This window comes from Aquarana catesbeiana, linkage group LG05 (assembly GCF_042186555.1).
Source record: "Aquarana catesbeiana isolate 2022-GZ linkage group LG05, ASM4218655v1, whole genome shotgun sequence".
NCBI classification, from domain to species: domain Eukaryota; kingdom Metazoa; phylum Chordata; class Amphibia; order Anura; family Ranidae; genus Aquarana; species Aquarana catesbeiana.
Window position 1 is genome coordinate 607152090 of NC_133328.1, and position 144179 is coordinate 607296268.

At 43.0% G+C, this 144179-nt stretch overlaps 2 protein-coding genes across 3 annotated transcripts; one reads left to right on the forward strand and one right to left on the reverse strand.

Moving 5' to 3' along the window:
• Nucleotides 1-19060: 19060 nt before the first annotated feature.
• Nucleotides 19061-85800, reverse strand: ATAD2 (ATPase family AAA domain containing 2). The gene is made up of 28 exons (XM_073632214.1): nucleotides 85341-85800; nucleotides 73202-73356; nucleotides 67899-67951; nucleotides 63318-63504; nucleotides 60672-60774; nucleotides 59094-59184; nucleotides 56668-56841; nucleotides 55068-55191; nucleotides 53358-53465; nucleotides 52596-52704; nucleotides 51295-51410; nucleotides 49062-49236; nucleotides 47118-47206; nucleotides 43977-44136; nucleotides 43199-43289; nucleotides 42800-43111; nucleotides 41265-41400; nucleotides 39814-40000; nucleotides 38518-38703; nucleotides 35929-36064; nucleotides 35645-35841; nucleotides 34241-34400; nucleotides 32010-32132; nucleotides 29927-30076; nucleotides 28905-29243; nucleotides 26412-26545; nucleotides 24141-24269; nucleotides 19061-21604 (listed from the first exon to the last, which is right to left on the reverse strand). The coding sequence occupies exons 1-28, from the start codon at nucleotides 85491-85493 to the stop codon at nucleotides 21569-21571; spliced, it is 4113 nt and encodes a 1370-aa protein (XP_073488315.1). The 5' UTR covers nucleotides 85494-85800; the 3' UTR covers nucleotides 19061-21568.
• A 128-nt stretch (nucleotides 85801-85928) lies between these two features.
• Nucleotides 85929-119583, forward strand: NTAQ1 (N-terminal glutamine amidase 1). Of its 2 annotated transcripts, none has more exons than XM_073632216.1 (6): nucleotides 85929-86020; nucleotides 90215-90314; nucleotides 90572-90622; nucleotides 92857-93005; nucleotides 106002-106126; nucleotides 119167-119583. In XM_073632216.1, the coding sequence occupies exons 2-6, from the start codon at nucleotides 90312-90314 to the stop codon at nucleotides 119271-119273; spliced, it is 435 nt and encodes a 144-aa protein (XP_073488317.1). In that variant the 5' UTR covers nucleotides 85929-86020; nucleotides 90215-90311; the 3' UTR covers nucleotides 119274-119583. The 2 variants fall into 2 exon arrangements, with proteins under 2 accessions (XP_073488317.1, XP_073488316.1); XM_073632215.1 differs by lacking the exon at nucleotides 85929-86020 and adding an exon at nucleotides 86027-86219.
• The last annotated feature ends 24596 nt before the right edge of the window (nucleotides 119584-144179 follow it).

A 144179-nucleotide genomic window follows, 5' to 3' on the forward strand; every position in this document is an offset into this window, starting at 1 on the left:
GCTGCGTTAACCCCAAAAAGGACATCCATGCGGGTGCAGTTGCACAGACGCACCCTGGGTGCTTTGGGGCCGTGCACCGGCACCCACACAGATGTCACATTGGGAGAGAGGGAGGAAAGGAGAGGGGGAGGTTGGGAGAAAAGGAAGGGGTGTGGGGGTTCCCCCCAACCCTCAGCCCCTTCTATCTTTCAACCTCCCTTCTCCCCCTCATTTCCTCCCTCTCTCCCTCTTCCATACCCCTCCCCCTTGTTCTACCTTTCCCTTTAGAATGTGATATTTTTGATTAACCTTAAAGCTAAATGTGCACATTTGGCAACTCTTGGATATGAGGCAGTTTTTGGAAGACTTGGTTCGGTTCCCCCCACCATCTCAGGCACTTTTTTACAGGTGATTATGTTTGATTGATGTATTGTCGATCTACATTAAGTAATTGATTATCTTGTGAAGTTTGGGGGCTGGTAGGCTTTTGAGGCGTGTGTTGGACCGGCTATAAGAGGAAGTTTGATGGCCGGTATGTTTTCGAGGCATGTGTTGGACCACCTATGAGGGGAGGTTGGAGGCCGGTATGTTTTTGAGATGTGTGTTGGACCAGCCGGGGAGGGGAGGTTGGAGGCCGGTATGCTTTTTGAGGTGTGTTTTGGACCGGCTATAATGAGAGGTTGAAGGCCAGTATGTTTTTTGAGGCGTGTGGTGGACTGGCTATGAGAGGAGGTTGGAACTCTTTTTTTCTTCAGAGGCGGGAGGAGTCTTTCCGGCTTTCTCTGCTGGAGAAATAAGAACTCTTCCCACCAGTGAGGTACTTCATGGAGAAGTCCAAAGCCTTAATCTCACGAGGTGTATGAATCTGTACCCTGTGTGGGGGCTGCGTTAACCCCAAAAAGGACATCCATGTGGGTGCAGTTGCGCGGACGCACGCTGGGTTTCCCTTCCCATTTATATATTTTTGATTAACCTTTAAGGTTAATATCTACATATGGACAAGCAAGACAATTGGCTGTTCCTAGAAGACTCAACAAAAAGTCTGAGGAACCCTCCCAGGGACCAGGTACGGCTGTACTAACACAGGTTCCTACACTGGTGGCGGCTGCCACTCCAGTAACCGGAGGGTCTTCCCATCAGTCCTCTATTTCCCTTTCTGCAGCTTCTGAATCAATATCAATATAGTTGGACACGCAGGACAATTAGCTGTTCCTAGAAGAAGACTCAACAAAAAGTCTGAGGAACCCTCCCAGGGACCAGGTACGGCTGTTCCTGCACTGGTGGCGGCTGCCACTCAAGTAACCGGAGGGTCTTCCCATCAGCCCTTTATTTCCCTTTCTGCAGCTTCTAAATCACCAGCTATCAATGTAGTTGGACAAACAAGACAATTTGCTGTTCATAGAAGAAGACACAACAAAAAGTCTGAGAAACTTTCCCAGGGACGGCTGTACCAACAAAGGTTCCTACACTAGTGGCGGCTGCCACTTCAGTAACCGGAGGGTCTTCCCATCAGCCTTCTATTTCCCTTTCTGCAGCTTCTGCAAAGTCTACCAAAAACTGCCTCATACCCAAGAGTTGCCAAATGTACACATTTAGCTTTAAGGTTAATCAAAAATATCACATTCTAAAGGGAGAAGTAGAACAAAGGGGAGGGAGAGAGGGAGGAAAGTAGAAGGGAGAGGGGAGGATGGGGGAAAGGAAGGGGTGTGGGGGTTCCCCCCAACCCCCCCCTCCCATACCCCCCCTCATTCTACCTTTCCCTTTTAGAATGTGATATTTTTGATTAACCTTAAAGCTAAATGTGTACATTTGGCAACTCTTGGGTATGAGGCAGTTTTTGGTAGACTTGGTTTGGTTCCCCCCATCTCAGGCACTTTTTTACAGGTGATTATGTTTGATTGATGTATTGTCGATCTACATTAAGTAATTGATTATCTTGTGAAGTTTGGAGGCCGGCAGGCTTTTTAGGCGTGTGTTGGACCGGCTATAAAAGGATGATTGATGGCTGGTATGGTTTTTTTTTTTTTTTTTTTTACAATCTTTATTTATCAAAACATTTTTATAACACATTATAAAACATATACACATCCAAATCATGAAATAATTCTATTATTCTATATCAGAACATTATTCAAATTTCTTTTCCTTTTTAATTATTTATGTTATTAGATCAGGGATGTGAAACCCATACTTTAAACCTACCCCCCACCCGCATCCCCTCACTCATACCCATTCATACTAACAGACAACAAAAAAAAAAAAAAATTTCCAAAAGAGGTCCCTACCTGTTAGGTTCTTTAATATTTCTATATTGTCCTCAGAATTTCGAAGAGGCTCTGAACTCCTCCCATCTAGCCCATATATTTAATATTTGTTCCTTCAACCCCTCTTCTATCATCATTCTTTCCTCCAGGGCACGCATCTCCGTCATCTCACACTCCCATTCCACAACAGACGGTGCCACTGTATTTTTCCATTTTCTTGCTATAACAGTTCGTGCCGCCGTCAGAAAATATTTCAAAATTCCTTTTTTTATATTTTTTAATGATCCTGGAATCTTAGATAATACTGCCACCTGTATTTCTGGATATAGCTCGGTCCCGGTCAATGCTCTAAAGATCTCAAATATTTTTTGCCAGAACGGTTGGATTTCTGAGCAATAGTACCAAATATGTGACATTGTACCCTGAGCTACATGACACCTCCAACAAGTGTCTACATTATCCGGGTTCATTTTATGTAAGTCCACAGGGCATCTATACCATCTGGCTAAGATTTTATAATTTCTTTCCTGATGTTTAGCCGATATTGAAAGTTTATGGGTCGCTATAATTGCCTTTTCCCACGTTTCCCTGGGAAATTCTATTCCTATCTCTAGTTCCCATTTTTTAACAAATGGTAGCTCCTGACCTCTATTTTCTGAAATTAAATATTTATAAATCTTAGATAAGACATGGGTGGGTCTAAGTTCTTGCAGGAAAATTTTTTCTAGATTTGTCAAAGGCCTATCTATTACGGACTCCTTTGTTAAAGATGCAATATACCACTGGAGTAGCCCATACTGCATCCATTTGTTTTTATGTTCTATCCCCAAGGTTTCCAATGGGAGGAGTCTATCCCCTTCCATTGTTTCCGCTATCCTAGTGTCCCCACTTCTTTTCCATCCAAGAAATGTTTAAGATTCAAGTGTCAGTGGAAACTCTGGATTACTCAAGAATGGGGTCATAGGACCTCTATATGTAGATCCGATCCCTCTCTTTATTATAGTATCCCAGGCTTTTAATGTTGATACCACTAGAGAGGGCATCTCACGCTCCGGCGGTCTTTGCTCTCTTTTAATCCAAGGTAAAGATTTTAATTTAAGGGCCGTAATCTCTTCTTCAAGCTTCACCCACTGTTTATTATCTCTATTGTGGAACCAATCCACTATTCTAGTTATTAGTATTGCTCTAAGATACATATCTATATCTGGAAGGGCAAGGCCCCCATCTTCTTTAGATTTATTTAACACTGTTCTTTTAATTCTGGGGGTCTTGCCTCCCCAGATAAATTTTCCTATTAATCTATGGATTTTTTCCAAGGTATTTGTTGAAGGGAAAATGGGTATTGCTTGAAGGATATATAATATTTTGGGCAGTATATCCATCTTAACTATACTTATTCTACCCATCCAGGAGAACATTCCCTTTTCATATTGTTGTAACGTTCTCATCGTTTTTTGCACCATTGAGACATAATTATACTCCTGTAATTTATCAAGATCAGTGGGGATACAAGTACCCAGATATTTAATTGCATTCTCTTGCCATTTAAAAGAAAAATCTTTTTTAAGGAGTTCTATCATGGTACTTGGTAGATTAATATTCAAAGCTTCAGATTTACTATAGTTTACCTTGAAATTACTTAAAGTACCAAATCGTTTAAATTCAGATATCAGATTTGGTAATGATATTAATGGATTTGTAATATATAATAGGATATCATCTGCATATACTGACATCTTATACTCCATATCTCCTACTTTAATTCCCTGAATGTCTTTATTTTTTCGAATCGCTATTAATAAGTGCTCCATCACCAGTATATATAATATTGGGGATAGCGGCCAACCCTGTCGGGTTCCATTTGTTATAGGGACTACCTCCGACAGGTCGCCATTTGCCTGTATCTTAGCTGTTGGGTTCTTATATAGGACCATTATTTTATCCATAAGTATAGGACCCAACCCCCACTGTACTAAGGTCTCTCTAAGGAAGCTCCATCCCACCCTGTCAAATGCTTTCTCAGCATCGATCGCTAATAGGCAGGATGGGATGGAGCCCCTCTGTGCATATTCCATTAATGTAAGTGTTTTTAGAGTATTATCTCTTGCTTCCCTTCCCCCTATAAAACCCACCTGATCTAAGTGTATGTGTACCAGCATTAAAGGGGCGAGTCTATTGGCAATTATTTTAGCATACAATCTCAGGTCGATATTCATTAAAGAGATTGGTCTATAATTTCCACATAAAGTATGATCCTTCTCTGGTTTGGGTATAAGTGAAATATAGGCCTGCCTGCTTTGTGGAACAAAAGGCACTGATGTGGATATTGCGTTGAATGTCTGTTTCATAATGGGAATAAGTTCTTCTTTAAATATTTTATAGAATCTAGGGGTAAAGCCATCAGGGCCTGGACTTTTCCCGGGTACTAATGCATCTATTACATTTTGTATTTCAATCTCTGAGAAGTCCTGATCTAATAGCCCTTTCTGTCAGGGCTAATACAGGAAGTGCTGTTTCTCTTACATAATGATCGATATTTTGTTGGAATCCCTCCGAATCGCTATTTGTGACACAGTTAGGAATGTTATATCATTTCGTGTAAAAGGTCTGAAACTCTTTCAATATCCCCTTTGGGTCGTATCTCATATCTCCTTTTTCTGACTTAATTTTAACGATGGCACAGATGGCTGGTATGTTTTTGAGGCGTGTGTGGGACCGACTTTGAGGGAAGGTTGGAGGCCGGTATATTTTTGAGGCGTGTTTTGGACCGGCTATAAGGGGAGGTTGAAGGTCGGTATGTTTTTGAGGCGTGTGGTGGACCGGTTATGAGAGGAGGTTGGAACTTTTTGTCTTCAGAGGTAGGAGGAGTCTTTCCGGCTTTCTTTAGACTTTCTGTGCGGGGGGAAATGAGAACTCTTCCTACCAGTGAGGTCCTTCATGGAGAAGTCCAAGGCCTTACTCACACGGGGTGTATGAATCTGTACCCTGTGTGGGGGCTGCATTAACCCCAAAAAGGACATCCATGCGGTTGCAGTTGCGCAGACGCACCATGGGTGTGTTCGGGGCCGTGCACCGGCACCCACACAGATGTCATATTGGGTACAGTCGCTGCACCCCAGTTGACAGCAATGGGACTGCCTACAGGGTATGCTGGGAACACCTGTGCATCCCCATTCCGTTAAAAAACATGGCCCTCCCATGGGGTACAGGTTCATACCCTCCATGTGAATGAGACCTAAGTGTGAATGGAATATTTAGCTCCATCGTGTTGCTAATTTGGGGACCTCTGTACCCCTCTTTATTGTTATTTGGGCATGTTTTATTATAGGAGTTATATATTGTAGATTAGGATAAGTTTGTATATGTTGTGGAGGTGTGTGTTATTCTTTGGGTGTGTGTTGGAGTGTTTAGATATAGATATATATAGAGAGAGAGAGAGTAGTTAGGATAAGTTTGGATTTCTTCTGGAGGAGCTTTAAGTGGACATAACTGATGTACCCCGCTCAGTGGGGGTGGGCCTTAGAGAACAGAGGCCGCATATGGGCAGCACAGAGGCTTAGGGGTTAGCCTTGCAGCACTGGGGTCCTTGTTTCAGATTCTGACCAGGACACTATCTGCATGGAGTTTGCATATTCTCCTTGTGCTTGCGTGGGTTTCCTCCGGGTACTCCGGTTTTCTTCCCACGCTACCTTGCGTTGGTGGTGCAGTGGTGAGCATAGCTGCCTTCCCAGCAGCTGACCCGGGTTCAATCCCCGGCCAACGCCATCTCCAATACATGGAGTCCTCAGAGAGAAAAGCGCTATACAAGGTCAATGCTGAGTATATATTAGAGGTAGAATAAAGCGAATTTGTGGAGGAAAATGTTCCCCCAGAATCTATAGGTGAACTCAACAACTGATAGAAGGCATTTCAGATCACGGGCGGAATTACTACAATTCCCAATTTGCTGCAAAACACAGGACACGCTTGTGATCCCGTTACTTTCAATGGCACCCCAATCACGGGACAGTATTGTCACGTGACAGATCACACAAACAAAATCATGGGATGCCTGTCTCCCAAAAGCAGTCCTGAAATTTTGTCATGACCTGTCAGGGGACAATCGCAGCAAAATCACACCTCGATTAGGGTGATATTGAAAGTAAGGGGATCGCAAGCGTATCCCGCGTTTTGCAGCAATTCGAGAATCCGGAACACCTAGGTGTAAACAGAGCCTAAGTCCTCGCCGTGTCCATCGTACAAAAACTTCTTGCACAGACGTCCCCCCCAGCAGGACTATTACACCGACACACACACACACACACACCAGGAATATTACACCCATACACACCTCTATATCTGGGTGGATATATAGTGTGTGAGTGTACACACGACAGTGGATATATAATAAATACAGAGTACACGTCATATTGGGTACGTCACACCTCTATATCTGGGTATATAGGACAGTGGATATATAATATATACAGAGAGTAACACAACATTAGCATGCTGTGACATGTACCCTAGCATACATGATAATTTTAATACCCCCTTTCACACTGGGGCCACCTTTACTCATTTTAGCGGGTTAAAAACTCCAGTTCCGCAGCATTTTGAAAGCACTGCCTATTCATGCCAATGGGCAGGACATTTCGGGAGCGCTAAATGCAGTGTTCCCAAACATTTTATATATATATATATATATATATATATATATATATATATATATATATTTATTATTTTTTTTTTTTTAGAGACCCTAGAGAATAAAATTGAGATTGTCACAATTTATTTAATGTCACACAGTATTTGCGCAGCAGCTTTACAAATGCTATTTTTTTTTTTTTTTTTTTTAAATAGCATTTTTTTTTTTAAAAACAGCTTACCTGTAAAAATCTTTTTCTTGGAGTACATCATAGGACACAGAGCCTTAGGTATTTACTTAGAGGGTTATAGCTACCTTCAGGTGTTGACACTAGCACACCCAATACCGGAAGTTAACTCCCCTCTATAACCCTCCTCCTTCCAGGAGTATCTCAGTTTTTGTAGCCAAGCAATATACTTACACCCCATAAAAAGAGGGGCACAACCCGTAGAGCACCCCCAGACCTTGAGGACTTCTACTGCTGCCTGCAGCACACTGCGCCCGAAGGCGATATCCTCATTCCTTCTTACATCCACTTGGTAAAATTTTGAGAATGTATGGAGCGAAGACCAAGTTGCAGTCTTGCAGATCTGAGCAAAGGAGGCCTGGTGATGCACTACCAAAGAAGCACTAACCGACCTAGTAGAGTGCGCCTTAACTTGAATAGGGGGAATCTTACCCCTTAAATCATAAGTTTGAATTATAACTTGCCAAAACCACTTAGCAACAGTGGATTTCGACGCTGCCTGTCCTTTTTTAAAAACCCTCTGGCAGAATAAATAAGACATCAGTCTTACGAATCCAAGCAGTTTTCTTTAAATAGATTTTCACTGCTCTCACTACATCAAGGCAATGTATTGACTTTTCTTCCCTGGAACATGGTTTTGGGAAAAACGATAGCAGGACAAGATCTTCATTCAGCCGAAAGCCTGAAACCACTTTTGGCAAAAGGACGAGGGTATAACACCACTATGTCCTCATGAATAATAAAATAAGGTTCTTTACAAGAAAGAGCAGCAAATTCTGAACCCCTCCTTGCTGAGGATATAGCAACCAAAAATATCAGCTTCCTAGTCAGAAGGATTAGGGGAACATGCTGTAATGGTTCAAATGGCGGTTTTTGTAACACTGACAAAACTAAATTCAAGTCCCAAGGGGTTAAAGGTGATTTAACTGGCAGATTAATCCACATCACCCCTTGCATAAAACCCCGGACTAAAGAATGTGTAGCAAGCGGTCTTTGAAATAAAACCGATAAGGCTGAGACTTGGCCCTTAATAGTACTTAGGGCCAACTTTATCTCTACGCCCAATTTTAGAAAGGCAAGGATTCTGCCTATAATATATCTCCGAGGGTGCCAACCCTTGGATTCACACCAGGAAACGTAAGCTTTCCAAACTCTATAATATACAGCTCTGGAAACTGGTTTCCTTGCATTGATTAACCACTTGAGCCCCGGACCATTATGCTGCCTAAGGACCAGAGGTCTTTTTCCAATTTGGCAGTGCATCGCTTTAACTGCTAATTGCGCGGTCATGCAATGCTGTACCCAAACGAAATTTGCGTCCTTTTCTTCCCACAAATAGAGCTTTCTTTTGATGGTATTTGATCACCTCTGCGGTTTTTATTTTTTGCGCTATAAACGGAAAAAGACCGAAAATTTTGAAAAAAAATGATATTTTCTACTTTTTGTTATAAAAAAAATCCAATAAACTCAATTTTAGTCATACATTTAGGCCAAAATGTATTCGGCCACATGTCTTTGGTAAAAAAAATGTCAATAAGCGTATATTTATTGGTTTGCGCAAAAGTTATAGCGTCTACAAACTAGGGTACATTTTCTGGAATTTACACAGCTTTTAGTTTATGACTGCCTATGTCATTTCTTGAGGTGCTAAAATGGCAGGGCAGTACAAAACCCCCCCAAATGACCCCATTTTGGAAAGTAGACACCCCAAGGAAATTGCTGAGAGGCATGTTGAACCCATTGAATATTTATTTTTTTTGTCCCAAGTGATTGAAAAATGACAAAAAAAAAAAAAAAAAAAAAAATATTTACAAAAAGTCGTCACTAAATGATATATTGCTCACACAGGCCATGGGCCTATGTGGAATTGCACCCCAAAATACATTTAGCTGCTTCTCCTGAGTATGGGGATACCACATGTGTGGGACTTTTTGGGAGCCTAGCCGCGTACGGGGCCCCGAAAACCAATCACCGCCTTCAGGATTTCTAAGGGTGTAAATTTTTGCTTTCACTCTTCACTGCCTATCACAGTTTCGGAGGCCATGGAATGCCCAGGTGGCACAAAACCCCCCAAAATGACCCCATTTTGGAAAGTAGACACCCCAAGCTATTTGCTGAGAGGAATATTGAGTCCATGGAATATTTTATATTTTGACACAAGTTGCGGGAAAGTGACACTTTTTTTTTTTTTTTTTTCATAAAGTTGTCACTAAATGATATATTGCTCACACAGGCCATGGGCATATGTGGAATTGCACCCCAAAATACATTTAGCTGCTTCTCCTGAGTATGGGGATACCACATGTGTGGGACTTTTTGGGAGCCTAGCCGCGTACTGGACCCCGAAAACCAATCACTGCCTTCAGGATTTCTAAGGGTGAAAATTTTTGATTTCACTCTTTACTGCCTATCACAGTTTCGGAGGCCATGGAATGCCCAGGTGGCACAAAACCCCCCCAAATGACCCCATTTTGGAAAGTAGACACCCCAAGCTATTTGCTGAAAGGCATGGTGAGTATTTTGCAGCTCTCATTTGTTTTTGAAAATGAAGAAAGACAAGAAAAAACATTTTTTTTTTCTTTTTTCAATTTTCAAAACTTTGTGACAAAAAGTGAGGTCTGCAAAATACTCACTATACCTCTCAGCAAATAGCTTGGGGTGTCTACTTTCCAAAATGGGGTCATTTGGGGGGGTTTTGTGCCACCTGGGCATTCCATGGCCTCCGAAACTGTGATAGGCAGTGAAGAGTGAAATCAAAAATTCACGCCCTTAGAAAGCCTGAAGGCGGTGCTTGGTTTTCGGGGTCCCGTACGCGGCTAGGCTCCCAAAAAGTCTCACACATGTGGTATCCCCGTACTCAGGAGAAGCAGCAGAATGTATTTTGGGGTGTAATTTCACATATTTCCATGGCATGTTTGAGCAATATATCATTTAGTGACAACTTTGTGCAAAAAAAAAAAAAAAAAAAAAAAAAAAAATTTGTCTCTTTCCCGCAACTTGTGTCGCAATATAAAATATTCCATGGACTCGACATGCCTCTCAGCAAATAGCTTGGGGTGTCTACTTTCCAAAATGGGGTCATTTGGGGGGGTTTTGAACTGTCCTGGCATTTTATGCACAACATTTAGAAGCTTATGTCACACATCACCCACTCTTCTAACCACTTGAAGACAAAGCCCTTTCTGACACTTATTGTTTACATGAAAAAGTTTTTTTTTTTTGCAAAAAAATTACTTTGAACCCCCAAAATTATATATTTTTTTAAAGCAAATGCCCTACAGATTAAAATGGTGGGTGTTTCATTTTTTTTTTTCACACAGTAATTGCGCAGCGATTTTTCAAACGCATTTTTTGGGGAAAAAACACACTTTTTTTAATTTTAATGCACTAAAACACGCTATATTGCCCAAATGTTTGATGAAATAAAAAAGATGATCTTAGGCCGAGTACATGGATACCAAACATGACATGCTTTAAAATTGCGCACAAACGTGCAGTGGCAACAAAATAAATACATGTTTAAAAGCCTTCAAAAGCCTTTACAGGTTACCACTTTAGATTTACAGAGGAGGTCTAGTGGAAAAATTACTGCACTCGATCTGGCCTTCGCGGTGATACCTCACATGCATGGTGCAATTGCTGTTTATGTTTGACGACAGACCGCCGCTTGCGTTCGCCTTAGCGCGAGAGCAGGGGGCGACAGGGGTGTTTTTTTTTTTTTTTTTTCTTTATTATTTTTTTGCTTTTTTAATCTTACTTTTAAACTGTTCCTTTCATATTTTTTTTTTTTTTAATCATTTTTATTGTTATCTCGGGGAATGTAAATATCCCCTATGATAGCAATAGGTAGTGACAGGTACTCTTTTTTGAAAAAATTGTGGTCTATTAGACCCTAGATCTCTCCTCTGCCCTCAAAGCATCTGACCACACCAAAATCGGTGTGATAAAATGCTTCCCCAATTTCCCAATGGCGCTATTTACATCCGGCGAAATCTAAGTCATGAAATACTCGTAGCTTCCGGTTTCTTAGGCCATAGAGATGTTTGGAGCCACTCTGGTCTCTGATCAGCTCTATGGTCAGCTGGCTGAATCACCGGCTGCATTCTCAGGTTCCCTGTTGAGACAGGAGAGCCAGAGAAAAACACGGAAGACGGTGGGGGGGGGGGCATTCCCTCCCACGGCTTGTAAAAGCAGTCTAGAGGCTAATTAGCCGCTAGGATTGCTTTTACATGAAAGCCGACCGCTGGCTGAAAAGAATGATACCAAGATGATACCTAAACCTGCAGGCATCATTCTGGTATAACCACTCAAAGTCGTGAAGGGCGTACCTGAAGACAAAAAAATGGTTAACAATGGTTAACAATAAAGCACAGTAAAGTGTAAATAATTACACACCTGAAAAACAAACATGATAAAACATAATAACAATAACAATAAAACATTGCAGAATAGAATACAGTAAAAAAGAGCAGAACAATAGAGAGAGAGAATAGAGAGAGAGAGAACAATAAAACAACAACTATTTTTTTTTATTTCATATTTTTTTTTTTTTTTACACTTTTTTTTGTAACTAACTTTTATAACGGTAACCGGTTCCAGGTTCGGGTCTCTCAAAATGCGATGGCATCTTGGGAGACCCTGTGAAAGTGTGCCTAGTCTGTGCAATGCTGTACCCTACGCTAATACTCAACTAGTGAATGGTAGCGTTCAAAACATTCACCAATGCAAGACCAGGATTGTCAGGACAGGAGGGACAATAATAGCGGGTGTCACGCCTATATCCGCGCTCTTACTGCAGACACAACATCTTTTTTGGGGGTTCGTTGGGTAGGGGTACTCGGGAGGACATAAAAATGCCTCTCATGCAGCCGACTGCATTTGGTTGGGGATGTGAATGGGGGAAGTACGGGCGCTGCAGAAGCGGTGGGTTCCCAATTAGGATTGGCGAATGCAGCAGGAAGGGCACTATGGGCACGATGGGCCTGTGTTTGTCTTTTTGGTAGCAGCGGGACACTACTTGTGCTTGCCACCTCACCAGCTTCAACTGCACTTATGGGACTCGCCACGTCACCACGTGTTACTGCAGTGCTGGTTTGACTACGACCGGGGTGTACTAGGCCGCTGGCGCTTGCCAGTTCACCAAAACGCTACCAAAAAACGTTAGCGATCGCAGGGATCAGGCCTGACTCTGCGAACGCTGCAGTTATGCGTTTAGTGTTTTGTAAGTGTCAGTGATCGATCGATACTGCACTTGGGTGGGCTGGGCCGGGCCGGGCGGAGGGGCAAAACGCAGGTGCTAGCAGGTATCTGGGCTGATCCCGCTAACACTGCGTTTTTGGGAACCCTAAACTGCTGGTGACGCTAGTATAGATCTGATCGGATCAGATATTGATGCGATCAGATACTATACCACTAAGGGAGGTGTACGGTGCGTGCGTGGGTGTTAGCGGTACTGGCGCTAATCTGACGCTGCCTGGGGCTGGTGCTTGCCAGTTCACCAAAACGCTACAAAAAAAAACTGTTAGCGATCGCAGGGATCAGGCCTGACTCTGCGAACGCTGCAGTTATGCGTTTAGTGTTTTGTAAGTGTCAGTGATCGATCGATACTGCACTTGGGTGGGCTGGGCTGGGCCGGGCGGAGGGGCAAAACGCAGGTGCTAGCAGGTATCTGGGCTGATTCCGCTAACACTGCGTTTTTGGGAACCCTAAACTGCTGGGGACGCTAGTATAGATCTGATCGGATCAGATATTGATCCGTTCAGATACTATACCACTAAGGGAGGCGTATGCTGCGTGCGTGGGTGTTAGCGGTACTGGCGCTAACCTGACGCCTGGGGCTGGTGCTTGCCAGTTCACCAAAATGCTACCAAAAAAACTGTTAGCGATCGCAGGGATCAGGCCTGACTCTGCGAACGCTGCAGTTATGCGTTTAGTGTTTTGTAAGTGACAGTGATCGATCGATACTGCACTTGGGTGGGCTGGGCGGAGGCACAAAACGCAGGTGCTAGCAGGTATCTGGGCTGATCCCGCTAACACTGCGTTTTTGGGAACCCTAAACTGCTGGGGACGCTAGTATAGATCTGATCGGATCAGATATTGATCCGATCAGATACTATACCACTAAGGGAGGCGTATGCTGCATGCGTGGGTGTTAGCGGTACTGGCGCTAATCTGACGCTGCCTGGGGCGACGCATATCACCGCCGGGCGATCAGGGGGCTAAACCTTTATTCGGTAATAAACGGCGGGTGCCCTGACACTATAAAAAATAAACGAACTAACCAGCGTCATTCGTAACGGTTATACGGTGATCAGTGGTGAAAGGGTTAACTAGGGGGCAATCAAGGGGTTAAAACATTTATTAGGTAGTATATGGGGGTCCCTGACGCTATAAAACGCTGACGGCGAACCTAAATATTTACCTCACTAACTAGCGTCACCAGCGACACTAATACAGCGATCAGAAAAATGATCGCTTAGTGACACTGGTGACAGGGGGTGATCAAGGGGTTAAAACTTTATTAGGGGGGGTTAGGGGGGTACCCTAGACCTAAAGGGGGGTAATACTCACTGTCCCAACACTGTAACTGTCACAAACTGACACTATGCAGTAATCAGAAAAAAAAAAAAAAAAAAAAAAAAAAAAACTGCTGGTGTCAGTTTGTGACGGGGGGGGGGGGGGATCGGGGGGCGATCGGGGGGGGGGGGGGGGGGATCGGGGTGTTTTGTGTGCCTGGCATGTTCTACTGTGTGTGTGTGTGTGTGTTTGTGCACTCACATAGATGTCTTCTCTCCTCGGGCCGGAACGGAAAATACCGACCCGAGGGGAGATGACATCACTTCCTTTGCTGCTGTTTAGCATACAGCAGCAAAGGAGTGTTCTCATTGGCCGGCGGTGATCGCGAGGGGGGGGGCCACGAACGGATGGTCTCCCCCTCATCACCGATCGCCGCTGGACAAAAGACGACCGCCTCGGGCACCGGGGGGGGGGTCCGATCGGACCCCCCACCCGCGGAAGGCAAATCACGTATATGTACGTGATTTTGCCTGTCCGTGCCACTTTGCCGACGTACATCGGCGTGAGGCGGTCGTCAAGTGGTTAAAGTTGAGATAACAGACCTGGAAAGCCCAGGCTTCGTCAGAATGTGGGTTTCAATAGCCAAGTCGTTAAATTTAGCGTTCGTAAAGTAGGATGGAATATCAGCCCCTGCGATAGCAGGTCTGGCCTTAGTGGGAGAGGCCAAGGACCCTCCACTGCCATCTTTATGATCTCTGCGTACCATGAACCTTCTGGGCCATGCTGGTGCTACCAGAATTACTGGCTCTCTTTCCAGCTTGATCCTGCAAAGATGTCGAGGCAGCAACTGAATCGGGGGGAAAAGCGTAGATCAGTGAAAACTGATCCCACGGAGTTACCAGCGCATCTGTTCCGTATGCGAGTGGATCCCTTGTTCTGGACACAAAGTTGACTAACTTCATGTTGAATCTGGACACTAGAAGATCTATGTCTGGAGTCCCCCATCTTTGGCAAACAGCCCAGAACAGTTCGGGGTGAAAAGACCATCCCCTGGGAATAACTGCTGGCGACTTAGATAGTCCGCCTGCCAATTTTCCACTCCCTGAATGAAAACTGCCGATAGGGATGGGACATTCCTTTCTGCCCAAGTTAGGCTATGGTTCACCTCCCTCTGAGCTGAGAGACTCTTGGTGCCCCCCTGGTGATTGGTATAGGCCACAGCCATGGCATTGTCGGATTGAATCCGGACTGGACAATTCTTTAACCTGGAGGTCCAGGTTTTCAGAGCCAGATAACACTGCCCGAATCGCTAGGATGTTGATGGGCAGGGCTCTTTTCGAGTTTTGACCACCATCCCTGGACAGTCATCTCCTCTAGTCCCGCTCCCCAGCATGAGAGGCTGGCATCTGTCGTTACTTTCCAGATTATGGGTCTGAAGGATTTCCCCTTCAGCAAATTCTGGCTTCGTAACTACCAACTAAGGCTTTGAGACACTCATGGGGACAGCCGCATTGGCAAGTCCAAAGCTTGGATTGTCTTGTTCCAAGCAGAGATTTTGTTTTACAACAGTCTTTAAATGGAACTGGGCATACGGGACTGCTTCAAATGAAGCTACCATCTTTCCTAACAACCTCATGCAAAGGAGAATTGAAGGATTTGCTTTTGACCTGACCATCCGTACCAGCTCTTGTATGGAGCTGATCTTTGCTGGAGGCAAGAACACCCTTTTCTGGGCTGTATCTATGATCAGGCCTAAGTAATCCAGCCTTCTTACTGGTTTTAAGGAAGACTTCTCTAGGTTGAGGATCCAACCGAGACTTTCAAGGTAACTGGTTGTAATGCGTACGCTTTTTCTTCCACTTCGAATTGCAGAAACCTTTGGTGAGCAGGAAATATTTTGAGAGAATTTTTAGGAACCGATTTAGATTTTTTTAGATCTAGAATGGGTCTGACATCTCCATTCGGTTTTGGTACCGTAAACAGGTTTGAATAGAAACCTAAGCCTTGTTCTTCTGTGGGGATCTGTATGATTACCCCTTGTGTCAATAATCGGTCTAATGCTTGAAACAGGCATTGTCTTTTCCCTGGATCCTTGGGAACGTTTGATCTCAGAAAGTGTGATGTGGGAACTCCCAAAAACTCTAGTTTGTACCCTAGAGTCACTGTGGAGAGAGCCCATCTGTCTTGAGTTTCCCTCTGCCAGACTTCTGCGAAATGCAGAAGTCTTCCCCCCACCTTGGTGAGGGGAAGACGCCTCTTCATGAAGAGGTCTTAGTATTTTGCTTTGTAGTCTTGCGGCTCCAGGTCTTCCTTTGAGTCTGGGCCTGACCCTGCGATTTTCCTCTGGAATCTGATGGTGGAAGCCGTCGCCACTGCCTAGAGGCAGATGCGCTTGGCACAGGAGAGAAAGTCCATTTAAATGAAGGATGTTTATACTTTTGTTTACAGTGGAAAAATTACTCTTTTGCCAGTCAAATTGTCTGGATGTATTTATCCAAATCATCGCCAAATAGTCGCTCCCCATGAAATGGGAAACTAGACAGTAGGTTTTTGCAGGGTGCTTTGGCAGACCAACCCTTTAGCCAAAGGGTCCTACGCATGTGTACTAGCACAAGTGCAAGGGGAGACGCCTGGTGAATAGAATCCTTTATATCATCTATGACAAAACATAATACTTTTGGTAAATCGGCCAACTCACTGGCCTGTTGTGCAGGGAGCTCGTTAAGGGCCTCTGTGAACTGGTCTTATAAAGACTGACAGATGCCTATTGCTGCAATTGCAGGCTGAGCAACTGTACCTGCTACAGAAAAATATGGTTTTAACTGGAATTCCAACTTTTTATCTGTTGGATCCTTTAGCATTTGTGCATTGTCCACTGGACAAGTTAAACTTTTATTCACACTGGAACTTTCCATTTTTTGGTGAATCCCCCCCCCCCCCCCCCAAGGATAGAGAACGGAGAATCTCTTTGAGGGAGAAAATGCTTATCCGGATGATCCCATTCGGTATAAATAAGCATCTCTATTAATGTGTGGACTGGAAACGCATGCATTGGTTGTGAAGGTTTCAAGGAATCCTAAGAAGAAATCAGACTTTCAGCTGACTGTTAGGGGTAGCATGAAAGTGGAGCGAACCATGTCCGTAAGGATTTGTACCTCAGATTGTGAAGCTGAAAGTTCAACTGTTGTTTAATCCGCAGAGGAGTAATCGGTTTGTTTTTTCCGATCGTTTGAGGGTAATACCTCATCCTGTCCCCACTGTTCCCCTGTAAGGGGTTTGGAGTGGGAGAGAGGGATCTAGCACGCTTCTTATCCCCTTTAATGGAGGATGCGATAAAAGCCGTTAAAGTGGATGTAAACCCAATGTCATCCTTTCTAAACTACTGCCATAGGGGTTATCTATAAGGATAAACAGTACATGCCTCCTGCATGTATCTTTACCTGTCAAATGTCTCCCTTCTGTCTGTTATTAGACCCGAAAAAATGCATATTCTGCGGGTGGGTCTGTTGTCTGGAGCTTGGTGGGTGGAGTCGTGATGTCAGTAGACTCCCCGCCCACCTCTACACTCCCCTTGTCAATATGTGTATTTCTAACACTGAACTTCTGCTATGATCTCTAACATCCAGTGAAAAGACAGGAAAGTAACCACATGACTTCAGCATGCCAAATCATGGTGAGGTGTGGAACAGCCAATCCTTGCAGAGCTGCTGAAGAAAGGAGTGGGGGAGGGAATTTAAAAATACTGCACGTCTTAGGCTGAAGCACGAGATGCAAATAACCTGCCACTCACAGCAAGAGGGAGTATTTGACAAAGTTTTTCTCATTTTGTCAAGAATTGTCTCACTGAACAATAAAAGAGGATTTCTCAGAGATGGATTAACTCTGTGTGGCAAGACTGGGCTCAAATGATAGGAAATCTTATACTCTACAATATATAAATTTTTGTTTTTTTGTTTTTTTCTTCAGGTTTACATCCACTTTAAATCTTCCTTCTAAGCCCTGCAGGGCAGAGGAAAATGCATCTTCAGTCACGTATACAGGGACTGAAGTGCGAGAAGCAGTTGCACCACCAATTGCTTCCAATGACTCACCATGTCAGGTATCTCCGGAGAGGATGACAATGTGGAGGCATGTCTGGAGTTCCCAGTGCCTGGGGGTGGTTTTGATGCCTGAGTAGTAAGCCTTGAAGCCATAGTGCAAAGCACAAAAAGCAAAGGTACTCTAAGAACTGTTCTATTTATTTGAACAATAGTAGGAAAAACAGTAGTAGCATCTAATGATTTAATGCTAAACAATACGTTTTTTCCTGTACTGCAAATGCTGGTGTAAACCCCTCACTTGCACCAGCGCTTCTGTGTCCTGTGGCAGCCTTGCTTTAGCTGCTCTGATAGATACTGTCTGTTTCCCAGAGTATCAGCTTTAAGCTTTTTCAGGTGTGAGCCTGATTGTCCATGCGCCACACCCTTTCCTATGCTTTAGCAAGAGTCAGGGGGGTAGAAGTTTTTAAGGCATTTTACAATATAAATTGAAAGAAAAGTCATAGGTGGACTTTGCAGTTCCTATACTTTCCTCTTACCTTTTCCTCGCTGCAGGATACTGCTGTAAACAGACAGATCCAAACTTCACACATCACGGCGGGCAGCGTGTTTAAACCTTCAAAAACTGTGACCCTTTTAATAGGGGTTCCACTCCTTCGGACCATGTATAGCACCCCTCAGGACAGCTTTAGGTAATGTAGCAAGACCACAAAGAGTCCTGGTTGCTAGGGTCCAGCCCTCAAAGAGGAGTGTTACAGGCAAAACCTCGAGTGGAGGCTTTTTAAATCCAGCATGGATCCCTCCTGGAGCTCCGCAGAGCACATCTTCACTCGTGCCAACACCTTTAGACACTGGCGAAAAAACTGAGATACGCCTGGAAGGAGGAGGGGTTATATAGGGGAGACAACTTCCTGTATTGGATGTGCCAGTGTCAACACCTGAAGGTAGCTATAACCCACTAAGTAAATACTTAAGGCTCTGTGTCCTATGATGTATGATAAAGAAAATACACTTATGAATTTTTTGTAAAATATAAATGGGACACAACCCCTTCCGCTGTTTCTGTAAGCGATCCAGTGGCCAATTGGCCACTCGGACCACTTTCATAAGAAAGCCAATCGCCAGCAGAAAAAAAAAAAAAAAAATACCAGGGTTATGACTCATAGCTTCAGTCTTAACCCCTACACAAATAATATAGGGTTACAACTTTAACAAGTTGCTTGTTTAATGAAAGCAGCTGCAATTTCACAATTTTTAAAGGTAGCTCGGCTCATTTATATAAAAATCTATTTATTTTGTTTTTTCAACCTGCAGGGGTGAAGGATAAAAGTCGATGTTTGTATGGCTAGTCTTACGGTGACCTTTCTCTTATGAAATAACATACACACTATTGATATCAGTTGCTTTAATTGACATTTATGAATAGCAACCAAGAAAAAAAAAAAAAAGATAGTTGTGTAACAGTGAACGCAAAAGACACTCATAAAAAATACAGATGCTTATATACACTTCTAGATTAAACAGAAAACTGAAGTTTGTTGCCACTTGGTTCAATAAATCTGCCAACAGTACACACAAAGTATATGTCTATATACTGAGAGCAAAGCAGTCTTAATACAGCTTTAATGAATGCTCTGGATTAGAGGGCATGTCACAGAACTTTACACCACTGATGAAAAGCAAGCACCTAAGATTTAAAGTCCAGCTGTCTTTGGAGGAGAGCAACACTCAAATTATAGAACTATTGGCCATTGTTGGCAACATGGCAGATAAAAAAAGGAATTTTAACTAGCCTTTTAAAGCCTATCATAACTCTAATTTCAAATCTCATTTAAATTTACTCTGGCTGGCAAATCACTATGGTTCCCAGCATCTTCAGCTGAATGAATGGTTCCAAAGCTGAAGTGGCATGTGCATGCCCGATACCATGTTTGTTAGGTACAGAGAAAGCAGATTTTTTTTTAGATTATTTTTTTTAATCAATATATTTAAAAAAATAAAAAAAATCATTTAGCTTTGGATATAGAGGGGAGTAATAGAAAACCTGTATTTTTAGAGTGCTATCTGGGGTTTTTCCTTTCAATTAGGGGGTGTATTTTAACTTTTAACTTTTTTTTAACAAACAAATCAGTCATTTAACATGCTAAACTGGACATACATTCACGAATAGCATCAAAACTGTATATTAGGCTATTTTCTCTTTCCATGTCAAGGCCTCCATTCACAAGAATAATGTGAATCAAGAAAATACCACACCTTAGCCACTAGATGGAACCGATGATCATGAGGAAATTATTAGTTACCATCATCGGCTTCATCTAGTGGCCATATTGCAGTATTTTTCAGATTCATGCAATTCTTAGAAAAAGATAAACAGCCGACCTGGAGAGAAAATAGCCCAAAATCATTCAATTTTGCCCCAGCATTCACACAGAACTAAAGTACATGCAGTTTTTCAACAAATAGCTGTGCAAAATATGATATATAAAAGTGATGAAAGGTTACAGTGTTTTTTAGTTTTTTTTTATTGGAAGGATGGAACTTTTTTTTGTGATTTGTTTAGCTTTCTTTTGCTGCCCATCTCACTGCTACAGAATTGCCCATACTTCCTCTTTGGTGAAAACGGTTCTAGATTTACCTTCAAAGTGACAACTAAGATCCCTGGCACCTAACCTGCAGCCCTTTGGCACTTTTTGTGTGGCCTTAAAGGTTAATGCAGATACCAATTTATTTCCCTATTGCCCCATTATAGCAGTGATATATACCAGTCTAATGTAATATATCACCATCTCGTAAAAGCATGTTCCCTGTCTTCAACAACTCAATATCATGGTCACAATCCTGCAGCATGTGTGCATCTCTTGCATCATGTCGACAATCTGACCATCTCTTGTATCATGTCCAAAGTCTTTGACCATTACCTGTTGTGTGTGCCCGAGCCTAAATATTCACTTAACTTTAAATGCGGTCCATTGATGTTGAGGGGCACATCGGAGGCTCCCCATATCAAGAAAGCTGCCGTAGACAGCAGGGCGGTGCCGGCGTTAGCGGTAAAGCACCGCTAGTTTTAGCAGCGCTTTACCGCTGTTATAGTGGAGCTTTTAACCTCCCCTAGTGGCCGAATAAAGGGTTGAAATCGTCCGTGTTGCGGCGCTGCCAAAGTGTTTTGTAGGTGCTGCCCATTCATTTCAATGGGCAAGGCGTTTTGGGAGCGCTGTATACACCACCCCAAAGATGCTGCTTGCAGGACTTTTCCCGTCCTGCAAGCGAACTGCCCCAGTGTGAAAGCACTCAGATTTTCACTCTGGGGAGGCATTTTTAGCGCTAAAACGCCCAGTGTAAAAGGGATCTAAAAGGGAACCTCTGCTGTGCAACACACGGAGGCTGCCCTTATTACATTTCTGAAAATTCTTGTTGCCTGGCTGTCATACCAGTCCTATAGCCTTAAATGCATTAGGTCACAAATTTAAAACTAAACAACATCAGGGAAGCTGACTTAATTTGCATGTTCCAAGGCAATTGCTCAGAAGGCAAGTCAGGATCAATACCGTCATTGCAGACCTGAAAAGGTTAGCGGCTATTTGGAAGACTCTGGTTCCTCTCTGCACAAATCTAGGTGTCTACAACGAACATCTGTGCCCAATGTACCACTTAAAGCACAAAGATTTGCTTAAGCTCATTGGCCCAGAATACCCTTCACTTTGCTTGACTGTGGTTTCACCTCTTTAGTATACACAAAAAAAAAAAAAAAAAAGCAACATAAATATATACAGTACAATGTCATACCCCATGAAAATCACCCCCAATATTTTTCACATGTTACAGCATATATGTACAAGTAAACATTGCATATATTAAAAAACATTAAGGCAGTTTAAAAACAGATAAAGTTGTGATCTCAGATCCTGAAATTTGCAATTTCATGTCCCATTTCCTAAAAAAAAGAACAAATAATGAAATAAATAAATAAAAAAGTTACAGGATTATAACAAATTACTAAGTAGGTTTTTAAGCAACATTTAAATATAAGAATCTGGCAATAAATTACCATACATTATTAGATAACAGTCTTATGGTATGATCTGAGTATAGGTTGGATATTGTAGGGAGGGGGCAATGACAATACTACATTCTGGCCTAAATTTATCCAAATGTGGGTACTGCATTCGTTTTATTTCAGGACGGGGCCCAATTCCTCCCAATGGACACCAACGACAGGGCCCAATGGACACCAATGACGGGGCCCAATTCCTCCCACTTACACCAGTAATGGGGCCCAATTCCTCCCACTTACACCAATAATGGGGCATTATTTTTTTCCTGCTGAGGTCGGGACCTTTTCTACTCCCACCGTCCACAGCCTGGCCCTCCTAAAGTCTGAACAACAGTAAACTGGCCCTTTGTTTAGAAAGTTTGAAGACCCCTGCTCTATGTGAAAGTACAGGCTCATTGAAAGCTATTCCACATTTTCATTGCTTACATTATCCACAGCTGGAGATGTATCCTTTCCTTTCCAAGGGATACACTTGGGTTTTTGTTCCATATAGTAATTAACCTCTTCGTGCCGGATGTACACACATATATGCAGCCTCTCAGCAGGTGGAAATTAATGCAGAGAGGCTGCGTATATGTGTGCCAAAATTTAAACAATGCTGTGGCATTGGGTAACTGAAAGCTTTCCGATCACGTGACTGCTGTGACAGCCAATCATGGCCGCTACATGACCGAAATGCCCATCTCCCTGCATCTAAAACCAGAGGCACTGATGCTAAGGGGTTAATGTCCATTTAACCACTTACGGACCGCCCGCCATCGTTTTATGTCGCTACTTTGAAGAGGAATACCGTTATGGTAGCAGCTAGCTACCATAACCCTGGTATCCTCTTCTTCAGTGGGAGGTCCTCTTCAAGATAAAAGTGGCCTCTGCGTCGGTAACGGTGGATGCGATCGGATCCTCTTCCTAGCCTTACATGGAAATGAGTGAGGGGAAGATGGCCCCCACCCATCTCCATATCATTGCAGGGCAGAAGCAAGGTCAAAACGTCACTTCTTCCCAATGCTCTTGAAGGGACTTTTTTTTATTGCATTTTAGTGTAAATATGAGATCTGAGGACTTTTTGACCCCAGATCTCAGATTTAAGAGATCCTGTCATGTTTTTTTTCCTTTTACAAGGGATGTTTGCAAGGAATAAAAGTGACCCTTTTTTTTTTTTTGTTTAAAGAACAGTGAAAAAAAAAAAAAAAAAAAAAAAAAAAAAATCAAAAAAGGTAAATAAATGAGGAAAAAGCCGAACTTGCGTGCAGAATGTATACGTGAGCAACGCCCGCATATGAAAACTGTGTTCAAACCACACGTGAGGTATCGCTGCGATCGGTAGAGTGAGAGCAATAATTCTAGCCCTAGACCTCCTCTACAACTCAAAACATCCAACCTGTAGAATTTTTTTTAAACGTCGCCTATGGAGATTTTTAAGGGTAAAAGTTTGTCGCCATTCCACGAGCGGGCGCAACTTTGAAGCGTGACATGTTGGGTATCAATTTACTAGGCGTAACATTAGCTTTCACAACATAAAAAAAAATAGGGCTAACTTTACTGTTTTATATTTTAATTCAAAAAAGTGATTTTTTCCCCCAAAAAAATGCGCTTGTAAGACCACTGCGCAAATACGGTCTGACAAAAAGTACTGAACGACCGCCATTTTATTCTCTAGGGTGTTAGGGGGGAAAAAAAAAAAAAAAAAAAGTGTGTATATATATATATTTTTTTTAATTTGGGGGTTCCAAGTAATTTTCTATAAAAAATAAATAAACACCAAATCTCAGAAAGAGGCTCGGTCCTTAAAGCGGAGTTCTGCTTAAAAAAAAAAAAAAAAAAATCAAACAACTACAAATACTGCAGCTGCTAACTTTTAATAATCGGACACTTACCTATCCCAGGGTCCAGCGATGTGGGGGATTGAAGCCCTGCTTGTCGGCGCTGGCATTGTAACTGTGGGCGCCCAGCTGTGACTTCACAGCTGGGCACCCTATGCGCATGCGCGAGCTGCAACTGGCTGCGCAATCATCTGGGACCTGTCCCAGATGATTGCCTAGAGGGAGGGGGCAGAGCTGATCTCCCTTCTGGCACCGAGGGAACTGACGCAAGGAGCCGAGGTGAGTAAGGAGGCAGATTACGAGGGACCCCCTAGCAACAGGCATTAGGAGGGGAGTAAAAAAAAAATTATTTTTTTTATGCACATTAATTTTTTTTTTTTTGGATAGACTCCACTTTAAGTGGTTAAATATGTATAAAATATGATCATATACCTACCACACCATCAACTGCTAACTGATTTTGTACAGAACAAGTCTAGTCCCAAGTCATTATGTTTCCGATTAGAAAAATACACCAGTAAAAATACATATAACATGTGAAAATCTTACTGCTTAAAAAAAGACACCAATGCTCAAAAAATAAAATTATATTATACCTTTATCAACTGAGATTTGTCGTAGTCTTTACGATGTCTGTAAATACACTGGCTCAGCACGGCATATAACTTTTCCAGTTGCAAAACATTATATCCATTCGTTTTACTCACAGCTTTTTCTAACAGTTCCTAAAATAGGAAGGAAAAAAAAACACTTCACATTACATTTGCAACATACAATGTTTTGGATAGAGAGATCGCTCTCTCTCTATAATTAATTTATATTTACACACTAGCTTCGGCTGGACTTCTCCTTTATTATGCCTCTACCTTTTATTTACCTTTTTTTAAGGTAATGAAGGGTTAAAGTGGTAGTAAAGTTTCACCCAAAAAAAAAATTCCCCCAGCAAATTAAGGGCATATTGTGCTAGTATGCACTGCATATAGCACACTTGCCTGTAAAAAGGGATCTCTCCAGCCACACACCATCACTACTGACAGGCCTTCCATTTTCATCTGGTCTTCCTTAAGGGTTTGCGAGCTCTGGTCGTTTGAATGGCCAGGCTGCGATGACGCCACTCCCACGCATGGGAGCCACGATTGCAGCACAGTATTCACAATGGACAGCACACTCGAGTGTGCCATCCATTGAGAGAGCAGTGTGCTGGTGAAGTCACCGGCTGCTCCAGATGTAAATACCTCTTAACTGCTTGCCGACCACCAGCGCACGACGATGTACGTCGGCGCAATGGCATGGCTGGGCAAATTCGCAGATCGTCGTCATTACTAATAAAAAAAAAAAAAAATAAAAATGACAAATCTATCCCCTATTTAGTAGACGCTATAACTTTTGCACAAACCAATCAATATACATTATGCCTCTTATCCCCGTCTTCCTTGGCGGATACCGGACTGTTAGTATCCCAATCTATCGCCACCTTGTTGGGACATAATTCCCCTGTCCTCCCTTATTCTAAGAGCATTATCATTAACCCCTGTTCTATCTTTTCTAGTATATTACTTCATAACACTCCTGATGAATGGTTGTAATGCCAGGAAACGCGTAGAGTGCCACTAGATGCCAACAGTTACTTGTCTTTATTACATTTGTCTTTCAATTGATTTACTATACCATGTATATTTGCCATGTCCACTTTTTATGTGTATTGCATGCTATATAGCAGCATATTTAGTGTAAGTCTGGTGACTATTTGATACAAAATATCTGATATGTATTCGAGACTGTAATAAATAAATCATGTACTGTAAGTTTCATTTTTATGTCTATGTCATTTTCTCCTATACATGGCGTACCCTCATTTAAAGTCCCACAAAATTCCCCCTTTCTATATACGCCTATTGCAATTTTTTTTACCAATATGTAGAAGAATACATATTGGCCTAAACTGAGGAAGAAATTTGTTTTTTTATATATTTTTGGGGATATTTATTATAGCAAAAATTACAATTTTTTTTTTCAAATTTGTCGCTTTTTTTTGTTTATAGTGCAAAAAATAAAAACCGCAGAGGTGATCAAATACCACCAAAAGAACGCTCTATTTGTGGGGAAAAAAAAGGACCTCAATTTTGTTTGTGTGCAACATCGCACGACCGCGCAATTGTCAGTTAAAACGACGCAGTGCCGTATCGCAAAAAGTGCTCTGGTCAGGAAGGGGGTAAAGTCTTCCGGGGGTGAAGTGATTAAATGGTGCAGGAAATATTTAGGAAATATTCACTGTACCTACAGGTAAGCCTTACTATAGGCTTACCTGTAGAGCTACAGGAGAAAAAGTGGAGTTTACTACTGCTTTAATGTCCAAGCTCAAAACATTCACACTCTCATGTAGTCCAACATGGCCCATTGAACACTGCAGTTAGGGGCAAGGTGGTGTCAGAGCTGGGCTGCTCCCTGTCCAAGAACACTTGCAACCTGCTACAGCACCAGTTTTTGCAAGCTATTCTAAAGTGTAGCAAATAAAAATTGTCCAATGGGAACACAAACATTTTTAGGTAATTGGGGAAGGGTAGAAAGCCTGAATGCTTTATTGCTGTCTGCCTGGTGAAGACAACACTTCTGTCAAGAAGTTAGCATTGACAGCCGTATACTTCTGACTGAATATCAGATGACTGACCAAACAATCATGAAAAGTTGACTTCACTTGCTACATGATCTGGGTAGGTAACAACCAAGTAATTCTCATTTTCAAAAGGACATCCGCAAACACAGCCCTTATACTTTCTGTACATTATTTTTATTGGTCAAATTAAGAGACATGCACACAGTCATACTGGTTACTTATAATAAAGTCATATGCAAACCGAGAAACTTGCCTTAAGGCTCTGGTGGTCTACGTGGAATGCCGGCACTGACTCAGAGAGGACATCCATAATTTTATTCACGCTTATAAGGTTCTGCTGTTCCACTTGCATTTGTCTTCCACGGGTCATTCTCAGAACACACACATCTAAGATAAAATATTGGAATTGAATAAGTTTAATTTTCAGTGACAGAAAAGAAAAAAAAAAAAAAAAAATTAGGTTATCATCCTATTATCTGAGCATGAAAACCCTGAATCTTACAGGGGTGTCAACGAGAACAGCATCAGAGAGCGTTGATCAGAGCAGTGCATGTTCCAGGAACCAGAGATGTTCTCAGAGAGAACCATCAGCTTTAAAATTATATTCTTCATTCAAACATCGTGTAATATAGTGTTTAAACTTGCATCCTAACATATTAGTTGTAGTAGTGTCCAAAATGAACAATTTTATTTCCTAACTGTTAATGTGGAACTAAAATTGGGGGGAAAAAAAATAAATAAAAAAAAGTAGTAAACCAAAAATTCCTAATTTCTTAATCCTAAAAACGCAGGACTTAGAGTTGTAAAGGCAAAAGGTTTTTAATCTTAATACATTCTATGCATTAATATAAAAAGCCTTCTGTGTGTATTAGCCTCCCCCCCAAATACTTACCCGAGCCCCATCTCAGTCCATCGATTTCCACGAGTCCCTCAGCCGTCCGGGTTTCTCCTCCTGACGACACAGCAGCGGGCGCCACTGGCTCTGCAGCTGTCAAAGTCAGTTAGCCAATCAGGAGCACGAGGGGGCGGGGCAGAATGGCAGCTCCATGTCTGACTGGACACAGGGAGCTGTGACTCGGCTCGGGTGCCCCCCATAGCAAGCTGCTTGCTGTGGTGGCACCCGACAGGAGGGAGGGGCCAGGAGCACAGAAGAGGGACCTGAGAAGAAGAGGATCCAGGGCTGCCCTGTGCAAAACCACTGCCCAGAAAAGGTAAGTATAACATGTTAATAAAAAAAAAAAAAAATAAAGTATAAAAAACCCCACACAAGACTTTACAGATATCATTTGTTATTTTACAGTTTTGTCCCCTATGGGATAAAGTAATAAGATCCTATACGCACTGTTAGATTTTCAGCTGATTTTTGTCTTCAGATTTACCAAAACCATGTAGTGCAAGGGCCTGCCTGATTGCATACAAATTGAAACTCCTAAGGTTTGATCTCATATGTTTTGGTAAATCTGAAGAAAATCTAATAGTGTGTATGGGGACCTAAATGTAGTACAAATGAGTGTCAGGCTCTGCATTGCTCCTGCAGTTGCTTTTCTAGGGAAAGTGTTCACTGCACACTGAAGGTTTACCTTCATGCATAAAATACTTTCCTTTACAATTTTAATTTTAGTGTGCACTACCCATTGCATTGTCTGCATGAGCAAAAAGTTACATCAGTGAGCAGGCAACGAATGAAAAGAAAAAAAAAAGAAAAAAAAAAAAAAAAGACACCAGACCCAGAGGAGGTGGAAAAGAGGAGTGATGGCGGAGCCACCAGTGCTGCAGCATGACACTCTGGGCCAAACTGGTCATAAGGTCACACATATAGTTTGTCTACAAAAAAAGACAAGTCCATTCAGTTTGATCCATGCATACTTCCTCAGAAAAGCGGTCTACCCTCAGCTACCCCACCATAGTGGAACCTTTACACTATTACAAATCCTATTTTTCCTAACAATGTCCTCTCCTTCAACCAGCACAGTATTTGAATGTTAGACAGCAAGTGGAGCACCAGCAAAAGAAGAAAAAAAAAAAGTGTTCTGTGGTAAAGTGGTTGTTAAGCCATTATGGGTGCTTTGTAGAATCCCCTCTGTCATAACCCGCTATATCACTCACTGCCTTTTTATGAAAACGATACAACGAAATACCTTATTTTGAAGGGCCGCTGTGCACTCACCTGACGTTCAGAGCTCTCCTGCCCCACTCCGAGGACTGTAGCGGGAGGGGCTGAGGTTCCCTCTGACGTCAGCCGAGAGGAGGAGGAGAGCCTTGGACGGTCACGTGAACACTCAGCCGTGGTCTTCAGCAAGATATTGCCTTGCTTCATTTAATTAAAAAAAAGGCAGTGAGTGATACAACAGGTTATGACAGAGGTGATTCTACTAAGGACAGATGGTTATTTTGAATAGTATGGCAGCAGCAGGGGAGGGGCAGGGAGGACACTGCTGACACAGAGCTGACAAGCAGGGAGGGAGAGGACAGGAGAGCTGCAGATGACAGAGGCAAGCAATCTGACCACGGTGTCAGGGCTCAGCAGCCATGATACACCCTGGTCAGTTTACAGGGGAGAGGGCAGAACCAGCCAGGTATTTCAGGTGTTACAGGGGGATAATAACACAGCACAAGCACGGTGCTCTATAACATGCTTTAAAGGAGCAGGAACTTTATTTATTGTTTCAAGTTTACAAACACCAAGTTTCTAGCAGGGCTCTAATTTAGTAACGGCCAATTACAACAGTAAAATGCCTTCACATACCATTTAGGTCTTTATGATCACCATTTAATGCTGCAGCTGGGACTTCCTCGTGTCTTTTCCCAAGCTCCCCGGTTTGGGCTTTAGAAGGATCTGCATTAGGAGGCGCATTCTCCACTTCCTTCTCTATGCCACTGATGTCAAGATTAGAATTTTCTGTTTCCATTGATGACTCGTCTATGAGTTCTATTTCAGCCTGATCTAGACTGGACTCTTTAGGATCCTGGTCCGCTTCACTCTCTGCTTCATAGCTTTTTTCACCACGAACAGCTGGTACTACTTTCTTCTTTTTAGGACACAAGCCAGTGCTCCAACGACTCCGCCGTCTACATTTTCTCCTGCCTGCATTTTTCAGGGTAAGGTTGAAATGTTAGTATAAATTTCAGTACTAGGAAAAAAGCAAATGACCCCCCCAAATGTCTAATATATATATATATATATATATATATATATATATATATATATATATATATATATATATATATATATATATATATATATATATATATATATATATATATATATATAGCTTTAAGGGCTTGACTCCCTCCCAACAGTGATTCACTGCCCTGGACCCGTTTTGCACCTTATGGCCCTCAAAGCAATATATCATTGCATAGGGTCCTGACCCAGTTGCACAGAGTACAGAGACACCCAGCAAAATTACAGGCAGTCCCTGCATGCCCAGTGCAGGGTCCGGGTGCCATTCCTCTGAGCACTGTAAGCCATAGGTAATGAATGCAGAAAATCCAGCCTCTTAATCCCAAATATAAAAGTCTTGATAAGATAGCCATTTTCATGCAGAAAATATCCCCCTACTGGAAAAAAAAAAATGTTTTAAATTAAAAAATAGAGTTCAAGCTTGATCTGTGGATGGGATTTTTTTTCTATGTAGTTCTAAGTGCTCGTATCTAGATATTCAACTATGATTTACACATTCAGAATTGTGTGTTTAACTTTGAGGATTTACGCCTTACAAGTTTAAATAATACTTTATTTCAGGCAAAACTAAGGGCTGAACACACCTGTACTGGGTGTACTGGAAGCGAAATGAGGTGCAGATGGCGTTGCAGTTATTTTTTCACGCTCTGTGTCCGCTTTCTTCCCATCCGGTGTATTTATGTTCTTAGGAAGCACATAGTAATAAGAAGGTGCATATTTTGCAGTGGAGAAACCTATGATGGAAAAAAGTTATACAGTTTCTATTTGGGTGGAAAAAAAGCTATTAAGTACAGATTCAAAGAAAAACAAGTAGGGTCCAATACTTGCACTGGAAAGCAAACCTGTGATTTGCCCATGGGAAAACTTGGATCGAAAATCGACTAGTTCAGCAGTGACTGGCTGAATTTCATTTAATGTATGGGGGGGGGGGGGGGGGGTCGGCCGATTATCGGGGCCGATATTTACATTTTTTAAAGCATCGGTAAGAAACGTACCGATATTACTTCAAGTTGTTGTTTTGAATACTTCAAAGTGCAGAGGAGGGGTTTGGGGTCTTATAGACCCCAGATTCCTCCATAAAGAGAGTACCTGTCACAAAGATGTTATATTCCTTGTGACAGCAATAAAAAAAATTATTTAAAAAAAAGGACAGGTGTAAAAGGAAGAAAAAAATATTGGAACCTGATATAGGCTATCGGCCTAAACGGTGGCAAAAATCAAAAAAAAAAAAAAAAAAAAAAAAAAAAAAATCGGTATTGTCTGCCCTGAACTAACTATATTGGTCGACCCCTAATAGGCAGGCTGGTTGTACCCAAGTTGATACATCGGTCAACTTGGGTACAACCACTGTCGAATTTTCATGTGATTGCAAGCGGTCTTTGTATTCTGCTGGCCAGGAAAGGTTCCCCCCTGCCAGCAGAGTACAATAGCACAGCAGTCATCACTCTGGTACAACCACTTCAACAAAATCACATGGTACGTGATTTTGCATGAAGTGGTTAACAAAAATGTTTATTTGTGTGTGTATATATTTTTTTGGTTGTCGACAAAGTCCCATTAGAGGGGCTGCTTTAAACCTGGCTTTGACGTTTTGAAGATTGTGTTCCAAGACAACACAAGTATTTTTTATCTTACTGGAATTCGACTTTAACCACTTCAATACCGGGCACTTTCGCCCCCTTCCTGCCCAGGACAATTTTCAGCTTTCAGCGCTGGCGCACTTTGAATGACAATTGCGCGGTCATGTAACACTGTACCCAAACAAAATTTTTATCATTTTCTTCCCACAAATAGAGCTTTCTTTTAGTAGTATTTGATCACCTCTGGAGTTTATTTTTTGATAAACTAAAAAAGATCAAAATTTTTTTAGTTTTTGTCATAAAATTTAGTTTTCCCCTTCACTGGCGGGAACAAATGAGGCGGCACTGATATGTAGAATTGATGGGCACCACTGATGTGTTACTGACAGGTGTTACTGCTGGGCACTGATTGGCACCATGGTGCGCACTTGAAGGCTTTTTTGTTGGCGGAATGCTGAGCACCGATTGGTAGCTTTTTTGCACATCTCAGGGGGCTGTGCTGATAATCAGCACAGACCCCCCTCTGACAGGGAGAGCCGCCGATTGGCTCTCCCTGTCAGCGCGAACCGAGGAATGCCTTTTACCGGCACTTCCTGGTTCACGCGGTGATTGGTCACAGCTGATCACGTGCTAAGAAGCCTCTGACAGAAGTCAGACTGACACGCCGCGCGCCGGCGTGTTATCCTGTTGGACGTCATATGGCGCCCAGTCAGGATAACAGAACCACTTCACGGCCGTCATTCTGCTATAGGCCGGGCGGGAAGTGGTTAAGGTCACACATGCTACAAAACCCATTTCATTGACTTGAATGAGAAATTGGAGGTCAAGGCTCAGTGGGGTCATTAATATTTTTCCAAACTATACTTTTTTCATGTTCTGGATAGAGCTGCATATTGCTTGGAAAGGATCCTAGGGTGAACATGCCCTTAGGAGGCTTTGACTGGGGAAATGCACTACTGGATAAGACCAAAGACCCCCCCCAAAACACATGGAAAAACTTATCAATACAATGGGGATGGAAAAAGATCCACCCCCATGGAAAAAGTAGATCCCCTTATTTTATGAATACTAAAAAAATTAGTCTAACCTCTCTTTCTGCGAGATTCCTGGATCTCTTCGCAAAGCTTTTCAAATTCTTCATCCAGCTCTTGTTTAATCATTGCATAAGCTGTGTCCTTCATAGAACATGCCCTGTGGCGGATCATCCGATCTGGAATAGGGAAGAAAATAAAGCAAGTAAAGTAAATTGAAGCTTAGAAGTGCCTTGTGAATCAGTACACTTGGCTATAAACTAATTTGTCAACTAAGGTTTGACAGTGGGGTCTGAGAACAAGGAATACACATAGGCATGGGGCAACATTGCACACCAATGGGCTTAAAGCAGTCACAAAGTGGTTAATCCTGCATAAAGCACACACTGTAAACATGAAGTAGAAAAAAAAAAAAAAAAAAAAACACATTCAAAGATGGTGACTAGCACAATAAAGGGGGTCCCTGGGTTACGAACAAGATAGGGACTGTAGGTTTGTTCTTAAGTCGAATTTGTTTGTAAGTCGGAACAGTACCTTTTTTTTCAGTGCAAATCCAGTCTTATTTATTTTTGTATGATTTTCTTATTTTTCTTATTCTTTACTTTTTTAATTACTTCTTTATTTTATTAATTTAATTATTACTTTCTTATTTTTATCAATTTTTTTTTCATTTAAACTTTATTGCTATCACACAGGAGAAAACAATTCCCTGTGTGATAGCAATTGGAGGTGACAGGTTCTCTTTATTGACCCTGTCACCTCCAAAACAGGAGTCCCAGCACTGTGCTAGATTTCCACAGCACAGCACAGCTCTCCCCTCTCACTGTTTACATGGCAGCAGGGACAGGAGACACCAGAGAGAGGGGAGCTGATGTGTGATGGCACAGCAGGGAGATGGATGGATGGTGACAGCAGCAGTGTCTGTGATCCGAGTCCGGGCAGGCCGGCCGGAGTGCACCTCCGCGGGGCAGCGGCGCAGGAAAGACCGGGGATCCTGGAGGCTTCACTAGGCCGCGGCCACGACGGGCAGTTTTAGCGGCCTGGCAGGCCACCGGACGGTACCAGGCCTGTGGATGGGCAGGCAGCATGACGAGGGGGGCCCGCAGCCAGGCCAGGAACGGAGGAACGGCTCAGTCAAGCAAGGAGAGGAAGATTCGGCCGGCAGTGACGTCATTCGGGCCCCGCTCGTAAGTAGGAGTTGTTCGCAACTCGGATGTTCGTAAGTCGGGGACCCCCTGTATGAAACATGATGTTATGCTGAGTAAATAGATACCCAACTTGTCATGCTTTAAATTTGCCCACGCTCGTGGAATGGTGACAAAAGTATGTTACTTAAAAATCTCCATAGGCGACACTTTAACCACTTCAATACTGGGCACTTTCACCCCCTTCCTGCCCAGGCCAATTTTCAGCTTTCAGCGCTGTTGCATTTTGAATGACAATTGTGCGGTCATGCAACACTGTACCCAAAGAAAAATTGTATAATTTTTTTCCCACAAACAGCTTTCTTTTGGTGGTATTTGATCACCACTGTGATTTTTCTTTTTTGAGCTACAAATAAAGACCACAAATGAAAAAAACAAAACAATTTTTCTTAGTTTCTGTTATAAAACTTTGTCCTTCACTGATGAGGTGGCACCGATGAGGCACCTATATGCAGCACTGATTGGCATCCCTGGTGGGTCTGCATTGATAATCAATGCGCTGCTAATCAGATAAAAAAAACAAAAACACAGTGGTTATGGCTGCTAGCTTTAGCCGTAACCCCGGTAAACCACTTGCAAACAGTATATTTTATATATATATATATATATATATATATATATATATATATATATATATATATACACACACACACACACACACACACACACACACACACACACACACACACACACACACACACACACATTGTGGTCAGCAAGTGGAAAGAATATCCTTTTATTGCATGTGCACTGGGGTTAAACAATTTCCAGGGTTGGTGGTTAGTTCCAATGGCATAGATGCCTTGGTTGTATGTTTTTTTTTTTTTTAACACTTTGTAAGCTAAAAGTGGAAATATGCCCATTTCCCCAATTTTATATGGTGGTGTTCATAAAACCAAGATCCACCATGTGACTAGATATGAATAAAAACAAGATCAACCAACTAAATCCCACCAACACCTTAGTACATCCACCCACAGGAGTTTAAAAGTAGATTGCGAAGTCCTATTCAAACTGCCCAGTCAAGTCAGGTCAAATACAAGGGGGATGTTCAACAAATGCAAAGAAATACAGTAGCTCACCTCCTGGGTCCTTGTCTGGATTGTACTCCAGTGCATTACTGCAGATAAGATCAATGTCCTTTAGGTATTCTTTCACAGTGTGATATTTGTGCAGATCAATTTTGCTTATAACAGTTGAGAGGTCCATAGGCTGGGCAATCACTGTGACATAATCTGGAACCTGAGAAATATGGAAAGTTTACAAAAGATATTTTAGTCCTTTAGAAAATGAAAGGCATGACCCGACTTTACATCCAAACCTCCATCACCCTCTTTAAAGCAATTCACTATTTTTTAGGTTGTTCCTGCAGTAAGAAAAATAGGGCTTTTGTACTAACTGCAAAAACCTCTTTGGTGTCCGTTGAGGGACACAGGAAGTTTTACCTTAGTTAGGTCCAAAATCAGTCCAACTGTGGGGGTGGGCAACACAAACAATAGTCAACATGCCCAACAAAACAGAAGATGGTCTGCAGCTCAAAAAGCCCCCTGAAGGACCTTAACACCTGAAGCCGGCATCAGATTGGGGCCGTAATATCCACCAGGTAAAACTTGAGACTGTGTGAACAGAAGACCAGCTGGCAGTCTTGCTAATCGTAGAAATAGTGGATTGATGCCAAAAAGCCCAACAAGCACTCACAGACAGAGTGCACACTGACTGCAAAGAGTGAAACATAAGTTTGGATGATTGTCTGAGCCACCTAGAGATGATTGTCCAACTGAATCCTTACTGGATGACCCTCCATCAGGATGGTCAACACTGCAGAGACAGCCAAACTGCTCAAAACTCAAGGATGATGATTGGGAGAGGAGACTTATCAGATGACCAAAATGCCCTGTATTGATAATAGCAGGGGAAAAAAAAAAAAAAAAAAAATAAATGATGAAAGCTCCCCAAATACTCCCTTTCCCAAGGAAACACCAGTTGGCCATGCCCACAACCCTCTGAGCTAACACAGCCCCAGAAACAGAGGATGCCATGCACAGGCAGCGACATTACCCCACCTGGACTTGGCATCTGGTGAATCTAGTGAATTCAACCTAGGCTCATGTCCAACAGTAACTTCATTCCAGAAGCACTGGCAAGAGACCCGAGAAGAGCAGAATCCAGGCTGCTCTATGCAAAAAACACTGCCCAGAGCAGGTAAGTATAACATGTTTTTTTTTTTTTTTTAATGTTAGCTTTACTATCACTTTAATACAAACGTGTGATTTAAGATTTTAAAAACTTGCCCAATTAATCATACACCCTAAATAGAACTGCTCAAGTGCATGGAAAAGCTTTCACAGTATGCAAAACCCTGAAAGCTATCTGTGCCCAGTGTAGTAAAAAAAAAAAAAAAAAAATGAAGCATTTCTGAATTTACATTACAATCATTTCACCATTTCAGAATGTAAGCAGGTCATACAGACATGAATCCCAATTACCTCCTCAAGGTCCACTGGCTTAGTAAAAGCCCTGAATCTTTTATCAATAGCGATTCGGTGGGTAACATCCCTCAGAAAGACCCTCAGTTCACGGAGCGTGTCTTCCTCCTGTGCTTCCAATCGTTTTAGCTCCTCGGTAGTAAGTGGGCGGGGCTCAGGTGGTGGAGCCACTGGCAGCACCTCAAGAGCTTGGAGAACTGATTAAAACAAAAAACAAACACACATGGTAAGTCTGCTGTAAGGATACCTTTATTTTATTGTTAAGGCTTCAAGATGAGACGAACCTGCCTTCCTTTTGGAAGTTGGTGGCTTAGCAGCTTGGTTCAAAATAAGATCCCGAAAGAAAGCTTTCCTGTCTTCCTTGTCTGGTAACTCAACGTTGAAGACCTCCTTGTAATCATCCAGAAACAGATCTTGTAACTAAAGGGAAAGCAGATCAGTTATTCCAAGGCTGGGAAAATATTCTTTCCACATATTTATGGGAAACCTATACTTAGGTAGCGGTGCCCCTGTGGAGTCGCTGCGTATTTCAGCATCCACACATCACCCTGCTTGGTCAGACATCCATTTTAAGCACACTTTCTCCAGTCATGGAAAACACTATGCTTTGGGAGCGTTTTTCTGCTAAGAGGACAGGACAACTTCACCACATCAAAAGGGACGATGGACATTGCCATGTACTGTTAAATCTTGGGCGAGAACCTCCTCTCCTTAGCCAAGGCATCGAAAATGGGTCTTCCAGCATGACAATGACCCAAAACACACGGCCAAGGTAACAGAGTGGCTCAAGAAGAAGCACATTAAGGTCCTGGAGTGGCCTAGCCAGTTTCCAGACCTTAATCCCATAGAAAATATGTGGAGGGAGCTGAAGGTTCGAGTTACCAAACGTCAGCCTCGAAACCTTAAAGAGAGGATCTGCAAAGAGGAGTGGGACAAAATCCCTTCTGAGATGTGTGCAAACCTGATGGCCAACTAAAAGAAACATCTGACCTCTGATCGCCAACAAGGGTTTTGCCACCAAGTACTAAGTCATGTTGTGCCAAGGGGTCAAATATTTATTTCACTTAATAAAATGCAAATCAATTTAGATTTTTTTTTTTAAATGCGTTTTTATGGATTTTTTTGTTGGTATTCTGTCTCTCACAGTTAAAAAAAAACCTACGATTAAAATTATAGACTGATCATTTCTTTGTCAGTGGGCAAACGTACAAAATCAGCAGGGGATCAAATACCTTTTCCCCTCACTGTAAGTAGCTTTTAATGCAGGAGAGACAAAGCATGTCTCTTCTGCATTAAAAATCCTGCCTGTCTGCTTATTTTATTTACACAGCTTACAGTTACACTTTAACCACTTCAATACCAGGCACTTACACCCCCTTCCTGCCCAAGCCAACTGATCTGGCAGGCGTTCAAAATGGGCACCTACTGGCACATATTGCGCACACTGTGGCATCCCTGGTGGTCCAGTGTGGGCATCCACAGGGGGATGCTCTGATAAATAATCAGTGCAGACCCCCCCAACAGGAGCCCCGCCGATCGTCCCTCCTTACTCGTGTCTGTTAGACGAGTGAAGAAAAGCCAATAAACGGCTCTTCCTGTTTACATCGTGATCAGCTGTGATTGGACACGGCTAATCACATGGTAAAAAGCCTCCATCAGAGGATCTTTACTGAGATCGGTGTGTCAGACTGACACGCCACACCACCGATCGCTGCGCGCCCCCATGGGAGTTATCCTGCTGGACATATGACACCCAGTCAGGATAACAGAACTACTGCCCGGCCGTCAATCTGCTATAGGGTGGGAAGTGGTTAAGGGCTGTCTGCTGGAAGAGATGGAAGGATCAATGACACCTTCTAACGGATTTGAAGACTGAAGGATTTAAAGTGGCTGTAAAGATAGAAGTCTTTGTTTTTATTACCTAAATGCATTCCATTCTCTGCAGGATCCCCCACCACTTACCTGATCCCAATCCAACACTGCTGAGAGCTGCAGCTCTGTCCACTCCCTCTCCTTACATGACATGGGGGCAGCAGTGGGAGCCATTGCCAGCCTGTGAGAACGCAGGAGCAAGGCCAAATTACATTCTGTGTGTTCCTGGACACACAAAGCATGGCTCGGTAGCAAACCTGCATCAGTGCCCCATAGCAAGTGGCTTGCTATGGGGGCACTCACTTTAAATGGTAAAATCCACATAACTTAAATCGTTTTGGACAGTGAAAACCACTACAGACCCAGGGACAATGAGGAGAGGACTCCTAGTAAACATTGCCCAGAGACTCAATCCTGGAATCCAGCCATGCTAGGCTATAACATACCAAAACACTGAAATGAAAAACTTGTATAAAGATAAAAACACAGCAGTTGTAACTTGTAACTGCCAACCTGCTAATACTACAGCAGTTGCCAGTCCCTGGATTCAGTATAGTGACTCGCTAACATGGAACAAGCAAGCAGGTTCAAAAGTCGGTGTCTAATCTGCATACTTAATGCAGATCTGTGTCCAAATGTATTTACCTCACTGGATCAGAATGACAGCCAAGGAACGTGCATGTTTATACTGCAAAAGAAGACTTCACATATCTAGCAGTACAGATTTCCAAGAGTATTGCCTTCTCAATCTAATGCATTTTTTTATTCATGCCAGATTAGAAAAAAAAAAATCTGATTGGTTGCAAAGGAATGTTGGGCCTCATTGAATTGTACTTTAAATGAGGCTTAATTGCATAATTGTTTAAAATAATTAAGATCCAACCCAGCCTGAAATATGAAGGTAAAGACAAGAAGGTAGCTAGACAAGAAGGAAATAATCTTATATCAACACTAGCTATTTTCTCCATAACTTTGATTCTTATCCAGAATACTGGTATTACCTCCGAGTCTAGATCACCATATTCCATGTCACTTGTTGCCAACAGGAGGATTGGAGAAAACGATGGTATACTTCTGATTAGTGTGAGAAATGTTGCTTTCAAGGTAATGCCAACCGTCTCCCACCATAGATGAATGTGTGGAATATACAGAATGCTAGGAACAGTCCGTCTTGCTTCACGAAAGAGCTGGATCAGAAGGGAGAAGTTGTTCGCGGTTAAGCTCAAGTCATTCCATTCAATGCCATCTAACTACATTTACAGCGTCTGCAAATTTAGGATAGCATGATTTCATTGCAACTGTCTCAAGTAATCCTTGCTATAGAATTCTGTAAAGCAGAACATCCCAAAGGGTCTCTGCAACTTGAAAAAAGCCCCCCCCCCCAGCAGGTATTAAATGCAGGTGCCATAAACCAGCAACAGTTTTTACACCCCCCCTTCCCTAGCCGCCCTCCCGGTGAAGCCAAACACCAGGCCATTTTTAATGCGCAAAGCTCTGGTACTAAAGCAGCTTGGCTTTCCCTTCCAATGTGCATTGGTCCATTAGTTATTTTAGATCACAAAGAATGTTAGAACACACAAAGCTGGAGGAGAACACCAAAAACTCCAAGTGAACAGGAATTATGGCAGCAAGATCTTACTGTTGAGTATTTGAGACATAAAAGGAAAAGGCTAGCGGTGCACCATAATGAAAACGCTGGACTAAAACCCAAAATTTAGGATGCACTTAGCTGAAAAACAAAATGGACAGTTTTTCTTTTGTTTTAAAATCATGAATTAATTCTTGGCCATTATTAGCATATTTTTAGCAGATAGGCAGCTTCCACAGTGAGCAGTTTTTAATTGCATTTAAAAAAAGCCCCCCCAAAAAATAAAATAAACTCAAGAAAAATGCATCCCTTTAAAGTCTATGTAGGTCTTCACTCTGGTCCGCTGCGGCATTAAAAATCTGCTTGACGTATTTTTTGGTGCATATTTGGTCAGTAAGCGCTTGCTGACCAGCCGCCGTCATTATAGTGCGGCAGGTCGGCATGATCCCGTGAGCCGTCGTTGCTGTAGGTCAGCTCCTTTAAGCGGAATAGCAGGCGCGCGCCAGCTGCACTACGGGGGTGCCGATGCTCGTGGCTGGCGGTTGCGAAGACCGATGGCCACGCGCGGCAGAACAGGGACGTGTTCTTCTGCTTTTAATATTTCCCCTAAATTAATTTACCTTGTAATGCGAAACAGCTCTAACATTTATTCTGTTCATTTGAACATGGTTAAAAGTTTAACAAAAGATTAAAAAAAAGGTTTAATTACCTGTGCACAAGTTTCTTCTGGAGAAGTTACACTGACCCCGAAAAGCACAGCCAAATCCAATGTGTAGACAGTGAACTTTTCCAGAGTGTGTATGAGTGCTGGAGCCAAGTGCGTACCCTGACCCAGGCCTGGCTTCCCACAGATCAGAAACCTAGGCCTGTACGAAGTGGGCTGGTGGTAGGCATTCCTGATCAATATACAAAAAGAGAGTGTTACTCTAACACTTGTAACTATACAATGAATACAAAATTTCTTAGTTTCAAAACCTGTGGGTAGAGTTCTCCAAACAGGAAAAAAATAAAATAAAAATCAAATTAAAGCAAAAATTATTTAATCCTAAAACTGTTAGCTGCAGAGGCAGATACAAAGTATCAACAGTAATGAAAAAGAACAGATTGCAATGATCACCATGCACCTCAACCCCTTGGCGCCGAGCATATGCAAATATGTGACCCCACTAGACTGTGCTTTTTTTTCCCGGGGCCACTTATCTGTCTTTGTGCTGGGAGCGCGTCACACAGCACAGTGACCAGGGTCTCAGGGAGAGCCCCGAGTCCCAAACGTATGATTGGGACTCATAACTCCTGATTTTGGGTCACCTGATCGCTGTGATAGCCTCTGATTGGCTATCACAATGATCAGTCACTGTGAAGTCCGCCCCCCATTTTTACTCTCTCTGAATGGAGGAGGGATACATCATATCTCTCTCTCTCTCTATGCAGAGAGAAAAAAATAAAATACCTATATCAAAGTCTGATCTAGGTCAGTGCTAGGGTTAGTGTTTGGGTCAAGGTCAGCATTTTTTTTTTCTTTATCAGTGTGTTTTAGCTATGGTAAAAACGCAAAACTCGCACTATTGTTTCAGGGCTGTACGAAGAGTACAAACAACAAAATACACATATGTGGTATTGCTGCGATCATCAGGACAAGACTATTTGGGTTGTGCTTTGGTGGAAGGTTATGGTAGTAGCAAGAAATATACAGCCAAATTAAAAAATATATATATTTTTACTATGCTGGGCCAGTTTTCCTGCAATAGTAAAAAATAAATAAAAGATAGATATCCATTATAATTTACCACCAAACGAAAGCCCAATTTGTCCTAAAAAAAAAAAAAAAAAAAGCAGTATAAACCACCTGGACGCACAAAGCAGTTGTGTTATGTACGGTTTTACCAACACATGTCAAAGTTGTAAAATTGTGCTTAGGCATCAACATTTTACCCTTAGCTGTGAAGGGGTAAAAAGTGGTTCTAAAGTCGCGTTTTTCTTTACCATAATGCATTCTCTGCATTTAGGTAATAATAAAAGAAAAAAAAAAACTGTTTGATTAATGCAGTACAGGGTATAAGCAAATTCCTTCACCGGTTTTAGACAATAGTGAAGGAGATATTAATTAGAATTAAAATGATTTATCTCTAGTCACTGCATCAGATTCATTAGAGTACTTACACATTGAGGTGAATAAACGGGCGATTTTCTTTCGTTTTACCATTTGGTAATTTATTGTTTATCCCATTTTCAAACACAGAGGGACCTTCGTCTTCGCTATAAATCAGATCTTCATCCAACAAATCTATGCCAAGTGCTTAAAAATACAAGAAAAAAAATATATAAGTGAAGGAGATACTTGCAAGTGACCTTGGTACAAAGTAGTAGTGGTGCCTGTGTTCTGCCCACCGGGCTTCCATTCAGTTTAATTATGTTTGAGTATGTACTTGAAACAACATGTTGGTTTTCTTAATTTACACCAAGCTAGTTATATGCAGAGCGTAGGCACCACCTAGTGTTCCCTTTCTAGTATAGCTTTGTCATTTGTAGAAGTTACTTATTGTATTCTGTTAGAATGTGTAATAAAGTTGTTAGGAACCAGTGCATTCTGGGAGAATTCTCTAGAGGAAGCGAGTCAGCTTCCATTTTAAGAATCTACAGCAACACAGTAAGGCATGTTTTCTTCAATCTCTTGCCATCACCCCTCAGCGAGCTTAAAAATTTCACCCGGCTTGTTCCAATAAAGCTAAGATCAAAGCAATATGGTATCTGAAGTTTATGGGGCAGCAAGGTTTAGCTCTCTGTCCTAGAGACAGAACAGCCCTCGCATTTCAAGATTTGATGGTCAAGTAAATTCAGTTGACAACATACACCAGTCACAAGTGAAATGTTGGGCCCGACATAGCTGGGCCTCCCGAAAATGCTAGTTGGCTGGCTGTGTCTAGATTTAACAAGCCAGTACAACCCAAAATAAGCATGGTGTAGTTTCAGAATTCAGTATTTCTATACCTGTCCCTGGTAAGTGCTCAAGCATTAAAAACATTAGCACCAGCATGTAAGCTCTGCCCAGATAAATCTAATGCTTTCACAGAACTCAACTTTGCTCAAGCAGACAATCCAAGTCAAGGAGAATATCAGTAGCAGGCAAATAAGTGAACCTGTTGCTGTACCCTTCATGCAGAAAGCAAAGATGGCTTTTGAAGTCCAATTGGACACTATTATGGCTTGTCTACTAAGCAGCCAATTAAGAAACCATAGAAGAAATTACAGCATAAGATACCTGGCAGTTAAACAAAACAGACTTCTAGAGGACAGACATTCTCCTCCCCCTCCAAAACATCCAATAAATATTAGATGTTTTGAATACTGCACAATGTAGTCTAGTCTATTCTGATCCCAACATGCTCCGAGATTCGGTTGTGGAAGAGTACCCCGTATCGTGAGGATTGTTGATACCAGGTGTTTCTGGCGTTTAAGAGCCACTTTAAGAGCATTTGACTTCTATATACATAGTGGTCCACATCTGATGGTAAGGGTCAGTGTGTGCATTACTGTCGGAGGAGCTATCCTAGCACTTTATTTTGGAATCTGCACCTGGACTCTGAATCTCCATTCGAGCCACTGATAAGGACTTTTCATGTTTCTGAAGCACTGCATCTCTATATATTATATAAATTTAGTAGGGGGTTAAAGTAATACAGAAACGTCTTACGCACCAGGCTCTTTATGTTTAATTCCTTCTTCCATATGTGGGAAAACTTTCTTCAATGCCTCCAAGATGTTACACAGGGTGTTCTGAAGCAGAGGCTGGATAATGCAGTTAAGTGCCTGTCCAGGGGAGACAACAGCTCTCTGTGACGCAGGCACAATTTTTTGCATGGCAAACATGAAGTCTCTAGCAGTCATTTTAATAGAGGACACATCAAGCTGCAGCTTCTCTGTTGTTGTGTAAATCTGTGGGTAACGCTTGCGTAAAGCGCACAAAGCAGCTTCAGCGCACAGAGATTTTATGTCCGCCCCACAATACCCTGAAAAATAAACAGTATTATAAGTATTATATACGAAGAGGGCACATATCCAATTCATAATGTCCTGTAACACAATGCAGCTCTTACCAACACATTTTTCCGCCAGTTCCTGCAAAAAAGTTTCTGATGGCTGTGGATTCCATTCTTTTGTGTGAATTTTCAGAATTTGCAGACGTGCCTGTCAGTGGGTAAATAGCAATTACAAAAAAGCATGAAATGCTGCAAATCGCATTATATCTTCATATTTCATAAGTGATTCCTCCACCTTCATATCTCATCAATGGATTGAAGCACTAATAGACAACTACTACTAAAGTACTGATACCTTGTGTAGGTTCCCCTCCATCACCTCAATTGCTGGCAGGTCAATACAGTGAAGCTCGGTTCACACTACTGCAATGCGACTTTAATGCGATTTACAGTGCGACTTTGCATATTCTATGGGACCAAGTCAAACTGTAAATCACACCAAAGTAGTGAAGGAACCTTTTCCAAAAATCACACCCTACTATGAGTCATATGCATTTAAACGGGCAGTATTGATTAGGTACAGCGTCGCACGACCGCACAATTGTCATTTAAAGTGCGACAGCGCTGAAAACTAAAAATTGGTCTGGGAAGGAAGGGGGTGAAAAGCCCTGTATTGAACCGGTTAATGGCAGGTTTTCCAAGAAATTTTCAGAAAACTGTATATGACGATATGTTTATGTAGGCACTGTGCATTGCAAAAGATGTGCCATTCTACATTATCTCATACCAAACATATTTATTATTAAAACAATGGGATCTAGGATTTGTGGGACTGCTGATGAACAAATTGTAAAAAAAAAAAAAAACAAACAAAAAAAACCACTTTCATACTTACATCTCTGTCAGGCAAGCTGAAGAGGAACTCCCGGTCAAAACGCCCAGGCCGCCTCAAAGCAGGATCAATAGAGTCAAGTCTGTTGGTAGCTCCAATTACAACAATCTCTCCCCGACTGTCCAAACCATCCATAAGAGCCAGCAATGTGGAAACAATGGAACTAAAAGGTTTCAGGGAAAAGTATTAAAACATAATTAGTTCTCCCATAGAAACTACTCTTGTTAAAAGATTCTTTATGAGCTTTCCATTAGTTTTATGCATGTTTATGGAAGAATATTTTTAAAAGGTTTGAAAAAGTGCTGAACAAGAAGAAAAATATTTAAAGCAATAGATGTTGCTTAGATGCTCAAACATTCCATGAAAAAAACAAAAACAAAAAAAACCCTTCCGTGTTCTGAAAAACATGAACACTTGGCTCAAGGAACCCTGTACTTCAATATGTAGGCTTGCTTTGTTGACCTAACTAGTTCCAGCCTGGCCTATTGTAATTTGACATCGGAGCAGGACTTTCGTCATTCTGAGTGGACGTCATAGGACATCCTCCAAGACAAGACGCGCTGCGGGCGCGATCTGTAATCACTGTGACCAATCACAGCAGATCATGACACTTGTAAACAATAAATAGCTTCCTTTCATGCCATTCATTGTGTCGCTAGCTGTGAATGGTCACAGTGATCATATGGTACAGACAGAGCAAATCACAGCCCATCTGTATGTAATTAGCTGTGGCCTATCACAACTAACCACAACATAACATGCTGAATCTCAGGAAGGCCTCCTGCACACTACAGCTTGAAAAAGCTCAGTAAAGCGTTTTTTTTTTTTAGATTTAAAATGCAGCCCATTGTTTACAATGAGTCTGTACATAACAGTGAGTAAACAAGCGCTGAATACTCTTGGTAAAAAAAAATTTCCCCTAGGAATGTCTTGTATGCGCATAAATATGCACGCAAAACAAAAGCCTGGAGTTGCATTCGAAAAAGCAGATGCAAACATCAGTACTGTGTGCAAAAGGCCTAAAAATAGTTGCGTATACCAGTGAAATTCCCTATAATAAACAATCATAAGATGTAAAAAAAAAAAAAAGTAAATCCTGATCACTTCCCCATAGTACAGTGTTACTTTGGTCACAGTATGTTATAAAAAAAAATAATAAATAAATAGTGAAATGTTATTTTCCCCTTCCAAATTACAACTAAAAAAAAAAAAAAAAAAAAAAAAAAAAAACTCTGCATGCCGCTTACTAAATACCTTGGACTGTCTACTTTCCAAAAAGGGGGTAATTTGGGGGATATTTGTACTGTCCTAGTGTTTTCAGGGTTCAAGAAATATGATAGTCAGTACATCAGGATTTATTGATTTTCAGAGCTAGATAGCTAGATAGCATATATTCAAAATTTCAAGTCCTGAGCTACTATAGCCAGTAGTTAAGGGCCAGGCTAGTAGGCCACCAGTTGCCCCACTCAATCCCTACCATGCATCGCCCCTATACACGCCCTCATAAATGATCTCATGAAATTTCACTTAAATGTTCTATGCAAAATTAAGATACAAAAATAAATATTAACAACTTTATCAGTGCCCACCACTACAGCCTCAGCTCAATGTACACCCACCACTGCAGCCTCAGCTCACCTGTGCCATCATTGCAGCCTCAGCTCACCTGTGCAGAGGATCATGACGGGGAAGAGAAAAGCCGCTGGATCACAGAGCGATAGCCTGCTGTTAGTTTACATTGCAATTGCCTCCGCTCGCGATTACACAGCCCCGCCCTCCTGACCCCACGTCTGTGGTAGACAGAACACGTCCCAGCATTGTATTGGCGTTCTGTCTATCACAGCCGCAGGGTCAGGAGGGCGGGGCTATGTGTAATCAAGAGCGGAGGAAATTGCAATGTAAACTGTAACAGCAGGCTATCGCTCTGATAGCCTGCGCTCTTCACCCAGGGCAATCGATGGTAGAACTGCTCCCGTTCAACCCCGCATGCCGGCAGTACTCACCCACCACTCCCTGGCAGCCCAGCTTCTCGCCAGAAACAATTTTCCACTCGCAAAAAGCAAGTAGAACATTTGAAGCTTAGAGATAGATAGATCTATCCTTCAAATGTTCTGATAGATAGATAGATAGATAGATAGATAGATAGATAGATAGATAGATACACCAAAGTTTGTAGACTCTTATGCCGCGTACCCACGACCAGACTTTTCGGCATCAAAGGTCCGACGGAACTAATCCATCAGACAATTCGATCGTGTGAGGGCTTCCTCTGACCTTTTTTGTCTAAAAATCTGATGAACCTTAGAAATAGAACAAGTTTCAAATCTTTCCGACAGACTCGATTCCTATTGAAAAATCCGTTTGTCTGTATGCTAGTCCGATGGACCAAAAAGAACGCAAAGGCAGCTATTGGCTATGAACTTCCTTATTCTAGTCCAGTCGTACGTCATCACGTTCAAAAGGCTCGGACTTTGGTGAGATTGTGTAGGCAAGTCCGTTTTGTCTGAACTTCGTCGAAAAGTCCTTCGGAGTTCAGTCCGACGAAAAGTCCGCTCGAGTGTATGCGGCATAACTTTCCTACAGACTAGCTAATGTACACTGTACTGGGTTATTGTTCACCAAAAAAATTGAGCAAAATACAGATGGCCTAAATTTACGAGGAAAGGCTATTTGCTAAATTTTATAACAGAAACAAAGAAAAACTATTTAGCAAAAAATTTAAAACCCAGTGGGGATTCAAAAGTAATTTTTTTTTTTATTTATTTACCCATTACTTACCAAGGTGGATGCAGCATCGGACCGATGCAACCTGCTGGATTTTATATGCGATCACCACTAGTGGCCGGTATAGCCTCTAGCAATAATCACTGTCACTGGAGAATACAATCGCTGGGCAGGAGGGATTCCCCTTTCAGCACAATCTGTGTCAATCGGGAAATCGAGCAAATTTCTTTTCTGCTACCACAGGTTGCAAAAAAGAAATTGGCTCTGTGTTTGGCTTGCTTTAATTGATCTGACATCCAGTAGGCTGCCAAAAGCACCAGCAGCTTCATACTCCTTTGCTTCAGCTCTGCGTACCCAGGTGTTGATTTATTAAGTGCCATTAAGCTGCCAGAAAATCAAACAGTCTATAGGTTATGGTACCTGTGAATTTGGTCTTGTCTGCTTGATCGGACTGGTGCCAAGCCATCAATCTCATCAAAAAAGATAATTGACGGACGCATCTGATAAGCCTAAGAAACAGAAGAAAAATGTTAGAAAGAACTGAAAAGGGTGCAGCTATTAAAGTGGAATTAACATATGGATTCAAAGGTTTCCCATAATAGTTACATTCAAGGCATGCCATGAACTGACAGTTGCTTGTGCTCTCAACTGAACTGTCAAGCAATCAAATGACTGGTGTCAAAACTAATCACATGTAGCACCATGGAATTTGCAGATCAGTAGAGGCAAAGATAGCGGCTTCTTCAGCTGTAGAGCATAGGAGGGGTTAAGTTCTTCTTTAAGAAGATTTTAAGGCCAAACCACACAGGGCTGCTGGGTGATATTTGGCAAACAAAATTGTCCATTAAAATTGTGGCTTAAATTAATCGGACACAGAATTGGAAGTCATTACAAAAATGAATGGGTACAAGAGGCTTTTTACACATAGTCCAGCTGCAGGTTGTCTTGCATCCAACCATGTAGCTTTTCACCTTAATCACCCATCTTTACAGCTTATTCTAGGGCCCCTTCCACATGGACCAGGAGTCTGCCTACATAGTGGAGAATCTGTCTGCTGTTCCCCGCTGAGCATGTAGATTGCTAGTCTGTGTCCACTCCGCTTATGCAGAGCAGACACAAAACACAGCTCGCTCTCTCCCCTGTGGGCGGTAACATGTAAACGGACTGCCTGTCTGTTTACACCCGACTGCCATCCTATCGATAGATGGGGAACGTGTTTTTAGCAGATTGGATTGGAGGTAGGCCGATGTAAAAACAGACACGCCAATTTACATCCTCTGCTCCATAGGAGGATAGTGGATGGTCCAATCCACCTAAAAAACTGACAGGCAGACCCGATCGATCCACCCATGTGAAAGGGGACTCATTGAAGAATCAGGTTGTGCTTTGTCTTGTTAACCACTTAAGGACTGCCCAACATACATATACTGCGGCAGGAGCAAAATCACGTACCTGTACGCGATTTCTTCCATCGGCTCTGGGGCGCGTGCTCGATCCACCGGAGCCGCGCTCCCACTGTGATTGGACACAGCGGGAGCCAATCAGCTGGTCCAGTGGCCGCCGGCCGGCCACGTGCGATCGTTCGCTGGAGAGACAGATAGGTGGCCTGTCTATGTAAACAAGGCAGACCATCGTTGTGGAAGACAGGAAGAGAGATCTGCGATTCCTGCGAATCAGGAACAGATGTGTCTCTTCGAGTCAGTCCATCCCCCACAAAGTAAGAAAGCACACCCAGGGAACACTTAACCCTTTGATTGATGCTGACGTTAACCCCTTCCCTGCCAGTGTCATTGCATTTCTTTTAGCACTAATCACTGTATTGGCGTCAGTGGTCCCCAAAAAGTGTCACTTAGTGTGAGATTTGTCTGCCGCAATTACACTAAAAATCGCTGATCACCGCCATTACCAGTAAAAAAAACAAACAAAAAAAATCCAAAAATCTATCCTATAGTTTATAAACTTTTGCGCAAACCGATCAATATACACTAATTGCGATTTTTTTTTACCATTAGGTCAATGGGATCTGGTAAGCACCCCTATTATTGGAGGTGGAGGTTTCACAGAAGGAAGTTAGATCACTGCTGGTGTTGGATTTCTTTCAACGAGATTTCAAAGAAGATTTCTTTACCAATTTCTCACATACTCATGTGGATGTTATCTATATAATACATTTGTGTTATGTTTTACTGAATTTGTATCGCATAGGCACGGCTCTGTTTTTCTTATATTCTAATAAATTATAAGACTTGCAGTAATTTCTGCTCACAGTAGAAATCAACAGAGGTCTAATGATTATGGCGCAAAGCTATGGCACTGAGGATTGACCAAGGTCACCCCACAATTCCATTACAAGAATATCATCACCTGGTCAAACAGCAGTCGCAGCTGACGTTCCGATTCTCCAACCCATTTGCTTAAGCAGTCGGCCCCTTTCCTCATGAAGAAAGACACTCTTCTGTCACCGATACTGCACTCATTAGCCAGGGCCCTGGCAACCAATGTTTTTCCAGTACCAGGTGGCCCATAAAACAGACAGCCCCTGGGGAAAGAAGGAGAAAAAAACAAAACAAAAAAAAATGATTAATGCAGAATGTTTCCTGCAAATGTTCACTTTCAAAATCACAATAGATGCTTACAAGAAACTGCCTATTAATAACCTGTTCCTCAAGGAAGCAGAACCATGTGCCTCTAACTGCCTTGTCCTGAGAACAGACTCAGGAGAGGTATTCTTTGGCCCGCTCTTCATTACCTGCAGCGCTGCCCACAGTCAACACAATATTGTAGCCAAAACCAAACTTATAATTTTTCCTCCCCCATATGCCTCTTCCCCTGATCTCTCTGTTAAAATCGATGGCACAACTATAAGCCCATCCCCACATGCCAAGGTTCTAGGTGTAGTCCTAGACTCTAAACTCTCCTTCAAGCAACACATCCAATCACTGTCCAAATCCTGCGGCCTCAACCTCCGCAACATCTCCAAAATACGCCCCTTTCTAACCAATGACATAACAAAGCTCTTAATTCACTCGCTGGTCATCTCTCGCCTCGACTACTGCAACTCCCTTCTCATTGGCTTACCTCTACATAGTCTATCACCTTTTCAATCCATTATGAATGCTGCTGCCAGACTCATCCACCTTACCAACCGCTCTGTGTCTGCCACTCCTCTGTCAATCCCTCCACTGGCTTCCGCTCGGCCAAAGAACTAAATTCAAAATTCTAACAACTACGTACAAAGCCATCCACAATTTAGCCCTCAGCTACATCACTAGCTTAGTCTCTAAATACCAACCTACTCGTTATCTTCGTTCCTCTAAAGACCTCCTGCTCTCTAGTTCCCTTGTCACCTCCTCCCATGCTCGCCTTCAGGCCTTTTCCAAAGTCTCTCCAATCCTATGGAATGCCCTACCCCAATCTGTCCGCTTATCTCCTACTTTATTAGCTTTTAAACCCTTCTCTTCAGAGAAGCCTATCCTACCCACACCTAACAACTGTATTTTCATTTTTTCCATCGGCTCATCCCCCACAGTTATTACTTTTTTTTTTTTTTTTTTTGTTTCAACTTGACCCTTCCTTCTAGATTGTAAGCTCTAACGAGCAGGGCCCTCTGATCCCTCCTGTATTGATTTGTATTGTAAGTGTACTGTCTGCCCTCATGTTGTAAAGCGCTGCGCAAACTGTTGGCGCTATATAAATCCTGTATAATAATAATAATATTGTACTGCTTTGGGAGCTTTGTATATCCACCAAAAATAATGGATATATTCTCACCCATATAGTCTTTTTTGAAATCCATTATTGCACAATGCTAACTTGTCACCTATGCTTATCAATGAACATCTAACATTGCTGCATATTCCTATAAATATTTAATAAAAAGTGAAAAATGGAGGGCCACTGTCTTACTGCTACCTTTTGAGTTCTATCCGCCTTTGGTTTTCAGCCCTCCATGTGCTTCTGCAACAAAAGCTTTAAACTACAAATTGCAGTTACCTATTCTCAGCATCCAGCATAGAATGCATGAGGGTAAAACACTGATCCTTTAGTACCACTTTAACAGATAAGGTACTCCCAAAACCCAGACAGCTGGTAGCAGGTGGGGGTAAGATAGCCAGTTTCACTGTCGGTGGTTTAGGAGTCCCAAAGCACAAAAGGGCTGCACACAGTATCTGTAATACTACAGATGATAAAACTACAGACATACTAGGAGACAGTTGGGTATGGGAGAGTGGAAATCTGCTGCAAAAGACAGAACGGGCGCATGCAATGTGAGACAGATAGAACAATCATTACACAGCCTCTTTAATAATCATCGCTCCCCAACTCTTGGGAACTGCAAAAGGTCAATAGAGCAAGAACAGGAGGGCCAAAGGCTGGGAACCAGCGTCCTAAAATCTTTTATCCACCAATCTGCTATATTTAATCAGGTACCTAGAGAAGGGGGTATAGCAACTTTGTTCCGAGTCTAACCTCCTATAGGCAATAGGCAGGGCTTATGTGTTGTCTGTACTAAGCAAATGCAGCAAGGAAAGGATTTTTAGCCCACCTGACAACACAACCTCTAAACTTATTTTCATAATATAGAATGTTACCCTACCTTGGAGGCTGAATCTTAAACTTTTCAAAAACTTCTGGATAAAGTAATGGGAAAACCACCATCTCCTTTAATGAGGATATGTGTTTCGAGAGACCTCCAACACTACTAAACCGTACCTATGGGAAAAAAAGGAAAATTGATTTATTAAATGTCCTACTCTTTGCATTTTTTGTTTTTAAAATTTAACCACCACGCAGAGATCTCTCTCTCTCTAGATATATATACATACATACATACATACATACATACATACACACACACACACACGTGATTCTGCACTTCTGGGTAGGGAGCGCGTCTCTTCTGCTGTGATTTGTCACAGCAGAAGCCAATCAGCGGGTACTAGGCAATGGATGTCCGCCGGCACCCACTAATCGTCAAGCAGACACATGGGACAGACCTGATGGCTTTTCTTTCGCTGAAAAGCAGGAAATAAAATCCATCACTTCCCTTAGTAAAAGAGCCTCACATAGTACACACAAACACTGCTTAGGTACACATTTAACCCTTTGATCGCCCTAGCCGTTTAACCCCTTCCCAGCCAGTGTCATGGTACAGTGACTGCATATTTTTAGCCTGTCTCTGGTTTCCCACAAAGTGTCAAAAGTGTCTGCCGCAATATAGAAGTCCTGCTATAAATTGCCGATCAACGCCATTATTAGCATATAAAAAAACCAAAATAAATAAATAAATTCAGTATATATTCCATAGTTTGTAGATGCTATAACTTTTGTTCAAAACAATCAATATACGCTTATTGGGGTTTTTAATTTACTAAAAATCTATAGCAGTTTATGAAAAAAGTTGATTTTTATTGGATAGGTTATATAGCAGAAAGTAAAAAATATTGCTTTTTTTAAAAATTGTCGGTGTTTAGTTTATAGCGCAAATAAAAAAAAAAAAAAAAAAAAAACACAACACAAAAAAAACACGCAGAGGTGAACAAATACCACCAAAAGAAATCTCTATTTGTGGGGGGGTTACACATTTTATTTGGTTACACCATTGCATGACCGCATAGTTGTCAGTTAAAAGTTACGCAGTGCCGTATTGCAAAAAAATGGCCTGGCCACGAAGGGGGTGCAACTCTTCCAGATGTCGAGTAATAAAAAAAAAAAAAAAAAAAAAAAAAAAAAAAAAAAAAAAAAAAAAAAAATTCTGTACCATGTAAAACATGGACGCTGCCAGCTGTAACTTCTAAGAATTTTAAATATCTGCCTATAATGCCGATTCTTAGGCTTCAATACTTTGAGCCACTGACATGACACCAGATCAGATTCTTACAACAGCATTAGACTCACAGAGGTGTCAATCTGCATTGGGTCAACATCTGCTAGACTAGCACCAATTTTCATGCGATCTTTGTGAAGTCCCTTTAAATCCTCTCTCTGCAGGTTCATAGGAAGACACCTTTATTAAAAAAAATAAAAATTATACAAAAATTAATCAGGTCATCAGTATCACTTCTAAAAGAATTTTCCATGAGGTTAGACTTGCATAATGTAGGGGACAGGTGAAGCACATTTATGTAAAGTATGAACCACAAGCATAAAAGGATTTCAATAAAAAGATCAGCTAAATTAACTGTTTGCTTTGTCCTCTTAAGAAATTCCCAGGCTAGCAAACCTTTCACTTGTATAGCATGTGGAAGAGTCCACCTCGTTCATTTCGATAGCATTACATTTTTAACCATTACCAAATACAACTGAAGCTTAGATGCCCAAACCAAAATTTGGTAGCATCAGCATTCAGTTTTCTTAACAGTAATGGGAATTTGTCTTCCCTAGTAAATTAGATTTTTAGAAAACAAAATTTCCAGCTTCTGTTGTTCAATTGTGAGCCGATGAATGGACAAACATTACTTTATTTTATTATTAACCAGACGGTAACAGCAGCCTGACAAACTGTTCCTCTATTAGATCTCATGGTTGCCTGCCACAGCGAGCTCGCGGTCGGGAAGACACCAGTTAGTTCCCAATTGGTTACTGCAGATCTGTCGCTTTTAGGGACAGTGTAGTCCCAGAAATAGAGGGGGGGGGGGGGGGGGACACACGATGACTTACCTGGCAATGGCTTTGTTACGGCTTCGAACCAATCGCCTCTCAAAATGTTCCTCATCATCTGAGGAAGAGGAGGATGTGGAGTCATTGCTATGCACTGCATGTCTTCTCCTGAAAGAAAAAAAGTTGGCATTCTGTAACTAGCTTTTAGGCTTCATACACAGGCATTACAAAAAAACTAGCTGCAAGGTCACTACACAAAAAAACAAAACAAAAAAACAAAAACAAACCCACAGCGTGGGGTTCCCCCCAGGATCCATACCAGGCCCTCTGAGTCTGGTATGGATCTTGAAAAAGGGAACCCTATGCCAAAATGGGGGAAAAAAAAAAAAAATTGCCTTGGGATCTGCATGGGGACCACACACACATTTTTTTCTTGGGTGTGGGGTTCCCTTTCAAGATCCATACCAGACTCAAAGGGCCTGGTATGGCTCTTGGGGAGGGAGGGGGGGCTCCCCTTTCAAGAGCCTAAGAGCAGAAGTTGCACCACAAGTCGGATCACGATGAGCCGACTTGGATGTGACTTCCATTCAAATCAATGGGCTGAAAGTCGGATCAGTGAAGACGGCTCTCATAGGGAACTGTAAATTTTGACACGTCAAAGAAAAAGCCGGAGAGGTGGGGGACCAGATGGTGGATTCCCCCCTGTCCAGTTGGCTAGGCGGCTGATGGCTTATTTTTCCTACATTTCATCGAGCACCACATCAACAAAGGGGTACCCCTTGCAGATTTGTGAGATCCATGGTTGCAGACCCCTGGCTTGGCTCCGCTGGCATTAGTGTCTGTGGATTTTTCAATGTTAAAAAGGTATATCAATTTACTTGGTCCATGCTTTTGTACTTGCAATCCTAGCTAGGTATGGTCACCGGACATATCCCTGATGGTATACTAGGCAACAGGTATGCACAGATTTAAAAAGGCAGGTACTGACTGTATATATTGGGACGGTGACCCCCCCCCCCCATGTGTTAGTAGTTATGATTTATATTCTATAATCTTGAGTGAACTGCTGTATTTTTATGTAGACTTACGAAAAATTTAGTGTAAATGTACATTATTGGGATAATCAGCCTAGTGCAATAGATATGGCCTTGATTATGCAGAGACTGAATTTTGGGTTTATTAACCATATGTCTTAAGCTGTTCTGTATGCTAGCACTGTTCAGGATTGCATAGCTGCTGTCAATTTTACTGTATTTCTCCCCCCCCTTTTGTGTACCGTTCCTTAACTTTTATTTTTTTTGCTTTTTTCCCTTTTTTGTATGCAAGTTTTTTGTAAAACCTACACAAAACAAACTTTTAAAAACTATTTGATCAAGAATATTTCATAGAAACTTCTCAAGTTCTATTTGTAGTTAAATTGGCTATGTGGCAAAAGAGCATACCATTTAGAAAACAAACCTTGTCTGTAGGGTGAAAAAAAAAAAAAAAAAAAAGGATTCAGACATTTTGTTAGCAAAGCTAATGGCGTTCCCCCACCCCGTGCCAATGCCACAGAGGGACTCAGACTATTACCACTGATCCTCTATTGAATAACAGGTATCTACAAGCTTTTAGTTGTTTTTTGTTTGCTGCATAAAAGTGATAGGTCATTCTGACCAAGCAAAGCTTTGCATTTCCTGGCAGTGTTGAAATGTATTCCTGTTTGGCATTTGATATTTTTTTTTTTTTTTTTGCTAGAAAAGAGAAGGAGACAAAATTGTGAATTCTAACCTTCCAAGACGCCTCTTGCAATATGGACTTCTAGGTCCAGCAGAACTAAACCGGAAGCGACGCTGCCTGACAGGAGACGATGCACTTGCGTAGAAAATATCAGTTTTCTTATGGTGTCTGGGCTCTAAGAAAGACAAAAAAATAAATATATATAGAAATACTTTTATAGTAGTAGGAAACCCACATTTCAACTACATTAATGCAAAAAATAACCGTTTGCTTATGAACACTTCTCTCTACGTTTTTGTCTTAGGACTACATTCTTAGGACTACACACACTGAGTTCAAGCAGCAGCAAAAACGCTGTACAAATGAATGGCCAGCACCATTGCTGTTCTCATGTAACTGCTCATCTGCACGGTTACATGCAACAGGCACCTTCAACCGACCCTGGGCGCAGACTGAGTGTACCCAGGGTCAGCATCTCTGCAGAGTTCTGTCTGCACATAAACTGTGCCAAAGCCAATTGACCAGTTCACAAGTTGCCATAGCAGAGGGCTATGTTTAGCCGCCTCCAAATGCAGCAAACTATCTGCCGCTATGCATCCATGTGAGTTTACCTTAGGACCTGTAATAAAAAAAAAAAAAAAAAAAAAAACACCACACACCTTTTAACCACTTTACAACCACCCAACGAAGGATGTACTGCTGCAGGGCGGCCACTGTGCGCCAGATCACGTACCTAGTACGTGATCTGACACTTTGGGGTCTGGGGCATGCACGTGTGCCGTTTACGATTCGCTCCCGCTGTGATCACACACAGCAGGAGCCCAGCTAGCAGGTACCACAAACTCGATGTCCGATGGCACCCACTGAATGTTCAGCCCAGAGGCAGAACAGCAATCTGCCTATGTAAACAAGGTAGATTGCGGTTCTGTAGAGAAGGCATCGATCTTGTATTTGGGTACAGCATCGCACGATTGTCAGTTAAAGTAACACAGTGCGTATTGCAAAAAATGACCTGGTGATGAAGGGCGGTAAATCTTCCAGAGCTGAATTGCTTAATAGAGGTAGTCATTCCAGCTTCACCTACATAAGGCTGTGCTTGGTTGTTTTGCTTAGCGCAGTGCATATCTGAGAAGAATAAGCCCCTATTCATACCATTGCACTTGACTTGATCTTCTGGATTCTTTTGCACCATCAGTTGTGTCCCCTCATCTCAGATGAACACTATCCTATGATGCATCCCTGACCAATTCAATAAAGGGAGTTTGAGCTTGTACAATTTTTCTTTGCTCCAGCATGATAAAACAAACAGAAAAATTGGCTCAGACATTACACAACCACTGCCAAGTAGTAACATGGACAACCTCAAAAGCCTCTTTCAAAGCCCACATTGCCAACACTAGAACATTTTGAAAACGGCTTCTAACAAAACATTTGCATGGTCCATGTGCCTAAGGGAGCAGAGGGCACTAAACCAGAAACTGTTCCCTGAGATCCTACTAAAAAGGACATATTTAGTGATGATATATTCTCCAAAGAGAACTCCCTTTTCTAGGAAAAGTGCCCACCTATACATTTCATAAGTCTCAGGCAGACATTTGCATCTCTGTCCTATAGGTAAAATTACTTCTTTCTGGTAAATGTTCCTCCTCACCTTGTAGAGGCACTTGGTAGGGAACAGCAGCTTTTCTCTGTCTCAGCTCGTAACGTTTTTGGTTAAATTCCTCTCCATCCTCCTCCTCATCATCTTCATCATCATCTTCCTCGTCGTCATCCTCCTCCTCTTCCTCCTCCTCATCTTCATGGTCTTCAGCCTCCTCAGAGGAATCTAATAAATTAATGCAGAGTTAATCATTTTTGCAAGCACCAGGCTAGACTTGTGTTTTGTATATCCAAATTTTAATTCTTCTGGAGAAAAAAAAAAAAAAAAAAAAACACACAACCACACACACCACGAAACAAACACCAGATTGAATTTTTAAAGCGAACCTGTGCCCAGACTATGCACAATAAAGTATTTACATTTTCTCAACAGGCAGTAATACACTTTAAAACAAACCTTTTACCTCAGTAGCTGTAGACATGATAGTGGAGAAATACATTTTCAAATTTCACCACAGAAGCTCTGAAATCTTATCACCTCACATTAATTTATTTCTCAATAATTCTTTATTATTTAGATTCTTTACAGACATTACAAATTACATACAAATAGGATTCGAGGAACATTATCCATAGCAGCTGGTTTAAGAGTATAAAGCAGTGGTCTCCAAACTGCGGCCCTTTGCTTGCCTTTATCAGGATCTTGGGGCACTTTTCTTCCAACTGATGCAAGACGCTATTCCTCCCACCGGCACCAAAGGAGGGGAGCTATCCCCCCCCACCGGCACCAAGGGAGGGGAGCTATCCCCCCCCACCGGCACCAAGGGAGGGGAGCTATCCCCCCCCACCGGCACCAAGGGAGGGGAGCTATCCCCCCCCACCGGCACCAAGGGAGGGGAGCTATCCCCCCCCACCGGCACCAAGGGAGGGGAGCTATCCCCCCCCACCGGCACCAAGGGAGGGGAGCTATCCCCCCCCACCGGCACCAAGGGAGGGGAGCTATCCCCCCCCACCGGCACCAAGGGAGGGGAGCTATCCCCCCCACCGGCACCAAGGGAGGGGAGCTATCCCCCCCACCGGCACCAAGGGAGGGGAGCTATCCCCCCCACCGGCACCAAGGGAGGGGAGCTATCCCCCCCACCGGCACCAAGGGAGGGGAGCTATCCCCCCCACCGGCACCAAGGGAGGGGAGCTATCCCCCCCACCGGCACCAAGGGAGGGGAGCTATCCCCCCCACCGGCACCAAGGGAGGGGAGCTATCCCCCCCACCGGCACCAAGGGAGGGGAGCTATCCCCCCCACCGGCACCAAAGGAGGAGAGCTATCCCTCCCACCGGCACCAAAGGAGGAGAGCTATCCCTCCCACCGGCACCAAAGGAGGAGAGCTATCCCTCCCACCGGCACCAAAGGAGGAGAGCTATCCCTCCCACCGGCACCAAAGGAGGAGAGCTATCCCTCCCACCGGCACCAAAGGAGGAGAGCTATCCCTCCCACCGGCACCAAAGGAGGAGAGCTATTCCTCCCACTGGCACCAATGATCAGGTGCTATTCCTCCTCACTGACCTAAACAGGGCATTCCTCCTCCGAATACCATAGATGCACCATTTACTCCCATTGACGCCAGGACATTTTCTTCTCCCACTGGCACTAGTCCGACCCCTCTAAAAGTTTTAAGGACAGTAAACTGGCCCTTTGATTAGAAAGTTTGGAGATCACTGGTATAGATGGTCATAAAAAGAAGAATGCAAGTCAGTATTGGCCAAAAAAAATTTAGCCCTCACAGAATGGGGGATGACAAAGCAATTGAATCAGTCTAACTTTGCATACAAGAGCAAAAGGATAGGACAAAGAACAGTTCCAGAAGTCATGTCACTTAATAGAAAATATGTCAAAAAAGTATTTAATCTTGGATAGGGTAACCACAAAGTTCAATCTAGCTGGAGATGTGAATATCTGTCATCTATTAGTAACCATATGTTCTCAGGAGCACTGCAAATTCAAGTCAGTTACTACATCAAGCATACCTGGGGAGAATGCACTGATCCATAGTCTTGCAACATTTAGTTTGGCAGCTCCTCGTTTCACCAGCCTGCTGACCCAATGTAAACGAAAAGCAAAACCCTGGATTTAGAGAACTGTCATGCAGCATACACAGCCACAGAACTAGGTTGTAGTCTAGGAATCACAATGGGGGCAGCCAGGTTTTCAGAGAATAGGCAGTTTGCCTTGTAACATACAGAATACGTCTAAAAAGGCAACATGGCCACCTTATCAACCAGATCTTCACGAAGAGAAAAACACAGCACATTCTAAAAATGCGTTTTTGACAGGTACACGTTCCCACTTCCAGCTGACTTTGCCGGGGCAAAATCATCCGGAAGAGATATAGATATGGCCTCTAGTTACTAGTACAGCACTTATTTTTCCAATATAACATTTCTGTTGCTGTTCTATACAGATCAAAGTCAGGCAAACTTACCCCCACTTTCCTCCTGGTTGTCTGTGGTTTCCTCATCAAGCTGGGAATTGCGACGTTTTCTCTTCACACGAGAATACATATCAACATTTTCCTAGAAGGCAAGAAAAAAAACACTTTATAAATGGATGCTTTTTAGGTGAACTTGGAATAAGTAGTGTGCACGCTACAACTATCCAATCTAATTCATATGAAATATTTGAAACCACTAACAAGGCAACACAAAAAGTAAAAACGCAAGATGAATCGAGAACACTGAACAGACCACAGGTTTGGGGTCCCCACACAGCTTGTGCACGCAGTTATGACTTCACACAATGAGGTTGATTTACTAAAACTAGAAAGTGCAAAATCTGGGGCAGCTGTGGATGGTAGCCAATCAGCTTCTAACTTTAGCTTGTTCAATTAAGCTTTCAGGAAAAAAACCTGGAAGCGGATTTGTTTTCTATGCAGATCTGCACCAGATATTGCGCTCCCATTTTTAGTTAATTAACCCCAATTAGCCTAAATTTATTTGCTTTTTTAAAAAATAACACAACTTTTACTGTATGTGTTTTATAGCAGAAAGTAAAAAAACGTGTTTTTTTTTTTCTGAAATGGTCAGTCTTTTTGTTTATAAAAAAAAAACCCCAATGTTGATCAAATACCACCAAAAATAAATAAAAAAAAAAAAAAAAAAAAAGTAGTGCAGTAACCTTTTTCTGAATCACAGCCATTTGAATGGTTTCAATGCCAGCAATGGGGTGCGACTTATGCGATTTGGAAATGTCAAATCACACCTGTGTAAACGAGGGCTTAAAGTAATGCAGTGCGTACTGCAAAAAAAAAAAGTCACGAGGGGGGTAAATGTTCCAGAGGACAAGTGGTTAAAACGGATCTCATAACATGTGAATTGGACCGGCTCACACATGTGGGGCGGCCCCGGAGCGGTTTTAAAAAAGGGTCCTGTGCGTTTTTGGGTATGGTTCAGGTGCAATTTCAGGTAAAAATGCACACCTGAACGGCACTTGAACCAGAGAACAGAAATGCACTGGACTACCGCACTGAAACTGCGGCCGCATGTGTGTGAACAAAAAAAAAAAAAAAAAAAGAGAATGTAAGCTGCACTGAATGGAAGTTAGCATCCAGATGTATTGGTAATTTCATCAATATGAAGCTCATTCCTGCCCCTGCACACACTCCCACTATCCAGCCAAACCACCAATCAGCCTTCAAGATCCTCAGCACACAATCCGTGCCGCAAGTCGAATCATCATGATCAGATTTCTGGTGCGACTTCTATTCAAAATCAAAGGGCTCCCATAGGGAACCATTGATTTTGAATAGAGGCATGAGAAATGCTTGACGAGGCTTAACGCAGCTGTATCCAGCATTAAGCCGCGTTTAGCAGCTTTTACCAGCATCTGGCAGAAGCTGGAACAGGTTACATTTGAGAGGAACACTTAAAACGTTCCAAAGGTGAAATAGGCCTTTAATTTACCACTTTGATATTTGGCCCTGTGCATCTACATTTTAATTAACAGATCTAGTTATGCCTAGGTGATCTAACAATACAAGCTAGGTAGTGTAAAATGTTTTTACCTCTTCTGTGTCATTGAAGACCCCCAAATCTTCAAGCTCTCGCATACGCCGTCGTCGCATCTTCTTCATGTCATCCATTTTCTGTAGAACTGCTTCAGCGGTGCTGAAAGAAATGAAAATTTTGTAATTTTGTATGTTCACAAATTTTACAGATCATACCCTGCAAACAGTTCTTTCCTGTAATAAGATTCATCAAAGCTTAAAAAAAAAAAATAAAAAAAATAAAAAAAATAAAAAAATGCAAATAAAACATTTTATCCACTTGTCAAAAGTGAAAATATTTATACATGCTAAGCGCTCCACAATTTCATACGCTGCAATGACAACTCATCGATAAAAGTCAGGAGGTATTGTGCATTTTATGCAAAGTTTAGAGAAACATTTATAGTAAATGGAAGTGGTGGTAGGTGGACAGGTGGGCATAGCATAAAACTTAATAGCTTCTCAAAATTGCACTTTACAGGAAAAAAAAATAAAACTCAATCTAAGACAGACAATGTGACTATACAATAAAGCGCTTGTTAAGGCTACTTTCAAACTGAGGAGTTTTTCAGGCGTTTAGGGCTAGAAATAGCACCTGTGAAGTGCCTGAAAAAAGCCCCCCATTCCTCCCCAGTGTGAAAGCCTGAGTGCTCTAACACTGGGGCGGTGCGCCTGCGGGAGGTTTGAAAAAGTTCTGCAAGCAGCATCTTTGGTGCGGTTTGGCAGCGCTGTATACAGCGCTCCTAAACTGCCCCTGCCCATTGAAAAGAATAGGCAGCGCTGCCGAAGCGCCGCAACACGGGCACTCTGAACCCTTTCTTCGGTCGCTAGTGGGGGTTAAAAGCACCCCACTAGCGGCGCTTTACTGCTAATTCCGGGCGCTTTCAGTGTGAAAGTAGCCTGTTATATTTGGGAAAAGGAAGAGAAAAAAAAACAAAAAAAAACAAAAAAAAAAAAAAAAACACAACAACAAAAAAAAACCACAACCCTCCAAAACCAGCTCTACGTGCAACGAACAACCCAGAATCCTGGATTAAACTTTGAAGGGCCACACCGCAGCACGATTTATTGTGACCACAGTTCGCTGCTCTGAGAAATGGGTCCTTGGTTGCTCTCTAGAGAGTCATTTATTGTGTGACAAAAAAGGTCTCAGTTTCTACTTTAGATAGTGGATAGTCACTACACAATCTGATTGCACAATCTTTAGATCTACCAACTATATTGTGCCTGGCTGGGTACAGATAGATTAGGTGTTCATATTACATAGATTTGCTAAATATAATTTGTTTTGTCAGTTTGACCCTTAGGGTGTAATACAATATAGAACAAAACTCTCAAAAAAACTCAACTAGAAGAATTCCCCAAGTTTCAAGGCTCCCAGCTCACTTCAGCAGTCAATTACAACAATCTAATGCAGTTAAAGTAGAAGTCCACCCCAACACTAAGAACCCTTTCACACTGAGCCGGGGCCGCGTTAGCACTAAAGCGCCGCTTGTTTAAGCTGAGCTTTTCAGCTGCTAGCAGGGTGCTTTTAAACCCCCGCAACGTGCGAAGAAAGGGTTAAAACCGCCCATTTTGCGGCGCTTCGGAATCGTTGTCCATTCATTGCAATGGGCAGGGGCGTTTTGGGAGCGCTGTATAAAGCGCTCCCTAACCGTCCCAAAGATGCTGCTTGCAGGACTTCTTCCAACGTCCCAAAAGCGTACCGCCCCAGTGTGAAAGCACTCAGGCCTTCACATTCGAGCGACATGGGAGGCAGTTTTCAGGCGCTTTACAGGTGCTAAAAACTGCCTCAGTGTAAAAGTGGTCTAAATTCTTTAAATCTAAAGAAATCGCTATATATACTTTTTTTTTTAAAGCCGCTCCGGTCCCACGCTGAGCTGTCAGCTTCGCTGTGGAGGCGGGTGCAGAGGAGGTAGCCGACAACAGAAGTCCTATAGTAACTGTATAGGTGATGTCATTTCCCAGCCGTTGGTGGCTGTCTCCTCTGCAGAGCTTCTGCCACTGGAGACAGGACCAGAGCGGCTTCAAAAAAGGGATGTATAGCGATTTCTTCTTTACAGGGGTAGATAGGTTAGTCTAAAGCCTCGTACACACAAAATTGGATTTTCTGACGGGAATTGTGCAATGACAGACTGTTGGCCTAAAATCCAACAGTTTGTACGCGCCATCGGACAATTGTTGGATTTTCCGGACAAATGTTGGATGGCAGGCTTATAAATTTTCCACGGACAACGGTCTGTTAGATTTTCCGATCGTGTGTACACAAGTCCGTCAGACAAAAGTCCAAAGGCCAAACACGCATGCTCGTAATCAATGCTCATCAAAACACAACATTAGCAGAAGGTGCCCAAAAGGGTGGCGCTAAAGAGCTGAAAAACCAAGTTGGACGTCACTACGTTCGTGTTTGTCAGCCAACAATTGTGTGCAGTTTGTATGCAAGACAAGTTCCTGGCCAAACGCCCTTCGGACAAAAGTCCGACGCTTTGTCTGCGGAAAATCCGATCGTGTGTACGAGAGGCTTTAGATTGTAGATTTAGATATTTTAGTGTTAGCGTGGACTTCCACTTTAATGCAGGACAGATCTAGCCTAGATGGACTCATCTTACCCTTAGTCAAACCTATTTCCCCACTCCACCCATTTGGAAACAGTCAGTGACATACTTTGTGATTAACTTGTCAAACAGCACAGACTGATTTGTGGTGCTGTAGCGACTCCTCCGGATCCTGCCGCTCCGGCGAACCTCCACGAGGCCATCTTCCACAAGGCCATCTTCCTTGTGGGCGCCAACTTTTTCTGCACCTTCTCTCGTCCTCTTCATTGGTTTCTTTTCAGCAGACGCCATCACTTCTGAAAGACAGCAATAAAGTAGTTTTAGGTCTTTTTTTTTGTGATAATCAATAGCTCTTATCAATGCCAACAGCACAGATATTATGTTACTCTATAAGCAATTCCAAAATCCATCAATGAATTATTACAACTTCAGATGAGATCTTTCCAGGTAAAAAAAAAAAAAAAAAAAAAAAAATTCTGCTCTGCACAGAACGAAAGGTGTTGTAAACCCTTGAGGTTTTTTACCTTAATGCATTAAGGTGAAAAATTGCAGCAGCCCCCCCAGAGCCCCCCCCTTTACTTACCTGGACCTGGTCTTTCCAGTGACGGGGATGAGCACAGCAGCTTCAGGCGGTGTCTCAGGTCCTGATTGAATAGACTGATAGCAGTGCAGCCTCCCGCTGCTGTCAATCAAATCCAATGACGCGGGAACCGAGGCCAAGTCCTGCTGTCTGTGTCAATGGACGCAGCAGGACACGGGAGAGCGCCCGAACGAGTGCCCAGAGGGAGAGCACTGCTCTAATGGGGCACTCAAGAAGAGAAGGAGACAAGAGCGCCGCATGAGGGACCCCAGAAGAGGAGGATCGGGGCCACTATGCAAAACCAACTGCACAGAGGAGGTGTGTATAACAGGTTTGTTTTTTAAAAATGAACCTTTATATATCCTTGAAGTAGTGGTTTCGGAACACGATGTGTCTACACATTCATTGTGTTGAGAAACACTCACATCAAATCAAGCAAAATACTGTGGGGGATGTAAATATGAAAACTGTACCAGTCCAGCAGAGTGTGAGGGTAAGGCTTCCATGAGAGATGCTCCTCACCATCAAAGTTGGGGGAGCGGTCAGCCAGGGTAACACTGACTCTTACGTCACAACCAGACGTTAGACTCTCAGAGCACCCTGGTCCAGGATGGGTCTGCCGCAGGCAACCCAACACATAGCTAAACGTCTGCCTGCACTTGTTGGCCAGACTGGAGTGACCACTGGATCTACATTTATACAGGCCATGTCCTTACTCCTGAAGACTAGGCAGAAATAACTGGCTTGCCTATAGTAGAGAGGGGGTTTTATACCAGAGTCAGCCCATAGGAGGTGCAGTTTTCTCTACTGCCTAGTGTCCCACTCCTGTAGGTAATACCTCATATTCCCATTGCACACGTTCCTGGATAAGCTCTCAAAGTTTGGGTGCTGCAGCAACAACCAGCTGGATACTGGTTCAAGTCACAAAGTAGATATTTGCCAGCACACCATGAATCGACAAAAAGTGGCGTCCAAAGTGATTGCATGAGCACAACGTTTTGGAGTCACGCAGGATCCCTTCTCCAGGCATTTGATGACTAACGAAGGGGTCCTGCGTGACTCCAAAACGTTGCGCTCTCCTTGTGCTGTGCTCATGCAATAAATCAGCTTGGACGCCACTTTGTCCATCTGTAGGTGGCGCTATAAAACTCTGCTGGTCAACATTAACCTCTTGCTGACCGCTCTATAGCCAGATCACAGCTACAATGCTGTTGCACAATTCCCAGGACGTCCATCGACACCCACACAAACATCCATGCGATCCTAGTGCAGCACAAAAAAAAAAAAAAAAAAGGGAGCTGCACGAAAAAAAACCAAACAAATGGCTCAAAAACGCACCGCCGAAGTATTGCATGCGATTTGGAAAAGTAGTTCCTGCACTACTTTTGGCAATTTCAGGTGCGACCTCAATAGGCATCTGTGCATGATGTCTCTCAGATATATTTCAAGTCGCACTGACATGTGGCTTGTAAATCGTGTGATTTCAGATGAAGGTCGCACGATTTCAAATCCACATCAATGTGCACGAGAGCTTAGTGTCAACCAGTGCAGCCTCAGAGCACATCATCATTTTCAAAATATTATAAAACAAAGAATTTTTTTTTTTTTTTACATTTCTAGTCTCTTTTGTTTAGCAAAAAATTAAAAAAACCCAGTGGTGATTAAAAGAAAGCTATAAATCAGTCTTATAAAAAAAAAAAAAAAAAAAAAAAAAAATCAGTTGGGTAGTGTTGCATTACCGTGCAATTGTCAAAGTGTGACAGCGCTGAAAATTGGCCTGGGCAGGAAGGGGGTGAAAGTGCCCAGAAGAAAAGTGGTAAAGAAGAGGGCTGTGCCCATTAATGAAGTAAGAGAAAAGCTTTTATTGCTGAAGACAGTCTCTCCTCCAATAAAAAACCTTCCTGCTCACAATCTTTTGTCATCTTGCATTCAAGCTCCAATTTAAGGCACTTTTCATATTTAGCGACTTGGGATCCCGCGTGGAATCGCCAGGGTTCTGCACACCATTCCCAACTACACAGCAATGCTGACAAAAGGCAAAATCTGTAAGGTGAACCTACGCAGGACCCCCTCCTCACCCCCCCTATTCCCGCTGACCTGTAGCATGGCAATCTCCCGTTCTGAGCCTCGGTATAGCTGCCTCAGGGGTCATTCACATGCCTTCTTCCCTGCTGACAGGACGGGCTATGCGGGTTCTGATTGGTCGGCGCCGAACAAATAAGAATGCTCCGAAACAACCCCCCCTGACGGGGTACGTTTTGGAGATTCAGCTGCGGGAATTTCTAAGCCTTGGACCCCCTATACCGGGGCTCAGAATGGAAGATTGCCGTGCTACAGGTCAGCGGACCTTGGGGGGAGGGCGTCCTGTCTAAGTTCACCTTACAGGTTTTTCTGTAAAGGTGAACTTGCCCTTTAATTTGGTTTGCGTTAAATGAATGTAAAATAGCAATGTTTTTTTTAATTACTGTGCCTTTACTTCAGAAACAGGGAACTGACCCAACAATTCTTTGGGGAAGGACTGGATTTTTTCCACCCTCTTGCGTGACAAAATTTCTAACAGTTGCCCAGGGGAGTCGTTTTGCCGTCCTCTGGACAAAAACGTGCAGCAACTTGGAAGGCTGAACTTGGTCATCGGACTTTCAATCTTATTAGCCATTGCATTTAGTTGTAAAATGCAGTCGCACATTGTCACAAGTATTAGCATCTCTTTTTTTCCCCCCGTCTTTAGAAAAAGTACAAAAAGCATCAGATACTTCAGAATCAGTAAAGCTTCAGTGTCATTTCAAGTGATTTTGTAGCAGCCACAGAATCAGCGCATTTCCTACCAGGAAAATCTGAATAACTGTCAACTAAAGTGGTTGTAAACCTCAGACATGAAATATGAACAAAGCATATTTTTCCATACTTTGTACCAGTCTTTATCCAAAGTAATGAGTGCGATTTCTTTGTTGCCCCCTTCCCCTTTATCTGCTTGGCTCACTTCTGACAGTTTTTCCCGATTCCAAGAGATAATTGGTGAAGGAAGGAGATCTCCAGCACACAACCTGTGATTTGACAGCCACGCTCCGCATGTTCCTGTAGACTGGGAGGAGGGGCATCCCTTTTCTCCAATCAGAGCTCTCAATGAGCTTGAGACTTAGGATCCCTGCCCCCCCCCCCGGCTTTTCAGAGCAAAGATATGTTGTGTAAAATGTAGGTTTTGGGATATAGTGCTGCAGATAAACAGGTACAACTTATGTAGGGCGATTTGTTTTATCTTCTGTGTATCGTCTGAGGCCAGTCACTTCACTGATTATATGTAGAGGTTTACAACCACTTCAAAAGTTCAGTGATACCAACTGTTATAGCATTTGATGCTAGCTATGGATTTGATATTTTTATTAGCTAGCTACTCTTGTTCTCCAAAGCTGTTGATGTGTTGCACACAGACAATTTGTAACGGATCTGTAAATATAGTCGGGTATCAACCAAGTAGCGGAAGAGGGGGGGGGGGGGGGGGGGAGTGTAAAACATTTCGCAGTTGCTACAGAGTCATTGGCATACCACAGTCTTTATGCTTCTGAACATTTTCAACCATATTTCAATAAGGGTTCTAAAGTGACAATTTAAAGTGATAAAGTCTTTGTTATTTTTAAAAGAAAAAAAAAAAAATCCTCCTCTTCTCGGGTCCCTCACCGGCGCTCCTGGCCCCTCCCTCCTGTTGAAATCCCCCATACAAAGCAGCTTACTATGGGGGGCACCCAAGCCACAGTTTCCGGTGTCCAGACACGGAACCACAGATAAGCCACGCCCCCTCTCTCCTCATTGGCTCACTGACTTTGAGAGCAGCAGGAACCAATGGCGGCACCGCTGATGTGTTTCAGGCAATCAGAAGGGAGAGTCCCGGCCGGCAGAGACACTCGTGCAACATCGCTGGATCGAGATGGGGCTCAGGTAAGTATTAGGGGGGCTGCTAAACACAGAAGATTTTTTTTTATCTTAATGCATAAAATGCATTAAGATAAAATAACCTTCTGACTTTACAACCACTTTAACTTCACCTTAAACAACCATCCATCAATAAAATGTGTCATTTACATTAACAGAATAGTCATCAGGGTTGAACTTTACCTTCATTGGAATCGCCATTTATAGTCACATCTGGTTGTAACCTCGCCAGCCTCCTAAAGAGGAAAAAAAATAAACATCAAGATAATCACCAGGAGACAGCACTGCATTTAAAAAAAAAAAAAAAAAAACTAACTATGAAGATATGGAGGTCTAGTTTTTTTGCGTTTATAAGTCAAGCTACTGGTTTAATATTAACAGAGTAAGTTAATGATTGAAATCAGCTCAGAAGAGGATGGATTCGGCTTGCCATGGGCACTGAATTTTTTTTTTTAGAAGGGTTAGTTCACACAAAAAAAAAAAAAAACTGCCTACGCAGGTAAGGGGTGTCTAGATATTAACTGTACTGACTACAGATGAATAATGGCTAAAGGCCATGTATGTACCTATGAAGGCTGACTGGAATATATCCAAGACGTTGCTAAGTGAAGCCCAGTCATTACGGCTCACTTCCACCATCAAAGGAGTGAGCTCTCAAATGCTGAGCTCAGAGCAGTGACATCAGGGGAGAGAGGGGGTATGTGAGGGGGATTGAATCAGAGAAAGAGCTCACTCCTGTGATGGTGGAGGGTAGCAGTAAAAACTAAGCTTCACGCAGCAACGTCCTGGGAGAATTCCAGCCGGGCTTCGAGAAGTTGGTAAATAATCTACACATATAGCAAGGGCAGGATTACATTTCAGTCAAAGCTGCACACTTTGTTTTGATCTACAGACACCCCTTTACCTGCATAGGCAGTTTTTGTGCTATAGGTGAACTATCCCTTTAAAACAGTGTAAGAACAACCAAACGTATTTTAATCAAATATTGTTGATGTTCAAATATTAATGGATCTGACAGTTTTGCTTTCCTTGATCTACATCGGGGATATGCAATTAGCGGACCTCCAGCTGCTGCAGAACTACAATTCCCATGAGGCATAGCAAGACTGACAGCCACAAGCATGACACCAAGAGGCAGAGGCAACAGCTGGAGGTCCGCTAATTGCATATCCCTGATCTACATTTTAAAAGCAGAGTTGCAGCCTTTATTTTCCTAAAAAACACCCCTGCGTAAAAAAAACTACATTCCGGTAAATGTAGTCTTTTTTGTAAGATAGTTCTGCAAATTACTGTCACCTCCTTCGCAACCTCTCTCCCATCTTCAGTGTGGGCATCTGAAGCCCGCTTGTAGCTCCTTGCAGAATAGGGTGCTGCTGGCTACCCAGCATGCACCTCCCGATCTCTGCGTACAAGGCAAGGCACACTCATTGTATTACGGAGGCTGCCAGATATGGATGTACAAGTGGATATAAAATGTCTACACACTCTCGTTAAAACTTCAGGTTTCTGTGCTGTAAATAAATTACACAAAAGAATTAAATAATTTCAGAACTTTTTCCACCTTTAATGTGACTCAAACTGTACAACTCAATTGAAAAACAAACTGAAATGTGGTTGCCTAAGTGTGCACACCCTCTTATAACTGGGGATGTAGCCGTGTTCAGAATTAACCAGCTCCTGACCACGTCACGCAGATCTACTACAGCACAATGGCTCTCCTGGGCGAAATCCTGTAGCGGTACGTCCTACCCTTTCTATTCCACCAGAGGACACACGTGATCACGTGCACGAGCGCCAGCATGGGGATTTGTGAGTGTAAACCCACAAATTCCTGTGCTGTCTGTGGAGGAGCCATATAGGTTTCTTCCTACCAAGTAGGAAAAACAATATATGTCTCCTCTCCTAATCAATCCTATCCCCATACAGTTAGAACACACAATTAAGCCCTTGATCGCCCCCTAGTGTTAACCCCATTCCCTGCAACATTTACATAGTAATCAGTGCATTTTTATAGCACTGATCGCTGTATAAATGCCAATGGTCCAAAAAAAAAAAAAAAGTGGCAAAGGCCTCCGATCTGTCCATCGCAATACCGCTAAAAATCGCAGATCACCGCCATTACTAGTAAAAAAAATAAATAAAAGCCATAAATCTTTCCCATAGTTTGCAGACGCTATAACTTTTGCGCAAAAATCAATATATGCTTATTGATTTTTTTTTTACCAAAAATATGTAGAAGAATATATATTGGCCTAAACTGATCATGAAGAATTTTGTGTTTTTTAAAAAGAAATTAGGGGGATATTTGATAGCAAAAAGTAAAATTTTTGATTTTTTTCAAAATTGTCGCTTTTGGTTTATATCGCAAAAAATAAAAAGATGCAGGAGTAATTGAATACCACCAAAAGAAAGCTTCATTTGTGGGAGAAAAAGGACGCAAATTTCGTTTGGGTACAGCGGCGAACGACTGAGCAATTGTCAGTTAAAGCGACGCAGTGCCAAATTGTAAAAAGTACTCTGGTCAGGAAGGGGGTAAATTCTTCCGGGGCTGAGGTGGTTAAACAATTCAAACTCATGTTAACGAGTCAGTACACACCTGCCATCATTTAAAATATCCGATTAACCCCCAAATAAAAGTTCAGCTGTTCTAGTAGGTCTTTCCTGACATTTTCTTAGTCACATCCTACAGCAAAAGCCATGGTCCACAGAGAGCTTCCAAAGCATCAGAGGGATCTCATTGTTAAAAAGGTATCAAGTCAGGAGAAGGGTACAAAAGAATTCCCAAGGCATTAAATATACCATGGAACACATTGAAGACAGTCATCATTATGTGGAGAAAATATGGCACAACAGTGACATTACCAAGAACTGGACGTCCCTCCAAAATTGATGAAAAAAAGAAAACTGGTCAGGGAGGCTGCCAAGATGCCTACAGCAACATTAAAGGAGCTGCAGGAATATCTGGCAAGTACTGGCTGTGTGGTACATGTGATAACAATCTCCCGTATTCTTCATATGTCTGGGCTATGGGGTAGAGTGGCAAGACGGAAGCCTTTTCTTAAGAAAAACATCCAAGCCCAGCTACATTTTGCAAAAACACATCTGAAGTCTCCCAAAAGCATGTGGGAAAATGTACTGGTCTGATGAAACCAAGGTTGAACTTTTTGGCCACAATTAAAAAACAAAAAAAAAAAACCCCCAAACACTGCACAATCACCAAAAGCTTTGGGGCTGTTTTTCTTCAGCTGGAACAGGGGCCTTAGTCAAGGTAGAGGGCATAATGAACAGTTCCAAGTACCAGTCAATATTGGCACAAAACCTTCAGGCTTCTGCTAGAAAGCTGAACATGAAGAGGAACTTTATATTTTAGCATGCCAACGACCCAAATCATACATCCAAATCAACAAAGGAATGGCTTCACCAGAAGAAGATTAAAGTTTTGGAATGGCCCAGCCAGAGCTCAGACCTGAATCCCATTGAAAATCTGTGGAGTGATCTGAAGAGGGCTGTGCACAGGAGATGCCCATGCAATCTGACAGATTTGGAGTGTTTTTGCAAAGAAGAGCGGGCAAATAATGCCAAGTCAAGATGTGCCATGCTGATAGACTCATACCCAAAAAGACTGAGTGCTGTAATAAAATCAAAAGGTGCTTCAACAAAGTATTAGTTTAAGGGTGTGCACACTTATGCAATTGTATTATTTTATTTTTACTTCCCTCCAACTAAAAGATTTCAGTTTAAACTGTACAACTCAGCTGCACAACAAAGGGTCCCATTAAAAGTAGAGGTCAATATGATACCATATGGGTTTTTCTCTGGCAGATGCCGATATTTACTAATCGCGGCGGCCGATATATGATGCCGATTTTTTTTTGCGCCGATGTGTTAGGCCGATTTTTTTTTTCCCCCCATTCATCTCATAAAATCTAACAGTTATACCCCTTTCACTTTGGGGCGTTTTTCAGGCGCTTTTGGACTAAAAATAGCGCCTGTAAAGTGCCTGCAAAACGGCCCCCCTGCAGTCTCAGTGTGATATCCCGAGTGCTTTCACACTAAGGCGATGCGCTGGCAGGATGTAAAAAAAAAAAAAAAAAAAAAAAAAAACGTCCTGCAAGTAGCATCTTTGGAGTGGTATATACCACTCTTTCACCACTACTGCGGCGCTTTAAGGGCGCATTTAACCCCTTCCTCGGCCGCTAGCTGGGTTATATGCGCCCCACTAGCAGCCGAATAGCGCCGCTAAACTAGCAGCGTTTTACAGTCAACGCCTGCCCACTCCAGTGTGAAAGAAGCCTTAATTAATAAGTGATACAGAAAATTCCTTACATTTAAACATTAAACAAAACAAACCTTCAATCAGTTCACTTGTATGTATAATTTAGATATAAAAACAAAACAAAAAAAAAATCCATCTTAAATATTAAATAAATACACAAAAACAGGTAATCAAAACTTTTGGAGGAAAAAAAAAAAAAAAAAGGGCTAACCTTACGGTTTTAGTTTTTTTAAATTCATTAGTGTATTTTTTTACAAAAAAAATTGCGTTTGAAAGACCGCTGCGCAAATACTGTGTGACATAAAATAGTGCAACAACCACTATTTTATTCCCTAGGGTCTCTGCTAAAAATATAAATATACACATACATATACATATATATATATATATATATATATATATATATATATACATATACATATACACATATATATATATATATATATATATATATATATATATATATATATATATATATATATATATATATATATATATATACACACACACATACACATACTAAATCTTTTCTGACACTTGTTGCTTACACGTAAAAATCCTGTATTTTCTGCTAGAAAATCACTTAGAACCCCCAAAAATTTATATATATAATTTTTGGGGGTTCCAAGTGATTTTCTAGCAGAAAATACAGGATTTTTACGTGTAAGCAACAAGTGTCAGAAAAGATTTAGTCTTTAAAAGGTTAAACTAAGAACTCCTACACACAGAGTGCAGTCCATTTATAAGTATAAACATTGTATCTCTTTAGCTTCTTTTCTCAGACTTGGCAGGCTGCCCAGAGAGGAGGAACAAGTCATTTCACTGAAGACTTCAGGCAACTTGCATTGACTTCTATTACAGAAGTCTTTTGCAAATCACACTGAAGTTATAATCTGCCTTTTTTTTTTAATCAACACAATCGGCTGATGCCGATTAATTAAAAAAAAAAAAAAAGCCAAATATCTGCGGATCTCTAATTAAAAAGGTGGAAAAAGTTCTGAAATGATTTATCTTTGTCTCATTTTTTCACATCACAGAAACCTGACATTTTAACAGGTGTGTAGACTTTATATCCACTGTACCTTGCCACAACGAGGTACAGCAGAAGTGCACCTGTCTAATGGCCAAAAAAGATAAGCTTTAAAAATTGGGTGGAACTCCACTTTAATTTACAATTTGGGGGGGGCACCCACACATCAGCATCAATTACCTGGAAAACCTTTTCTCCTCCGTGCCGTTCATGGTCTCGGTTTCATTAGTCTTGTCTAAGCTGGAATCTGAATAGTTATGTCCATTCTCAGGATTTCGCTTCCTTAATGATCGCAGGGCATGTTTCCCATCATTAGATTTATTGGCAAACGACCCCTATTTTGGCAAGAATACAAAGCAATAGATTAACAAGAGAAAATGGCTCTTCATTGTATGCATAATTGTGTTGTGATTTTGACACTGTGTATACCGAGGGCTAATAACCAACCTAAACGGATTACTTATTTCACTTCTTTAAGGACCTCACGCACAAGGAAAGAGGATGAACATATGCTGGGTTTAAAAACGCTCTGTGCATCAAACTTCTGTATTTGAGAACTTGCGGCCAAAAGCAGATGCAGGAAAGCATACAGCCATTCGCTTGTATTGCAGCCTGCACATGGCATACTGCAGGAAAATGCGAAGAATATTTTTAGCCTCTCACCATCTCTTACTACTTTCCTAGAGCTTACTGTGATTGTCAGTATTTGTTACTTGAGAGTGACGAGTGTTTTTGAAGTTACACCTTGTTATACTTCCTATGGTAATTACCAAGTTATTAGCCTGAATAAGTGCATATCGAGTGAGGTTCAAATTTTTGTGCAAGGTCTCAACCAACTGTAGGAATGAAAGCCCTAAAGCTTGTGAATTCAAAACTAATGATTTTTTTTGTCCCATCAGAGTCCTTCTTAGTGGGATTACACCAGCAAAGAAATAAAGGGCGGCCATCATTGACCATTTAGGTTCGGTCAATTGGCAGCTCAGACCTAAGCACAGCCAACGTGGAAGGTGGTCACACGTCGTCCCCCATACCTAGAAGCACAGGATATTTGAGTGCTACAACAGACTGAGGGATATGGAAGCACAAGAAAGGAAAATATAAAATGTTGGGGGGGATGCCTTGAATGGGCAAAGTAACAGATTTACTTTAAGTAAACATAAGCTATGTGAGAGACCTAATAAGTTTAATTTTCCTATAAAATAACAAAATTAGAGTTTATCTGTTTATACTTGATTATTCAACAAGTACGTTTTGCTGATTGTTGTATACTCAAAATCTTTTGACAAGGAGAAACCTAATAAGCCCCCTTTCACACTTGTGACCTTTCCTGCAACTTGGGACTGCAAAGTCGCATGATAAGTCATACCCATGATTTCCAATGAGTACCATTTATATATGTGCGACCTCAAGTCGCAGCAACTGCAAAGTAGTCCCTGCACTACTTTAGTCCGAATTTGATGCACCTTGAGGTCCATAGACCTCAAGATTACACAGGTATTGCTTCAAGTCGTGTCAAAATTGCGTCAAAAATAGCACGCCCTTCAGGTCGCACAAGTGTGAAAGGTGCCTAAGAGTTTTACATTTCACTTTGTTTCTATTACATTAAAGGAAAAACAAAAACTACTGTAAACGTTAGAGCGGATGCAGCCGCCACATAGGGCAGTAATCAAACAATACAAAAGAGATAAATGTTACAATAGAAAAGCAGTAACTAGGCATGTAGGACAGAACAACAAATATATGTACATGATAGAAAGTATAATTGCTTACACACATCCATAGTAAAAGAAAAGCAAAATAGATACGAAAGTATGTACTAACAGACTATTATATGTCATCAACAGCCTAATTGGCATACCAGAGAACCCACGGGGTTCAAAAATTCTCAAAGGCACAGAAGGACTAAAAAGAGTTTTAGGGCTGCAAATAGAAGACCATATCAAAAGGCTGCTTATATCTTCTCCAACACGTGCATGCAGGTCCAGCTCGAGGAACAGCCTCAGGGACCCCACACCTGGGCTTGAAAACAAAGGCATTTCTCCTGCAGGAGTAGTACCTTCATCTGAGCCATACCAGGTACTAAACCCAAGTAGTCCAGTTGTTGAGTCGGAAAAAAAGCGGATTTCTTTTCGTTCAGTACCCAGACAAACCTCTCTGCATGTTGTATATCAGTTTCTGCCCTTGATGAAGTGAAGCAATCACCAACTGGGTATATGCTATTCTAAATGTATGTGTTTTCAGAACTCAAGACCCATGAGGTCCAGAATAGGCTGGGCATCACCATTTAGCTTGAGAACCATGAACAGGTTGAAATAGGAGCCATAAGACCTCTCCTCTGGGGGCAAAAGTGCGATGACGTCTTAGAACAGTGGTCTTTGCAGAGCCACAAAGAAATGCTCTTTCACAGCTCGGGAGTTGACCTTGAGCACATAAAGCACAAAAAAGGAACACAGCGGACCTCCAGCTTGTAGCCCTCGGACACTATGCTTAGACCCAGCTGCCCGAGACTGAGTCCAGGAAAGCCAAGAGATGTCGTGGACTGGAGGACCTAGTTCTTCATATGGAACTGGGATGTAGGCTTTTGCTTAGAGCCTGAAGCTGGTCACTTATGAAAGGAGTCATTCTCGGATTCTGGATCTTGCCCAGTCACCTTCTTTTTTCAGGACATGTAAATAGGCGTCCCTTAGATCTAGGGATGCCATGATACTTCCCCGAAGGCTTCTTCACCAGGAAGATATGGGAATAGAAGCCTCGGCCTTCCTAACTTTTTGGGACCTGGATAATCACTTCTTGTTGAATCAGATCCTGCAGCAGGCTCATTGCAGAAGCTTTTTACTGATCCCTTGGCAGAGCCGTAACATAGAATCTGCTCGGGGGTGGATCTGAAAACTCCAGACTGTATCCCTGGGAGATGACGTTTTTTACAAATGGGCTTGTAGTTGTTTTGTTCCACTGTAGGTGAAAGGCAGACAGACAATCTTCCCCCTACTGGGGTAAGACTGTCATTCGTTTTTAGGTGGCTGGTCTGGGGGAGATCTGAAGAGAACTCCTCTTCCCTTACCCCTTTGGGAGACCCAGCGGCTCTTGGTCCCTATTTTTGTGGGGCTGTTGAACAGCAGGAAAATTGTTTTTGATCGGCTGTTTCTTCTTGAAAGGGAAAGCCTTTTTCTTGTCGGCTGTCCTGTCCAAGACAATCACCCGAGAAAGGTAAGCTGCACAGCTTAATCTTGGAAGCCGTGTCACCAGACCAAGTTTTTAGCCAGACAGCACATCTGGCTGAATTCACCAGCGCTGACGACCTCGCTGACATCTTAACTGATTCAGCAGATGCATCCGCCATGTACTTTACTGCCTTCAGTATCAATGAAAAAGGACTCCAAAGGATCTTTCCGTGATGTGCCTGCCTCTACGTGGCTTTTCAGCTTCTCTACTCAGCATTCAAGGTTCCTTGCGACAACTGTAGAAGCCATAGCGGGTTTGAGGCTGGTTGATGTGGAATCCCACGCTTTTTTCAGGAGGGAGTCCGCTCTTTTATCCATCGCATCCTTCAGCACCCCCATGTCCTCGAATGCAAGGTCTGTGCGTTGGGAAACCTGCGAGAATGCAGCATCTACCCGTGGTTTCTTATTTCATACCTCCGACTCCTTATCTTTGAAGGGAAACCTTCTAAGGGTCTTGGAAAAGAAGGGGCCTCTCTCAGGGTCCTTCCATTCCTTCTTTACCATCTGAGAGGATTCTATGGACTGGGAATACTCTGTTTAGGGTCATCCAGTCCCTAGTACATTTTGTCGTGAATCGACAGTTGCACCTTCTCCTGGATTTCGAGGGTAGTGCAGATCGCTCTCAGAAGGTCGTCCACTTCCTCCAAAGATAGCTTGTACCTAGAGGCTCGGCTAATGTCTTCCTCCTCCTCCTCGTCTGAATCCCTGAGGGAGGGAAGGGTACTTGCCCCCTCATCACCTGACTCCACAACCTTCACTGCTCTAGAGGAGGATGCCCTCCGGCTGGATGGTGGATGCTGGGGCTCAACCGGTACTTTGTACCAGTATGGACTTGACTGAACTCAGTGAGCTCGTAAGTTCTTGTACTGAAGAGAACAAGTCCTTGTATTGCTGGGACGTTTCCTCTTCAACCAAGTCCTTAAAGCGGAGGTTCACACAAAAATGGAACCTCCGCCTTTCGGAACCCTCCCCCCTTCCGGTATCACATTTGGCACCTTTCAGGGGGAAGTGCAGATACCTGTATAATACAGGTATTTGCACCCACTTCCGGGAATAGACTCCCGTGGGAGTCATGCCCTTTCAACCCCCCGCTGTCTCCTGGGAAACACACAGGTCCCAGGAGACAGCGGGGACCAGTTAGGATGCGCAGCGCGACTTGTGCATGCGCAGTAGGGAACCGGGAAATGAAGCCGCAATGCTTCACTTCCTGATTCCCTCACCGAGATGGCGGTGGCAGCTGCCGAGAGATTAATCGGCTTCGGCTGCCGACATCGCGGGCACCCTGGACAAGTAAGTGTCCATTTATTAAAAGTCAGCAGTTGTAGTATTTGTAGCTGCTGGCTTTTAAATATATATAAATTTTTTTTTTTAGGCGGACCTCCACATTGCCACGAATCTCTAAGGGGGTTTTTTGCAGTAGGGACATTTCCTTTGACTTGGTGGATTTGAATGCTTGGACTTTCCGAACGCTTTTTCCTGCAATGAAAAAAAAATTAAACTCACCTAGGGTCCCTAACGTAATTTACCAACACCTAGTGCACAGCTAGACCACCACCACCAGACAGACAGGAAGGAAGGAAGGAAGGAAACAGTGCCACGAGCAGTGCAATCCCAACAGCAACCACCCAGTCCACACTGCAGAGTCCGAGTGAAGTAACCTGACCGTGCAGCCACAGGCTCCCTGCAGGGAGGATCCAACAAAACAGCAAAATATAAACCCATATGGATCAAGCTGGAGCTGGAGAGACCGGGGACTCCAGAACACCCCCCCCCCGCCCATACTTCCAGCATGAGCTTCCACCATTTCGGAAGAAACACAGGAAACACAATAACTGAAGCCACGGTGGAAAAGGAGGGATTTAAAGGCTGCATGTGTTTCCTGGAAAATGGGCTGACCTGCGGTCTCTCCAAGGTTGTCCTTAAAGGCGATTTGAGAAAATTTGATAGATAGTTTGGGGGTTCCAAGTAATTTTTTATTGGTAAGAAATATTTTAATTTAACCTGGTACTTAAATGGTTAAAAAAACATAACTCAAGCCCTTTGAAAAAAATAAAATAATAGTTTGATGAAGGGTTAGAGGCAATGTCAGGGTTAAGCCCACGTGTCCATGTTTCAGATATTTATTTCCCTACCTTCCTGTAAGGACAAGAAGCGATGGAAAATCTCTCCAATGCGTACAAAGATAAGCTGTAGAGCAAAGTTAAGGGCTCATTCACACCAGCAATCTGCACTGAACACCAAACCTCTGGTGCCAAAATGAATTTTAAGCTGTGCCCATACAAATGCAGCTCGCAGAGTAGAGGTCGACCGATATGGGTTTTTCTCTGGCCGATGCCGATGCCGATATTTACAAATCGCGGTGGCCGATGGCCGATATGTGATGCCGATTTTTTTGGGCCGATATATTAGGCCGATTTTTTTTTTTTTTTTACCTTCATCTCATAAAATCTAACAGTTAGACCCCTTTCACAATGGGGCGTTTTTCAGGCGCTTTTGGGCTAAAAATAGCACCTGTAAAGTGCCTGTCAAACGGCTCCCCTGCAGTCTCAGTGTGAAAGCCCGAGTGCTTTCACACTGAGGCGATGTGCTGGCAGGATATTAAAAAAAGTTCTGCAAGCAGCATCTTTGGAGCGGTGTATACCACCACTCCTGCCCATTGAAATGAATGCGCACCGCTGTCGAATCGCCTGCAAAGCGTTTCGGCAGCAGCGCTTCAGGGGTGCATTTAACCCCTTCCTCGGCCGCTAGCAGGGTTATAAGCGACCTGCTAGCAGCCGAATAGCGCCGCTAAAATGACGGTAAAGAGCCGCTAAAACTAGCAGTCTTTTACCGTCAATGCATGCCCGCTCCAGTGTGAAAGCAACCTTCAGTGATACGGAAATTTTTTTACATTTAAACATTTATTAAACAAAACAAACCTCCAATCAGTTCACTTGTATGTAGAATTTAGATTAAAAAAATATAAAAAAAACCTCTCTTAAATATTAAATACACAAAAACAGGTAATCAAAACTTCTGGATGAAACAAAATGGGCTAACTTTACTGCTTAGTTTTTTTTTTTAATTTATTAGTGTATTTTTTTTTTTTTAAATTACATTTGAAAGACTGCTGCGCAAATACCGTGTGACATAAAATAGTGCAACAACCGCTATTTTATTCCCTAGGGTCTCTGCTAAAAAAAATATATATAATGTTTGGGGGTTCCAAGTGATTTTCTAGCAGAAAATACAGGATTTTTACTTGTAAGCAACAAATGTCAGAAAAGATTTAGTCTTTAAATGGTTAAACTGAGAACTTCTACACACAGAATTTAGTTCATTCAGAAGTGTAAACATTGTATCCTTCAGGTTCTTTTTATCAGATTTGGCAGGCTGCCCAGAGAGGGGGAGAAGTCGCTTCACACAGGCAACTTACACTGACTTCTGAAGTCTTTTGCAAGTCGCGCTGAAGCTATATCGGCTTTTTTATCAGCACAATCGGCCGATGCCGATTAAGTAAAAAACACCAAATATCGGCCGATATATCGGCCGGCCGATATATCGGTCGACCTCTATCGCAGAGGTGCAATAGTGTGAACTAGGCCCAAGTGCCGGTTCACACTAGTGCCATGCTAGACAGTATGAACCATTTTTAAGCCCGGTTCACACTATAATGCGCTGCGGACCGCACAGGAGCGCTGTGCGTCCCTGTTCACCGTTTCAGGGACGAATCAGGGCCAATATGCCTGAATTCGGCCCTGAAACGCAGCCAAAGACGCACAGCGTTTTTGTGCAGTGCGCACCGCAGCCGCCCCGGAGATATGTGAACCGGCTCCATAGGGAGCCAGTCACATTCTCCTGCTATGCGAATTAGAGGTGCGGAAACGCACCTCTAATTTGCATAGGTGTGAACCCGGGCTAAAAGAAAACATGAGTGAGCAGGAAACACACATTTATTTCTTATGGGATTCATATTCTGTAACTGTAGGTCATAACAGAATGGCACAATCATGCCAAAAAAAAAAAAAATCATTGCAACAAGTAAATTTGAATGACCCCTTGTTCAAAAGTCTGCATCTCCTTAGTTCTTAAAGAGGAGCTCCAGGCTCCTGCCCCCCAAAAAATTAAGTCAGCAATTACAAATACTGTAGCTGCTGACTTTTAATATAAAGGACATATACCCATCCAGGGATCCAGTGATGTCCTCACCTGAGCCGATTCTTTATTCGGCTTTGGGTGCAGGCACCTCAAGTAAGGGAAGCAGGCAGTAAAGCCTTCACAGCCGGTTTCCTACTATCGAGCTGTGCCTTGTGAATGGTCCCATAGTCTTCTGGGACCTGTGATGTCCCAGAAGATTAAAGGGCAAGGAGGGGGCTAACTGCAGCAGATCTGACCAGAAGTGGGAGCAGGTACCCGTTTAGTCGCGCCCCCCCCGCCAAAAAAAGTAATAAATGTGGAAGTTGGGGGGTGGTGGATGCAAACAAGCAGAACTTCCCCTTTTTGGGTGAAGTTCTGCTTTAATACTGTGTATTGTCCCTTTTAGTATTGATGACAGAATGCAGTCTTTTGTAATAGATGTCTACGAGGGCCTGAATTATTGCAGGTAGTATAGCTGCCTATTCGTCTTTAATCCTCTTGCGTGAACCGCACACCTGAGGCCTCCCCAGGGTGTTTGATGAGATGATTAAGGTCAGGAGTTTGATGGCCACTCCAGAACCTTCAACTTTCTGCTGTAGCCACTGGAGGGACAACTTGGCCTTGTGCTTAGAGTCATTGTCTTGTTGGAAAGTTCAAGGAGCGTCTCATGTGCGGCTTTCATGCAGAAGGTGGGCGAATTGTCTGCCAGTATTTTCTGATAACATGATCCATTCATCTTGCCATCAATTTTCACAAGAGTATGCATGCCCTTTAGAGCTCACCCCCGACAGATTCTTGAAATGTTCTACTTTTTAATAAGTGATTGAACAGTACTGACTGGAATATTCAAGGCTTTGGATATCTTTATATCCTTTTCCATCTTTCTAAAGTTCCACTACCTTGTTACGCAGGTCTTTTGACAGTTTTATTTTTGCTCCCCATGGTTCAGTATCCAGCCTGCTTCACGTAAGAGCTAATAAACTCATTGACTATTGATACACAGACACTAATTGCAATTTAAAGAGCCACAGAATTGTAAAATTAAACTTTAATTGCCATTTTAACCTGTGTGTGTCTGTACCAAGGCCAAACATTTCAGGGCATAGAAACATTTGGTCAGGGCCATTTGGGTGATTCTGTTGGCTTCAAATTATCACTATCCTTAAAGTGATATTAAGGTCTTTTTTTAAATAAGGATGTTCTACTTACCTGCTCTGTGCAGTTGGTTTTGCAAGGAGCAGCCCAGATCCTCCTCTCAGGTCCCTCTCTCCTGTTGAGTGCCCCCACAGCAAGCAGCTTGCTATTGGGGCACCCAAGCCGAGCTGCTGCTCTATCTGTCCATTCAGACAGAGCCATGGTTCGGGCCCCCCCTACCCTCACTGGCTTACCGACTGATTGACAGCAGCAGGAGCCAATGGCACCAGCTGCTGTGTCTCAGCCAATCAAGAGGGAGAGTCTCAGGCAGCCAAGGCTCTCGTGCAACATCGCTTGATAGAGATGGTGCTCAGGTGAGAATTAGGGGGGGGGGGGGGGGGGGGGGGGGGGGGCGGCTACTGCACACAGAAGGTTTTTTTTATTTTATTGCATAAGACAATAAAAACCTTGTGCCTTTAGAATCACTTTAAATAAAAGACAGTTTCCTTGCATGATCAGTCATATTTTCAATATCAAAATTTCTGTCAGGGTGTGCACAGCTGTATAGGTATAAAATAGGCCTTAAACTCCCCCAAAGGAAAAAAAAACAAAAACACAACACACAATTCAGGTGGGGTGTATAGCCTGTCACGAAAATGAACAGCAGTACGTCAACGTACTTGTGTAAACAATTGCATCAGTGTTTACGGCATATTTATCTCCTATGTACACGTACACTTAACCTCTTGATGCAGAGCGCACGCAAATATGTGGCCTCTTGGAGGGTGGGCCTTGGCACTGAGGGGCCACATAATTGCATGCATCAGTGCAAATAGAGCTGCGCCGAGAGCGCACCCCCGCCACAGTTACCGGTGGCTAATAGAAATCACATGACCATAATCCCCGCCTCCCAGCATTCTAAACCCCTTAAAGCGGTTCTAGGGGGTTAAGCGAGCCATGTTTTGGAGAAGAAAGAAAAATTCACTTGATCCCGCCATCAAAATAGTTATTGTCAATGGGGAGATCCCTCCCGCAGTGCTACTATGTTCTGCCGGCAGAGCACAATGATGAGTGTTGGCAGCTATAGCCGGCGGCTCCAATTGATTGGAAGTACCCAACAGGTTGGCTGTACACAAGTTAAATCGATAGATCGACCTGTGTACAACCAGGGTGGCCGTACATGGATCATAATTTTGATCTGTATACCCAGTTTTAGACCTACCAAACACCGCTGTATGTAGTGCAAATTATTTATAGTAGAACTGAAGGCAATTTTTTTCCCCTCCCATTTTGGGCAGAGTGAGGGTTAGAACCCCTGCCTGTTATTGTCATCTGTGTTCTATATTGGGCGGGGGGGGTTTCCCTTCCTGCCCCACAGCCACAACAGGAAGTCCCTTGTTGTCACTGTTAACAAGTAGCGCCCCCATGTGGTGTGAGAAAGGCATCTTTCCCATACACAGCGCTATGGTGTGAACAGACCCCATAAGGTCTCCTCCTCCACGCCTGCACGATGTACGGCAGCAGAAGGCATTTATATGCATGGGCTGCCCTACACTGGCCAAATTGGCTCCTACACCTTTATGGAGAGCGACCTCCATGTGTTTGCTAGACACGTTTTTGGAGTGATATTAAGAAATAACGGCCCATCACGCAATTTAGCACATTCTGGGAACACCTGTAGAAAGCCCCCCCCCCCCGCATTCCTGAAACGCACGAGTGTGAACGGGGGGAGCCTAAGAAGAACGTCCAATCAGATTGTATATTGTATGGTCAGCTTTAACCCCATTGGAGCCGAGATTAGATTACCGCTGCCCGTCAGATCGCAGAAGTGACGTTCCGACCAAAAAATACTTACTGCGCATGCGCTACAAACACTTCGTGATCTGATGGGTAGCGGTAATCTGATAGAACTCACACGTGCGGACATCTTACTACACCCAGCTACGTCTTGAATTTCAGAGTAATTTTAGCAATAAAGTGAGTGTATATAAATAAATATAGGATATTGACATCTGTGAAGCGGGATTGCATGTTTAATTTTGAAGGCCTAATGCATGCACAGCGTTTTCCATGTATTCCAATGGCTCTACTTCACACCAGTGCAGTCAGTTTCCGGTGCAGAAACTGGCAGACTGACTGCACTGGTGTGAACTAAAGCCATTGGAATACATGGAAGACACTGTGTATGCATTTTTACTGCAGAAAAAACAAACAAACAAAAAAAAAAAAAAAACGGACGGAATTGCATCTGGTGAGAAATAGAACTCAAGGTTTAGCGCTGAGCAGTGCGGGGTGTACCAAGACGGCTTCCGCCACCTTCCTACTGCTGGCGTCCAGCTTCTTTCAAAATGTAACATCAATACAGCATCACAGATGTCCATATCCTATATTTATACACACTCACTTTATCGCCAAAACTACTTTGAAATTCAAGACGTAGCTGGGTGTAGCAAGATGTCCGCATTGGATGTTCTATCAGATTACAGCTACCCGTCAGATCATGAAGCATTTGGAATGCATCGCGCATGTGCAGTAAGTATTTTTTGGTCGGAACATCACTTCCGTTACATGACGGGTACCGGTAATCCGATAGGACACAGGCGCCTTTAATGGATTTAGGATGCCGGGAGGTGGGGCTTATGATCATGTGACCGCCGTGATTGGCAGTCACATGATTGGAAAGCTCCTGACCACAAAGAGCTGATGGGCGCTTTCCATTAGCTGCCAGTGACTGTGGGCCCTCATCACAGCTGTTTTTGCAATATTGCACACAAATATGCAGCTGCTCAGTGCCAAGGCCCATCTGCAAAGAGGCCGCATATCTGTGTGCGGCCGGCGCCAAGTGGTTAAGGAGATCACCCAAATTGGAACACCCACAGCCTAACAGAGATGGTCCAATCAGATTGGAGCATGCAAGGCCTAACGGAGATCGCCCAATCAAATTGGAACACCCACAGCCTAATGAAAATGGTCCAATCGGATTGGAACATGCACGGCCTAACAGATTGTCCAATCAGAAAGGCCGTGCATGTTCCAGTCTGGACGATCTCCATTAGGTCATCCATGTTCCAATCTTATAGGACGATCTCCGCTAGGCCGTGCATGTTCCAAACAAATCGTCCAAAGAGATTGGAACATGCACAGCATAACAGATCATCCAATCAGCTTGGAACATGGACGGCCTAACAGAGATTGTCCAATCAGATTGGAACATGCACGGCCTAACAGAACGTCCAATCAGACAGGCCGTGCATGTTCCAGTCTGGACAATCTCCATTAGGTTGACCATGTTCCAATCTGATTGGACAATCTGTTATGCCGTGCATGTTCCAAACAGATCGTCCAACCAGATTGGAACATGGACGACCTAACGCAGATCGTCCAGATTGGAACATGCACGGCCTAACGGAGATCTCCCAATCAGACAGGCTGTGCATGTTCCAGTCTGGACGATCTCAGTTAGGTTGTCCATGTTCTAATCTGATTGGGCGATTTGTTAGGCTGTGCATGTACCAAACAGATCGCCCAATCGGATTGGAACATGCACGGCCTAACGGAGATCGCCCAATCGGATTGGAACATGCACGGCCTAACGGAGATCGCCCAATCGGATTGGAACATGCACGGCCTAACGGAGATCGCCCAATCGGATTGGAACATGCACGGCCTAACGGAGATCGCCCAATCGGATTGGAACATGCACGGCCTAACGGAGATCGTCCAATCGGATTGGAACATGCACGGCCTAGCGGAAATGGTCCAATCAGATGTACGGCCCATGTAACAGATGGTAGATTTGGATTGTATAGTGTATGATGTGAGGTCTGTCCCCTGTATTCTCCCCTCACCTTGGCCCGGCGCCCCTCCTCTCCCCCGGGCGGGTCGGTTCTCCGGGATCCCCGGCGGTCCAGACTCAGGAATTCGGAGCTGGAGTCGAGCAGCGAGTCGTCCTCATTGTCGGGCACACTCCTGGCCCCGGCCGAGCTCCGTAGTTGCACCATGACGGCCGCCTCCTCCTCACACAGCTTCTTACCGCCAACACTTCCAAATTCTGGCGCCACAATCCTCCCTCACACACAGCGAGCGCCACCAACAGATCCGTCCGCCACAGACCTTCCTCCGAATCCCCTCACAGCAGGGACACCCCCACCCTCCCTCCGGACAGCCGCGAACCTCCTCCGTCCTTACAGAGCCCACACTGGGATCTGGGGAGCGCTCCGGCCAGCTGGGCGGTGCAAATTCTTTGGGACTATTTGTCGCGGCGCGAAACCGTCGGCGGAGGTTTTTCCAATGGTTTGCAGTTGAGTTTTGGCGCGGAAGGTCAAAGATGAATCCGATTGGCTCTCTTTCACTTGAGCCCGCCCCCCTCCAGCGTGCTGACACGTCCAACACTGGGTCTGGCGCATGACAGTGGGCGGGGCGTGTGTACTGAAGGAGGAACACGCGGGTTGTTTTCCTGTTGATCGGGCGCTGATTGGTTGAGGGAGCTGGGAGGGTATTTGGTGGGGAAGTAGGGCTGCTGCACCAGGTGAGGTTGTGTGTTGTCGGATGACAATTTCCGATTACTTGTTTCCGGGGGAAGAGTTTTGTGTGACACCAGGTGTCCCCACTGTGTGTAATGGAAGAGATGAGAATGGAGAGGTGTGTCCCTGTGTAGTCATGACTCCCACCCAGGACAGGAACCTCCTTCCACCCCGCACTGACTGCTTCTATACCAACTGTTACTGGTAAGAGACACCACACCATGCTTCAATCACCAGGGCTTCCACACCAGGGGACTCATATAGCTGTGCAGGTAGTTTCTATAATATAGGCACAGGCGGCCCGTGTCCTGCAGCGACATAGGTAGGCTGGTTCTCTAGCGGTGCAGGCGGCCCGTGTCCTGCAGCGACATATGTAGGCTGGTTCTCTAGAGTTGCAGGCGGCCCGTGTCCAGCAGTGACATAGGTAGGCTGGTTCTCTAGAGTTGCAGGCGGCCCGTGTCCAGCAGTGACATAGGTAGGCTGGTTCTCTAGAGTTGCAGGCGGCCCGTGTCCTGCAGCGACATATGTAGGCTGGTTCTCTAGAGGCGCAGGCGGCCCGTGTCCTGCAGCGACATAGGTAGGCTGGTTCTCTAGCGGTGCAGGCGCCCAGTGTCCTGCAGCGACATAGGTAGACTAGTTCTCTAGAGGTGCAGGCGGCCCGTGTCCTGCAGCGACATAGGTAGACTAGTTCTCTAGCGGTGCAGGCGCCCAGTGTCCTGCAGTGACATAGGTAGGCTTGTTCTCTAGCGGTGCAGGCGCCCAGTGTCCTGCAGCGACATAGGTAGGCTGGTTCTCTAGCGGTGCAGGTGCCCTGTGTCCTGCAGCGACATAGGTAGGCTGGTTCTTTAGCGGTGCAGGCGCCCTGTGTCCTGCAGCGACATAGGTAGGCTGGTTCTTTAGCGGTGCAGGCGCCCTGTGTCCTGCAGCACCATAGGTAGACTGGTCTCTATCGGTGCAGGCGTCCTGTGTCCTGCAGCGACATAGGTAGGCTGGTTCTCTAGTGGTGCAGGCGGTCAGTGTCCTTCAGCGACATCGGTAGGTTGGGTTCTCTAGTGGCGCAGGCAGCCTGTGTCTTGTAGTGACATAGGCTGGGTTTTGTGGTGGCTCATGCGGCCAGTATCCTGTAGTATCCTGTAGCAACATATGTAAGCTGGGTTCTATAGCCGTGCAGGTGGCCCGTGTGCTGTAGCAGCATGGGTAGGCTGGGATCTGTAGCAGTGCAGGTGGCCCATGTTCTGTAGCAGAATAGGTAGGCTGGGTTTTGTAGTGGCACATGTGGCCAGTGTCTTGTAGTGATTATAGGTAGGCTGGGTTCTTTAGCAGTGTGGTTAGGCTGGGTTCTTTAGAGGTACAGGCGGCCGGTGTCTTGTAGCCTTGCAGGGGCCTGTAGCGGTGCAGGCGGTCTGTGTTTGCAGCAGTGGGTTCTTTAGAGGCGCAGGTGGCCCATGTCCTGTAGCGGTGTGGGGTAAGTTGTTTAGAGGTACAGGCAGCCTGTGTTCTCTAGTGATATGGGTAGGCTGGGTCCTTTAAGGGTACAGGAGACCCGTGCCCTGTAGCGGGACACTCCGCTGGCTTCCCCACACACTGCGGTGACATTCCGCTGCAGGATTGGATGATATTAGCTGGAGATGAAGCCGCCTACCGCAAACTTCAGCCAATCCGTGAAGAAGCCTTACCCAGCCAATGAGATGCCGCGCATCCTTGCACAGGCTGCATTTGCCGATCTGTTAAGAAATTCATCAGTAGTTGGACTGCAAGGCTCATAAGACTGGCGGATCTAAAATGTTGTTTGTAACCTATGTGAGAAAAGGCAGTGGGGCAGATTTACTAAAGCTGGTGCACACAGAATCTGGGGAAGCTGTGCACAGTAACCAATCAGCTTCCAGGTTTTATTGTCAAAGCTTAATTGATCAAGCTGAAGTTATAAGTTGATTGGTTACTATGCACAGCTACGCCAGTTTTAGTAAATCTCCACCCATTGCATGTTTTATTATCCTCAAGTATAGTATTGAGGAGGAAAAAAAAAAAAATCATTTAACAGAGTTGGTGGATCAGCTTCTGTATGGAGGGCTTACTTGTAGCATAAGCAGTGCATATGTCACCTGCTAGAGTTGGATTCATACCTGGCTGATACGCTGCTGGCGCTATAGGGGTGGGGTTGGGACCCCCTTACCCCGTATATGTGCCCGTGGATGGGCGAGGAGGAGAGGGAAATTCATTGCTGCAGGGACCGCAAGCCAGCTGCGGATCCATTAACCTCCCACAGTGGCTCCCGGCTCCTACAGTGCCCCAACCTCCCATAGTGGCCAGCAGTGTGCCACCGGCTCCTTGAAAGAGCTTAGCCTCTCACAGTGATTCCCCCAAGCTTGTTGCAGAGCCCCAGCCCCCCAGCCTTCCATAGTACCTCCACTGGTGTTCTATAGTGCCCCCCCAGTCTACTGTAGAGCCTCCAGCCTTCCATAGTTTCCCCCAATCTCCAACAGTGTCCCACAGTGCCCCCAGCCTCCTCAAGAAACCTCATCCTCTACAGCAGTGGTTCTCAACTCTCTCCTCAAGTACCCCCAACAGGCCATGTTTTAGGAATTTCTCTTAGATAAAATAGCTGTCCAAAATACCAAGCCATTGTACTCTAATTTAAAGCACACGTGCAAGATGAAGGAAAACCTGCAAACATGGCCTGTTGGGGGTACTTGAGTACAGGGTTGAGAACCACTGCCCCACAGGACCACCGTGTCTGCTGTAGAGTCTCCTAACCCTCCTCACAATCTCCCCACCCGCCTACAGTGACACCCAACCCCGTCCAGAGCTTTCCAGCATTTCAATGCATGTTCTGTATTCCCATGCTTCTATCATGTGAGTAAGATGAATATTATTATTATTATTATTATTATTTTGTTTTTTAACTGTTGAGGAATGAAAGGTTGTGGAAGAATTTACCAGGCCCTGGTCTCTGTAAGGTTGAGTATCGCTGCTCTAAGTCATCCCCACCTAATAAACATTTTAAAAAAGAACAAAGTTCCACTTTAGGAAAATGGAAATGCGGAAATTTTTCAGATGGGGGCAAAGACCGCATTGGGAACACCTGAGAGCAGGAAGGATAAGTACAGTTTTCAGGTTTTTATTGCGATTTGTGTTCCCATGTTGGTTATTTCCCCTCCTATCCCAGGAATGGGTGTCATTAGGACAGGGAGTGAGGTTAAATCTTCCAAACGGACACCCCCCCCCCCCCCCTTTAAAGCAATACTTAATGCTCAGTTTTTATTTTTTAAAGTTAACAAACATGTCATTCTTACCTGCTCTGTGTAATGGTTCTTGTTCTTGTGCTTCTGGCCCTGCCCCCCTTCTGAGGGCCCGCAAAGCAAGCTTGCTATGGGGAGCCTGCTCTGTGTGTCCATTGACGCACAGAGTTAGACTCAGCCCCGCCCCCTCACTGGCTGTGATTGACAGCAGCAGGAGCAGCTAGTGGCTCCCGCTGCTGTGTCTGAGCCAATGAGAAGGGAGACAGCCGGGAGAGCCGCTGCTTCTGTGCACATAGCTAGATCGAGATCAGACCAGGGTAAGTATAAGGGGGGCTGGCAGGGGAAGTTACACACAGAAGGTTTTTTACTTTCATGCATAGAATGCATAAAGGTAAAAAAAAAAACCTTTAGCCCTTACAACCACTTTAAAGTGGAAGAAAAGCTTAAGTATAACTATTCTTAAAAGTGTTCCCTCCACCATTCTCCTACCTATTCTGCGTAACCTGTTTAAAAAAAGATCTGTGTACATATTCTTAATCTGCTCTGGTCCGGTCACATGATCCTGCAGTTTTAGCTCCCTTGTGTCAGCGAGTGCCTGCTGCAAGGGAGAGGAGCGAGCGCTGACAATGGCTGGGCTATGGGAGCCTATGGGTAATGTCATGGCTCCCTGAAGTCACAGGCACTATCAAGCACTCCCTAAGCCAGAGCTACAGGAGCATATGACCAGGCCGGAGCAGCTTAAAAAAAAAAGTAAGTAGGCACTTTTTTTTTTTTTCTAGGATAGGTGGGGTGGCTTTAAAACTTAGGCTTTTCTTCTAGTTTAAAAGTTCCCAATCATTCCCCACTCTATTTAACACTAACAAAAATTATATATTTTGCTGAGAGCTCAGCTTAAAAATGAATGCCAATATCTCATATCTATGCTGCAACGTGACTTGTTCATTTTCCTTTCTTGCACAGTGAAGAAAATGTCTGGAAGCTCTGCGAGTACATCCGAGATCAGAGTGAAAAGCCTCTGCAAGAATTTTATGCTGTATTCCTGTCCAATGAAAAAAGAATGGTGAGACATACATCTATATATACCATCTGTCTTGGGACTCATTCACAGGGGTCCTGTGGCCCATACAGTGTGAATGAGCTGCGTACAGACAGCCTATGTTTCTGTATGGGAACACAATGGCTGTACATACACTTGTATATCGGGTGACTGAATGAGGTGTCATTCCATTAAAACCACCAAATTGCCATAATCTGTTTTGCTGTTTGGAGATCCAAATTATCAATTTTTTTTCTTTTTTCTTTCTCTCTTGCATACAGATACCTATTTGGAAACAGCAATGTGGTAGGCAAGATGAACCTGTAATATGGGTGAGTATCATGCTGGGTTATCTCTTTTAATACTGATGTTGTACAAATTAGTCTATGTTTGAACTGCATTGCCTTCAGCCTTTGACTTTATCAAGATGGTGAGTGCTGAAAAGGACACAACAGGTGGCTGAGTTGAAGAATCCAATGAAGAGTGAAGCACTCCATATTCAGTTCACTTTACTGGGGAAGCATCATGATACAAAATCCATTCCATAAACTCTGCGTGTCACAGGGACCTTTTCCTAAAGCGGAGTTCCACTCATTTTTGTGTTTATTAAAAGTTAGCAGCTGCAAAAAGTGTAGCTGCCGACTAATAAACCGACACTCACCTGTCCCACGGTCCAGTGATGCGGCCGCCCAAAAGCCTTGCCTCTCCGCAGCACCGGCATTTTAAGTATGGGCACCCGGCTGTGACAGCGTGCAAGTTCACAGCTTGGTGCACACTGCGTATTCGCGAGTTACACAGCGTCTCCCCATTGGTCGGGCAGTCTTCTGGGACATGTGACGTGTCCCAGAAGATTGGAGGGAGGGGGAGAGGAGAACTTTCTCTGGAGCCACCTAGGTATGGGGGCAGGTACCTGTCAAAACTAGGTACCTGTCCCCCCACCCCCACAAATAAATGATATGCCAAATGGGGGAGGAGTACTTAAAGTGGAACTTCACCTTTTAAATGGAGCTCAGCTTGAAGGCTACGTTGCCTGACCAATATAACAGTAAATTTAGTTGCCTTCCAATGCTGCTTGCTGCAATGGCCAGATATAGGTTGGGGCAGTGGCTTCCTTTTTTGTATTATTGTTATATTGGTCAGGCAATGCACTGACACCTTTGCAGCCATTGTGGTAAGTGCTGGGTGCTCAGTGTGCTCCTGTACCTTTTTTAAGAAGGGATGGGCTCCCTTCAGTCCATCTGCCCTCGATCTATCCATCAGAATGCATGTGCTTCCATTGTGGAGTCAATCATAAGTTAGTGATAGAACTACAGATACCAGGGTGCCTTGGCGGGGCCTGTAGCTTACGCATGTATTTGCAAATATGTGCAGACTAAACCCCCTGCTTTTAACGCATACTGTTAGACAGGTCAATTTGGTTGTCCACGGGCGGGTCGGTAAATGAGCTTGGAGTTTTCGTGGATTTATCCTCTGCCTTTTTTCTAACCTAATGTAGCCTTCCAATGCTGCTTGCTGCAATGGCCAGTGGCTTTCCTTTTTGTGGTGTTGCAGAAATCAGCAAAAACTTGTTTCTTTTGCTTTTAAGGGACTTCTGTTATTTAAAATAAATACAGCTAAAGGAGCTGCTAGGATTGCTTTTATCGTTTTCTACCCATTTGACTATATTAAAAGGGTTGTAATCATGTTTTTTCACTTTAATGCATCTTATGCATTAAGGTGAAAAAACTTCTGTCAGTGACCGGCCTCCCCAGCCCCCCCGTTTTTACTTACCTGAGTTCCGTATATCCCTCGGTGAATACGCACTGTCCCTCTCTGCACGGGGTCCCGGCTCTTTATTGGATAGATTGATAGCAGCGCAGCCATTGGCTCCCGCTGCTGTTAATCAAATCCAATGGCGCCGGGGGGCCGAGTACGACATTCGTGTCGCTGGACTCGGGAGCGCGCCCGCAAGGTAACCCCCCACCCCCAGGAGAGTGCTTCTCCCAGGGGGTTATCTGATGCGAGGAGGAGCCGCGAGAGCCGTTGAGGGACCTCAGAAGAGGACGATCGGGGCCACTCTGTGCAAAACGGGCTGCACAGTGGAGGTAAGTATGATATGTTTGTTATTTTAAATTAAAAAAAAAAAAATGAAGGCTTACAATCTCTTTAAAGTTGAACTGTGGATTGGGGACAATTTTTCTCTTGAATTTGGTCCCCCTCGTCACCATAAGGGTTAACTGCTTGTTTTCTGTTGGGGTTGCTAAATATGGTGAATTGCTTACCTTATTTCTTGCTCCACAGATTTTAAATAGAAAGGGTTATAGTATTTTTTAACAAGTCAACCGCATTGTGTGGGGCTGTCCTTCTTCTTTTTTTTTTTTTTTTTTTTTATCAACAAATAATATTTATTGGTGTTCTTTAAATGGATTCCTCCTACTATTGGTTGGCTGTTTACTGTTGACTGTTAGATTGCAGTTTGCTTTTCTATGGCAGAAAATTATGCGATTGGTTTAATAAAGTTCTGTAAAATATGCAGTAGCCATTTAATATGTATATTTGCAAAAATGAATACAATCTGTGCTTGCAGGATTATCATGTAATCTTACTCCATGTCTGCAGTGGAGGACAGCGGCTGATCTATGATCTAGATAGTGTGCTGCCATTCCCGTGCCCCTGTGAGGTGTATGTTAAGGAAGCTCTCCGATCTGATCAGAATATCCGTAAGGACTTCAGAAGGTAAAACATCCACAGGGATCTTTTTGTCTCTATACACCCGCCTGACCGTTATTGTATAATCTGTTTCAATCTAAAGCTGGCTGCACATAGCTGGGTGCAGAACCAAATGATCCCATCCAAGGACAGACTATTGAAAGATTGGGATTGCTTTACTAAAGCTGGAGGGTGCAAAATCCTGGTGCAACTCTGCATAGAAAGCAATCAGCTTACAGGTTTCATCATCAAAGCTTAATTGAACAAGCTGAAGTTAGAAGCTGATTGGTTTCTGTGCAGAGCTGCACCAGACTTTGCACTCTCCAGGTTTAGTAAATCCACCTCTTTGTGTCTGTTCATGCCTAATTCATCAATGTGGGGGGAATAGATAAAACCTCCAACCTTACAGTTCATGTATAATTGGTGACATTCTTCACACTTGCGGGATGGTTAAAGATGATGAACAGAAGTCAGAATCCGTGTCCATGAAACAACCAGCTAAAGTTGTGGCAGGTTATTCTGGTGACGTGAAGCCAGCAGTATTGTGGTCCACATAACTGATGAAATTAAATTCCTGTGAATGGTTGAGCTGCGCTCAGCCCAACTTTTTTTTTTTTTTGCTCTGGGAACGAGAAGTCTCCATCCCACTGCCGGGACATAGTGCTGTATACTGCATGTAGCCGATGCTATATACAGTCTACACAGCATTCCCACCGGGTGTATCTGTTAATGCACCAGTTTGGCTCAAACACTTTTAAATTAGACCTAGTGTTCAGCTTTAAAGCACATACATTGGGTATTGGGTGCTTGGGGCTTAACACATGCCTGGAGACCTGAAAATGCACATGCTGAGGGGACAAGATGGTGATGGAGACAAAAAACTGGGGGGGGGGGTTAAAGTGGTTGTAAGCCCTTTATACCCAGTGAAGTGACTGGTCTCAAGTGACACACAGAGCAGAGATAAAACAAATACTCCTACATAAAGTTGTACCTGTTTATCTGCAGTCTTCTCTCCACTACATCCATTAAATGTGCTGAATTTACACAGGATTGCTCAATTCTGAAAAGCAAGGGGCAGAGAGCTGAAGTTACATCGGCAAGGAGAGCTCTGAGAGCTGATTGGAGGGAAGGGACACCGCCGCCCGCCCCCCTCCCCCTTCACACAGAGGTGAGGCTATCAATCAGCTGAAAACTTGTCAGAAGGAATGAAGCAGCAGACAGAAATGACAGAGTGCTCTGGATTGAGACAAGTACACAGTTTAGAGGGATATGTCTGAGGTTTACAATCTCTTTTAACCTCTTGCCGACCAGCCACCGTCATTATACTGCGGCTGGTCGGCACAATCCCACGAGCCGTCGTAGCTATACATCGGCTTGTGGGATCGGGATAGCAGGCGCGCCTGCTGCACTGCGGGGGTGCGGATGCTCGTGGCCGACGGACAAGATGACTGCCGGCCACGAGCGAACGCGGGCACGAGAGGCAGAACAGGGATGTGTGATGTCTGTGAGGAGAGACAGATCGTGAGTTCCTAATAGCTAGGAACCACGATCTGTCGTCCCCTCTAGTCAGTCCCCTCCCCTACAGTTAGAACACACAGTCAGGGAACACAGTTAACCCATTGATCGCCCCCTAGTGTTAACCCCTTCCCTGCCAGTGACATTTATATAGTAATCAGTGCATTTTTATAGCACTGATCGCTGTATAATTGTTCATCGTCCCAAAAATGTGTCAAAAGTGTCCGATCTGTCCGCCATAATGTCGCATTAACAATAAAAGTCGCAGATCGCCACCATTACTAGTAAAAAAAATAAATAATAAAAATGCCATAAATCTATCCCCTATTTTGTAGACACTATAACTTTTGCGCAAACCAATCAATATACGCTTATTGCGATTTTTTTTTTTTTTTTTTTTTTTTTTTTTATTACCAAAAATATGTAGAAGAAGACATGTGAGCCTAAACTGAGGATAGAATTAGCTTTTTTTTTTTTAAATAAATTGGGGATATTTATTATAGCAAAAAGTACAAAATATTGTTTTGGGGTGTTTTCTTTTGTTTTATAGCGCAAAAAAAAAAAACGATGAGATGATCAAATACCACGAAACGAAAGCTCTATTTGTGAGGAAAAAAAGGACGTCAATTTTGTTTGTTTGGGTGCAGCGTCGCACGACCTCGCAATTGTCAGTTAAAGCGACGCAGTGCCGAATCGCAAAAAATGCGGCGTGAAAGGCTGAGTTCACCTTTATGAACATGTTACACCTATATTTTAGGGTGTAACATGTTCAGCATGCACCCCGATCCTCTCCTCCTTGTGACGGCAGGCGGGGGATATTCTCCTGGCTCCCACTGTCACAATTTGAAACCAGTGTGGCCATGCGGGGCTCCGCCCAGACAGACTTCTCATTTAAAGCGTTCCTTTTTTTTTTTTCTTTTTTCCTTCATGCATTATGTGCATTAAGATTAAACCCCCCCCACCCCACTTTTATACATACCTGACCCTGATCCAAAGCTGTGCATGAGAGCATTGACTCTCCCAGCTCTGTCCTTCCTCACTGGGTAGATTGATAGTGAATTGTATGGTGTGTAATAGACGCAGACAAAGCGGCTCAGAAGTGAGCCCACATGAGTGCCTTCATAGACAACCGCTTGCTATGGTGGGCACTCAATGCAGGGGAGGAGCCAGAAGTGCCCAGCGGGGGACCTGAGAAAATGAACATAGGGGCTGCTCTGTGCAAAACCATTGCATAGAACAGGTAGGTATAACATGTTTTAATTTTATTCATTTTTTTTTTAAATGGAAGCTTTAATATTCGCAGTTTCCTGTGAATAAATAGACTACAAGTGCTGCCATTCATTGCAGCTAATGGTTTGTAGTTCTCAAGGACCTACAAGGCCATTGGTGAGCGCTCTCTTAGTTCATTGATCTTCCTGCTCTGGAGGAGCCTGACATTGCACCCATGATCTGCTGATTACGAGTGCAATGCTTTGCAGGCTCCTTGTGGAGAAAAAAAATAATAAATGCACGTTTTTTTTTTTTTTTTTGTGCATGTAAAAAAAAAAAAATGCATTTATTTTCAAAAGGAGAACTTATCCTTTTAAGAGAATAATGCTTATATGTTGGGGACAGGATACTGAGCGGTTAAAGGCTAAGTTCACCTTTTTAAAGTGGTTGTAAACCCATTTTTAAGTAATCCTTAAAAAAAAAAAAAAAAAAAACCTACAAGACAAAAGCATAATGAGCTAGTATGCTATGCATACTAGCTCATTATGAATTACTTACCTGAGATCGGAGCCCCCACAGCGGTCCTCGTTCACCGATCCGGTGGCCGACATCTCCCTGGGGTTGTTGTAGTAATTTTTAATTTTCTAATGTTATTAGTGTCACTGTTAAGCCAGAATTGGCGTCAAGTCTTTGGAAGTAGTTTTTGGAATTTTATCCAACCAGTAATATGGCGGTTTTGTCTCCCCTGTGGTTTGTGCTCTATCCTCAGGAGTGACATTTTTACCCCACCAACCAGATGGCTGCAATGCCATTTTGATTGGTCCTTTTTAAGGGGAGGTTTCCCTCCTCTTGTATTTAAAGACGGCTCAGTCAACCGGAAATGAGATCCTTGATGATGTCCTGTGGGAGGGTGAAACGCGTAGACATAATTTCCGGTTCCTATTGACGTCACTTCTGATTTCATGGAACGCACGCCATGAACGGCGTTTTTGCATTCACAGCACTATGTTTATGCCTGATTTTATCTTACTTTTGTACCTCTTTGGCTGAGAACCTTTACAAGGAATTTTTATCTGTTGCCAAACCTGCCATTCCTGGCCATCGCTATTAAGCCTGAATTGACCCCTAGACTGAAAAGCTGGGGGTCGTTTCGATCCGGTGAGTGGGGACACAGGAGGGGGTGTTGTACACCCGAAAATTTCTGAAGCATTTGCACTTTCTGCACTTTTGGATCAGAGCACTTCAGTCACTTTTTATGGACTTTTATATTTACTATTTTCACTTAAATTGTATTTGCTAGCACTGTATTGTATATATTTGCATTTGTAGTATAAAGTGGTTGTAAAGGGTTTACAACCACTTTAAGGAAAAATAATAAATAGACATATGTTTTTTCCGTGGGGGGGGGACGACTTCTTTAAAGACACATGATTTAATATTCGTTACTAAAGGGATGATGAATATGTTTCTGAAGCAGATCACATACAGGGAGGTCACTGAGGGGTAATGATTTGATGACGCTGGCGAAAGGCCAAGAAGAGAGGCTGGTATGCACAATGCCGAAACAAAACTCTGACTTTGCCATGCTACTTGATTGGAAAGTGAACCTGTGCTATGAAAATGAAACTCTGACTTTGGCAATATGATTCTTAAAAAGATACTGAACGCAAAATCTTCTTTTTTTGAGTGGCGAGGGATTAGAACCCCTGTCAGTTTTAATTGCTGGCTGTGCCTCCATCAGGGAGCTTCACCCTCTATTTGTCCTGTTTGTCATAACCAAAAGTAAAAGCAAATCTCAAAATTTGGGCTGTCCCCAGAACGGGAATTGAGGGGAAATCTTCCAATGGGGACACGAGTTATAACGACCCTGATGACACCTCTGGATGCCTTCACTTTGGAGGGATTTCCTTTCACGTCCTGTTCTGACTATGGGACAGGAAGTGAAGGGAAATCTCCCCATTGGGATGCAGGTGGCAAAAAAAAATTGATTCAGCTATTTTAAAGGGATTATTAGTTTAAAGGAAAACTATAAATAAATGTGGTGTTGATACTTGAAGGCACTATGTTATGCACACTAGAAAAGGAGAAAAAAACTATAGCCAAGCTGGACATATGGTGACTTGTGTTGTGTGTGTGTGTTTTTTTGTTTTTTTTTTTTAACTTTTGTGCATGGCTTTGACTTTTGTAATTACAGTAAAGAGCAGAGTTCTCTCTGTGGCCAGTAGATGTCGCTCTTGGAATGAGTTTTAGCACTAACTTTTTTCTTTTTATTAAACTAGCTCATTCGTTGAATCCCTTACAGAAAATGGGGGGGACCTGAAGATCCAGACAAAGGTATCTGTCAAAAAAAGATACACGCTCGCCCAAAATAGTAGTGCGGGAGGTCGAGTGAAGAGCAGCATCTTCACTTTTGAGTGATGAAGGTCTGCTTTTAACCATTTATTATTTTATTTATTTATTTTTTCTGTGTACTTTGTTGCATCTCTGCTGCTAATCTGCAGCTACTTTCTGTCTACATGGACCCCCGGCTACATGGCATTTCTCAGGGTGGTTGTATTTGATGGAGACCAGAGTGGACCGTGTCTGTGTAATGTGTGTTGAAACGCACATTTGTAGCCTTCATCAGAATAATGAGTGACTGTGTTGACATAAGAGAAGAGTTGCAAGACAATATGACTTCATAGCAGGATCACCAGTTTTTTTTAACCCTTTTTACTTCACTGCCAGACTTTTTTTTTTTTTCCTCCTAAAAATTTAATTATTTTAGGCCTGAATAATAGTTAAAACCTCCAAACTTTATATACAGTCAGGTCCATAAATTTTGGGACATCGACACAATTTCTAATCTTTTTGGCTCTATACACCACCACAATGGATTTGAAATGAACAAGATGTGCTTTAACTACAGACTCTCAGCTTTAATTTGAGGGTATTTACATCCAAATCAGGTGAATGGAGTAGGAATTATAACAATTTATATATGTGCCTCCCACTTTTTAAGGGACCAAAGGTAATGGGACAATTGGCTGTTTAGCTGTTCTATGGCCAGGTGTGTGTTATTCACTCATTAACCCATTTACAAGGAGCAGATAAAAGGTCCAGAGTTCATTTCAAGTGTGCTATTTGCATTTGGAATCTGTTAATGTCAACTCTCAATATGAGATCCAAAGAGCTATCACTATCAGTGAAGCAAGCCATCATTAGGCTGAAAAAACAAAACAAACCCATCAGAGAGATAGCAAAAACATTAGGTGTGGCCAAATCAACTGTTTGGAACATCCTTAAAAAAGAACGAACGCACCGCTGAGCTCAGCAACACCACGGAAGACCTGGAAGACCACGGAAAACAACTGTGGTGGATGACTGAAGAATTTTTTCTCTGGTGAAGAAAACACCCTTCACAACATGTCTATGGGCTGCTGTACACAGCACATGGCATACCCCGGTAGGTGTAATATGCTAGAATTTACATTGCACAGGCTCAGGGCATTATGTGTGAGAGCCCAATGTCTAGATCAGTGTTTCTCAACCTTTTTTTTATATCCAGGCACCCTTTAAAACTCTGCACAATCTTGGGGCACCCCATTCTAAAATGTAAAAAAAAAAAACTAAACTAATAGCTTTTACATAATGTAGCAACATCCACACATGTAGAACACCCAGCGTTAGAAATTATTTATTCTTCCAAAGAAAATGCACCGTGGTACCATGTACCACGGTGGTCTCCCCGCCCCCCCCTCCGGGGGACCGGAAAATGTACTGGCTAGTGTTCCAATGTTTCTCTTCTCCCTCGGTTTTCCTCCCTCATCCCCCCCCCCCCCCCAGGGCTGACAGAGAGGGGCAGTGGAGGCGCCCAATGTTCTCTTTATCAACCAATTTTGTCATTGATTGTTAGGATGCCAGGGGCTAGAAGGCTGTCATGGTGCACAATGAAAACATGTGGCTTTATGTAACCAAAAGGCAGACTTCATTCGCCCACTGGCTTGTTTATAATCTTGGAGGCTTTTTGCCAAGGCATCTTTGAAAAAACCTGAACGCCTGAGCACCCTGGTTGAAAAAGACTGGTCTAGAGATCTAAACAGTCCCACTATTTCCACCTGTTATGCAAATATAAACCACCCCCCCTTTATGATTCATTCCTCCTTATTAATCTGCTAATGACTTAAAAAAATAAAACATTCCCCCTTGTGGGCAATCCAGACTTCACCCCAGGTCTCAATTCCCAGTCCCTCGCCTGGTGGACAAATAAGGGATTGATACGCATAACCGATTTCTGCAATCATAGGGGGATTTTAACACAAAGATTCCTTCAAGAGAAGTATCTTCTCCCAAATTCAGAAATTTTTCATTATGTGCAAATAACGCATTTTTTTTTGCACACCCTACAACACACAGCCGATTTAACCTCATCCACCTCAATGGAGTACTTGTGTAGAACCTTTGACAAGCACACTGGCTTCTTTTCCAAAATCTATAGTATATTGACTTCTACCCCAGAAAAATTGTTTTATATGATGAAGTGGGAACAAGATATAGGCGAGACACTCACACTTGCCGAATGGTCCACAACGTCACCGTGTGCGTCAAAATCATACATAAACATCTCCATTAATCGAAGCAAACGACAAGGTTCTGCTTAGATGGTACATGGTACCAACGAGAATAGCCTTGTTTGTTCCAAGAGGGGCCTCTCCCTCTTGCCTTAGAGGGTGTGGAATGGAAGGAACGACGATCCATGTATGGTGGTCCTGTCCCAAGGTCAAACGTTTTTGGATCCGCCTTTTATAATTTTATCTTCTCACTAACACAGGTGAACCTAATTAAATCACCGCAACAAGCTCTCCTGGGACGCCCAGTAGAGGGGACCCCTAAACAGGCAGGGAAACTTGTAGCCTTTATTTTCACAGAAGCCAGAATAGCAATTGCCAGATCATGGAAGACACCCACGATCCCATTCAAACTGGTGAAAAACAAATTGACATGGATCGTGGTGAATGAACGCCTCTCGGCGATCTTACAGGACAAACGGACCGGGACTGTTCGTATTTACCATGTAGACTACAGTAATGTTGACTGGTTGTGTAATGCCCCGTACACACGGTCGGATTTTCCGATGGAAAATGTGTGATAGGACCTTGTTGTCGGAAATTCCGACCGTGTGTGGGCTCCATCACACATTTTCCATCGGATTTTCCGACACACAAAGTTTGAGAGCAGGCTATAAAATTTTCCGACAACAAAATCCGTTGTCGGAAATTCCGATCGTGTGTACAGAAATCCGACACACAAAGTGCCACGCATGCTCAGAATAAATAAAGAGATGAAAGCTATTGGCCACTGCCCCATTTATAGTCCCGATGTACGTGTTTTACGTCACCGCGTTTAGAACGATCGGATTTTCCGACAACTTTGTGTGACCGTGTGTATGCAAGACACGTTTGAGCCAACATCCTAGGATTTTGTTGTCGGAATGTCCGAACAAAGTCCGACCGTGTGTACGGGGCATTAGTGTTTTGTTCTTTTCGAAATTGTAATTATATGACGCTGGATGTGCAGGCCGGAAGAAAATGATTTACTTATCTGTTAAGATCACATTGTATAATTATTTATTATTATTATTATTATTATTTCAGGTACTTATATAGCGCCGTCAATTTACACAGCGCTTTACATATACATTGTACATTCACATCAGTCCCTACCCTCAAGGAGCTTACAATCTGAGGTCCCTAATAGGGCCAAATCAACTAATCGATTAATCGACAACTAATCGATTATGAAATTAATCGATTACTATTTTCATAATTGATTAATCAGCTAGTAACATAATGGGGTTAAAAAAGCTAAAATTAGACCTACATAGTACAAAAAGAACAAATAATCTCTACTGTAAATATTACTTTTACTGTTGCACAGTAAAAAAACGAAGGGCTAATTTTTTATTTATTTTTTTTTAACTCCATTATGTTACTAAATGTCTTAGGCCTGGTTCCCACCCATGTGTTTTTTGGTGCTTTTTGCAGAAATGCACTACAGTTCATTTAACGTTCATATCTATGCTTTTTTCAGCTGCTGTGTATTTGGAAAGGGTCAAGGACCTTTGTCAATGCAAAACTGTGCTTTTTTGGTTCAATATACTTCAATGGAGAAGCTGCAGAAAAGCATATAATATTACAGTTCTGTTTGAAAATCTGCAAAACAGTCTAGAATTTTTTTTTTTTGTTTACATAAAAAAATGTGATCTGAGTCTGTTGATATTTACCAGATTCAACCTCTAATAGTATATAGAGTATATCTCCTCTAATAGTATATAGAGTATATCTCTTCTGTCTGTTGTTTTCAGAGAGGATTAAAGATTTTACTCCCTAACCATATAGTTGGTTATTTATATTTACCCCTGCATATAAAGATATTTAGGAATAAATTTGCCTTTTTTAAACTTTACATGTTAACCAAATTATACACCACACTTCTTTTTAAGGTTATTAACCAATTAATCAAAACAATAATCGGCCAACGAATCGATTATGAAAATAATCGTTAGTTGCAGCCCTAGTCCCTAACTCACATTCATACATACTAGGGACAATTTAGACAGGATCCAATGAACCTACCAGCATGTCTTTGGAGTGTGGGAGGAAACCGGAGTACCCGGAGGAAACCCACGCAGGCACAGGGAGAACATGCAAACTCCAGGCAGGTTGTGTCGTGGTTGGGATTCGAACCAGCGACCCTTCTTACTGCTAGGCTAGAGTGCTACCCACTACACCACTGGCAATGGCAAAATGCCTTGCAATTTTCAATAAAAATCATTGAAAGAAAAAAAAAATAACACATTTTCATTACATAGCCTATTGTCATCATCACTGGGTCTCTTTGCTTCTCTATGAAATGCAGGCAGATCATGGCTGGTGGGTGGGGTGGGCAGGGTGCTGTACAGAGCGTCCTGAAAACATCACTGCATACTTCCTCAGTACACCAAGTGAACTACACAGCTTTGGGAAAAAAGGAAATTTTGATTTGTTGTGGAGTAAATATAAAAAAAAACGCCTTGATGGGTGGATGTCAGTCTGGAGGAGGGTCTGGTTCTAATCAAACTACATCTGCATGCAGACTGCGCTAGGTAATGCCCACATATTATTATACTGAATCTTGATGACTGAAAGAACTGAAATCCATTGAATGAAAGGGGCAGGCCAGGGACAGTCAGGCTGAGGAGGAAAAGACTAGATGATGCTGGACGTCCTCCAGCCAGAAAATGAGGCAGACTGTATCTGACCTGCTGCGGCTTCTAATGCACATTGTGAAGAAGCTCACAGTGTGCAGTGAAATCAGAGGAAGCCATTTCAGTCCAGGGGAGGCGGTACAACTGTGCAAGACGGAAGGTGAGGCCGGGGGTTCAGCCTCAAGCACAGAATGTAGATGAGGAACGTTAATCTACAGATTACATGCGGTAAGCATGAGATTAATGCTCATTGTAAGCTAAGCTCTCTACTGCAGGATCAGGCTTACTACTGGTTATGTCTTGTGCCGTAGAAGAGATCCGGGATTTCTCTGTGTGGTTCCTCATCATGTGATTACTACTATTGGCCAATCGGAGTGGGAGAAAGTGAGCTACCTTTTATCAAACCGTTTCTGCTGTCAGTTCTACTTTGTGAGATTTATTAGGCAGAATGTCTGTTGAATGTGGAGTGAAGGTTCCCAATAAAGTGTATCCGTGGTCAAAATATAAAATCATATCTTCATTTCCACATTGTATTTCAATTAGCAGTCTCCAATTACTCTGAAAGATCTTGTTTTGTAACTTCCTTGAATCCTGTGACACGTAGTCACTAGGCCCTGTGAGTAGTCACTGCTGTGTCACACATTTCACAGAGCCTGTGTTTCGTCAGAATCGGTTACGTGTCAGATTAGGTCACGGAAGTGACGTTCCGCGACGGCCATCTTGGTACACCCCCGCACTCGGCCGCAGTAAGCATGCAGTCAGAAGGCTGCAGCGGACATCTTTTTACACCCACCCAAGTCTTGCATTTCACACTTATTTATACCAGTAAACTGAGCTTATATAGTGAAAAAACAGTATTTAGAAATCCGTGACGCTGTTTTTGATGTTGAATTTTAAAAGCAGCGGCAAGCCTGCTGATCTCACAGGTTTGCTAATCTGACAGAACACCACTGCTTTTAAAATTCAACATCAAAAGAGTCTGACGGATTTCAAAATACTGTATTTTACTATATAATCTTAGTTTACTGGTAAAAAGTGTGAAATGCAAGACTTGGCTGGGTGTAAAAAGATGTCCGCTGCTGCCTTCTGACTGCATGCTTACTGCAGCCGAGTGTGGGGTGTAGCAAGTTGGCCGTCGTGGAACGTCGCTTCCGTTACTGAATCTGACGGAATACCTGCCTTCTGATCTGATCTACAGAGGTGCTGAGAGGAGGAGGCATCAGCACAGGAATCGCAGCTTTGCAGGCAGCAAGGTACCATGGGATCTGTAGTCCTTAGAAATGGAGGAAAAACAGCATAGCATGCAAAGCATCCAGGAAGTTGTGGAATGAGGCAGCCTGCAGACAGGCAGCACTCCTAACATAAAAGGAGATTTTTCAAGTAAGCTTATATTAGATTGTCAGAAATACTGTTGTGCTCATAAGTTTACATACCCTGGCAGAATTTATGATTTCTTGGCCGTTTTTCAGAGAATGTGAATAACACACAAACTTTTGGCTGAAGCCATTTATTATCAATCAACTGGGTTTACTTTTTTTTAAATCATAATGACAACAGAAACTACCCAAATGACCCTGATCAAAAGTTTACATACCCCAGTTCTTAATACTGTGTATTGCCCCCTTTAACATCAATGACAGCTTGAAGTCTTTTGTGGGATTTGTGGATGAGGCTCTTTATCTTCTCAGATGGTAAAGCTGCCCAGTCCTCTTGGCAAAAAGCCTCCAGTTCCTGTAAATTCTTGGGCTGTCTTGTTTAAAATCTCCCCAGAGTGGCTCAATAATATTGAGGTCAGGAGACTGAGATGGTCACTCCAGAACCTTCACTTTATTCTGCTGTAGTCAATGACAGGTCGACTTGGCCTTGTGTTTTGGATCATTGTCATGTTGGAATGTCCAAGTACGTCCCATGCGCAGCTTCCTGGCTGATAAATGCAAATGTTCCTCCAGTATTTTTTGATATTTTACTGCAATCATCTTGCCATCAATTTTGACCAAATTTCCTGTGCCTTTGTAGCTCACACATCCCCAAAACATCAGCGATCCACCTCCATACCTTTCATAATAGGCCTTGTTGACTCCTCTCCAAATGTAGTGTTTATGGTTGTGGCCAAAAAGCACAATTTTGGTCTCATCACCCCAAATGATTTTGTGCCAGAAGTTTGAGGCTTGTCTCTGTGCTGTTTGGTGTATTGTAAGCTGGATACTTTGTGGAATTTGCGTAGTAATAGTTTTTTTCTGGCGACTCGACCATGCAGCCCATCTTTCTTCAAGTGCCTCCTTATTGTGCATCTTGAAACAGCCACACCTCATGTTTTCAGAGAGTCCTGTATTTCACCTGAAGTTATTTGTGGATTTTTCTTTGTATCCCGACCAATTTTCCTGGCAGTTGTGGCTGAAATCTTAGTTGGTCTACCTGACCGTGGTTTGGTTTCAACAGAACCCCTCATTTTCCACTTCTTGATTAGAGTTTGAACACTGCTGATTGGCATTCTCAATTCCTTGGCTATCTTTGTATATCCCTTTCCTGTTTTATACAGTCCAACTACCTTTTCCCGCAGATCCTTTGACAATTCTTTTGCTTCCCCCATGACTCAGAATCCAGAAACGTCAGTGCAGCACTAGATGAAAGATGCAAGGGTCTGTCAGGAGTCCAGAAACTCATTGACCTTTTATACACACACACTAATTACCAGCAAACCGGTCACAGGTGAGGATTGTTACCTTTTTAATAGCCATTCAAACCCCTTTTGTGTCAACTTGTGTGCATGTTATCAGGCCAAAATCACCAGGGTATGTAAACTTTTGATCAGGGTCATTTGGGAGGTTTCTGTTGTGATTATGATTTAAAAAAGTAAACACAGTTGATTGATAATAAATGGCTTCAGCCAAACACTAACCATGAGTGTGAGAAATGATTTTGTGTTATCATTCATATTCTCTGAAAAATGGCCAAGAAATCATAAATTCTGCCAGGGAATTTGAATTCCGTGTGACTTTTACAGAGTAAGGTCGGAAACTTTGTTATTATGACACTTGTGTTTTAACAAACTCTTTTTTAATTTTTTTTTCTAGGAAGCTCAGGTTAATACGTGCAGATGAGTTTCTCCAGGCGTTTGCCTCTGACCGCTCCCATATGAAAGATGCAGATAATAAGTGGAAGAAACCTCCACCTCCTTACCCTTGTATCCATACTGCAGGTCAGTTTTCATCTACAAGTCTGGTATATGACTGATTAGACATGATCACAGAATCATTTTATCTCCTTACTTCGGGAACTAACTAATCTGTCACCTGTAATCTGTCACCCAGGACCTGACACTTTAATTGCTTCCCGCCCATGTCATTTTAAAATAACAGACGGGAACCCTATTGTTCTGGGAGGACACACGCTGTCACCCGCTGTATCCATTGAACGTGCCATCTGACAGATCAGTGTACTGGCCCACTGCCGGTACCATGTGACCGCTGTGCCCTTATCATGCCATTCGTTGTATACAATTGTGTTGCTAGCTGTGATTGGTCACAGCGATCGCATGGTACAGACAGGGCCAATCACAGCCCATTTGTACCATGTGATTAGCTGTGGCCAATCACAGCTAATCGCAACAATAGACAATAGTCTACATACTGTCAATCTGTAAAAATATTTGCTTATAGCAGTGAAATTCACTGCTATAAGCAAACCTAATATGTAACAAAAAAATCCCGATCATAGTAACAATGTTGCTATGGTAACATGGTATTGCTCTGGTCACAGTATGTAAAAAAAAAAAAAAGAAAAAATATTAAAAAGAAATTGAAATTTTTATTTTTTTTTACATACTGTCACAAGTCAGTGTCCCTGGTCACTGCCACACCAGTTATATGATGACACTGTACTGCACTGGTGACAGTATGTAAAAAAAAAAAAATGTGAAAAACATTTTTTTTTTTCTTCATTTTCCAAACATTTGTGACAAAAATTACAACTTCAGAAAACGCGCTATGCCTCTTACTAAATACCTCAGAGTGTCTACTTTCCAGAAAGGTGAACATGACTAATGCTGCTGCTGCTGCGTCCATTGACACAGACAGCAGGACTTGACCCAGCTCCCGTATCACGTGGTTTGATTGACAGCAGTGGGAGCCAATGGCTCTTGCTGCTATCAGTCTATCCAATGAGGACCCAAGATAGTGGCTGGAGCTGCTGTGCTCGTCCCCGTCGCTGGAACGATCAGATTCAGGTAAATAAAAAAAGGTGGCTCTGGGGGGGGGGGGGGGGGGTGCTGCACTACAAAAGGTTTTTCACCTTTAATACATAGAATGGTAAACCCTTTTTAACTCTTAAAATGCAAGTGAACGAATACCCCATAGCTGTCAGTGCCCTTACAGTTGAAATCTTTGCACTTCTTCCTGTAGGGCTTCCTAGATGGGTCAGATTTGTCACGTGACTGTTTTGACCAATCAGAACCATTGGGCTCCTTCCTTGAAGCCCTACAGAAAAAAGGGGATCCATAGTGGGGCTTTTAAATCCACTGACAGCTCATCGCCCATTGGAGGCAAGTACAGCTGGGACCAGGTGGTCGGGATGTTTATTTGCACGCACCGGCACAAAATACTAACCGGGAATGCAGATTTTCTTAATTTTTTTTTTTTTTTTTTTTTTTTTTACTGAGGAATATTCAGCGCTTGTTTATGTGCTTGTGAGCACATTCACATTGTAAATAACGGGCTACAAAAAAGCTGTACTGAGCCAGCCACTCGATTACTTTTACCCCCCACCAACCGCTGCCCATCTGGTAAGGGTTGCATTCACTGGGAAGAGTGGCAGGAAATTCCCGCCCCTCTTCTGTGATGTCAGAAACTGGAAGCAATGAGCATTTTGTCACTTCCAGTTCTGGTTCTTTGTTTACTGGCCTGTTACCGGCCAGTGAAGCAGCTGATCTGTGTCTGATTGGCTGCTTTGGAGGCCAGAGGAGAGGAAAACATACATTTTAAAGAGTTTTTTTTTTTTTTTTTTCTTTTTGATTATTTTTTTTATTTGAAAATGTAAAGCGCCCCTGCTCCTCAATTTTTACGCACAAACTCGAACGCACACGTTGGTCCTGCACACATATGTAAACGACGATCACACCACACATAAATTATAGCCGCAAACATCGGAGGCAGAGAAATAATTCTAATGCCCAGCCTCCTGTGAAAACTCTAAACTGGTGACCTGTAAAGGCTTTTAAAGCTTCACCTATGGAGATTTTCTGGTACTGTAACTTGGTGCCATTCCACGGGCATACGCAATTTTAAAGTGTAAAATGTTTGGTATCTAGTTGCTCGGGCCAACATCATCTTTTATATTCTATCAAACAAGTTGGGTAATCTATTGAGTTTTTGTACATTAAAATGCAGAAAAGTGTGTTTTTTGTTTTTTTGTTTTTTTTTTTTTTTGTTTTTTTTTGTTTTTGTTTTGTTTTTCCAACTAAATTGCGTTTGAAAAACTGATGTGCAAATATTTTGTGACATTAAAATATGCAACACCCGACGTTTTTATTCTCTAGGGCAGTTGTTCTCAGCTCTTGTCTTCAGGACCCACTAACAGGCCAGAAGTATTACCTTGGGGAGATACAGACTAGAATACTGCAATCACTGAGCAGCAAATGATATCACATGTGATGTATTTCAGTTATCTTTCAAACCTGGCCTGTTAGTGGGTCCTGAGGACAGGAGTTGAGAACCACTGCTCTAGGGCCTCTGCTTTAAAAAAAAAAAAAAAAACTGAAAAATTGATTTTTGGGGAGTTTTAAAGCGGAGTTCCACACAAAAATGGAACTTCCGCTTTTCGGAACCCTCCCCCCCTCCGGTGTCACATTTGGCACCTTTCAGGGGGGAGGGGGGTGCAGATACCTGTCTAAGACAGGTATTTGCACCCACTTCCGGCATAGACTCCCATGGGAGTCTATGCCTCTTCCCGTCCCCACCGCGCTGTCTGCTGGGAACACACAGCTCCCAGGAGAGAGCGGGGACCACTTGGGACGCGCAGCGCGACTCACGCATGCGCAGTAGGGAACCGGGAAGTGAAGCCGCAACGCTTCACTTCCTGATTCCCTCACCTAGGATGGCGACGGCAGCTGCTGAGAACCGAGCGGGTTCTCGGCGTCCCCTGCCGACATCGCTGGACCCTGGGACAGGTAAGTGGCCATGTATTAAAAGTCAGCAGCTGCAGTATTTGTAGCTGCTGGCTTTTAATATATTTTTTTTTTTTTTGGCGGTGTGGGTGAACCCCCGCTTTAAGTAATTTTCTAGCAAACAAAAATGCCTCCTGCATCGGGCACGCTCTGTGACCACTGTGTCCTTCAGAGTAAAGGGCCAGTCACAGTTGCCCTTTACCATGTGATCAGCGGTGTCTAATCAAAGCTGATCACATGTAAACATTCTTGCCAGTCATGGGCAGTCCTTTCCTCACGAGCTGTGTCTGTTTGAGGAAAGGAGTGGCAATAACCGACAAGCCTGTCATCACACTGTTTACACTGATTAGTGAACTGATCATCAGTGCAGCCCCATAAGTGAAAGTTTGCAAAATTTTATAACCGAAAAACAGCTGCAGAGTCACTGCTAGGAGAGGGAACAGAGATTAAGCTAAATTGTGGAGTCACTGCTTGAAAGGGGAGCTGAAAGAATGACATTCGGTGCTATTGCTGTGAACTTTTAAGATTCATTTCTCCACAGTGCCTGCAAATACAGAGGTCAGTAATTGGCTTGTTGTAAAACTAATTTGTGGTTTAAGGATATGCATCCTTGATGCTAACGCTGTCCCAACAGAACGTGAACTAAGACCCGACATCTGTATATTCACTTTGTCCTGTGATATGAGAACCTTGTGCAGAGTCCTCTCAGCTCTTTGATTTAAAAGGTTGGTTCTCCTTTACCAAAGAACTGCCTATGCAGGTGAGGGGTGCCTGTAGATAAAATAAAACTGTGCAGCTTTGACTACATTTGGATAGTGCCTTTTGATATAGGTGTAGGCCATTTACAAACCTCCTGAAGCCTGACCAAAAGACTCCCAGAGATGGCACCACCCAATTCTGCCCTGTTGTGGGGATCTTGCTAAGACACCCCCAGCTGTTACTTCTCACCTCCCCATCACAGGAGCGAGCCCTCAAACCCCCGCACGTGTGTGGTCCACTATCTCCAGTGTTGCAGCCTCACTAAGCTCAGAGCTAAGGGGAGAGAGAGCGTACATCCAAAGGGGTTTGAATCAGCTGGGAGTGTCTTGGCAAAGTCCTAGCAACAAGGTAGGATGGGATGATGCCAATTTTTCAGCCAGGATTTAGGAGATATGTAAATGGATCACACTAACAGCAATGGCATTATTCCACTCGGTAGCTGCAGTTTTGTTTTTATCTACAGTTGCCCTTTATCTGCCTAGGCAGTTTTTTGGTAAAGGTCAACTAACCCTTTAAGATGACTGCACCACCTGTGAGTGGCGATAAGTCTTTGTGGAAGAAGGTGTGCAGTATGGCATTTCAGCAGCAACTAATTTCAGACAATATACTGATTCCAATGTGACAAGTCCTTTTTTTTTTTTTTTTTTTTTTTTTTTTTTTTTTTTTAAATCCCTTTACAAAAATGAGGAAAATCTTGAGTAAAAATCAGCTCCTTTTGTTGTCCTGAATAATCAAAGTCCTTGCCAAATATCCACAGCAAGTGTGAAAGAACATCAAACCTTGTTCTGATTTTACATGCAGCATTCCAGAATCTCTCTGGCTCATGCTGATCATTGGATGAAGCTTTGACAGATGTGCTAGTTTTATATAAACCTGCTCCGAAATGTTTACACGATGATACAACACTGTTGTGGATTCATTAAAGCTTCTATAAGCAAATAATTCCGTGCGCTAATGAGCACAATTCATAACTCTCTTGTATAATGCCAGGAAAGTGCACTTGTTGATCTCCAAGTAGCACAGACAGACACTGGTATCGCATTGAGCTTAGCAAAATCCTGCCATAGAATACTCTGCTGCATTTATTTACACTGTAAACATGAATAACAAAGGAAGGTGATGGCTTGAGAATCAGCCAATCAGACACTTGTATTCTTTCAAAAGAGCCAATCACACACATGTATATATTCAAATAGAATTCCAGTAATGACGTGTTCTTTTCTGTAAGAGCGGCAAGGATGTGGAATTCTCTTCCACAGGCGGTGGTCTCAGCGGGGAGCATCGATGGTTTCAAGAAACGATTAGATAAGCATCTGAACGACCACAACATACAGGGATATACAATGTAATACTGACACATAATCACACACATAGGTTGGACTTGATGGACTTGTGTCTTTTTTCGACCTCACCTACTATGTAACTGTGTAACACAAACGCCAGACTGATCAACCCATGCAGCTGTTACAGGTTTGTTCAGTGCATGACTCTTCCTAAATCAACTTTTTCCGTCAGTGAGATGTTACAAAATATATTAGAGAACCAAAATTGTGTCTTTCTGCGGTTCTTCAAAATATAGGAGACCATTCCGACCGTTACATTGTGGCAGCATGGTGCCATTTAATTTAAATGACCAGAACACTACAACACGTGCATTTAACGCAATGCAATGGACAGATCTGAACCATTTGTGCGCTGTAAAAAATGTTGCATGTAAACGCACGTGTGGTAATGCACCACAACCTATCAAATTAAAATAGATTTATCCAAATATTCTTCATAAATAACTTTTTTTTTTTTAACCCGTTTAACCACTTGAGAGCCAGCCTATAATACCACTTCATTGCCAGCTGATTTCTGTGTCACTGATATAGAATAAATCTGCAGCTGCTGATCATTTATTCAGTCCCCCATTCACAATTGCACGTACTCTTTCCTTAGGTTGTTGTAAGGGGATGTTAAGGGATCAGCACTGTAAACCGTACCATGTAATCACTGTGGTGACCATCGGTATATCCAATGACTTGACGAATGTCTTTCAAATCCATTTCAAAATTTAATTTGCTTATACCAATCATGGAATGAAAGCGAGTTCCAACACAAAATAACCACATTCACTGTTGGGCTACATTCACACTGGCGATTAGGGCCGGTGCAAATAGTAGGGGCAGGAATCGGAGATTCACGCTGCGGCTCTCAGCGGCTAGGTGCAGCTGCCAGCCTCATCCACTATGACAGGTCACTTTGTGTGCGGACAGCAGCGAATAGCTGTGACTGCCAGCAGGGCTGGCGCAAGGATTTTTGACACCCTAGGCGAAACCTCATTTTGCCGCCAGTCCCCCCCCTCCCCCCACGGCAGAGTGCGCCCCCTTTTCCCTGCCCATGTAAATCCCACCTTTGTAATAAAGCGCCCATCAAATGCAGCCTCACCAGCACCCATCAAATGCAGCCTCACCAGCGCCCATCAAATGCAGCCTCACCAGCGCCCATCAAATGCAGCCTCACCAGCGCCCATCAAATGCAGCCTCACCAGCGCCCATCAAATGCAGCCTCACCAGCGCCCATCAAATGCAGCCTCACCAGCGCCCATCAAATGCAGCCTCACCAGCACCCTTCAATGCAGCCTACCAGTGCCCATCAATGAATGTTTGCTTGCTGCGGGAGTCGGGACACAGACACAGTCCTCCACCACTGCTGCGCCTCTGACACTATGTGTGAACGGAGTGGCGGCTGCATGCTGATGCTGAGACTTAGTTGCTTGCTGCAGAGAGAAGAGAGTAGGAAAACCAGTGGCCGGGCGCCCTAGGCAGCAGGGCGCCCTAGGCGGTCGCCTAGTTTGCCTAGTAGTAGCACCGGCCCTGACTGCCTGCGATCTGTCATTATGGTGGGTGGGGCTGGCGGCCCGCACCAAGTCAGTGAGAGCCACAGCAAGACTCTGATTCCTGTGGCTACTATTCGCACTGGCCCTAATCGCCATAATGTAGCCTTAGAAGTTTGGAAAAAACATTTTCCATCCTGCTCATTCTAATTTTTCTCATCACTGCGATCAGGAACAATCATTCATTTAACCTTCTCTAGCTATTTGAAAATCAAGCAAATGTTTCTGAAACAAACATGGCTACCTTCAGAAAGTACTGAAACCAGAGACAGTCAGGCAACTAGTGTTGTTGGGTGGTCAGCAATGGCACCTGTTGTAGAATTCCATATTAACCTATGTATTTCATAGTATTCATATTCATTTGTATATGTTATTTATTTATTTCAGGTACTTATATAGCGCTGTCAATTTACGCAGCGCTTTACATATACATTGTACATTCACATCAGTCCCTACCCTCAAGGAGCTTACAATCTAAGGTCCCTAATTCACATTCATATACTAGGGCCAATTTAGACAGGATCCAATTAACCTACCAGCATGTCTTTGGAGTGTGGGAGGAAACTGGAGTACCTGGAGGAAACCCACACAGGCACAGGGAGAACATGCAAACTCCAGGCAGGTAGCGTCGTGGTTGGAATTCGAACCAGTGACCCTTCTTACTGCTAGGCGAGAGTGCTGCCCACTATACCACTGTGCCACCCCCAATTATTAGTATAGATATCATTACTGTAATTTTTATTATTCATAATATTATTATTCATATTATTAGTGTAGTAGTGGAATTATTATTATTATTATTAGTACAATATTAAGAAAAGCTATTAGTTTTTATAGTAGTTCATACAATTAATATTTATAATATAGAATAGTTCATTTTAAGTTTATAAGTCCACTACTTAGAAAAGAAACACTTTGACAGCAGTTGAACTACAGCAAGATAAGATAGCATTCTTTGAAGGTAGTAAAATCAGCCATTGTCAAGAATAAGTAATACAACTTCTTATAGTGTTGGTTTAAAAGTATTTATGTGGAATATGGGAAAGCTATGTACATTAATTTTGACAGGGTCAAAAAAGTTTGCTTGTGCCCTCATTAAAACTGTTAATATGGTATATTTGAAAAAGAGAACACTGATGTGTATGTATGTATGTACAGTGTATATATTAATAGACCATATTGAATAAAGCAATTAGCTTTGTATGTATGTACAGTTGTGCTCATAAGTACCCTGGCAGAATTTATGATTTCTTGACCATTTTTCAGAGAATATGAAACTTTTCTTTCACTCATGTTTAGTGTTTGGCTGAAGTCAGTCATTTATTGTCAATCAACTGTTTACTTTTTTAAATCATAGTGGCAACAGAAACTACCCAAATGACCCTGATAAAAAGTTTTCATACCCCCCTTTTTTTTTTTTTTTTTTTTTTTTTTTTTTTTGTAATTTTGTTAATTTTTGAGGTTTTTAGAGGTAATGAAACCTACCCCAGTTCTTAATGCTATGTATTGCCCCCTTTAACATCAATGACAGCTTTTAGTCTTTTGTGGTATTTGTGGATGAGGCTCTTTATCTTCTCAGATGGTAAAGCTGCCCATTCCTCTTGGCAAAAAGCCTCCAGTACCTGTAAATTCTTGGGCTGTCTTGCATGAACCGCTTGTTTGAGATCTCCCCAGAGTGGCTCAATGATATTGAGGTCAGGAGACTGAGATGGTCACTCCAGAACCTTCACTTTATTCTGCTGTAGCCAATGACAGGTCAACTTGGCCTTGTGTTTTGGATCATTTTCATGTTGGAATGTCCAAGTAAGTCCCATGCACAGCTTCCTGGCTGATAAATGCAAATGTTCCTCCAGTATTTTTTAATATTTTACTGCATTCATCTTGCCATCAATTTTGACCAAATTTCCTGTGCCTTTGTAGCTCACACATCCCCAAAACATCAGCGATCCACCTCCGTACCTTTCATAATAGGTCTTGTTGACTCCTCTCCAAATGTAGTGTTTATAGTTGTGGCCAAAAAGCTCAATTTTGGTCTCATCACTCCAAATGACTTTGTGCCAGAAGGTTTGAGGCTTGTCTCTGTGCTGTTTGGCGTATTGTAAGCGGGATACTTTGTGACATATGCGTAGTAATGGCTTTCTTCTGGTGCAGCACTGGATGAAAGTTGCAAGGGTCTGTCAGGAGTCCAGAAACTCATTGACCTTTTATACACACACAATAATTGCAAGCAAACAGATCACAGGTGAGGGTGGTTACCTGTAATAGCCATTCAAACCCCTTTGTGTCAACTTGTGTGCATGTTATCAGGCTAAAATCACCAGGGTATGTAAACTTTTGATCAGGGTCATTTGGGTAGTATCTGTTGTAATTATGATTAAAAAAGAGTAAACACAGTTGATTGATAATAAATGGCTTCAGCCAAACACTACCATAAGTGAAAGAGGTTTTTGTGTTATCATTCATATTCTCAGAAAAATGGCCAAGAAATCATATTTTCTGCCAGGGTATGTAAACTTTTAAGCACAACTGTGTGTGTGTGTATGTATGTATGTGTGTGTATATAAAAATAAAAAAATAAAAAAAAAAATATATATATATATATATATATATATATATATATATATATATATATATATATATATATATATATATATATATATATATATATATATAACCTTTTTTTATATGAATTCATATAGGATTGTATAGTTAAAAACTATAAGACTTATAACACATAAGGTGGGGTTATTACACGTTCATTTTCCCAAAGTCGTAAATATGTCATCCTTGAGTTGGTGAAGTCTTACCAACTCAAGATGGGTTTGATTTAACATAACTAAGGTGACATTGTCTCTACACAAGTATTTTAATGGGTAAAACCATAGACAAAAACGGTTATAAATCATTTTAATAAACATATAGGAATTGTGGGAATGAATATGTTTATCTGGTTATATGACAGGTGTCAGATTTATGGTTAGTTACATTGACGTAGATCTTGGCAACCAATCATGTTGTACCTAATATGCTTGCATTGCGAGAAACTGTATAAGTTGAACATGCACCTTGTAATACTTTGAACTAGACCTGCATGATTAATCTTTAAGAATCGAAATCGCAATATTTTTCACTTTCGGATCTTCAAAACAGCCTGTCACAATTCTTTCTAACAAGTGCAGAGAGTTCTCACAGCTGGAAAAAAAAAAATCCAGGCAGCCTGCCAAGTTTTATCACAACACCGGAATAAGTAGAAACAGTATCTTTTCGTTCTTAACTCTAATGTGTAAATGAAGGAAGTTTAACCATTTAAAGACCAAACCTTTTCTGACATTTATTGCTTACAAGTAAAAACCATTATTTTCTGCTCGAAAATTACTTTGAACACCCAAACATATTATTTTTTTTTTTTTTTTTTTTTTAGCAGAGATCCAAGAGAATGAAATGGTGGCTGTTGCAATATATTATGTCACACCGTATTTGCGCAGCAGTTTTTTTTTTTTTTTTTTTTTTTTTTTTAAATACACTTTCATAAATAAAAAAAAAAAAACTAAACAGTAAAGTTAGCCCATTTTTTTTTTTTTTTTTTTTTTTTTTTTTGTATAATGTGAAAGAAGATGTTACACCCCGAGAATCGTGATCTTTATTCTAAGCAAAATTGTGATTCTTATTTTAGCCAGAATTGTGCAGCTCTTTGAACATAAACCTGTATGGTTCCAGCTGTTTTAAATAAACCTGTATCGTTGAAGTCCTGCCTGGTCCGATACGTCAGTATTCTACTTCACACCCCCTGTATTTCTCCTAGTACCTGTTCTCTGATGAGACAAAGAACAGTGTGGAAAGTCTGGTAATCCGCAGTAACCAATTAGAAGTCGCACTTTGTTGTGCTCACTACTTTACAGGTATTAAAGGCAAATTGGTTAAAGCCCATGGCACTGCACGGGTCAACTGCTCATTTTGCATGGGGCTGGGGGAGCAGAAAGCTTATACTCGCCCAATCCTTTTATCCTCTGCAGAAGCCCCTCCCCATGGTCCAGCTGTGTTCCTGGTCTATGGAGCCAGCTCTGGACCTGATGACGTCAGGTACAGTCCACTATTCAAGACTGCTGGAGCACAGGTGTTCCGGACTGGTCTTGTGCTGGTAGAATTGTGTAAGTATATTTGTTCTAGACGACAAAAAAAAACAAAAAAACAAGCAGATAACCCATGCACTGCGAGCATAGCCCCACTGCATGAGAATGTTTGTTGTTTTGTTTTTTTTGTTTTTTTTTTCTCCCAGAATTGGGCTTTAGCTGCTTGCAGACCGCCCACCGTAGATATACTGCAGCAGGGCGGCCGCTCTGTGCGTGATCGCGTACCTAGTGCGTGATCTGCGCACCGTGGTAAAGAGTGCCACCCCGGCTGTGCTGCGATTGGCTGCAGCACCAACCAATCAGATCGCTGGCACCTGACGATTGGCTTCGGACATTATCGAAAAGAGTCCTGTGTAGGTAAACAAACACAGGGCTCTCTTCTGACCGCAGCAATGTGCTGTTTTTTTCCTTTCTTTCTTTCTGCAAAGCACATTGCTTAGTAAAAACTGCACACACCGTACATGATAAGGCATTTTGGCCACGTATTTAACCCCTTGATCACCCTAGATGTTCACCCCTTCCCTGCCAGTGTCGTTAGTACAGTGACAGTGTATATTTTTTAGCACCAATCCCTGTATTGGCGTCGCTGGTTCCCAAAAAAAGTTTCAGGTGTCCGATTTCGAGAAAAAGGGTTGACTCCCAGAGGTTGCGTGTAAAATTGCCAACATCCCTGATTTGTCTGCCACAATATCACAGTCCTGCTAAAGTCCCTGATTGCTGCCATTACAAGTAAGAAATAAATATAAATTCCATAAATATGAGTTAATAGACTTAGACACCTCTCTATATAATAGCTACACTGGCTTGATGTTTTGGGCTAGATATCATGTATCATGAATTACAAGTTAGCTAAAAGTCTTTGCATAGATCTATATATGTAAAGGTACAGATACAAAAACCTTTCAACTCTATAATAAATAGGAAGGGTGGTTTGGCCACCTCCCTAATTGGACGTCTTGTATCCTCCAATACCCCCCCCCCCCCCCTTTTTTTTTTTTTCTCTCGCTTAGACCCCTCCCCCCTAATTTGTTGGATAAGATGGCATCGCTAGCCAACACTTTATTATATTATATAATTTACAACTTTTATGTAGATTGCTGCCATATGTTGTGATGACATTTTTACATTTGGCAGTTAGCCTCTAGTAGAGTTAACAATATTAATAAGAATTGTTGATGTTATAACATTGCATTTTCCAAGAACAATAAAAATGTATTATACAAAAAAAATTCCATAAAAATATCTCATAGTTTGTTGACGCTATCGCTTTTGTGCAAACTAATCCATATACGCTTATTGGGATTTTTTTTTAACCAAAAATATGTAGCAGAATACATATTGGCCCAAGTTTTATGAATGAATACATTTTGATTTTTTTTTTACTTGGATAAAATCCTTTCTTTCTTTCCTTCTTTCCTTCTTTCTTTCTTTCCTTCCATTTGAGTACAGTGTCGCACGAATGCGCAATTGTCAGTTAAAGTGGATGCCAAAATATATTTTTATCTAAAATCATTCTATTTTTATATGCATTTACTTCTGTATTAATCATGTTTACTGTTTGATTCATTTGTATTGATTGTACCATCATGTCCAGTGATTATATTAAATATGTATATGTGAATATTATGTAAATCCTTTGTGATTACAGTATTCAGTTTATATTATTAATTATTACTATATTTTTAATACCTTGGACCATCAATTTGGTACCATGACATTACAATAAATGAAATCTAATTTACAATCTAAAAAATTACTCTCATTAAATAATTAGACCTATATTTTTTGACATGCCTCACTCAAAGTCCCGTCCAAATATCTGTCGGTTAATGTAATGCAGTGCCATATCACAAAAAAAAAGGCCTGGGGGGGGGGGGGGGGTTAAATCCTCGAGCTGAAAGTGATTAAATAAAGCTCAATCCAAAAAAAAATCAAAATACCCCTTGCAGCGGGGCTGTGCCTACACTGCAAGGATGAATTAATTGCTTGTTTTACGTCTAGGGGGAACAATAAAAGAAAATACACTTACCCGATCCTCCACTCCTCCCCGCAGCTTGTTCACCCCTGCGCTCTAGCTGTCTAGGGTCCTGACATCATCAAGACCAGAGGTCGGAGGAGTGGAGGATCAGGTAAGAAAAACTATTACTTCTCTCCCCTGGACAAAATCCTTACAATGAGGACACAGGGATGATTTTTTTTTTTTTTCCTGCCCAGAGTTGGGCCTATGCTTATGAATGTTTGCATTGGCGATCTTTACCAGTACATAGCAATGTTTATCAGCCAGATCACTAAGTTTGATTTGTTGGTTTCAGAATCCTCAATGAACCTGGATGACTTCATCAGTATGGATCCAGCCGTGGGATATGGCAAAGTGTATACACTGGAGAAGTTTACAGAGTGCTTCAGCACCCCCGTATGAGGTGTTCGGTCTGCTCATTCAGGAGGACAATGCAGGGAGACCAGCTATTCATTGCAAGTTTCCACTCTGCATAATTCATTCTGTCCATTGTCAGTGTTCCGCTTCTCGGCTTTATCCAGCTCTCCGGTGCACAGGAGCCCCGTACAACCTGCTGGAGGACTGACACTGCTACATGTGACTATTTAAGGAACCAGTTTTATTTTTTCAATCACCAGCAGGACTTTGTCAATTTTAAGAGGGGAAAAAATCATTACTGTCAATATTAAGGATCTTCATTTTATTATTATTAATAAATATACCATGCTTTAAAGTGGTTGTAAAGGGTATTATTATTTATTTTTAATTTTTTTTTTTTTAATTAATAATATACTTCCCCTGCTTTGTGCAATGGTATTACACAGAACAGCCCCAAACCTCATCTCCTGGGCTCCACCATTGGCACTCTTGGCTCCTCCTCTTCTCTGGAATCCACTTGGCTAAATGGGTACGCCTGCGGGCTCGCTCCCGAGCTGGGATGTGTGCGACAATTGACATAAAGTCAATTGAGAAAAGTCCCGCCCTCCTCCTAGATCAGCTCGTTTGATAGACAGAACACTACGTCTATAGACAGAACACTACGTCTATCACACGAGCTGATCTAGGAGGAGGGTGGGACTTTTCTCACAGTACGGCTAAAGTTTTCACACTCAGCTCCGAGACACACAGCGGGAGATGCCCGCAGACTGTGTATGACATATAGTGGAGGAGGAGGGAGCGGAGCGCTGCAGCCACCGCTTGGCCCAAAGGGGCCCCAGGGCAGGCAGCCTACTGATCAAAAAAATTTTGATTGATCAAAAAAATTAACAATTAATCAAGGAATTGTTCATTTCCACAGCCCTAAAAAAAAAAAAAAATTTTTTTTTTTTTTTTATCAAATTTATTTTAATAAAATGCTTTTTGGAGTAAAAATCAATCTAAAGATAGTTTTCTATTTAAGATACATTAATAATTTAGTTTATTCAGCATGAAATTGAGCTTAGTTATGTAGCATGAGGTTGTATATTCTGCAATATTTACATTTTTGGTAAACTCATTCAATGAATCCAAGCTCTGCAAGCTGAGATAACATGCACTGCATTGATGCATTCACACAATTTCACAGTAACCATGAGATAAATCAAAGTTCAGGAATATTCCTTTATCCCATTGTTTTTCAAATCTATGTACACTACAAACTGTATGATTGAATCAGTTCTGATATCGCTGTTTTACTAACCTGACAGCTTATTATTCTAAATAGGAAACCTTCATTTTGTTTGCAAATATTAAAGATTCTACCAGCAATAATAAGTCCTTACATTTAAAGCGCACCTGTCATTTCAGATCCATCATTGCAGCGTCTGCTAGTGGGCATCCACTCACCTGCTGCCGCCACGTCCCTCACCTTGTTGTGTCCCTGCCACATCACCAGCCATCCCATTAAAGTGAATGGGACTGTCGGTGAGTCAACAGCAGGTCAGAGGAGGAGCCGCTGCGGGACAGAGATGACAGTTGCTCTTTAAAAATTATGATTTAAATAGACTTGATTTAAATCAAATCCACCCTGAGAGCCCACCCCCAGCATCAGAGTCTCCAACCCACCCACTTTACCTTGTGTTGCTGCCAGGAAGAAGCAAGGGGCAGGGCTGGAGTCTGCTGAGTGCTAAGACCAGGGGAGGTGGAGATGATGGGGGTGCAGCAGCTGCACAGAGTGGCACAGAATCTGGCGGAGGAGTTCCGTCCTCTCTGCTGCAGACTGCTAACACGGGGCAGACACAAGCCTCTCCGCGGCTGCATAATGAATGGCAGGATCTGGCAGAGGCGTTCTGTCTTCCTCTCTGCTGAGACAAGGTGGGGGTGATGATGCAGCTGCAGGAGAGGTTCGAGGGCTGCATAAAATAGCCTGGCAGGCTGGGTTTCACCCACTGGCATTGTGTTTGACACATCTGCTTTACACGCTCCCGCTCTCTCCCCAATGCCGGGACTTCACTTGTTCTGTGGCCATTGATAGCCCCACCCAAAGCACAGTCCCCACTTTCAGTACTGGCTGGTGAAACACTAGGAGCATACCAGTTGCCGGAATCCCACTGCTGCTCTGCAATCTGATTGGTGCCCACTAGCCTGCGGGCCACACCTAGAGCGTCAGCAGGTGTGTTGGGCATCATGGGACTACATTCTTTAAACAGAATAGGGGCACGGACTGGAAGGTAGGTGTAGCACACTATGCTGCTATACCCGTTTTGGACAATATAGTACACATTTTTGGTAAAGCTGAACTTACTGTTTAAATGTTGCTTTGCATTATTCTTCCATTGATTTCAAAGGCAAGAAAATTAACCTGCTCAATACGTCTGGGAATCCATTCAAGTAGCGGGTCTGGATGAAATTTTAAGGGTTTTCAGATAAAATTAGCTAAATCAACGATGGCATAATGTAATGCTCTGACAAATGAGTTTTCAGATTTTTGTTGAACAAAATGCTAATGGTGCACCGCCATGTATTCCTACAAGTCACAGGTTTCTTGGTTACTTTTGTTGTTAATTTTCTCTGTGTTAGGCCTCGTTCATACAAGGTGTAGATGTCAGTTTTCCTGCACACGTTCTGCAAAGGTACACAAAAAAAAAAAAAAACCCCATTGTTCGCTATGTGCCCTGCAGTGGCGTCTCATGCTCAAAAATTTTTTTTTGGGGGGGAGGGGGGCGCAAACAAACTGAACAATTCTAAAAAACAAAACCATCAATTGCAGCCTCACTGTGCCATCAAACGCAGCCACTGGGCCCCTTAATGGCCGCCACTGTGCCCATCAAATGCTCCCACTGTGCACATCAAACGCTGCCACTGTGCCATATCAAAGGCTTCCACTGTGCCCATCAAACTCTCCCACTGTGCCCATATCAAACGCTGTCACTGTGCCATATCAAATGCTCCCACTGTACCATATCAAATGCTGCCAGCGTGCCCCCCCCCCCCCCCCCCCGGGCGCGCTCGCGGTCTGCCCGGCACTTACTCTGCCTCGGTGGGGCAGCATGTGATGGCGGCGAGCGGTTTCCTCCATGCTCCTTGATGCCTTCTTCCTATCTTCCCGTCCTCTGCTATGATTAAACGCCTGATAGGCGTCCAATCATAGCGCTTGTCATTTCAGCCAATCAGATGACTGGTAACAGACTTGAGCACCTGATTGGCGGAGAGGGGGTTCAGTGTTAGGAAAGCGAATATTCATTCGCTTTCCTAACACAGCTGAGTAAACTGAGAGCGCCAAGCATGGCGCTCGCTGTTTACCTTTTTTGACACCTATTAGAACCTATGGCTCTAATCAGGTGCTTAAAAACCCAGCCGCTGTAATTCAGGAGCCCGGCGCTGGGGCTGGGCACCTGAATAGGTGGTGGCACCGGCAGCCATTGATAGATTCATGCACTGCATGAATCTATCTATTGGTGATAGAGGGGGTGGCAGGAGAGAGGTGGCTCTTATGAACGCACCACCACTGGTGCCCTGTTCACACCACAACACTGGTATCACGTGTAGATTATTTCTGTGGAGGAATCTGCAACGTGTATACAGTTTTCTACATGGGAAAAAAAAAACGAACACGACATCAACACTGGTGTGAATACGGAACATAACTGACATGAAAACTGATGTCAACGTGTTTAAAAACCTCACTGAGACGTGCAGGAAAACTGATGTGAAATCTGTGCGGTTTTCCCATCAGTTTTCATGCACATATGCTGTGAACGCGACTTTAAAGAGGAAGTAAAGTCTTCCTGTTTAATTGTACCTACAGGTTAACCCTATAGTAAGGCTTGCCTATAGGTACTGTAAATATCTCCTAAACTTGCACCGTTTAGGAGATATTTACTATACACGCCGCTGTCGACGTCATCGGTGCATGTGCTCTGAAGGAACGGCCGCTTGTGACGTTTCTTCGGGGCCCTGTGCCGTGAGTGACGTCATCGTGGCTCTGGCCAATCACATCGCTGGAGCCTGCAAACCCGGAAGAAACACCGGGGAAGTTGTCATAAGTCTTAGCGGTGTGCGGGCACCGCTGCAGGGCTTCGTTCTAAGGTAAGTATTTAATAATGCGCTAGTATGCGATGCATACTAGCTCGTTATGCCTTTGTCTTAGTTTTTTTTTTATGGTTTACAACCTCTTTAAGGCTGGGTTCACAGCTGTGCGAATTGGATGCTTTTTTAATTCGCATAGCAAGAGATTGCGGCCGGTTCACACATCTCTGCAGCGGCTCCGGTGCGATTTGCACAGGAGACCTGTGTGTCTTTTGGTCCGTTTCAGGTCCGGATTCAGTCAAAAATTTGGGCTGAAATCGGACCTGAAACTGTGAATGGAGCCGCACTGCACTCCTGTTGTGAGCAGCTGCGTGTTCAAGTGTGAACCTAGCCTTAGCCCTGGTTCACATGGCAGCGATGTGGCGTGCAAAGTCGGGACTGAAATCGTGCGAGTTCAGCTGAATTTGGCCTTTGAGTTATTGCTTTGACATTATTTTTTTGGTTGAATAATGATTTGATTTGTTATATTTTCTATATTTTTGGATGCATAGAATGCACTTTTTGGTTAAGTTCTATTGGCAGATAGCATGTCTAATTTTATTTGTTTTCTTTTTTTAATGCACAATAAAAAAATTGTGTAGAATAATACTTGGCTATGTGTTTTACTTCAAATGACAGTTTGGGAGTAGGCAGTTACATTAAAAAAAAAATACAATGTAAAATTGACAAGGGAAACCAACATAGTTGTATCTTTGATCTTAAAAACTACGAGATAATGGCGCTGTGGTAACTTGCCCTAATTAAAAAAAAAAAAATAATAATATTATTCTTGATATCACTAGAAAAAAAAAGCCTTTGAAAATTTGTTTGTAATAACTCCATCAGTATCACCAGCAAAGCAGCTTCATTATTATCCCATTAAAGAAGAAGAGAATTGTGCGCTGCATTTCGAGATTTCATAATTTGCCGCGTCACGAATGTTAATTCTCCATTAAGAACGCTAGTTTAAAAGACCGACCGCTTCTGGCTCGTCCTTGCTTCCGAGCATGTGTGTTTGTACTTTGGACTTTTGTACGACGGACTTGTGTACACACGCTCGGAAAATCCGACAACAGACATTTGTCTGCGGAAAATTTTAAAACCTGCCATCCAACATTTGTCTGCGGAAAATCCGACAACAATTGTCCGATGGAACATACACACGGTCGGATTTTCCGCCAACAGCCTGTCATCACACATTTCCCATCGGAAAATCCGATCGTGTGTATGAGGCTTCAGTTATGCTTTTTAATAGGTTGCAAAGTTTCTAAAATTTCCAACAGAAGGAGATGTTTGGAAATAAAGAAGATAATGGAAAAAGTGTGGATTTAATTTGCTGCGACCTGGTCACATCTCTTCTCAAAGTCACACAATGACCACTGCAAGAAGCCTGCTGAGAAAATATGCAGACATGAAAATATTCAACTTTTAAAGAGTCTGTAAAATGATTAAAAGTTCCTCCCCCGCTGATCCTGATCCGTGTATTATACCCAAGACAGTTTAATTGCGAAATATGACAACTTGTCTTGTAATTCACTAATAAAACAGGCTGATTTTCTGATGGCCAGCTCTGCATATTCCCTGCCATGTAAACACAATCTTGGATGCCTCATCCTCGTATATCACCGAGGAACAGTTAACAAGAGTGAAGCTGTGACCGTGAGAACCTTCCCACCCTGTAATGATTGCTAATCTGCTGGGGACTCTGGGAGATGAATGCGGCAATGTCCCTCTCGAGCCAAACTGCCTTTGTCAGAACCAAAATGAAGAGCACGATCCCTACATCTAATGCCGTCACTGTCCAGTGCTCAAGGGCCTTGTAGAGGGCAGACACAACTGTCAGACGTTGTCCAAATATCTCTTCACACACATAAAAATATTACTGTATTGAATTTATTTAACGCCTACAGTGCACAGCGCTTTGCAAAATAAAGGGAGACGGTACAATTATAATAAAATTCAATAGAAAAAGGGTTAGGTGGGCCCTGCTTATTATCGAGGAGAAAGCAGACACAAGCGGAGATACAGTAGTCCAGTGTTTCTCAACTCCAGTCCTCAAGGCGCCCCAACTGGTCATGTTTTCGGGCCCTCCATTATTTTGCACAAGTGATTTGATCGGTTTTACTGCCTTAGTAATTACTACAGCAATTTCATCCGAGGGAAATCCTGAAAACATGACCTGTTGGGGTGCCATAGGAATGATACAAGAGATCAGCAGAGACTGGACATGATACAAGAGATAGTTAGAGATTGCAGACATGATGCAAGAGATGATCAGAGACTGTGGACATAATATAAGAGATGATCAGAGACTGTGGACATAATATAAGAGATGATCAGAGACTGTGGACAACATATAAGAGATGATCAGAGACTGTGGACATAATATAAGAGATGATCAGAGACTGTGGACATAATATAAGAGATGATCAGAGACTGTGGACATAATATAAGAGATGATCAGAGACTGTGGACATAATATAAGAGATGATCAGAGACTGTGGACATAATATAAGAGATGATCAGAGACTGTGGACAACATATAAGAGATGATCAGAGACTGTGGACATAATATAAGAGATGATCAGAGACTGTGGACATAATATAAGAGATGATCAGAGACTGTGGACATAATATAAGAGATGATCAGAGACTGTGGACATAATATAAGAGATGATCAGAGACTGTGGACAACATATACACTATCTCACAAAAGTGAGTACACCCCTCACATTTTTGTAAATATTTTATTATATCTTTTCATGTGACAACACTGAAGAAATGACACTTTGCTACAATGTAAAGTAGTGAGTGTACAGCTTGTATAACAGTGTAAATTTGCTGTCCCCTCAAAATAACTCAACACGCAGCCATTAATGTCTAAACCGCTGGCAACAAAAGTGAGTACACCCCTAAGTGAAAATGTCTGAACTGGGTCCAATTAGCCATTTTCCCTCCCCGGTGTCATGTGACTCGTTAGTGTTACAAGGTCTCAGGTGTGAATGGGGAGCAGGTGTGTTAAATTTGGTGTTATCGCTCTCACTCTCTCATACTGGTCACTGGAAGTTCAACATGGCACCTCATGGCAAAGAACTCTCTGAGGATCTGAAAAAAATAATTGTTGCTCTACATAAAGATGGCCTAGGCTATAAGAAGATTGCCAAGACCCTGAGCTGCAGCACGGTGGCCAAGACCATACAGAGGTTTAACAGGACAGGTTCCACTCAGAACAGGCCTCGCCATGGTTGGCCACTGTAAGAGATGGTCAGAGATTGTGGACAACATATAAGAGATGATCAGAAATTGCAGACATGAGCACAGTGGCTAAGTGGACTTCTGCATAACAGCACTAGAGTAGTTGGTTCACCATCCCAGCCATGACACTACGTGCCTGGAGTTTGCATGTTCTCCTTGTGCCTGCGTGGGTTTTCTCCGGGTACCAGCACTCTAAAGACATGCTGGTAGAGTAATTGGCTCATGTCTAAATTGGCCCCTAGTATATGTATGTATTAATGTGAGTTAGGGACCTTAGATTGTAAGCTCCTTGAGGGCAGGGAATGATGTGAATGTACAATATACTGTATATGTGTAAAGTACTGTGAAAATTGATGCACTGTATAAGGACCTGTAATAAATAAATGATAAAAGAGATGGTCGGAGACTGTGAACATGCTATAGCAGTAGTTGATGACTGTGGACATTTTTTTAGGAGACAGTCATAAACTGGAGACATAGCATGAGGCTGCTAGAAATCCCTACTGTAAGCGGGAAATAGGTAAACACAGATTTGTGTCTGCAGGGGCCCAGAGGGCTGCATAAAAAGTGTCAAAAGGTGATATGAATTTTTTTTCTTTTACTGGAAAGTAAAATTCCAGTTGTCAGTTGGAGGTGAGATAGGCTTCTCTGTAGAGATGAGTTATGAGAGATGTGGTTATGCCTGTCTTGCCACTTTTATTTTATAGCGCTTTTTATTGTTTTATACCTGACTGTGATGTTTAGGTCATGGTGTGCTGTATAGCTCTTGATCTTCAAATAAATGCTTCTCAATAAGCGGATTTACACTATGGGGAGGTCTTCTTTTTGAACCCCATTTTTTGAGGATCTATATCTGGTTTTTGGAAGCGGCTTTCCTGTGAGCAGTTCTTGATTGACCCCTCGGAGACCGGGAGTCGTTACAACCAGAGAGGTCGGTGGGTGAGTGTCGCGGATTCCTCCCAACATCTCCAACTGCTGTGGAACCCTCTTCCTTATCCTAAGCCTGTTTGACCCCCAGGCCGCTGGCCGAGGGGTCCACCATTTCTGGTAAGAGGATTTTTGCCTATCCCGTCCCTATACATGCAGAGCTCTTTATCCTGTGGACGCCATCCCCGGATTTAAGGCCTTTTACCATTCCTCCTGACAGCCACAGACTTTTTATTTGTCATTGGACTGCAGTTATACTAGTTATCTATAATTTTCTGCTGGACTTTTGGTCGTGACAGCAATATATGTTGCTATGGTGCTTCATGTTTCTATACTTCTCATGTGTGTCACTACACTACTCACAAGTTTTGTTTAATTTATCACTTTTTGATTTGAGATTTATGGGGAAGAATTTCTCCACTCACTTCTTCACATTATTTATAGCGAGTTGATCCCATCATTGTTGACCTCTAATGCAAACTAGATTCTTTTCTGATCAATCTATTCACACATTTTTCAATTCATTTATATATTACTTTCACTAGTATATTACACAAGCTATTTGGTGTTTCATTAAATACACTTTATTGAGATGTTGTCCTCACGGATTTCCATTCTGTCAGGCTTTGCCCAATAACGCACATAACTATTTAGCGCCACACTTATTTATCCTACAAACACAGATTTGTGTCTGCAGGGGCCCAGAGGGCTGCATAAAAAGTGTCAAAAGGTGATATGAATTTTTTTTCTTTTACTGGAAAGTAAAATTCCAGTTGTCAGTTGGAGGCGAGATAGGCTTCTCTGTAGAGATGAGTTTTCAGGGATCGCCTAAAGGTGTACAGAGTAGGAGAATAGCCAGTCAAATTGGGGTAGGGAGTTCCAGAGGATGGGAGAGGCTCTGGAGAAGTTCTAGAGGCTATCATGGGAGGAGAGAGCTGAAGAACAGGAGGTCTTGGGAGATTCAGAGTGGATGGTTTGGGTAATACTTTGAGACAAAGTTGATGATATATTTCGGGACAGAGTCATGGCTGGCTTTGTATGTTGTTATTATTTTGGATTTTATTCATTGAGCCATCAGAAGCCAGTCAAATTGTATATTCTAACTGCAGGCAAACACAGGGACCATTAAATATAAATTTTATATTTAAAAAAAAAAATTTAGCAATGGGACTGCCTGTACAGGGATGCATTAAACACCTGTGCCTCCCCGTGCAAGGAAACTTGGTCCTCCATAGGCATAAAGTTATGTGTGAATGAGGCTTAAAAGCCACTGATCCAAACAATACAATTTTGTATTCTACAGCCATTTATGTTCCCTTCAGCTGTGATTGTGAAAGATGTTTCTTTAAAATATAATGGTGCATATATTTTGGGTATGTTATATTTGACATGAATGAGATTTTCTACTATACAGTATCTCACAAAAGTGAGTACACCCCTCACATTTTTGTAAATATTTTATTCTATCTTTTCATGTGACAACACTGAAGAAATGACACTTTGCTACAATGTAAATTAGTGAGTGTACAACTTGTATAACAGTGTAAATTTGCTGTCCCCTCAAAATAACTCAACACACAGCCATTAATGTCTAAACCGCTGGCAACAAAAGTGAGTACACCCCTAAGTGAAAATGTCAAAACTGGGCCCAATTAGCCATTTTCCCTCCCTGGTGTCATGTGAGTCATTAGTGTTACAAGGTCTCAGGTGTGAATGTGGAGCAGGTGTGTTAAATTTGGTGTTATCGCTCTCACTCTCTCATACTGGTCACAGGAAGTTCAACATGGCACCTTATGGCAAAGAACTCTCTGAGGATCTGAAAAAAACAATTGTTTCTCTACATAAAGATGGCCTAGGCTATAAGAAGATTGCCAAGACCCTGAAACTGAGCTTCAGCATTGTGGCCAAGACCATACAGCAGTTTAACAGTACAGGTTCCACTCAGAACAGGCCTCACTATGGCCGACCAAAGAAGTTGAGTACATGTGCTCAGCATCATATCCAGAGGTTGTCATTGGGAAATAGAAGTATGAGTGCTGCCAGCATTGCTGCAGAGGTTGAAGGGGAGGGGGGTCAGCCTGTCAGTGTTCAGACCATACAGCGCACACTGCATCAAATTGGTCTGCATGGTTTCATCCCAGAAGGAAGCCTCTTCTAAAGATGATGCTCAAGAAAGCCAGTAGTTTGCTGAAGACAAGCAGACTAAGGACATGGATTACTGAAACCATGTCCTGTGGTTTGATAAACTTATTTGGTTCAAATGGTGTCAAGCGTGTGTGGCGGCAACCAGGTGAGGCGTACAAAGACAAGTGTGTCTTGCCTACAGTCAAGCATGGTGGTGGGAGTGTCATGGTCTGGGGCTGCATGAGTGCTGCCGGCACTGGGGAGCTACAGTTCATTGAGGGAACCATGAATGCCAACATGTACTGTGACATACTGAAGCAGAGCATGATCCCCTCTCTTTGGAGACTGGGCCACAGGACATGTATTCCAACATGGAGACGACCCCAAATACACCTCCAAGATGACCACTGCCTTACTAAAGAAGCTGAGGGTAAAGGTGATGGACTGGCCAAGCATGTCTCCAGACCTAAACCCTATTGAGCATCTGTGGGTCATCCTCAAACGGAAGGTGGAGGAGCGCAAGGTCTCGAACATCCACCAGCTCTGTGATGTCATCATGGAGGAGTGGAAGAGGACTCCAGTGGCAACCTGTGAGGCTCTGGTGACCTCCATGCCCAAGAGGGTTAAGGCAGTGCTGGAGAATAAATGGTGGCCACACAAAATATTGACACTTTGGGTCCAATTTGGACATTTTCACTTAGGGGTGTACTCACTTTTGTTGCCAGTGGTTTAGACATTAATGGCTGTGTGTTGAGTTATTTTGAGGGAACAGCAAATTTACACCATTATACAAGCTGTACACTCACTACTTTACATTGTAGCAAAGTGTCATTTCTTCAGTGTTGTCACATGAAAAGATAGAATAAAATATGTGTGTGTGTGTGTGTATATATATATATATAGGAAGGCCTGTTTACTGGCCTGAAGTTATGGGAGGAGCCCGGAGGGTATTTAACCAGACCACCCACAATGGTCTGTGTCGGTTCCAGTGCGCGGTAGTGCACATCACAGGGCTGACTCTTCCCAGCTCACCTCATGTTCGGCAGTCGGTGCATTCAATCGCAGGTGCACGCTTTTCATTCGTGGTCTTAGTCGGCGGTTCCCACTCACGGTCACAGGTAGTATCCAAACTTATCGTGTCATGTGCAAAATCTTGCGGTTTATTATGCTTCCTATCCCGCACCCCTTTCGTGAAAAAACCTGCCCCGGAGTTGTTGTCGCTCATGTCCCAACATCATTCGGCACAGGCGTAGTACATTCGTAAAGTTCCTTCTGCCAAATATACGATTAATTCGTAGACCCAAGCCTCCAGTCACTATCGATCGTTCTCAATATCACTCGCAATAAGCTTCACTGGTTATAAAATTCATTGTCCATGGGGTTGCCATCTCATTCATTAGATGAGCATGTATTGTTTGTATGGGTTTCTGTGGCTGATTGAGGTGTGGTTGAGCCCACCTGGTGCCTTGTTTGCACTTGATTAGCCTGGGGGGGATGCGTGGTTGGTAGGTGTTCAGTTTCACAGTGGATGGCATACACTCTACAATCAATTTGTATCAGATACTCCTTACTACTGATATATATCGGATTAATTTCATATGTTTTACAAACTGATTCATATCAGATGCATTGCAGAGGCCGACTCTACCAACCCACTGCATGTCCTTCGAGATTGGTCGTAGGTTTTCATCGATTGTCCCACACTCACTGTTGCAGGTAGGACTTGTGGTTACCTGCTACCGAACCGTTACTTTATGTTCCCCTTCGTAGGTCTTACTCGGTTATTCGCACACATCCGTACTTACTGCCTTTCTCCGTTCCTCAATTGAGCCCAGTCGCGTCCGCGATGTTACGACTCATGACAGCCTTCACTCGGCACCACTGGTAACTTACCGACTAGGCGGTAAGAACCGTACGAATAAGCACAAACCACCTTCGGGAACAAGTCACTTACAGCGCGGGGTCTCGAACCTGCGTCCCACACATCACACCCCTACCAAACCCCCACTTCACCTACTGACCCCCTATACCGCCTACGGAAAACACACACTTCACCTAACTGACCCCCTACACCTCTTATTGGATACCAAGCACATACCAACAGCCGAAAAAGAAGAAGGGGGGGGGGGATGAATGTAGTCGCAACATCGGCCCTATGATTCAGATCCTCAGCAAATCACAAGCCCCTTCAACCACTAACACCGTCAGCCGATCCGAGTCCAGTCGCAGCACCGGCTCAACGATTCGGATTCGGTACACAAGCCCCATCGTCACCTTACATCCACAACCGATCCGATTCTAGTCGCATAATCAGCGCAAAGATTCGGATTCTCGGCAATATGAACTCCACCAACCGATCCGAGTCCAGTCGCAACACCGGCTCAATGATTCGGATCCTCAGCATACACAAGCACTCACCAACAGTGTGCTTCTTTCATCCGACCGATCCGAGTCCAGTCACAACACCGGCTCAATGATTCAGATCCTTAGCATTACAAACCCCACCATCCAATCCGAGTCCAGTCGTAGCACCGGCTTAACGATTCGGATCCTTCCCAAACCAACTTTCACCAACTGATCCGAGTCCAGTCGCATACCGGCTCAATGATTAAGGATCCTCGGCATTACAAACCCCACCGTCCAATCCGAGTCCAGTTGTAGCACCGCCTCAACGATTCGGATCCTTGCCAACCCAACTTTCCCTGACCGATCCAAGTCCAGTCGCACACCGGCTCAATGATTCAGGATCCTTGGCATTTCAACTCATCAACCAATCTGAGTCCAGTCGTAGCACCGGCTCAATGATTCAGGTCCTTGCCAAATACAACTTTCACCGACCGATCCGAGTCCAGTCGTAGCACTGGCTCAATGATTTGGATCCTCTGCAATACAAAGCATCACAACCGATCCGAGTCCAGTCGCAGCACCAGCTCAGCGATTCAAATCCAGCAATCCATACAAGCCCCCTCGTCACCTCACATCCACAACCGATCTGAATCTAGTCGCAGCATCGGTGCAACGATTCGGATCCTCGGCAATACGAACTCCACCAACCGATCCGAATCCAGCCGTAGCACCGGCTCGGATCTTTGGCAGTACAACTCCACCGACTGATCCGAGTCCAAATCGCAGCACCAGCTCAACGATTCGGATCCTTGGCAATACAAAACTTCTTTGACCGATCTTTCACAAATAAACCCCACCGGTGCTTACACCTCAGCCCGGTTCGAACTAGTTGCATCGGCGCTTACGAATACAGTGGAACTTAGGATTCAGATCTTCAGCCTTAGGTGTATTAAAGCATTAACATTCACAGACATGCATCTCATCATGACTCCTTGCAATCGCTGCAAGACACGCATCTCATCATGACTCCTTGCAATCGCTGCAAGACACGCATCTCATCATGACTCCTTGCAATCGCTGCAAGACACGCATCTCATCATGACTCCTTGCAATCGCTGCAGGACACGCATCTCACCATAACTCCTTGCAATCGCTGCAAGACACGCATCTCATCATAACTCCTTGCATTTGCTGCAAAAACGCGCATCTCCGCATACACCCATTTTGCAATCTCTGTAAAATATGCATCTCAGTACAAACTCCTTGCAATTGCTACAAATACACGCATCTTACCATATACCTGTTTGCAATCACTGCAAAACATGCATCTCAGTATAAACTCCTTGCAATTGCTGCAAATACACGCATCTTAGTGTTTACCCACTTGCAATCGCTGCAAAACAGGCATCTCAGCATATACCCATTTTTGCAATTGCTGCAAAACACGCATCTCAGTATAAACTCCTTGCAATCGCTGCAAAACACGCATCTCAGCATTTACCCATTTTTTGCAATCACGGCAAAACGCGCATCTCAGTATATACTCCTTGCAATCGCTGCAAAACACTCATCTCAGTATATACTCCTTGCAATCGCTGCAAAAACACGCATCTCAGCATATACCCATTTGCAATCGCTGCAAACATGCATCTCAACTTATACTCCTTGCAATCGCTGCAAGCACACTCAGTGGTGCTCATACAGCCCACTTCATCTTTTTTAGTAGCACTTAAAAAGCCAGACTCGAGGTGACCCTTATCTCACGCCTCCTAGTGTTTCTCTCCCAGGTACAAGACCCTGACTAAATCCTTAAATTAGACGTGCCAGCAATAGCGGATCTGCCCAGATGGAATGAATTTCTCATCAACTGGAATGGAATGTCAATGTTCATTCCGTTAGCATCTCCCTCTTCATCTCAGGTAGTCACGGACGCCGCAGCCTCCACAGGTCCTCGCATCAATTTTTTGCTATCTTTTGGTTTGCAGGGCCATGGCTGTCAGAAATCCTCTTGATTCCCGGCTTCAGTTAGTCCTTCTCTTTGTTCGAACTCTACCTCATTATTGCAGCAGCTCATGTTTGGCGCAGTAACTGGGCAGGACAAACACTGTTGTTTGCCACAGACAACCAAGCCACAGCTAGTATTATAAATAAAAGCAGGTTCAACTCGCTGGCCATCGTGGCCTTCCTGAGCAGGCTGGTGCAACTATCCTCACAGCACCAAATAATGTTCCCTGCATCTACATCCCAGGCAAATGCAATACTCTAGCCGACGCAATACCCGTTTTAACTTTGCGTCATTCTTTCGCAGGGATCTGGAACCGACCCGACCATGTTTCTTATCCCACATTGGTCGTAGCTAACCTCAGATTAAAACAAACACCTTCACAATGCTACCTGCTTTATTAATCTATCATTTTCTCACAACGCCCTGAAGGCCTACCGTACTGCCTGGAAAATCTATGACAGGTTCCTAGCCTCAAACTCTGGGGCAGTATCAGGAGATATCCATCACATCCTGGCCTTCATATCATCTTGCCACACACAGTTGGCATTTTCACACTATACCATTAGACTCTACTTAGCTGGCATCCAGCATTTCATCTCCTTACAAAATCCTACCAAACCATCTTTGGTTGCCGCCCATGCGGTCAAGACTATCCTGCACGGTAGTCACAGACGACTCCAAATCAACAGTAAGCGCCATATTCCGAGACATGTCTACCATCCTGTCACATTCCCCTTTGGGTTCATTTCAGCCCGGTCGTTCACGCAGCCATCTACCTGACTTTCTGCAGTTTCTTACGCCCCAGTGAATTCAGTCACCAGCCCCAGTAAGATGTTACGTAGATGCCACCCGACACGCCACCAAAGTTACTTCATCCGGCACCTCATGGTGTCCGAAACACAACAGCCTGGTCCCGGTGTAGATGTCATACTTCCCAGACTCGCAACACCTGGTGCCCCGTGGTTATTCTAGACCAGTGATTAGCTCATCTGCCCGACCTCTCGGAGGGCAGCCATTACTACCGTTCCCTACTAGCCCTCCAAGTAGCAACCAGTTCACTAGACACGTTAGAAATCTTTTGCCCAACTTAGGCCTTGACCCCGGCCAATTTTGTGGAAATTCTTTCTTTCGCATTGGAGTAGCATCAGCAGCCTCACGAAACGGGGTACCGGACCACGTCCTCAAGAAGATGGGCAGGTGGAAATTCACTTGCTTCGCTCGATACATTCCCAATCCACAAGCAGAAATGTCACGAGCCTTTGGCAAGCTTGCCCTGTAGTATGTCAGTAAACTTAAATAAATCATTACCTCCCTAACCAAGTCTTTTGCGCCCTTCTCTGGCATACCACCCAGCAGATCTGGATTTACCATACAGCAGGCCAGGGCACACTTCAGGTCTATCTATGTTGTTAGTCTTGTGACGTGTTTATGTGCTTCATATCTGTCAGGCCGGAGGGCTCCGACCATAAATTTTATATATATATATATATATATATATATATATATATATATATATATATATATATATATATATACACACAAACTTATAAATAAATGTAAGCAAACATTTTAAAATGTATTAAAAAATGGATGGTGTCAGTAGGATCGAGATTGGTATTAGTATGGCAGTGGACAGTATCAATAGTTTATTGTTATTATTTTATTTTTTGTATTTCTTACAATTAATTTAATTTATTTTTATTTTTTGTTTCTAATTTTGTAAGAGCCCCATTGGGAGGACTGGGTGCAATATTAGACCCCTGATGTCTCACTTTTTGAGACAGAGAAAGAGATTCCCTAGTCCCTTTCTTTGCAGCCTCAGCTGCACAGTGAATGAATGGGAAGTGCTTCGGTACCGATCAGTCACTGCGTTTATTCAGAAAAGGAAGGGGCCGGTAAATTACATATTTACCGGCCCCTTCCTCTGCTCCTCATCCTGAAATGATCCCCTGCAGCAGCTGGCGGGAGAGGAGGGTAGCCGGGAGTGCTGCAGGGGGAGGAGGCAGGCAGCAGGGGGGATCAGCGCCACACAGGGTGATTAGGCTGCACCCAGGCGTATGTCTATGAAAGTACTACTTACACATTTCCAAACATAAATGAATTTGTCATGAAGAAATTCTGTATATCTGATTCTAGGTTCCCTTTTATAAAGGGGACACCTTCTTCCACTAGTCTAGATATGTTGGTTAGCTCCTTCATCTATGAAGCTCTTACAATAAGTTGGTGAGGTGGCTCCTTTTTATCAACTAAAAGGGATGGCATACCACCGCAGTATTTTATTTGTGGTTTCCTATATTCTTTTGCACTTTTAACATTTTTCAGATTCTCTCTTATTTTGTTCCAAGTTAAGGGATCTGACACTGAGCCAATATCTGGTTCCCACAAAGTCTGGCACTGAGGCATGTTATCTTGTTCTCAGTTTATTATGATCTCATTTATTTAGTTTATTTTTGCCTGTTTGGGTATTATGAATGTGCAGTATTTGATCGCTTGCTTACTGTATGCTATTCCTTAAAGTGTTTGTAAACACAAAATAAAATTTATTATATGTCTCTTTATGTACTTCATCGGTGTTTGTATATAAATATGTTATTTGGTACTTGGTTGATCCTGCCAGTTCCCCAATTCCAGGATGATAACTGACCGTGCTAACCGATCCGTGCTAGCATGGTCAGTTTGTGTCCTCTATCATGCTGTTCTGTGGTCAGTGTGCGGCCACGCCCCCCGCCCATCCCTCCACTCTTGATTGACGGCGGGTTCTGGAGCCAGCCTTGCTGTGAATGTTTATTTGTAAGTAAGCTGTTGAAAGGGGAAGTAACGTTATACCGCTGTGTATGTGCTTGTGTTTCATCCCCTTGGAAACTCTGATGCTCGGCGGCATACATCACCAGAGCTCCCGACTGTCCCTGATTTTGAGGGACTGTCCATGATTTGGAACAAAGTTCCTCTTTCCTCCTCATTTGTCCCTTATTTTGGTCTGATCTACATGCAGTAAAACCTTGGATTGCGAGCATAGTTTATTCCAGAAACATGCTTGTAATCCAAAGCGCTTGTACTGTATATCAAAGCGAATTTCCCCATAAGAAATGAAAACTCAGATGATTCGTTCCACAACCATGTATTCATAGGTCCTTTAGTTTATAGTCCATATAAAAAGATTAAAGCAATGTGATAGGTTGTGTAACCATAAAATGTCCATCCACAAATGGAAGCCTCCACAAAGGGATTAGAAGCAAAATCCAGCAGGAGCTCCAGAGTATAAAAGAGAAGAGAGGCGCCTCTAAGTGTGGCAATATAGTTACATTTAATGAAGGTACAATATTTAGCAACTCTCATGGTTGATGATTAAAAGAGGCACATCTAAGTATGCAGGCATCGGGGATAAAGCTGTCCACATAGACCATCCTCTGCACCGCCGGCTCTCACCGCTGTCAGTCTGCAATTGTGACCGGGAAGACTACCCTGCAGTAGAGCGATCTGAAAGCGAAGCTTGAACCGCTCGTGGAAGGGATAAAGTCGATGGCGGTGTGAAGGATGGTCTATGTCAGGGATATGCAATCAGCGGATCTCCAGCTGTTGCAGAACTACAACTCCCATGAGGCATAGCAAAACTCAGACAGCCACAAGCATGACACCCAGAGGCAGAGGCATGATGGGACTTGTAGTTTTGCAACAGCTGGAGGTCCCCTAACTGCATATCCCTGGTCTATGTGGACAGTTTTACTCCGGATGTCTACATACTTAGATGAGCCTCTTTTAATCATCAACCATGTGATGTTGCTAAATGTTGGACCTTCATTAAATACAACCATATTGCTACACTTAGAGGCGCCTCTCTTCTTTTTTATACTCAGTTGTGTAACCATAAAATGTTCATCCACAAAGGGATTAGAAGCAAAATCAAGCAGAAGTTACCGAATATAAAAGAGAAGAGAGGCGCCTCTAAGTGTAGTAATATGGTTACATTTAATGAAGGTCCAACATTTAGCAACTCACATGGTTAATGATCAAAAGAGGCACATCTAAGTATGCAGGCATCCGGGATAAAGCTGTCCACATAGACCATCCTCCGCGCCGCCGGCTCTTACCGCTGTCAGTCTGCAATCGTGACCGGGAAGACTACCCTGCAGTAGATCAATCTGAAGGCGAGGCTTGAAGCGCTCATGGAGTGCAGAGTGGAAGGGATGACGTTGATGGTGGTGCAGAGGACGGTCTATGTGCTTTACCCCGGATGCCTGCATACTTAGATGTGCCTCTTTTAATCATCAACCATGCGAGTTGGTAAATGTTCTACCTTCATTAAATGTAGCCATATTGCTACACTTAGAGGCACCTCTCTTCTCTTTTATACTCCTTTGTGACTTGACCTACTTGTATATCAAGTCAAAATTTATTTAAAAATTTTGCTTGTCTTGCAAAACGCTCTCAAAGCAAGGTTTTTCTGTATTTGTATAAAAAATGCACTTTTTATCCTTCAAAAAGTGTTTCCCAGTGCTAAACATTTCATCCAATTTCTAAATTGCTGCATTTGTAAATATCAAAAGCCAGTGTAAAGGAATAATAGTTGTAAAAATAAACTTGTAGGTTTAACTAATCTTTTTTTTATTTGTACAAGTCTCCTTTAAGGGGGCGTGGCAGGGGGTGTGTCCTATGCCTACATATTTTTGCTAATAGATGTCCCTCGTTCCCATCTCAAAAAGTTGTGCATCGCTTACAGAAGTGACATACATGCCTCCCAATGGGGAAAGGCCCACCTGCAGGTCTGTGATTTACTAAGCAAGGAAAACGATTGATAAATTGGCCCTAGTATGTGTATGTATGAATGTGAGTTAGGGACCTCAGATTGTAAGCTCCTTGAGGGCAGGGACTGATGTGAATGTATAATAAGTGTAAAAAGCCAGGCTACTCATCGTTAAAGAGAAAGTAAACCCTGATGGGTTTTACTTCCTTTTTTGTTTCCAGCAAACCCTGCAAAGTAAAAGCATAATGGGCTAGCATCCATCTTCGCCCCTCTGGCTCTGTGACTGGCCGGAGCCACGTGAGGTTACTCCCGCGTACTGCGCACCAGAGCCTACCAGTCACGGCACATGCTCGGGAATAAACAGCAAGGAGGTCTTTTACTTCACAACGCATGCGCCGATGACATCATCGGTGGTGCACTACAAGGTAAATATCTCCTATACGACTCACGTTTAGAAGATATTTCCACTACCTATAGGTAAGCCTTATTATAGGCTTACCTATAGGTAAAACTGACAGTCGGGGGTATAAAACCACTTTAAGATTGTGCACTGGTCCAAATCATTTGATGGAGGGGGATTATGGTGTGGGGTTGTTTTTCAGGGGTTGGGCTTGGGCCCTTAGTTCCAGTGAAGGGAACTCTTAAGGCGTCAGCATACCAAGACATTTTGGACAATTTCACGGCCCCAACTTTCGTGGGAACAGTTTGGGGATGGGATGCACAAAGCAAGGTCCATAAAGACATGGATGAGCGAGTTTGGGGAGGAGGAACTTGACTGGCCTGCACAGAGTCCTGACCTCAACCCAATAGAACCCCTTTGGGATGAATTAGGTCATTGCCTGACCTCACAAATGCGCTTCTGGAAGAATGGTCAAATAATCCCATAGACACACTCCTAAACCTCGTGGACAACCCTCCCAGAAGAGTTGAAGCTGTTATAGCTGCAAAGGGTGGGTCAACTCAGCATTGAACCCTACAGACTAAAGCCTTGTACACACAATCTGATTGTTGGCCAACAAAGCATCAGACTTTTGTCGGAAGGGCGTGTGCCGTGAACTTGTCTTGCATACAAATGGCACACAATTGTCGGCCAACAAACACGAACGTAGTGACGTACTACGTGGAATTTCAGCTCTTGAGCGCCACCCTTTGGGCACCTTCTGCTAATGTCGTGTTTGGTGAGCATTGATTCCGAGCATGCGCGTTTGTACTTTGGACTTTTGTGTGATGGACTTGTGTACAGACGATATGAAAATCTGACAACAGACTGGTGTCCGCCGAAAATTTACCAGCCTGCCATCCAACATTTGTTGGCGGAAAGTTGGACAAAAATTGTCTGATGGAGCGTACTAACGGTCGGATTTTAGGCAAACAGTCTGTCGTCACACAATTCCCTGCCGAAAATCCGATCGTGTGTACGAGGCTTAAGACTGGGATGCCATCAAAGTTCATGTGCGTGTAAAGGCAGGTGTCCCAATACTTTTGACAGTATTGTGTACTTCCATTATGGTAGTTACCGTCTCTATTTATGTATTCTTATTTGGAACCCTTTATTGGAAGTTTTTTGATCACTTTTATTTCTATTACAAGGAATGTAAACATCCCTTGTAATAGGAATAGTGTGTGACAGGTACTCTTTATGGAGAGATGTGGGGTCAGTAAGACCCCACATCTCTCCTCTAGGCTGGAAAGCATGAGATAAAAAAAAAAAAAAAAAAAACGACGATCTCGGCTTTCCAGCAGAGGTATATGGTAGTATTTACAACTGCCAGGCCAAGCGTGACGTCATAACGTTGCGCCCGGGCCTCCAACAGTCATAAAGATGACTGGGGACCATCTGTTACTCGGAAATCTCTATGGTTTCCCCTCTCCGGCTTACGGATCGCACGGGCGAACAATCAAGCGGCTGAATTGCTGCTATGATTGTTCTTACGGTGCAGGGAATCACTGGCTGAAGAGGACGATACTGGGTTGATGCCTGTAGGTGAAGGCATCAGCCCGGTATAACCACTGAAACGGGAGAGCGTCCATGGACGCTGTCTCGGTGGGAAGTGGTTGAAAGAAGTATGGCCAAAGCTCTCTTGTGGGTCACAGGAGGGCACTTACTTTTGTTCTCCTGTGACCCAGAGTCAGCTAATAACGAGCTATTGCCCTCTAATAGCTGATGAACCAGAGCCACTCCAGTCTCTGGAAGGATCCTGACAATATTGATGGGAGCCACCTTGCTGCCCGATTGACAGCTGGCTCTGCCTCACAGCACACAGATGACAACAGGAGCCAGCTGTGTCCGCCCTTCTCCCCAGCCAGGTGCTCAAGTGAGTGCTGAAGAAGCAGAAGGGAGAGTGGTGACTGAAAATCACTGCTCTCTACTTGGAGCAGACTATGAATTGAGCGATCAGTGGTAATGTGATCGCTCAGTTTTCAGTCTTACAGCCGACGTGGGAGTTGAAACATGGGAGTGAGTGTGGATGTGCTGTTTTGTTTTTTTTTTCTGTTTTTGTTTTTTATACCCCTATACTTCTTTTAAAGCTGCAAGATGACTACAATGCACATGAGTATTTCAAACCTAAAATTCTGTTCAATTCATTTTTAAAGTTCATTGCAAACTCATCCATCCATCCATCCACCTATGTCTCCATGCTTTATTTTGTTGAGAAATCACATTGAAAAACACCCCCTGATTCATGTAGCATTTAAAGCGGGATTCCGGCCACTATAATTTTTTTTTTAAAGTCAGCAGCTACAAACACTGTAGCTGCTGACTTTAAATAAGTAGACTTACCCACCTTGGGTGCCCGCGATGTCGGCCGACCCGTCCCTCGGCTCTTGGGTCCCGGCACCGCCATCCTAAGTAAGGGAAACAGGCAGTGGAGCCTTGCGGCTTCACTGCCAGTTTCCTACTGCGCACGCGCAAGTGGCGCGGCGCTCTGTGAATGGCCCCGTGGTTTTCTGGGAACACACACAGTCCCCAGAAGGCAACGGGGCCGCTCACCGAGGAGCAGAAGACGCCGCAGAATAGGAAGAGGCAAATTAGGAAGACTGCCTAGCAACAAGGGTTCAGGTAAGTTTAAATTTTTTTTTAGGATTTTTGGTGCAATTTTTTTTTTTCAGGGAGGCCCTCCACTTTAAGTCCTGAAATCCATCTGCCCTTAGCTAAGGCATTCAAACAAGAGGGTGTGCTTAGCTAAGAATATTATTATTATTATTATTATTATTATTATTATAAAGGTACTTCTATAGCGCCGTCAATTTACGCAGCACTTTACATATACATTGTACATTCACATCGGTCCCTACCCTCAAGGATCTTACAAACTAAGAATACCCCTCCTCCCCCCCTGAAGACTCCTGTAATGTATGACATTATTTGCCTAGGCATGGAAACCAGAAAGCAACTTAAAGTGGAGCTCCAGGCTCCTTCAGAAAACCATAAATACAAAAAAAAAACAAAAACAAACAAATACTGTAGCTGCTGACTTTTAATATTAGGACACTTACCTGTCCAGGAATCCAGCGGTGTCCTCACCCGAGCCGATTGTTCAATCGGCTATTGGGTGCTGTTGCCGCCATCTTGAATGTGCCAGCTGCGGAGGAAGGAGGGGGCGAATTTCTGGCTCAGTTTGCTGCTGCAAACTGAGCTGTCAAAACCAGGTGTCAAATGGGGCAGCGGGGGGGGGGGGATTGGGTTGGGTGAGGCAGACAAGCAGAACTTCACCTTTTGGGTGGAACTCCGCTTTAAGAAATGTAAAAAAAACAAGTTTAACCACTGAAGGACCAGCCGCCGCAGTCGTACTGCGGCAATGTGGCTGGTTCCCGCGAATCGGCATCATTGTACATCGGCTCGTACACGGCGATTTGAGGGCGTGCGCGTGCCCACTGGCCAGCGGGGGGAGCCAATCAATGGGTGGGGCAGACTTGATGTCTGCCGGCCACCCGCGATCGTTCCCCGCAGTGAAAGAACGGGGATCTGCCTGTGTAAACAAGGCAAATCTCCGCTCTGACAGGGGAGATCACACAGATCCTCTCTTTCTGCTATGATCTCTGTTTCCCCCGTCACATCGCCCCCCATACAGTTAATAATCACACTGAGAGAACACATTTAACACCTTTGATCGCCATCGATGTTAACCCCTTCCCTGCTAGTGTCATTAGTACAATGTCGGTGCATATTTTTAGCACCGATTACTGTAATAATGTCACTGGTTCCCAAAAAAGTGTAAAAAATGTCAGTTAGGTGTCCAATCTGTCCGCTACAATGTCGCTGTCCTGCTAAAAATCGCAGATCGCCGCCATTACTAGTAAAAATAAATAATAAAAATGCTATAAATCTATCCCCTATTTTGTAGACGCGATAACTTTTGCGCAAACCAATCAATATACGCTTATTGCGTTTTTTTTTTTTTTTTTTTACCAAAAATATGTAGAAGAATACATATCGGCCTAAACTGATGAAGAAATTTTGTTTTTTTTACATTTTTTTTTTGCATATTTATTATAGCAAAAAGTAAAAAATATTGGGTTTTTTTTTTCAAAATTGTCGCTCTTTTTTTTGTTTATGGCGCAAAAATAAATAAAAACCGCAGAGGTGATCAAATGCCACCAAAAGAAAGTTCTATTTGTGGGAAAAAAAGGACGTCAATTTTGTTTGGGGGCAACGTCGCACGACCGCGCAATTGTCAGTTGAAGGGACGCAGTGCCGAATCGCTAAAAAGTCCTGGTCATTAAGGGGGCAAATCTTCCGGGCCTTAAGTAGTTAACACAAGTAAATATACTATATTATTATTATTATTATTATTGTACAAGTTTTATATAGCACCAACAGTTTGCGCAGCGCCAACATGAGGGCAGACACTACAGTTACAATACAATTCAATACAGGAGGAATCGGAGGGCCTTATATCTTCCTATTTATTTACTAATGCTAGCAGCATGAGGATTAAAAATAGTTAATGTTAATTGAGAGAGTGAAGTTCTGCTTTAGTTCACATACGGTATATGCGAATTAGATGCGTTTTTAACCACATCCAATTCTCATAACATGTGAATGTGAATGGCTTTCAATGGAGCTGGTTCACACATGTCCAGGGCAGCTGTGGTGTGGTTTGGAAGACGGTCCTGTGCATTTTTGGTTTCCGGTTTAGGTGTGAATTCAGGTAAAAATTTGCACTTGAATCGCACCTGGACCAGTGAACAGAAACGCACCAGACTCCGGACTGCAAACCACAGCCGGACATGGGTGGATCCAGCCTAAGGCTCGGTTTTCCACTAGTGCGACTTGTCATGAGACTTGGGCCTGCAAAGTCGCATGACAAGTCGTACCCCATGATTTCCAATGAGGACAGCTCATATCTGTGCGACTTCAAGTCGCAGCAACTTCAAAGTAGTCCCTGTACTACTTTTGTCCCACTTTGATGCGACTTGAGGTCCATAGACCAAGAATACACAG

Bases quoted from the DNA above. Each gene is read 5' to 3' on its own strand.
- NTAQ1 (XM_073632215.1), top strand. From the start codon at position 86,041: ATGACAATTTCCGATTACTTGTTTCCGGGGGAAGAGTTTTGTGTGACA. The intron at 90,623-92,856 runs GTGAGTATCATG...CTGTGCTTGCAG, and splicing joins AAGATGAACCTGTAATATGG to GATTATCATGTAATCTTACT. The intron at 93,006-106,001 runs GTAAAACATCCA...TTTTTTTTCTAG, and splicing joins ATCCGTAAGGACTTCAGAAG to GAAGCTCAGGTTAATACGTG.
- ATAD2 (XM_073632214.1), bottom strand. From the start codon at position 85,493: ATGGTGCAACTACGGAGCTCGGCCGGGGCCAGGAGTGTGCCCGACAAT. The intron at 44,137-47,117 runs GTACCATAACCT...GAAACCTTTTAG, and splicing joins AGACAAGACCAAATTCACAG to TTCCATTGTTTCCACATTGC. The intron at 43,290-43,976 runs GTAAGTATGAAA...ACCCACTGACAG, and splicing joins TCAGCTTGCCTGACAGAGAT to GCACGTCTGCAAATTCTGAA.